Source organism: Engystomops pustulosus, chromosome 6 (assembly GCF_040894005.1).
Source record: "Engystomops pustulosus chromosome 6, aEngPut4.maternal, whole genome shotgun sequence".
NCBI lineage: Eukaryota > Metazoa > Chordata > Amphibia > Anura > Leptodactylidae > Engystomops > Engystomops pustulosus.
In genome coordinates, this window is record NC_092416.1 from 60,196,239 (window position 1) to 60,340,417 (window position 144,179).

At 42.5% G+C, this 144,179-nt stretch overlaps 1 protein-coding gene across 1 annotated transcript; it reads right to left on the reverse strand.

Annotated features, from left to right (window-relative positions):
- Positions 1–11,953: 11,953 nt before the first annotated feature.
- DNAJC11 (DnaJ heat shock protein family (Hsp40) member C11) lies at positions 11,954–111,777 on the reverse strand. Its single transcript, XM_072156281.1, has 16 exons — positions 111,594–111,777; positions 78,880–79,009; positions 67,159–67,232; positions 54,175–54,276; positions 39,732–39,860; positions 38,191–38,313; positions 33,964–34,037; positions 29,454–29,643; positions 24,603–24,688; positions 23,111–23,227; positions 21,821–21,976; positions 18,330–18,399; positions 15,407–15,464; positions 15,054–15,196; positions 13,774–13,903; positions 11,954–13,480 (listed from the first exon to the last, which is right to left on the reverse strand). The coding sequence occupies exons 1-16, from the start codon at positions 111,663–111,665 to the stop codon at positions 13,455–13,457; spliced, it is 1,680 nt and encodes a 559-aa protein (XP_072012382.1). The 5' UTR covers positions 111,666–111,777; the 3' UTR covers positions 11,954–13,454.
- Positions 111,778–144,179: the final 32,402 nt, after the last annotated feature.

Sequence of the window (144,179 nt, forward strand, 5' to 3'; positions counted from 1 at the left end):
CCCCTAACTAGATTTGTCAGCCGAAAAATAAAAAAGTTATGCATATGAAAAGATGATGATGCTAAAATGAACAAGTACAATTGAATAAAATACACAAAACCCCCACATATTTGGTATCCCTGCGTCCGTAACAATCTGCATAATAAAACAGAATCGTTATTAGATCCGCAAAGTTAACCCTGTAAAAAACGAAACAAAAAAAAGCTCCAGAAAAAAGATCATTTTCAATTAATACCCTATAAAAATGCTCTAAAAAGGGATTTAAAAAATGTTATGCACTCTAAAATAAGACCACTAAAAAGAACAATCCTTCTCGCAAAAAATAAGCCCTTAAACAGATTTGTGAGGCGAAAAATAAAAAAGTTATGCATATGAAAGACGGTGATGCTAAAAGTAACAACATTTTTGCCAAATTACTTTTTATGCACTAAAAATGGGAAAAAAATAAAAAATCTATATAAATGAGGTCTTTTTGTAATTGTGGCGACCCATAGAATAAAAATAATATACTATTTTTATGGTATGGTAAACAGCCAAAAAAAAAACCCCATAAAAATCTTCCTGAAAAGTGATGATTTTCATTTCCTCCACCAACAAAGAGTTAATAAAATCTCACCAATTAGCCTATAGATTCCCCCAAATTACGTACCAGAAAAGTGCATCTCATGTGGCAAAAGAAATAAGCCCCTATAGGTCCACATTAAAAAAAGAAAAAAATTATAGCCTGTACAATGTGACATAGCAAATCTGATCTGGATGGCGCCTCCTTCCCTTCTATGCCCGGCCGTGCGCCCATACAGCAGGTTACCACCACATATAGAGTATCCGTGTACTCGGGAGAAATTGGGTAACAAAGTTTGTGGAGCCTTTATTCATTTAATCCATTGTAAATGTTTAATTTTCCACCCAAAATGAGTGTATTGTGAAAAAATATTACAATTTGCAGACTGCACCTCCATTTTGTTTTAACCCCTATAAAACACGTAAAGCGTTAACAAACTTCTTAAAAGTGGTTTTTCATACGTTGAGGTGTGTAGTTTCCACAATGGGGTATTTTACGGGTCCCACTATTATTTAGGCCTCTCAGTGTCAATTAGAAGTTGAGCAGGTCCATCTAAATACAGGTTTTGGTGATTTTACAAAAAATTTTAAAAATGATACCTAAATTCTGAGCCTCATAACATTCTAGTAAAATATGTGGAATCTTAAAAAACCGTGCCAACATAAAGCAGACATTTGGGAAATGTAAGTTATGAATTTATTTGGGAGCTATGACTATCTGCATCAAAAGTAGAGAATTTAGAACGTTTAAAATAAAGAATTTTTCAAAATTTTTGCCAAATTTAGTTTTTTTTCATAACTAAACACAAAAGATATCATCCAAATTTTTAAACTAATTTGAAGTACAATGTGTCACGAGAAAACAATCTCAAAATCCCCTGGATATCTCATAGCGTTCCAAAACTATAACCACTTATAGTGACACAGGTCAGATTTGAAGAATGGGGCCGCGTCCTTAAGGCCAAAATAGGCTGTGTCCCCTAGGGGTTAAACAAACACAGAGAATAGTCTCTAGAACAAAGAGGATAAAAACAATACAAACTCACAAAGCAAAAGGGCAGTCTGAATACAGGCAGAAGGTCAGGATACCAGAATACACAGGGGCACATTTACTTACAAATCCACTGGAGTTCACAGAAAGTCCGACTAATGCAGCTTGCAGCGATTCACTAAGATTGTGCGCTGGAAATCATGAATGTGTCGCTTCCCCGCTCAGGTCCTACATAGTTCACCATCTTTTTTGGGGTGCATTTTAAGCATAGGGCTTGCGACACAATTTAAACGTTAAATACCGCACTCAGTCTGAATCAGTCAGACCGTCCTACGGCACGCCCGCTAATTTGGGTCATGTGGCCACAATCCCAGAACACACACTTATTTAATATCTGTGCAAGACATTGTAGCCCCGAAAAAAAGGTGCACAGTCAGACAAAAGTGCGCAGCGCAACCCTTAGTAAATGAGCCCCACAATGTCAGGTTACGAGGAGCTTGCTGCAATCAGAGAATACAGCAAGCAGTGAACAAACTGTGAGGGGATGATTTAGTGAAACCACAATCCCAACCCCAAGGATAATTGGAGCAAAGCTCTGCCAGTCACAGTGGGTTGACTGTTGAAGAACTGGAGCAGAGCAGCAGAGTGATGGTGCAGTGCAATTCACTTCAATCAATGCAGCCAGCAATCATTAACCACTTTTCACACTAAGAATGACAGAGTAAAACACAAACTTTGCATTTTCAGACGCATTCTAAGGACAGAGGATGACACCGGCACAGATGTTAGAATCAAAATGTATGCTTTTCAAATAATTAATTTGCAAATTATTGCATGAAATAGATATTTGATATGATAGAAAAACAGAACTTAATATTTGGCACAGAAACCTTTCTTTGCAATTACAGAGGTCAAACGCTTCCTGTAATTCTCTCCTGTAGTTTGGACACTATGGGGCACATTTACTTACCTGTCCGTGTCGCGATCCCCGGGGTGTGTTCCCCAACGATGATGCACTGTGCCGCAATCCACGTAGATCCTGCGCCCGATATTCTGCATGTGTCATTCCCCGCTCAGGTCCACCTTCTTGTTCGCGATGCATGTAAGTGCTTGGCTTGCGACACAAATTTGAATGTTAAACCCTTAGTAAATAAGCCCCAATGTGATGACGCCAGAACTGCACACAGTAGCAGAGAAGATGAGAAGAGCTGCTGCAGGGAGCAATGTGTATATTATTTTATTTTTTATTAAGCAGCAACATGGAAGAGAGGGGGCACAGAATTAACTTGGAGCTGCTGGGGGCCACATTAGGAGGGGAAACTATAGGGGGGCACAATAGGGGGGGGGAGCTAAAATAGGAGGGAGAGCTGCTAGGGGTGCCAGAATGTGAGGGGAAGCTGGGGGACACAATATTAGTGGTGCCGGAACACAGTGGGACCACAATGTGAGGGGTAAATTGGGCACAACGGGGGGAATTATACTGTGTGGGGGTAGAGTAAGGGGTTGGGCAATAGTTGTGGCTTAGGGCAAAACAACATTTCATGGTGCGCTGCGTCTTTTGTATGCTCCACACAGATCTACTGGTTGTCTCTGGCAACGCTCAGTTTCTGCTCCAGCTAAAGATTTTCAAGTGTTTCAGGTTTGGAGACTACCCAGGCTACTCCAGGACCTTTAAATGCTTCTTATTGTTCAATTCCTCATCTCCTACTTTTATCACCAGAATGGTACTGAATGCCATCTACATTCATGTGAATATTGCAATACCAGACACAACCTATCAGCAGTAGTGGCAGTATTTTATGTTTGTTGTATGGCTGTATAGTATAATAGGGGCAACTCATGAGCACAGCAATCAGCTTGGGAAGTATACTAATTCTCTGCATATTGTTTTTTATATTCATATTACAGACATATTCATTTATACAACAGTAGAACACAGAGCAATGTTCACATCTTTCTGTATTGGAGGCTCCAAATAGAGCGAATGTAAATCTGGGAAAAACATCTTGTTTGTCACCCCAAAGTAGAGAGGACAATTCCTTTCCTTTTGCGCCACCTAGTGACACATTGTAGTTACTACATTAAGCATTCTTTATTCATATACAGTATACATTACAGTGTGTATAGAGACAGAGACACATAAAGAGGAAAGAGATGAGTGACATGAGAAAGAGAGACAGAGATGAGTGAAAGAGGAAGCAACATATAAGTGAAATAGATTTTTCAATCTGTTAAAGTCAAAATTCTGATGTAATTTGCATGAAAAGAGAGAGAAACAGAAAGAAAGTGAGAGACACGACGTTGCCAAAGTGTCTAAAAAATGTACCGCCAATCTTAGTACCAAGCTCACTACAAGGCTACATGCACACGAGGAGGGGGAGAGCATGGCGCCGTATTCCAGTGAAAGACAGGACATGTCATATCTTTCTACTGGCTACGGATCGGTACGGTGCCGCATTTGTGCTGCAACGTACCGCTTCCGTAGGGCGCCGTGCGGCCATTGAGGTCTATGGGGGACGTATATACGTCAGCCGTATATACATCTTCCATACGGCAGTGTGACTGTGACTGCAGCACCTGAGCCAGTACATAAATACAGTAACAGAACTAAGCTCACTATGTAAATATAGCACCGCATCCAAGTTCAGCAAATACAAACCAATCCCTGTTTATAAACTGATGAAGGAGATGTCGGCTTTCCCCCAAGATACCACTAGAAGATTCTGGATAAAGCCTATTACTCTTTATGTGTTTCTAATTTCTCTGTGACAAAACAAAAAGATGGCGCCTGGCTGCCGGATAAACCTGCTGACTCTTTGAAACTTCACTAATTAGTAGCCACGTGTTAAGATTAGATAAGTTGTGTGCCTGCAAGCAATATCTTAATAGCTAATATACATTATCTAACATATGTATTGAGATATCAATATCAGTCAGAATAAGACTTCAGTATTAACTCAAATGTATTAGACCCTTGTAGTAACCAATCAGAAGTTAGCTTGAAAATCAGAGGTGTTATTTGGACAGCCAATTATGAGCTATTGTTTGAATGTATGTTAACCAATTATTATGGTAATTACGATCACACGGCTGGCCTAGATTATTTAGAAACAATAATTATATACAATACAAAGAAGTTATATGTGCATCATTACAAATGTGTATATATTCTTATAATTAATCTCTTCTATAATGCAATTAGAGAGGCACTGTATAAAATAAATGTTTTATTGGGTCCAATATATAATTAAATGTGGGGAGCAGAGAAATGTTTTTGTGGGGGGGCACAGTGTGATCAGTTGTGGTGTGAGCTATAAGCATTATTTAGGGCCAACTATTGTTATCTGGGTGACATTATACTATAAATAACTTTGGTATTTTTAGGAGGTGTGTGTGTGTGTGTTGTGCTGCACAGATCTGAGGACAACTGGTGGTGAACACAGCAGTGACTTTCCCATGCTATAACACAAATAAGCAATGCGTTTCTGGCATTTCTTCAAATACCTCTATATGTTTGTCTCTAATTGTCTCAGAAGGCCAATAAATCAGAAGCTTTCAAAGATTGTCTGTCCCAAATTGTCTAAATGTATAGTAATCTTAGTGCATATAACTTTTTGACTCTGCAGAAAGTAATTTGGCAAATATAAATAATTTTGGTAATCCTAATGGACCTAAAAATGCAAAGGTTTTGATTTCAAAACTTTTTATATAGTGTATGTAAACTTCTGCTTTAAATTGTAGATCATAGGATGTAGGGAACTGATTACCTTTGTCCAGCAGTTTCTTTGCTATTCTTCACAGTTTATCCTATTCCTGGAGTAACTATCTATCCTTCTTTTGCTGATTATCACTGTGTTTATAGGATGGTTTCAGAGTGGAAGGACTGCTGCTCCCTGCTCACTCTGGAGGGAAAAGTCAAGTGATTCTGTGTGCGTTTGTGAGTTTAGGTGGATATAGAGGTCTCCTGCAAAGAAAATGGAGGTAGATCTTCCCTGTTCCCCATCCCAGTCTATTGCAGTGCTTGGCAATCTCTGTTAGCTCTGCACAGCTGGCTGCTCCACTCATCTTGGGGAGAGATGAGGGGTCAGATGGAGGTACATTGGATCCCATTAAACTTCTCATTCACATGAACTGTGTGGTCTCATTACTGTGACCCCCACCGATCAGCAAGTTAGGGGACCTAACTTGTTTCGCTGGGAAACCCCTTTAATGTACTAAGATGCTAAACCCTCAAAGTATAGAAGGGCGCTCAACCGCTGATGGGTGTAATCACTCCCTTACTATGCAGTGTTTAGTGGATTTACTGTTAAATAACTAAATAAGAGAGCACAAGGCGTCATGGGAACTGTGGGTAGCCTAAATAAGACTCAGCTTCAGGGCAAATTCAGGAAGAAGTTAATTTTTGCCCACTTCACTGCTGCTGAACAGGATTTTTGACATGCAGCTTCTGAACAAAAACATGCCATAAAACTGGAAAGAAATGGGGGCGAGAAACACATAATGGGCATTGCATGGTTTGTTTTTAAAGGCGGAATCACATGACATTTTAGTAAAAATCTTTATGAAATTGGTGTTCCATATTAACAAAAAATTAAAATTTTACATGGACAGAAGTATTCAGACCCAGTGCTATGATGTTAAAAGATCAGTTTTGTGAAAAAATTATGTTTTAACTGACATGTGAAAATGCACAGCAGTGAAAATGACTGAAGACAGGAAGAGAAAAAATCTGATGTGTGAACCACTGATTGTCAATAATATGTCTTAAATAAGTAGTTAATGCTTACAAGAGCAAGTATCATACAGGATGTCATATAGGATCAGTGCAGATAAGTAATATCATGTACATACACAGTGGGGCACATTTACGTACAAGCCCACTGGAGTTCATTGATTGTGTATGCTGCTAGGTGCGGCAATTCACTAAGATCGTGCTGCTGAAAACATGAATGTGTGGCTTCCCCGCACAGGTCTGACAGAGTTCACCATCTTTTTTGTGGTGCATCTTTAACATAGGGCGTGTAACACAGTTTAAAAGTTAAATATGAGCTCAGTTCGAATGAGTCGGGACTGTCCGACAGCACAACCCCCTAATATGTTTCGAATGGAAGCGAGAGCAGCTGTCCACAAAAGGATCGCCTGCACCCCAATCTCAGTGCAGACACTTCTTACCTGTGCAAGCCGTTTTACCCATGAAGAACGTGAACAGTCCAACTTAAGTGCACAGCACGACCCTTAGTAAACGTGCTCCAGTGACACCACCAGTAGCATATTGAGCTCTGGAGTATCATGAAGGATGAAGTGTAGGAGCCCTAAAGAAATGGGTTGTCCCCAGGAGGAGTGGGGTGGCCTGCTGGAGAGCACAGACCACTTCCTGCTTCATTGTCCCTTTAACACAGTGTTGTACAAGGCGGGTGCTTCCATCAGGTGGCCAGGGTTAGCTGGTTTCTCCTATGTGAGTCTATGAAGCATTCAGAAGCCTGGGTGCCCGGGATTGCTGCACGTTATTCCTAGTCAGTCTAGTGGTCAGGTAATACATGTGGAACGCACAATGCCTAATATCCTCCCTGTGCATGAGGTGGTTAGGAACATTCTGGGTGACCTGGTGAAGGTGCGCTCTCTGGAGTATGAGAGGCTGGGCACGGGGAGGGCCTCTATCCTTTGGATGGAGTTTTCCTTTAGTGTCCCTTAGTCTTTCATCTCAGCTCCTAGTGTTGGGATGATGCTGATACAGCAGATTTTTGTTTCGTTTTCTGAGTATATACTCAGAAAACAAAACAAAAATCTGCTGTATCAGTGATGTAGGGTTTGCAGGCGACGAACTTGGGCTTTATGGTATTGATTTATGTACAGATTTTGTTTTGTACAATATTTTCTGTGTTATGTTTTAAATATCGTATATATTGGGGTTTGGGACATGGTGTAAGGTTGGGAGAGGGGTGATGGTGGTGGGATTATTTTCTTTATTTAGGAACTGACCTTGGACACTGGTCTGGGCAACTTAATGTAAACTTTGGATGTTAGACCAGCGTCTGAGGGGAAGGGGAGGGTGCAGGCGTGGGTCAGGTACCACACATTTATTGCATGGTGCTTAATACTGATGCACATGACTCCATCAGAATAGCGAGAGCTGCTCTGGAGTATATTACAGGATGTTTGTGTTATGCTTTTTACTTTTATATAAAATAAAAGATCTACAGGATGTAATGCAGGATTAGTATAGGATAAGTAATGTCATGTATGTACACAGTGACTGCACCAGCAGCAGAATAGTGCATGCATCTCTGGAGCTCGTTAGCAGAGGGTGTGTGGTGTGTGCAGCTGGGGATGAGTGAGGGAGCCAAGTCCCAGACTCCTGCTTCCCGTGCCAGTTCGGCGGGAGAGGACAGCAACCGGCCAGCGCTATGGAGGACTCAGGGGTGAGACGTTCCACCAGGAGTCATAGCAATGCGGCTCTTACTCCCCCTGAGAAGCGGAGAACCCAGAAGCTGGGTGCCCAAGTTGGTGCGGATGAGAGTCCTTGTCTTCCTATGCCTCCAGGGTCCAAAGCCACCTCTGTGAGTACGAAGAGGCGACTAAGACCATCAGGAGACTATGGGAGGAGCTATGTTGTGCCCTCGCCAGGGTGAATACAGCAATGGGGAAGCAAAGGTCAGAAATGGTGAAATTAAAAGACTGAAATTGGACATTGAGAAGATTATTATATTTCCATTCAAGGAAAAATTATTAAAAGACAACAGATTTGCAGATATGGCTGATAACAGAGAGCAAAGGCTGATGTGGTTCAGTCTGTGAGTCAGGTGGAGGATGGTGCTGATAACAAGCAGCAGGACACAAGTGGCGGCCTGCAGGAAGATCAGCAGGCCTCGTGCAGTGGGCCCTCTGCAGGACAGCCAGCAGTAACGCCTCGCTCGGGGGAGGACAGTGACACCAGCAGCCAGGGAGGGGCGCTCATGGCACAAATCCGGCTGCTCAAGCCCCAGTGTGCATGGAGAACTTTTCTTTTGGTGATGGGCTCGCAGAGGAAGCAGCTGGGGAGAGTGGTCGGAGGAAGGCTAAGAAAACCAGGCAAAGCAGCAAGATGTAAGATTCATATTTACCCCCCTCCCTGTAAACCCCCCCGGGCAAAGCGCAGAGTCAGCTCACTGTGCAAGCCCTGCTACCTAACCCCCCCCCAGAGTTCTGCTGTGGACCCGGTGCAAGGGTGCAGGGAGATTACAACGCCAGGTGGTAAGGCGCAAGGCTCCATTTCTGCTTGTAGTAGTGGAGATGGAGTAGGGAAAGCATTGGCTGAAAGGCCGGACACTGAGTGTCGCCCCGCGGAGGGCGTTCCATCTAGCACCGGCGGCAGTGTGGCCTGCTCCACAGGGGGTGGGGGGGGGGTGTCAGCCTGGTGTCGGCGGCGGTCTCGGGTCCCAGTGGTGACGGTTACTCCATGGATAAAAATGCTGAAAAAAGACATCCTGTAGAGACTGGTGAAAGACGGACGGCAACTAAACGCAAACTGACATCTAACGCTGAAGAAGCAGAGGGCAAAAGTCAATCTGGGGTTGGGGTCACCTCTGGCCAGACCATGCAGGCCGGGGGAATTGGTTCAGTGGATGTGGTCCAGCAAGTGTGAATGGTGCTGTGGCTGAAGGGTCGTTATCAGGGGGAGAAAATGCAGGTGACGGTGGTGCTGTGAGTGGCAGTGTTGCTGTGAATGAGGTAGCTTTTGTGAGTGGGGGTGGGCTGCTTTGAGTGGAGATGTTGGTATGGAGAGAGGTATTGCTGGGACTAGTGGTGCTGCTATGGTGGGAGGTGTTTCTGTAACTGGGGAGGTACATGTGAGTAGAGATACTGGTGTGGCTGGAGGTGTTGCTGGAACTTGTGGTCCTGCTATGGTGGGAGGTGATGGTGTTGCGGGATGTTTTGCAGGTAATAAGGGAGCTGTTATGAGTGGGGGTATGGTGGGATCTGGTCCTGTTGTGCCCCCAGTGGTGGCGACTCCTGGCAGAAGTTATGCCAGTTTCACTGCTGGGGGAGATTTTACATCTTCCTCATCTTCGGGCGCTAGGGGCAATATTTTGCAGCAGCGTCTTCTGGAGGCTCTGAGAAAAGGGGATCAATCAATGTAGAGGGTGGAGAGGTTGATCTATCTTTCTGGATAGTGGCATGGCTTTGGAGCCTTCCGAGAAAATAAAGGGGGGGGGGGGTGGGAGACTGCATGGTACCTCCCAACAGCGGGGCCAGGTGGCGGCCGTAGGAATGTGGTCAGTCTTAGGTGGCGGGGCAGTGATGAGTGCCCTCCTAGAACTAAGGTGGTTGAGCTTCTCCTAGATATGGGTTTCAAGGTGATAGACATCTTTGCCTTGATTCATCCTTGTGGCACATCTAAGTTCAATGTCAGTTTTGTTCGCCCAGAGGGACTTGAGCTCTTCTGGGGGAATTATGAGCTGAAAAAGAACATGCCCGGTTGGCAAGACTTTGCTGTTCAGGCAGTGTCTCGCCAAAATCAGTTCTTGTTTTCGTTCTTTTGCTAATGCGGTTCTGGCTACAGTGGGTGAAGGTGATGAGGCCGTATCTGCTGGGGAGGGGACTAGCAGAGGCGAAGGAACTGAGGGGCCAGGGAAGAAAGACAAGAAAGTGACACCATCACAACAGAGGTGTCAGGAGAGGCGCCAAAGGGACAGGGAAGTGGGGGAGTCGCGGGTCACTGCCCCCAGCCCTGTCCTTCAGCCCAATCTTGTTGCTGAGGCCCCAAGGTATGATGAGTTGGATGAGGATGTCAGGAGGATCCAGAGGGAGGAAGCGTCCACGCTCTCACAATCCTCCCATTATGAGAGAATGGATGAGGATAATAGGGCGTGGCTACAGGAAAAGCACAAGTAAAAAGAAGGGAGAATCTTCTCTCACCCCGACTCAGAAGCCTAAGTAAAGTAAAACTGATTCCCCTCTGGTTGGTCTTTCCAACCGGTTTCAAGCCCTTGACAACGTCTCTGCTTCAGAAGTTGAAGGCGAGGTTCCAGAGAGGGCGGGAGGGCTTTCAGGAGATGGGGATGTTTCATCCTCAGAATGGGATACTGACCTGGAGTCCGGAGACAAGGATGAAAGAGCTAAAATGGACACTACAGTGTCAAAAAAGAGAGGGAAAGGGCCCTCTTCTGAAACTGAGAAGGGCGATGGGAAAAAGAAAGCCGTTTAACTCAATTACCCACTCCGTTGACGCTGGCGTCCCTTAATGTTGCCAGCATTAAGTATGATGCGGCTAGATTTGCGGCATTCGATTTTCTCGGCCGTGTTGAAGCCTACATTTTATTTTTGCAGGAGACCAGGCTGCCAGATTTGGCGGTCGTGTTTAAAGCTAAGAGGGAAAGGAGACACAGCCTTCCTATTGGTCTCTTGCGGCTGAGCCGTATAGCGGAGTGGCGGTCCTTTTTACCACACTGGTAGAATGCCGACCAGTTAGTGAGTTAGAAATGGGGAGGTGCCTGATCCTGGATGTCCTCATGAAGGGACAAGAACTTTGCCTAATTAATATCTATGGTCCCCAGTCCAAGTGGGACAGGAAGTATCTCTATTATTATTATAGTATTTGTGTATATAAGTTGGTTTGGGGTGTAGGGATTAGGTTGGGAGGGGGGTGGACGGGATTTGGACACTACGATCCTGGGCACTGGTCCGGACTACTCAACGTGAACTTTGGACGTTAGACCAGTGTCTGGGTGGGAGGGTGATGGGCGTGGGATTTAGTTATATTTAATTTTTGTTTTTTGTTATTGTTTTTTTTTTTTCCAGTTTATGTCTAATTTGCTGTGTATTGTTTAGTTATTTATTAGGAGAGGGAAAAAAAATTACTTAAAAAAAATAAATAAAAATTAGGTGGTGGGACTGGGTGAATGTTTTATTTTATAATGCTGATTGTGTGGTGTGTGTGTGTGGCTGGGCCAGGAGATTTTCGGAAGTCTCTTTTAGTTTATATTATTGTTTTGTTTTCATCATTATTATTATTATGTTTTATTTTGCCAGTAGTTATGGCTTGATTTATGTTTATGATTGTAATGTTTTTCATTTTTATATAAAATAAAAGATCTACAGGATATAACTCAAGATCAGTACAGGATAAGTAATGTCATGTATGTACACCGTGACTCCACCATCAGACTAGTGAGTACACCTCTGGTGTATAATACAGGATGTAATGCAGGATCAGTACATGTTTGTCATGTATGTACATAGTGACTCCACCATCAGAATAGTGGGATCAGCTCTGGGTTATAATACAAGATGTAATGCAGGATAAGGAATGGAATGTTCATACCTAGTGAATTCAACAGTAGAATAAACACCTACTAATATAAGTGGCAAGTGACAATGTTGTAAAACTGGAAGAAAACTCAAGTCTCATAGAATCAGCAAGACTTGGAAAAATATCCTGGTTTATTTCACATTGTATTTATTTCTGGTGTGTGGAGCAGAAAGTAGAAAATGATCCTTTTCATGCAATTTCTGGTCAGGTCTCCTGAATGGACATCTGCGGGGTGGACGCTGTATTTGGCAGAAGACACAAAGGATTGCTATGGAGATGTACAGGAGTGACAAGCAGCGGCATGTAACATGTCCCCCGCCCCCCCCTTCAATCATCATAAAGACACCCAAAATATGACATCTAATAATCTATTCTCTGCCTAGAGGATTACAGGCTGCATAATGATATCACAAGAGAGGCCCTGAGGTCAAACAAAATGCAACAAGCTTCTCCAGGGACAAGGATTAAATATGGAGCAAGGAAAAACAAACAAAAAAAAAACATCTTCAACAATGGGGTTTCAAAACGTAAATATGCACTTTAAAAAAAGTATACGCATTTATATGCAATAAATAGGTGCTCACCCCTCCTGGTACACGTACTGGGCCATCCACTATAACCTATCAGGAATTTTTGGCATAGTAGAGCGAATAAAAAAACATGCTTTGGAGAACCCTGTATGATACCTTACACCATAACAAAATATTGTACCAAAAAGCCCTAGAATACCATAGGCTTGCTCCCAATTGAGTGATTCTAGTCCAAATGCTGGACTAGAGTATAGCAAAAGCAGCGCCAAAGCAGTAACAGCATTTTTTTAAACTAGGTCTAAAATACAGTAAAATCCTTGCTCTTGCATATCCAGAAATGTAGTAGCCTTGTCCTGTTGAACTGAATACATAAATATTGTTGCAAATGGCTGCCTTGAGAAGCCCTTAATGAAAATACATTCTTTTGTTCCCATTATCAGCCAATAAATACAGGATAGGGGTGAAAGAGATTATACTGCTAGGATGACGGAAAGGGTTTCCACAAAAAAAAATCTGGCCCCAAAATGACATTCGAAGCACAAAGATCCTCTGCAGACCTTTACATGGAGGGAATTTATATCATCTGTTCCTACTAAAACACTGAAAAAAAGGAAGAAGCCATGTTTCTTATTCCCCTTTTAGTGTAGGGTTCCTTTAAGGCGAGATGATAAGTGGACACATACATCACATGTAACAGGCAGAGAAAGCTGTGCATTCAGCAGAGCAATGGCGCTGGTTCTCCAGCTAGTGAGGTACAACGTACAGCACATGAGTGCATGCTGAGAGTTGTAGTTCCACAACAGCCAGAGAATGACAGACTAATTGCTATTTAACTGTACCAAGGGGTAAAACCAATTGATCCCGACTTAAAAGATATGGCTCTGGTAAAACAGTGTCACTGTATCTTCCTATGAGTATTATATCATATACTTTTGACAACTTTTTTTTTCCTCCTTTTTTTAATAATACATATAGTCTTAAAAAATGTTCAGCTTGAAGGATTCATGAGCAGAAAGTCCAGGGTCGAGGTTCCGGGCTCAGGATATACGAGTTCTGAATATTATAGCTCCGCTTCTGGAGTAGGCTAGCCATCCGCATCGATCTTGTGAGCTGTAAGAAGAGGAGGATATAAGATCAGAGGCGGTAAGAGGACATTACCATGGTGTAATGAATCTATGTGTTGTGTGTGGTATTGCCTGCTTTACTATTATATAAGTGTTTTGTAGCATTGTCTTGGCTTTTCGTGGCAAAATTTATCTTGGCGTGGAACGAAATGAAGTGGGTATTCTTACAAATACAATATATTCGAAAAGGCAAGGTAGCCCCCACCTAGCCCTTGTCTGTATTAAGGTTTTGCCCTATGATCCTTGACAATCAGTAACATTATATTGATATACACTCACACTGCTTTGGTATCCTAAGTGCCTCATTGTCCCCAGACATGACTTGGTGAAGAACCCCTCTAAACTGGTAAAGGATTTTTAGGCTTTTATCTTCTCCAATACATGGGTCATAGAACCCAGGTAGACCAGCCTAAGAGAGAAACGAGAGAGACAGTGTTACATGGCAGCTGATGAGAGGGGAGAGAACTTTATTCCAAACATTTAGAGGACCTTCCAATAACTCAATCTCTTTGAATCCTTCAATAGTCTCCGCTGCACTGATTTCAGCACAGTTGGATTTTTTGCTCTAGTCCCCAGCAGTGTACAACAAAGATTTCTGCAACGATTTGCACAAAAATACTGATAATGCTCTTTATTGTCACATGGGCGGTCTCGGGCTCTATGCTTTGACCTTGGACTGCCCACGTGCCTTGACGAAGGCAGCGTGCCGAAACGCGCGTCGGGGTGTTTTTCTATCTTGGAGACTGCATACCTTTGGTGCCTAGGTAATTATCATACAGGATTCCATTATCCAATACTACTTTCACTTTATTATTGCTTATATTGGCACTTTAGATTGACTTCAAACATCTATGCAATACCTTGTCATTGTCCATGCCTCCTTGTTGTTTTTAAACTTCCTCCCCAGCATTAACTAGCTACCTCCCAGTGTGCAAATATCTGTTCTATGTATTTTATCTTGTGCATGTCTTTCTATTATACATTTAATAAAGTTCTTTTTTATGCTTTACAGTAATTGTTTCCTGTGCAAATCTGTTTTTTTTTTTTAGTAGGTTTTGACTGCCCACCTGACTGTAGAGAGCCAAATGCATTTACTGGGTGCCAAACGAACAGCACTGGTTGGTAAGGAACAGTGGGGGCTAGAGAAATAAAATTGGTGGAGTGAAGACTATTAATGGATGCAAAGAGTGTTAGAGTTGGTGAAAGGTCCTCTATAAACAAAACATTTCTCCTAACCAGGCCAGTTGCAGACAAACATTTTCAGTGTGTATGTTGGTCTGATCTTGCGGACTGCACACATTGCACAGGGCGGGAGTCCTTGTATAATAGAGAAATATGATGCAAGGATTCCCTGTCTGTCGGCTTCACAGCAGACCCATTACTGTAAGAACTGAAACAGTGCCAGCACTGGGAGTCCTTGCATCATAATTCTGCATGAAGCAAGGACTGCGGTCCTGCGCAAAGTGTTCAATTTGTGCTATTGTTCCAACATATGGGTCAGATTCTACAGGTTGACCATGTTTCTCTGCAGTCAGCCTGTATGGTATAATCAAACTTACCTTGGAAGCTTCTGTGAGGATTAGCTTTGAGTCTTTGACCAGGCACTGTAGGGGCACCGTCACATCAATGACTTTCACTTTCTCGTTCCTCCGGCTATTATCAGTAACAAACTTCCCATACCAGGCGTTCAATATTATTAAGCCTAAAACACAAAAATATTATTTTAGATGAAGATGTCCACCTGAGGTGTTTATATCCTTTATAAAGAAAATTCCATGATAGGTTTCTGCAAATACTGATATTCCCCTATAAGACAAAAATCCTAAACTTTGCATTGTGCAGATCCTCGGTTACTCCTCCTAGCAAATACATTCCTAATAAAAAAATAATGTCTATAAGGTCTATAATTTACCCATTCTAGCTTCTTCAGCTTCTATGATCCTCCGTACAGACTCTTGCATTAAACGGACCTACAAATCAAAAGACACAGAACAATCATGTTGCTGGACTTGTGTTTTTTTATTACATCAGAAGTTAAGGAATAGTAATCCTAAGATCTGATTTCTGATTTCTAGGGGTTGCTAAAAGTTTCATTGTTATGCCATTCAAAAACCAAATGAGATGCACCTTTCTATTAATGCAATCAATGTGTCCTAGGTTCCTTTATTGGACCCTATGATGTCTGCTAGTAGTAGATATGGGCTTTGGTTGTGTCACATTGATTCTCTGTGCCAGGACCAAAGGCTCCTTTCGATCATCATAAATGTACATTGATCATAGAATTTACATGGTTAAACTATGGAGAATAAAGGTCCCTCTAATCTCCACTGTTTGAATGAAGCTACAGCTGTGTTGGGACCACCCTTTCTGAGCCTGCATTGTCTTAGGGTGTGGTCACATGTTGCGTTTAACGCATGCGTTTAAAAACGCATTGCAACAGCTGAAGAGGGATTTGCCTAATTAAACAGTTGTTAACACGCATGTGTTAATATTGTGTTAACACATTGTTAAAGCATGCATTAACATTTGCGTTGTGTAAACGCAAGTGTTAACAGCTGTTTAATTAGGCAAATCCCTCTTAAGCTGTTGCAATGCTTTTTTTAAACGCATGCGTTAAACATGACGTGTGACCGCACCCTTAAGGACATGTATGCTTGACCCGAAACTTCCTGCTACTGATAGCAAGCACCCATAAGAAATTAAATGACCATCTAAGATAAGCACAATGTATACTTCTAAATTCCTATCGCATGGCTACAGAGAAACTTGGCTACTGATAATGAAAAAAATGCATTTTCTCTCACATGGTTTAGAGCGTGACTGTAAAGTTACTGACAAAAGATTGCTTTAGCACAGCTGGAGAGAGCCTTTGATAACCATGCCAACGATACCTGCATCATGCTGCTGGCTTCTTCCTAGCCTGAGATATATCTGGCATACAGAACATGAGATTCAGATTCAGCTAATTCTGATGTGGGTGGGCACTTAATGTGACATCAGCTCACCCCACTGAAGCCAGAAGAGGACAGCATGTTAGTAATTGGCCGAACTGAAGCATGTGATGAGTCACATTCCTGTGACATCAATAAGGTCCTTTGCATCACACCAAGTACTTTCTGGTTTCTTTTGAAATAAAGTCACCTTCTTGAGATTGTGATACCTTTTAACCCCTTAAGGACGCAGGGTATTTTCGCTAATTTCTCGCTCACCATCTTCAAAAATCCATAACTTTTTCATTTTTCCGTGTACAGAGCTGTCTGAGGGCTTATTTTGTGCGTAACAAATTTTACTTTCCCATGATGTTATTTATTATTCCATGCCATGTAGTGGGAAGCCGCAAAAAAATTCCAAATGTGGAAAAATTGAAAAAAACTGCATGTGCGTCATGTTCTTGTGGGCTCAGTTTTTACGACTTTCACTCTGCGCTCCAAATAACACCTCTACTTTATTCTTTGGTTCGGTGCGATCGCGGTGATACCAAATTTATACAGGTTTTATTGTGTTTTAATACATTTTCAAAAATTAAACGAATGTGTACAAAAAAGAAAAAAAAAATTTTGCCATCTTCTGACGCGAATAACTTTTTCATACTTTGGCGCATGGAGCTGTGTGAGGGGTCATTTTTTGCGAAATGAGCCAACGTTCTCATTGCTACCGTTTTGAGGACTGTGCAACATTTTGATCATTTTTAATTACATTTTTTATGTCATCTAAAAAGGTGTAAAAGCCGCGTTTTGGACATTTGGGCGCCATTTGCCGTTCCGGAGGTCACCGCCGTCAATAACCGTTTTTATATTTTGATAGATCGGGCATTTTGGGACGCGGCGATACCTAATGTGTCTGTGATTTTTACTATTTATTATATTTTATATCAGTTCTAGGGAAAGGGGGGTGATTTGAACTTTTAATATTTTATTATTTTTTTTACAACTTTTTTTTTTCTTTTTTTCCCCACTATTTCTTAGACCCTCTAGGGTACATTAACCCTAGATGGTCTGATCGCTCCTGCCATATACTGCAATACTGCTGTATCGCAGTATATGGCATTTCTGCTCACTATACATTACAATGAGCCACAGGCTCATTGTAATGCATATGCAGAAGCCATGTATCCTCGGGTCAAACGAAGACCCGAGGCTACCATGGCAACCGATCGCCGCCCCCCGATGACGTTCGGGGGAGCGGCGATCGGAGGTAAGATGGCGGCGCCCACGCGCCGCCAAATTTAAAGTGCCGCCGGCGACTTTGCCGGCGGCAAAGAAAAGGTTAACACCCGCGATCGGTGCAAGCACCGACCGCGGGTGATAGCGATGGGTCTTTGCTGCGATATGCAGCAAAGCCCATCTCTGTATGAAGAAGGCTCAGCCCGTGAGCCTTCTTCATACAACCTTCACAGCTCCGTGGCGGATATATCCATCACGGAGCGTGAAGGGGTTAACGGCTAACTGAAATATAAGATGTTATAAGCAAGCTTTTGGAACAGCTTAGCTCCCTTCATCAAGGGTGGTATAACACAGTCTTTCTGAAGCGACACAGATGGTTGCTCTCAAGATTATTTTATTTTACCAAAATAAAAAGCAAATCAAAAGCAACAGGAATTTCTTCAACTAGCTAACACAATACAAAACTTTTTTTCTTGCAACCAAGTACTTTTTAAACGATGCAGGACTGCTTGTTTGTAATTGGCCAACCTGAAGCCTGTGCCAGCTGCTAAACAATTTATAGTAAATTAGGGAATTGCTTATTTTTGCTTAGTGCAGAGTTAGGCAAAAGTTTTTATACTCTACAATTGTACTTTAAAAGCATTATATGATAAGGAATATGATGGTACATACTGCAGCCTCCGCTTCTTGCTTCTTCTTTAAGATGTCACTCGCCGAGTTTTCCCTTTGCTTCTCGAGTTCTCTGTCATTTTTAGTAAAAAAAAAATATATAATTTTTTTTAAGAATATTTATCAACAAATGACATAAACCTTCTGAGCTTTGCATGGAAGCCTTATATTTGTAGGCTTTTACTGCAGGTATTAGAGAAGGAATCTCACACATTTGTAGGTAAATTGCCTTCTCTTTCATCCACTATTCACTTTTCATCCACCTATGAATCAAGAAGTGAGGCAGAACAACTTCACTCTGCTGTGAATCACACAACATTCCATTTCCTGTTCCATATCAGCCAGGGATGGGATTCCTTGCATCATAGTGATATATAATACAAAGAGTCCCCTGCTTCCCTGCTGTCATGATAGGAGTAAAGTGCTGCAGTCTTGACAGGGCGTGTGGACTATGATATGAGTCCTGTCTCTAGCAATGTGGTCGGTCAAATGCACTGTCTGGGGTTTGCAAAACAAAATTATGAGTGGTGGTGGGGGCACATTGAGGGGGTTGGCATGGGGAATATTACAAGGGGCTGTGGGGACATTACTGGGAGCTGTGAAGACATGGGGGGGGGTTGTTGGGGACATTACATAGGGCTTGGGGGACAGTACTGGGGGTTGTGAAGACTTTGTGGGGCTTTGGGGACATTATAGGCAGTTGTGAAGACATTACAGGCGACCTTAAGAATACTACTGGGGGCTGTGGGGACATTATTGTGTGTTGTGGGGGATTTTACAGGGGGCTTTGAGGACATTACTAGGGGCTGTGAAGACTTTTGGGGGACTGATGGGGACATTACTGGGAACTGTGGGGACTTTAAAGGGGGCTGTGGGTAACATTACAGGGGTCTGCAAAGACATTGGGGGGGAAAAGGGGGGCATTACATTTGGTTTTAGGGACATTACTGGTGGCTGTGAAAACTTTGGGGGGGTTGTGGAGACATTAAAGTGGGCTCTGGGGGTCATTACAGTGGGCTCTGGGGGTCATTACAGGGGGCTCTGGGGGTCATTACAGGGGGCTGTGAGGACATCTGGGGGGCTGTGAGGACATTTGGGGGGCTCTGAGGACATTATTGGGGGCTGTGGATGGACGTTACAGGGAGCTCTGGTACATTACAGAGGGCTGTGGGGGACATTATAGAGGACTCTGGGGAACTTCTCAATGGGGACCTTTACTTAGTGTAGGTATTTTTAGGTGAGGGGATTCTTTATGTGGGCACTATTAGGGACGGCATTACTTAGTTTTGGGTCACATTATCGAACATTATTAGGTGAGTGGCACAATAAGGGGAACCATGTATTGTGTGTAAACCTATATGTATGTATATACACTCACCGGCCACTTTATTAGGTACACCTGTCCAACTGCTCGTTAACACTTAATTTCTAATCAGCCAATCACATGGCGGCAACTCAGTGCATTTAGGCATGTAGACATGGTCAAGACAATCTCCTGCAGTTCAAACCGAGCATCAGTATGGGGAAGAAAGGTGATTTGAGTGCCTTTGAACGTGGCATGGTTGTTGGTGCCAGAAGGGCTGGTCTGAGTATTTCAGAAACTGCTGATCTACTGGGATTTTCACGCACAACCATCTCTAGGGTTTACAGAGAATGGTCCGAAAAAGAAAAAACATCCTGTGAGCGGCAGTTCTGTGGGCGGAAATGCCTTGTTGATGCCAGAGGTCAGAGGAGAATGGGCAGACCCGTTACAACCAAGCTAGGCAGAAGAGCATCTCTGAACGCACAGTACGTCGAACTTTGAGGCAGATGGGCTACAGCAGCAGAAGACCACACCGGGTGCCACTCCTTTCAGCTAAGAACAGGAAACAGGCTACAATTTGCACAAGCTCATCGAAATTGGACAGTAGAAGATTGGAAAAACGTTGCCTGGTCTGATGAGTCTCGATTTTTGCAGCGACATTCGGATGGTAGGGTCAGAATTTGGCGTCAACAACATGAAAGCATGGATCCATCCTGGCTTGTATCAACGGTTCAGGCTGGTGGTGGTGGTGTCATGGTGTGGGGAATATTTTCTTGGCACTCTTTGGGCCCCTTGGTACCAATTGAGCATCGTTGCAACGCCACAGCCTACCTGAGTATTGTTGCTGACCATGTCCATCCCTTTATGACCACAATGTACCAAACATCTGATGGCTACTTTCAGCAGGATAATGCGCCATGTCATAAAGCTGGAATCATCTCAGACTGGTTTCTTGAACATGACAATGAGTTCACTGTACTCAAATGTACTCACCAGATCTCAATCCAATAGAGCATCTTTGGGATGTGGTGGAACGGGAGATTCGCATCATGGATGTGCAGCCGACAAATCTGCGGCAACTGTGTGATGCCAACATGTCAATATGGACCAAAATCTCTGAGGAATGCTTCCAGCACCTTGTTGAATCTATGCCACGAAGAATTGAGGCAGTTCTGAAGGCAAAAAGGGGGTCCAACCCGTTACTAGCATGGTGTACCTAATAAAGTAGCCAGTGAGTGTGTATATATATATATATAATATATATAGGTTTTATGGCTTTTACAACATGTTTTACTAGGAAGCATATATTGTTTCTGTGTTAACAGTATTTTCAGGAGGACTCTGTCTCTATTGGGCCCCTTTCACAGCGGCTAGCATACCGCCACCATAGGAGTGCATTGTGCACGGTACGGTGAGCACAGTCGTGTGTCACCGTGCCATTTCTCCGTAAGAATGGCCCTGCTGTAGGGCTTCTTATAGAGATGGGAGGGGGGAGGAGCGCTCACCCCTCCACCTCCCCAAGCAGGCAGTCCTGGCTGTGGCATATCATGTGTGTGTGTGTGAATGGGGCCTTACAGTAAAGGAGAGGGAGTGTTAGGGGTGGCAGCAGGATAACACTGGTAGGGGACCAAGATGTAGGAACAATAAAGAACATGAGATGTCTGTGTGGTGATCTCTACAGGGAGGACACGTGGCTGAAGAAAAGACGTGGTGATGCCAGGACCTAATGGAGAAGATAGAGGACACATCACCTGCAGTCACTGGATGTAACAAGTAGGGATTTCTCCTGTGTTTTCTGTAGCTGTATGTGTTGTCTATAGCTTGTATATACAGGAGTGTGCATTACTGAAATTGTGATATATATGCATTGGGGCCCGTGCCCCGGATCTTTTACCACCCTAGCAACACCCCTGGTCAGGTCATAAACCTTAGCAATTGAACCTATCTTATAAGATGCTACCCAGCTTTCTTAGACGAAAATTTAACTAAAAGTCGGCTGGGCAGAAGAGGATGTGCCAAGAATAGGACATTTTATGATTATAGGGAAAAAGTTTAAACTAAACATTCAGCAAACTTATTTGGCCAGTTTAGCTACAGAGAAAAATCTCTATATTAATGCAAACCTGGCTTTTCCTGCCCATACAGGAGTTGTCTGGGTGAGTTATAGGATAAGCCATGGAAAGGTACTTACTTCTCTTTCTGTGCCTTGAGGTAAGGTTTGATGATAAGCCGATGCATCGCTACATAGATAATAAGGGGCCCCACAGTGGCGTAAAACACTGCACTTGGTAGAAGCTGATCTGTCAGGTGAATGGGGAAGAAATATGTCTGACTGGCTCTATTCAACCTGGAATAAAGAAGAGCAAGAACAGATTAATAAAAACCGTCTGCGGGGCTCTGAGCCACCAAACAAGCCGTAATTTATACTTTGCAACAAACGCTGAATCTCATCTGACCTCGAGAGCAAAACTTGACACATCTATTATCCTCATCCCCGTAATAGGTGTGCAGCTAATAAGTAGCTGCTGGTCAGCCTGAATGCCATCTATCTGAGGCAACGGCCAGCCTATAAAATAAATACATCAATAAAAAGAAATACTCAATTCCTCAAACAGATGCTGGCTTCTTCATAGGAAAACAGCCGCACAGATTTACATACACATCTTATTATGCGCAGCACAATTATTATTTTCCAGCCGTTTCATTCAGTAACTAGTTATAAGGCACAGTGATGTGTACAATGTACCCCCTTGTGGTGGAAGATGGGATATGCTTAATGCAAAAAAGTTATCTTTAATAAATAAACTCAGCATTAAACATTGTTGCAAGGTACGCTAATTTAAAAAAAAAAAAAAATGTACAGCTGCATGTATATTACATGGTGTGTTACACAGTTCTGTGTCTCAGTTCTGATGCAGAACTTTTCAATATACTCTCCAGCTCTTGCAGAACCTCATAATGCGGACCTCAGCTCTAAATGGTCATAATCTCATTAGGGGGAGATGTATCAAGACTTGTACGCCAGTTTTCCCCTTTATGCCACGTCCTCTCCAAATGGGTGGAGGAGCATGAAGGGGGCCGTGCCAGGTGACTCATGGCACTGGTTAGAGTGCAAGGCCCTGCCTGGCGTACAATTCCAGCCGCTGGAGCCCCCTGCAATATATGGAGGAGGGGTGGGGTTTAACCATACACTGCCACACAAAGCACCAGTGTATCATAGATTGAATGCTCTTGCGATCAGGGCACTTGCTCCTATTGTTCCATCCAACCACGTTATTACTTAGTAATATCTTATTTGTTAATGCACACTTCAACTGCTCTAAAACATAACGTACGCCTTAGCTGCTGCAGAACCTCATAATGAACATCTCAACCTAGGCAGACCTTCTTTATGGAGTAGTTAAACAGAAGCAAAGTAATATTTTACTGCAAAAAAAACTTCCTTCATGTAGTAAAACAACACCTCTTGAAGATAACTTACTTGACTTTTAAGGATACTCCCTGTGGCACGCCGATGCTCACTGTGGCTCCTAACACACTGTGCCTAGAGATCTTCCTCTCCGCACCATACTCCACCACGGTTCCAAAGAAGCCCGCCCTAAAAAAACACAAGTCATGGGTTCCATTACCCTCAATTTGCTGGACTTGCATTAGTCCTTCCAGCTGACTACAATTCCCAGCATGTGATAGTCTTGTTTCTTAAAAGTTAAATTGCCATGGGGCACGGAGAAATGCTCTAGAACGAGCAGACAAGCTTTACTAATAGATTCATCTGCTTCTGAGGAAGAAAACAAAACCAAAACCTCCATCAATTAACCAGTTTTGCCTCTTGGTATAAGCGATCTGCAGTAAATGCCCCTCTCCCTGGGAACCTGTTAGGAGTCTGAGGAATCAATAAGTTCAGTCCCTGGAGTGGCAAGCTCTTGACTTCACTCCTCTCGACACTGACATTGAAGGGATTAAACAACACATGAATCAATTGGTAGGGGGAAAAATAATCACAATGTTATTAGCGGAGCACCACAGGGTTAATCCTAATTGGATTGCAATAGGCTCATAATTCACTGTCAGCGCATCGACCGATACGTGGGGCCAGAATAGATACAGCATGGAAGAGAAGTACGTTGCTATTCTCATTTTTACAGGCCTGACACCGGGTGATGAAATGAGCACATTTATAGCAAGGACTAATCCCCGGACGTTACAGTTATGGGGCTTCTACAATAACCTCAGCTGCTGGATCATATAATTCAATAGCCATCAGAAGTCTAACAAATAAGGTGCCAGTATCAAGTCCCAGCATGTGTTCTATATTAAAATGTATAAAATGGTAAGGTTAGCTAGGACAACATAAGAAGGATCAGATGTCCAGGGTGCCATTTCTCTTTCTGAATGAGGCAGCAGGTCCCTTTCTTCATGTGTATGGCAGTGCTGTGTATAGGTGCCATAGTGAATGGATGGAGCGGTAGTATGCATGAAAGACCTGCTGCTCCATTCACAATGAGAAATAGGACTCCTGCTCTCGTTTCTAGTGATTAGTTATCTAATTTCAGCAGGTGATCACCATTTGGGAAAGAACGTAAAATTTGAACCAAACGTATTCTAAATAATCCTCCTATTGACCAAAAAACAAAAAGCCCATAGGAGCCCATAGGAATAGTCAGCGCATCTAAAAAAGACATCTCGTAATTGGTAGAGAAGTGGTTGTCGATGTGGCGCACACCGTTAATGAACGGAGTTGGAAGAGCTCTTAATACAAAACTTTTTATTGGTAACTCAATGACACAACGCGTTTCAGAATTTCAAAGGACTCATTTTTCAAGTGGGATTAGGCTAAAAGATATGTACACACAGTATTAAAAAAAGAGAAGTTGGCTATATGGCCTACAGGGAAGTCTGATTGGAGGAATGCCAAGTACATCTGTATAAGGAACACATGAGGTGCTATATGTCAACCACATCTCGCCACTTACTTAACAGATCCCTTTAGTCGTGTCTGTTCTTCATCTTGAAATTTGTGTTGGTAGCTGACCATCATAAAGGTATGGGGGATTCCAAGCTGAAAAACAAGTCGCACAATACAAGACCAACAATCAAAGACCTTTTTCAGGCTTCTATAAATAGAAATGGAAAGGACTGTGATAATATGTATAGTCATACCCTAAACAAAACTTTTATACCATGTAAACATTATTTTTACATCACTTGTAAATACAATGTCAACGTAATGTAACATTTTTGTACAAGCAATGTAAAAGTTACATATATGCAACATTTACAGCAATAACAGTGTTAACATTGTGTTAACTTCATTTAAAAATATTGTTTACATAAAAGCAATGTACATGCATCTTCAATTCTGCCGTAAATGCAACGTGTGAATGCACTTGCAATTTGAAATGTTTGAGTCATGCTGCTATTTTTTCTAGGGGGTGATAAGTGTCGCCTGGTAATCCAAGGCTCCTCACCTTTGCCTCGGATCAGTGAAACCACATTGTAAAACATCCCTTCTCTCTGCCTCCCCACTTCTCCTTACATGCTTATAATGGTTTTGTGCAGTTTCTCTGTTATTCCCGCTATATAAATAAATATCCCTGAACCCACACACTGACCAATCAGTGAATGTAGTATTAGGATGTACAGGGACACACCCTTTTGACAAGAGGAATGGTTACACCCACCAGTCAATTTATTCAAAATCTTCTTTAGGAGGAATATTGCTGCATTTTGCAGTTCCTTTAACAAAATATCCTCCAAAATAATGTTAATATTAAACAATGAGAGGCCCCTCTTGTCCTCTGGAAGCTATTCTCACAAGAGCACAAGACTTTGGTGGTGAAGTGGATAAGCTGGAATATCTTCTGGAATACACCACAGTACAGGAGTGGGACTGCAACAGTCAGAATACAGACATGATTTTTTAATTATAGCAGGTCAACCATTTGAAACTGGGATGAACTGCTCACAGGTAAAGTCTTTGTAATGCTGTTTGTGCCCACTAAACCGGCATGCCTTTATGCAGCAGTGGTTCAAGAACTCAAACATATTAGATCTGAAACTCATGGAGGGAAAAATGTCCTGGCGATTCACTCTTTCCACACATTGGGGCACATTTACTTACCCGGCCCATTCGCGATCCAGCGGCGCGTTCTCTGCACAGGATTCGGGTCCGGCTGGGATTTAAGATGGTAGTTCCTCCGCCGTCCACCAGGTGGCGCTGCAGCGCCGAAAATAATCTTAACGCCCCGGAATGCACCATCCCATAGAAGGTGAAGGTGAGCGCTCCCCAAGCGACACATTTTCGGTTTTTAAATGCGGCGGTTTTTCCGAATACGTCGGGTTTTCGTTCGGCCACGCCCCCCGATTTCTGTCGCGCGCATGCCGGCCCCGATGCGCCACAATCCGATCGCGTGCGCCAAAAACCCGGGGCAATTCATGTACAAGCGGCGCAAATCGGAAATATTCGGGTAACACGTCGGGAAAACGCGAATCGGGCCCTTAGTAAATGACCCCCATTGTGTATTGTGCTTGGTGAGGTGGAGGTCAGTGCACGTGGCTTTACTACACATTTTCTAGACATCACCAGCAGACCGATCTTTGTTTCAAAATGTGTAAGGAGACTTCCAAGAAATATGTAAACAAGTTTTCCAGGATGGGATAAGGAAAGCCACTCCTCTTTTAGCTACCATGTGAAGAAGCATGACCTTCAGGAAGCCTTATGTGGGATTAAAAACTAGTATATCTATTCCACAAGGAACATATTGCCAGCTGTAGACAGCGCGTTTCCAACCTGATTGGGTCTGGTTTGGCTGAGCGAGAGGTTTGTGACTTCCCAACCCTAGTCACAAGTCTCTCTCTCAGCCAAACCAGATATACTGGTTTAGTTTTAACCCCACATTATCTCATATGGCCTCTAGTAGCTCATGCTTGATGTCAAGGAGCAGCCTTACAAGGTAGCCTTACATGGTTTTCCCTATCCCATCCTGGAAAACTTATGTGCATGTTTTCCCAGAATCCATTAGTGAAGCGTCCACGACTATAAGTCTCCACACACCTACAAGGCAGCCTCCGTAAGTAGAACTCTTACATAGAACCCTGATCAGAGGAGCTACTACAGACTTAGGTTGGTGGACCACTACAACTTTTTAACACAGTTATTTTAAGAATCCTAGAGAATCTCCATTGTTCTCAAACTTTAAATCTATATAAAATGATATTTTGGTGATGGCCAACGGTGATGGTTGTATATGCACACTACTACTCCATTGTATCACTATGACACGGCTGGAAGTAGCTGAGGTCTGTGCCAAGATATCCCTGGGAGTGCCATGCAGAATGCATAGAGCTGTGGGATACATGTGTGACCAGCTCTATTCTTTCGAGTTTACAACAAACCCCCGTTCTTGTGATAAGTTAGGGTTCAACATCTGTAAGTTATCCCTTATGTGTAACCAGGATTCCCCTGGAATACAGTTTTAAAGTTTAGCGGGCAGGCTCCCTTTAAAGGAGGAATGAGGCCCACAAATCTCCAACCTAGCCTTTTTGCAAAAATTAGGCTTACTCTGAATAGAGTTTATAGATGCTACCAGTAAGGGATGACAGAGGCGGAGAAGAGTCACGCTAGGGGGTATGTCACCTTCTGGCTTAACTGGTACCCCATAGGCCATGGTAGCTTATGACCATTCCACTCCAGCAACTCCATTCAGGTCATTAGACCCTTTCACCACCCTGAATAATAGGTTTGGAAATCTAAATCCTTATAACAGCTTCCCTTTGACAGGTTATAATATGGGTGTTACCGCAAAATAAAAAGTAAATCTCCTGCAAGCTAATTTTTGCGCTACATGTGAATGGGGCATTGTAATTTGTGGCATATTGCCATTCAGAATCCAGTCTGCAAATCTGCACTTGCCCTTGTTATGTGCGTCTATTGTCTCTGTTGTCAGCTTCCTTTATGCACACCATAGTTTGCTAATTGCTTTGTTATCTACAGCCTGGCGTGTTTTATTATATAGATTCAGTGGTTTAAAAAGGGAGGAAAAAAAGAGCTAATAAAACCTTTCTTCAGCTATAAAGTCCCTCTGCATCTTTTTTTCCCCAACTCTTTTAATTGAAATTTTAACCATATGAGCGAGCCAGCTGGGAAATGAGATTAACTATCATCTCAGTAAGATGCCAGGGCGTGTGATATTTAAGGATGTGTTCATAAACAGGAGGGCGAAGCGGTTTCATTGCACTACTTATGGTGACCCCTGGTTAATGTGAAACGCGTTGGCCTGCCGTCATGGGCTGGCGGGTGTGTGAGATAGGACATTGCTGATAGCTGCACTTAGCAGACAATGGTTCTTCTCCTGTCGCCTGTAGCTCTCAGCACACAATACCCCCCCCCCTTTTTTGCATTAGTATTTTTAATGTAGCTCACTTTTATATTTATAGGTTTTGCAAAAAGCAATGCATCAGCCAAAATAGCCCAAAAAGGGATCATAAAATGTACATTTATTAAAGAGTGTAATTGAAAGGCATAAAACATTCATATAATGGTTATAGCGATTTGGGTTTTAATTATACCCGGTCTCTCCAATTCAACTTAAGTGGAGTGGAACAATCTCCGAAAGACGACATGGAATTAAAGTCTCTGACGTTTCGCCCCATATCCGGAGACACAGCACTCATGATGAGGGTGTACACTGCTCAGCCACAATCTATTACTGGCTACTATGTGTACATTATATATGGGACTCCGCAGTCTCGTGGTCCCGACAGGCTGGAAACGATCACTTACTGTATAATTCAGCCTGCATTGGGTGATAAATTATTTTCTGGAGGCGCAACTGCTATCCTAACACAAGAAATTTATTTACGTACTTACAGAGCTGTACAGAAGCAGACAATTCCTATGATTTAATGAAAACATTTATTCATATCAAATGAGTACTTCAAAAAGAAGTCCTATGCCACAGAAAAGGCTGCGATCCAATGCTGTTCAAAAGTAATGTTAGGGAGGGACAGGCACAAGACAGCGGGCACAGGGGCAAACTGCAGGCACCAGTCAAGCACTTGGAAGGAGGGGGGATGTAAAGTGGAGGCACCAGTCAAGCACTTGGAAGGAGGGGGGATGTAAAGTGCAGGCACCAGTCAAGCACTTGGGGGGCAAAGTGCAGGCACCAGTCAAGCACTTGGGGGGCAAAGTGCAGGCACCAGTCAAGCACTTGGGGGGCAAAGTGCAGGCACCAGTCAAGCACTTGGGGGGCAAAGTGCAGGCACCAGTCAAGCTCTTGGGGGGCAAAGTGCAGGCACCAGTCAAGCACTTGGGGGGCAAAGTGCAGGCACCAGTCAAGCACTTGGGGGGCAAAGTGCAGGCACCAGTCAAGCACTTGGGGGGCAAAGTGCAGGCACCAGTAAAGCACTTGGGGGGCAAAGTGCAGGCACCAGTAAAGCACTTGGGGGGCAAAGTGCAGGCACCAGTCAAGCACTTGGGGGGCAAATTGCTGGCACCAGTCAAGCACTTGGGAGGGGGGGGGGGGTGGCAAAATGTAGGCAGCAGTCGAGGGGGGGGCAGCGCTTATCGAGCAAAGGGGGAAACTGCAGGCACCAGTCGAGCAAGGGGAGAAAACCAAAGGAACTAATCAAGCAAAAGGGGCAATCGAGCACAGGGGCAGGACAACATGCATGAGCCAAGCTCCAGTCAAATCAGCTCAGGTAAAGGGCTGGAGTTTCACTCATCTCAGTGGAGATGAAGAAAGTTAGCACAGTAACAGCGGATGAAGTTTTACACAATAGAGAGAGATAACATTTACATATCCCACATATTATATTATCCTCACCTGGAAGGCCATAGTGAAGTGGCTGGTCTTTGTGTCCCGGACAATACTAGTGTTCATTGCAGACTGGATGCCCCAGCGCCACTGGATGTATCCCATTGTGTTTTTGTCTAGATGTCGCGCTACCATAGTCGTGAGGCCAGGTCTAATGCCCTGGGAGGAAAACTGCAAAACGCAACTTGTAGTGAAGAAACTGGAAGAGAAGAAACGTAGAAAGAGCGATGTAACTGCATCCTTACTAATGCAGGAAAGCTAAGGGTCAAGGTAATAACACATGAAGACCATTCTGCAGCAGCAATGTCACAATTTTTTCACTCTCTTTTTGATAGTTGGCAATTCCCTCAAGCTAAGCAAATAACCCTCATTTAATAAACAGGCAGCAGAGGTTGTGAACAAACCAGCATTTTGGAAAAATTTCAATAATCGCCACTTTCCCGAAGAGCAAGAACAACGAATAATGGAGGCACTTGTACACCACAGCAGCCACTGTCACATTCATCTGCACGTGCCACAAAGAAGGACACATTGCCTTTCACAGGCAGAACAATATACTCTGGCAATAGAGATCTTAAAGGAGCACTACAACTACACTACACAACTTATAATAGCCAGGTAGCATTATAATGGAACAACTGACATCTAATACACCTATATACATAAAGGTATCCAGAGACAGCCAGACGTGGAGATGCATGTGAGAAAATTAGTGGTCACAGGAGTTAGGCTTCTTATGGTTACCTTGGTCATCATTCTATTAAAGAACACCTCTCCAAGCGTGGAACGGCTCATAAGAGGGGACAATGGTCTCAAGGTTTAGTGTTCTTCATGAGGGTTTTCCCCATTAATTCCTTAAAGAGAACCTGTCATTAACCCACCAAAAGTAAAGACTTAATTTAAAACTATGTTTAAAAAGCATTGCCATTATCCCCAATGGTGCTGTTACATGGTGCATTCTTGGACACTTCTTGGTTCCTTTCCATGGCTGAAATGTTACAAAACTTATATGCAACTCACCTGATACGAGTCCATCAGACTACAGGAGTCCAATGAAGCCCTACATATTCATGAGTTACTTGCACTGTTCTGCCTTCTTGATTGACAGGTCTCGCTGCTATGATATTTTGCTGTATGAAACATTGAGATAGAGCTCATTGGGCTCTTAAAGTTAAGTGACCAGCATTATGTCATCTAAGGTCCTCTTACATCCAAGACATCTACCCCATGCATATATCTGATAACATGAAATCACAGCAGCCTCCATCGAGGATGGGGAAGACTACAAGTCTATGGAGGCTGCTGTGATTTCATGGGATTAAATATATGCATGGCGTACAGTTTGGTAATGTTTGGAGGCTAAAAAACCTGTGTTGATGTCACTCTGGTCACATGACATGCTGACAAGAGGCATTGGACATGGGGAGGAGTAAATGGAACAGGCCGGCCGAGCACACATGCCTTCTAAGATGCCAGATAATATAAAAGTTGATTTAAGTGACTGTAGGGGAAATAATTTTAGCTAAAAAAAAAAAGGGGGTCAGTTAGTTAATAGGACTCTATAGCAACCTTTTACTAGCTGTATATGCGAAAACGTGCTCTACTACTACTGCTCTACTCACTCCTATAAGACTACTGGAGAAAGATGTACCAAAAGTCCCCAAACAAGTTACATAAGCAGCCCCGGAAGAAGCCGTGTAGGCGAAACTCGGAGTCGGGCGAGGAAAACCGAACGTGCATTTTTAAATTACTAAAGGCCTTATTTTAACTTTTGTTTGTGAGTATATTGAATAAATGTTTCAACTTAATTACCCAAAAAGTTGTCTGCGTGTTATCTTCTCTTCCTTTTGACGAGTGAACCGGAGTTACCGCGAAATTTGTGGAACACACAACACGGCGGCAGCAGTTCCTGGTCGGAGGATTTTATCCACGCACCGGTAACAAACAACGATCCGGAGTTTTCGTCCAGCAAGACCGGAGGAAAGCTGAGTGAGAGCGTGGAATACGAGCACACCTTTTTCCACCAAGAAAGGTACTGTGTAATCTAACTTCACTCTCGGTGCTTGATGTGCGCTAATAGAGAGCGGGCAAGGACATTGATGCGGTGATCAATTGACTTTTTTCTTCTGTTGAATCTTTAGGTATTTTTTTGGACTTTCTCACCTGTGTTCCCCTGCGCCGCCCCCCCCCCCCCCCCCCATCGAATGTTTCCTTTTACATAATAGGTTAAGGTTTGAGCTTTTGTGAAATTTCGTTATTTAAGTTACATAAGCATGCATACCAACACTCATTTAGGAGGGCACTGAGGGGCAAAGTTCTCTTGATTTTGAGGAAACCCGGCAGCTGTAATTCAGGAATTCAGACATTTATTCCCTAAACTGTGAATAAGACTTAAATGTCAATGGCAGAAAACCATGTTAAGCATAAGCCTACATGGTGACATGTAATCACACAACATAAGGTCCTAGTGTTAGGCTCCTACAGTCAATAAGGTTACCATAAGACCCACTAGGTGCAGTGAGAGCCTGGCACCCGCTTTTCGATCTTAGTGGCCAATATTAGAAGTACTTGACATTTGTAGTCTTAAAGGGTTTGTCCAAACCTAGATTTATTGCTGAACTTCAGGGTTACGTCGTTAAAATCCGATTAATAAAGATCCGACCCCTCCGCCATTTAACTATTGTGGCCAGCAACATCTGCACAACATCCAGAATAGCTTTGTACATAGATGTGTATGAAGACAGAAGAGTTGTGTAGTACTTGAGAAACAGAGTATCCAGGCAAAGTCACAATATTTTCTATTTCCATTTCCCATTTCTTTCCATTACTATGAGACAATGTGGCTCTGTGACGACACAGCATACAAATCTGCCAACTTTTAGCACTACACGCGGTGTAGATCAGGGCAGTGCCATGTGTTGGAATCCCAGCAAAATTAATATTGATTACCTATCCTAACATCTCTAGTCTTGTGTAGCCATCACCTAATTCTAAGAGCTGGCAGAAGATGAAGTAGCCTGACTCTTTCCCAAGGCTCAGCAGGGGTCACTCCAATAAGACTGGACTCTTTTGCCTGTGATTTAGGGAGGCTGATTTATTGGTCTTTTACATTCATTGCCTTTCTGTTCTCCGAATCTTACACAAATGGCCTTCTTTCCTGCTCCACGGCATGTTAAACCAAATAACAAACTCCGCTCTGCTACATAAGTACAGGATCGGCGGCTGCTGTAACATATGCAATCTGAGCTCCTCCAGTCCTCCCTCTACTGGTGGAATTAGGGTACTGCATGTAAAGTGACTAATATCTTTATGACAGCAGCGTCCTACATACCCAGCTGCAAGTAGATCCAACACGAATAATGCTGATGTTAAACAAACAGTGACCTAAATAACAAAGTCTCACATTGACACTGTTTATGGGGGTCATATCCTTATTCTGGATAGGAAATAAATTACCTCTAGCAGAAACGCAAACTGCCTTAAAAATTAATCTTGTGCGACTCATTTCATCTGCGAAGGTGTGACCTTACTTTCCTGCCCAAAGGACCCTAATTATGGATTGTAAAGCGTCTGTTTAGTGCGGGTGACAAAGAGAATGGGTTTTGTCGCCGAGTAGGGGAGGGGAAGGTATTACTGCATATCAGTGTTATGGATTAAACACAATAAAGATTGCATCTTTGAGTGATAAATTCTGCAGGGGAAGTTGTACATAACCATACGTGGGACTGAAAACTATAAACAAGAAGCAGCTGACCAGACAGGACAATAACCCCCTGACATTGTATGTAAAAGATGCATAAAGTGGAGCTTTTACTACCTCCATCACCTCTGATTCTTGCATGGATAGAATGTTCTCTACAATCCCCAACCCTTCCAAATGAAGGTTACTAACTGTCAGATGGGCGGGCTCGGATCGACAGCGGGACAACCCATCTGACACTATCCAAAATCAATACAAAAATAAAAAATTATCCCCCCCCCCAAAGTCCCATTCCATTATATAACAAAACTATGAAAAAATACCAACTAACATATTTGCAATCACTATGTTTGTACCATTAACCTGTGCAGAAGTCAAATGAAAAATATATGTATGAATTGATTAAGAATTGTAACACTCACTATGCAAATTCTGAAGAGTCAACCAACCTCATTTATAGACTGTTCAACCAATACAATCTCCATTTTGAAAAGTTGGACTACCCCTCAAAGCCTTTCAGCCTTTAGAAGTGAAGAAGACATTTTCCACTTACTGTCAGTGACTCAATAAAGGGATTGCCCACTTTTAGCAAATAACTGATATGGTTTGTGTTACACAATTTTCGACCATACTTTCTGTTTCAATTTTTTTGCAGCAAGACGAGATTTTGAAAACTGGGAGGAATTGATACAGAATATATGCTAAAAAAATTGTATAACCTTTCATTACTTAAACAATATCAATTATTTGCTGAAAGCGGTCAACCCCTTTAAAAGATTCCATTAGATCTGTACCAAAGGTAAGAAGAAAGAAAATTACCATTTTGGTGTAAGATTCCGAAAAAGCTTGAGTCCAAATAGGGGTCCCTGAAGGTCACCAGCTCCAAACTCCAGCTGAAAACAAAGGACAAAAGAAGTTAAATGTGTAGAAAAACAAATGTCTTTGTATGTTATGTATTCTATCATCACGTAACTGTGTTACCTAACATGTTAAGAAGCCTTTTACAACAACTGCGGACAAACGCACAGTTACCTCAGTAGCTGAAGCTACAGCTAAGTGTCCGCCTGTGCTAAAGCAGCAGTGTCATAAGGAGTCCATTTGATGTAGGAACAAACAACAGGAGTTCCTTCCTGTCTCGCCTTATACATTATGTAGGAGCAGATAGCACTGTCACACAGTGTCCACCAGTAAATTATGTAGGTACAGATAGTACTGTTACACAGCGTTTACCTGTAAGTTATGTAGGCATGAACAGTACTGTCACACAGTGTCTACCTTTACATTATGTAGGCACAGATAGCACTGTCACACAGTATCTACCGGTGTGCGTTCAATAGGCACAGATAGCACTATCACACAGTGTCTACCTATAAATTATGTAGGTACAGATAGCACTGTCACATTGTATCTACCTATAAACTATGTAGGCACAGATAGCATTGTCACATACTGTCTACCTGCAAACTATGTAGGCACAGAGGCCAAAATAGAAACATTTATTATATACTGATAGATGCACATTTATTAACCCAGAACCGCCAACACAAATTTTTCTGAAGTCTTTTTTTTTTTTGCATATGTATTTGAATATATTTCATAAAATATACGTACCAAAAAAAAATGAAGTTTCTGAATTGACGCCACCCTCACTTCCCAGCTATTGGGGACCACTCTACCAATATATATAATAGGTGTGATAGCTGTAATGCCTGCTAGGCATTTTGTGCGGTATAAATGATATAGACAGCAAGGATCAGGGCTGCTCATTACACACCCCATTTACTCCAGAAAATCTTATTACATCTCCAAATCCAGACATATGCCGACCAGTGATAAGACGGGCGTCTGCAGGGCTAAACAATGCTCCACAGGCGCAGAACAAGGCAGGCGACCAACATGCCTACAGCCACGGTGACTGCTTCATGGTAAGAAGGGCAAAAAAGCCTAAAGCAACAATCTATGTGTAGATTTCACAGATCCCCCTCCTTTTGCAAATAAAATATTTGGCAAGTAGGAAACAGACCAAAGGGAGTATTTACGACATATTCAGATGTCTGACTAACATAGGAGCAGTGGGACATTTTTAATCGAAACTATGCAATTATTTAGAGAAATAAAAATTGATGCAGAGGAGGACATTTTCTATAAGTTTGTCCAGAGGCCATGCGTCGGCTCCATGCATCATACATAACAAAGATACTAGGAGTCCAGTCCCCAGACACAGTGTTTGGTCCATGAAATCTGACCACCACATGGTCCAGGATTCACAGACACTGTATACGTGTGTGTGTTTTAGCTGAGAAAATGACATCCATTTTGGAAAACATATAGGCTTTTAATAACCAAGCATGAAGGTATAGAGAAATACTCACTATTCAGTCATTTATTCTAGATTACTATTTTCAACATGCACTACAGTAGTAAAGCAGCATGAAGTTGGTCATGTACAGTAGTGCAGGGCTGGTCCTACAAAGTAAAACCAAATTTGTTGAATGTTTCAGAGCCCAGCTTGTTACCTGGGCCAACGCCATGTTTTGTTTTAAACAGGATTGGACAGAAATCTAACATATGATCATTTTATGACAAATTTATCTCCACAACATAAATACACCGCTATGAAGCGGTATACTGACAACCCACAACATAGTTAAAATAAAGTAACTCCACCAAGAGTGACGCTGTAAGTGAAAGCAAATGCAATTATGACCCATCGAGGGGAATGAGATTACATACAATATTGCAGAGTAAGCCTCTTAGCTGCAGATATAAGGGCACTGGATTTATTACCGATATGAATCGCAACATTACATATAGAGCCCACAACATATGATTCATTTCTGGACACCACCCTTTAGTGGAAAAAAAATTGTAGCATGACCGAGCTTCCCCCAACAGATCAGGAAGGTTGTGGCTCCTGAATAACATAATCAGTTAAATGTCTTCGTCTTTCATCCTAGATGGAAACGTTCTGGCCCTGGGCCACTGCCCCATTCAACCCTTAAATTATAACCAGTGTATCTTATTCAATCTCATCTCTTGACTTGGCAGCAGAGTGTTGGTTCTTTGCTGGGCCCGGCGCTCTGGTATAATAGAGGAGAGGTCTCTCTGGAGAAGACCCGGCTGTCTGATAACTGACTCCTCTCCTCTCTGAATCTAATTAAGGGTCTTTGGATGAATCGCTGCTTTTTTGCATTTCCATTTGGTTACACTCCACTGTATTTTAGGTCTCACAGGTGGCTCGAGACTGCTCTCCAGAGTCTCATGTTAAACCATGTCAGCAGTTCTGCTTGAGCGCAGCTTTTGAAGTTGGAGCGAGAGCTTCCACAGTCTCATTTTCTATACTGTGGGTGACTTTCACATCGGCTTTTCAATGTTAATCTGACATTCCTCAGTCTCAGCAGTACCAAACGCTTGTTAAAGATGCAGTATTTATATACTCACTAAAAATTACAGACAGAGCTGGGAACAGTTAAAGGGACACTAAACCTTGAGATGAATGAGAAACATTCGGAAGGAGAACACCTATTTATCAGTCGCCAAAGATATTCTGCAAGCTCCAGGAGAAATCTGGCAAAGAAAAAAAGTATACCTTCTCCTACTGGCCCCATCCATCTAAGCTTGAGATAAGCTAACGGGCAATTAGTCGGAGGAATCTGCTGCAGCAATCCTCCAACCAGCTCAGGCCCCTCCCCTTTACTAGAACCAGAAGGGTATAATGCAATGGATGCTCCCTACCACTATCCATATATCTGTGTAAGTTGAATCCCTTTAACTACAGTAAGTACATTCTTACTCATCCTGTGCCATTCAGAAATACTTGGTGAGATCTAATTCAGTTGTTGGGGAAGGAGGTGGAGGGAGTTATACAGATTCTTATTGCAGTACAGAATTTGTTATGCAAGTTCGCCTTTGGCTACGTAGAGGGTGTGCAATTAGCTGCAAATGCATTCTCCAGAAACCACATTTTATACTTGCTACATTGGAGGAGAAAATCAGCTATTTATATGATGGGTCATTGGTTATCACATCCAGGGAATAATGGAAAGGAGGAGGAAATGAGAAAGAGTGGGAAGTGCCAAATTACACACCAAGTATACATATATATTCAGTGTATGCACCTACAGTCACTTGTCACAGCTATCCTTCCACGTTTACATAGGAATCCCAAAGTAATCTTTTCACCATACACAGTGGCAGATAGTTTTAGGTATTGGCCCTGGAGACCTGTGTAACCCATACCTCTGTGTCAATGGTGACAGGACTTGGAAAAGTGGGGTTATTATTCAGCTCTGCATCTTTGACAAAAGCTCTGGGTGGGTCTTTGACAAGGGGCTGTGGAACAGTTCATTCCAAAGAGTTAAAGACTCTTCAGGCTGAAAGATCCACCCAGAGCACTTGCAAGAGTGGGATTAAAAGTTTACTTTTCAAAGTCCTGCTGCAACATACTACTCACAGAAAGGTATGGTTACACAGCTCTCTAGAGCGCCTCTTCAGTGTATTGTCAAAACAGAAGATGGATTCCCTTTAAATGTCTGAAAGCATTATAAAAGGAAGGTAACCTTTCCACCATAAAAGTTTCCCCAGCAGACAGTATATAGAGAGCAGGCACAGAGAGATCCAAACTGCAGCCATTTTTAGCAATTTGTTTTTAAGGATTTGATTTCTCTGATCAGATCATTTCTCTCAGGCAAGTTTAGCATATTTGTCTTTCTCCAGAAGTTACTAACTAGTAGCCTCGGGGGCCTTGGTAATAATTGATACCCTCTTAAAGACCTAAACAGATACGGGGCTTGTTGTACAACCCGAGAGGCTGAGCGCTGGAAGAAGATCCCATTAGTTTTGTCCTTCACACAGAGGCAGCGATGTATAAAACCTTTTGTGTCTGACAGGATGGTAGACAGCCATAATTATATAAACACCAGTTTGCAAACTACCTTTCCGTCCTGTTTGGCAATTTATATTCATAATGTGCTGTGTGTGCGTTTTCTTGTTTGTTCGCTCTGGCGGATGTAGAGATCGTCAGTGTTTATTTTCCACGGTGCTTACCTCTCCCCATCCCTTGGCCGAGGTCACTCGTCTCAAAGCTAAGTTTATTGATCCGCCCCCATTGCCATTTTGAGTGGAGAGGCTCCCGGAGAGAATGGCAGTGTCTGTCGCTGTTAGTGGAGCCTGGAAGTGAGACACAACATTGCTGATTAATATTTCAGGAAATACATTATCAATTATATTCACTATTCCATATATGTCATAAGATTCAGGGGCAACACGGCGGATTGGGAACTGCTTCTGAAAGTTTTGCTCTTAGATGATGTTTGCTTCTAACATCTATGGGCAAAATAATTTAGTGGTCTGATTTGCCTAGTTCCTAGTCATAGTTCATTCATCTGAAAAAACTGTATTGTGTTGGAAGGGTCCATCCATCTGTGCAGGACTCACCAGCGTCTATGATAAAGACCTGGGGTCCAACTACAGGAAATCCAGCTAATGCAACCTGTTGAAGGCCACAGTATTCACAGCAGAACGACTGATGGGCCAATTTCCATAGATCTGGAATTTCAGGATGCAAACATCTATTACATTGGACAATTCCATTCTGTTTGGATGTTTAGTGGCCAGATACACTCCCATACTAGCCATTAGCGGTAATTCAAGGACAACAAGGAAGTAGCTCTCTAAAGGATCTACCACCTCTTGAAGATATAATAATCTGCTGGCAGCCTGTTTAAGTAATACACTAGTCCCTTCTTCCCTTAAGAACAGCAGCAATGAACAGTAATCCTGATTACGGGTTGAATGACGGAGTCCCATCCTTTGCACTGTGGTAGGTCTGTGAAATCTGTCCCAGACACAATCCGTTTTGCCCGAACAAAACATCTTTGTGTGGTGCGGGCCTAACAAGTAAGGGGTTGCAGTCCTGTTGTGATGTTGAATCTTTAGCCCTGCATAGTGACTCTCCTAGCCACCTGGCTAACAAGTGAACTGCAGGCACCTACATGCCCTTGAACCAGTAGAACAATTTCCCATACATCGGGTGACTAGGGTGCCACAATTCACAGAAAACCAGCAGGACATATCTCTACATCGGAAGCAAAGACTCCACAGGTCATAAAAGCAGATGCATATCGTAGGAATATTTTGTCACTTTAGAAGGTCATTGTATGTTGTTAATAAGGGCAGTAGAGGAACAGAAAAAAGGCGATTTCTTAAAAAAGGTTAAAGATTAAAGTTTGAGTCTGGTCTGCAAAACCAGACAAAGCCAATGCACCGGTGGAGCACTATTCATGCAAGTTTCTCAAATCCAACTTTAATCGTCCTCCCTCTGCTTTGAATACAGTGGTCCTTGTGCCCTGTCCACATAACTTCCAGACAGTCATGTATAAGGCGCTTGAGTGCAGCCCTTTCACGCTATGTGTCGTCTCATGCAGATGAGGCTCCGGCTAAGATAATAATTGAATCTCCTTTATAAATAAAGATGAGCCGGCGGTAAATAAAAATAAAACTTCTGCATCACTAAGTTGCTACATGGGACTTCTATGCCTTGCAAATTCAGATATATCTTCATATAGAGAGGAATTAGCTGTACGTACCTCAATAGACTGCGAGATGTGCATACGGTTAATTTCAATCTGGGGAAAGCCACTTCCTGGCAGGTCTTCAAAATCTTCATCATAGCGATCAAACAGCTCGGTGGCATCTATGCCAACGCTAATCGTCCCCTGAGAGCGAGAAATAAGAAATGAAGGGAAAATGAGGGGAAATAAATACATTTAAAATCAGAAGGAAGAATAGAGATTATGCTGCATAAAAGCACACTTAGGAGCGAGCAGAGTCGATGCCTGACACCAACATGTATCAGGAGGGAACGCTGAACATTTAAGGGACAATGAGAGCACTTGCAAGGCCCCAAATAAGCACCCAGAGTGGCGGAAGCCTAAAAGGTGAGAGATATTCTTAAAATATAATTTCTCATGATAAGGACCTTGCCTCTCTGCTTATTGCACTGCACAGAGTTAAAAGGCAAAACTCCACCCAGAGGCTGAAAAGGTTAGTACAGTTGGGGGTCTTATTCCAGAGGTGCCCATTCTAAAAGTCATAGCTTGAAAGTTACGATGCAGCCCCCCCCCCCCCACTTATGTGTTGAGTAGAGGAACAATGCATGGCTTAAAAAGAATGCCTGAATTCCAAGCCAGCAAAACATGATATTAAAGGAAATAGGTCAGCAATTTGGACCATGCAAACTTATAGCCAGTATTTGGTATTTTAGTATTTACCGGGAAGATCTGTGAAACCTTTGTGTGTGTTAGTAGCAGTAGGACTGTGTATCCACATTCCAGCATTGTAGCTCCCTCAAGTGCAATGGGGGAGTCTCATCAGACAGCTGTGCTCTTAGTCCTCTTTATTTAAAGAAGGCCACTGCTCTCAGTAGTATGCTGGCTGAATATTACAACAATCACTAAGTCCAGATATGAGGGGCCAAAATCCAGTTTAAATGCAGAGGGCGAAGATCAAGAAAGTTTGAGGACATGTGCCCAGTGTTCCAAGTCCATGTACACTCCTGGAATATTAATCCATTTATCACAGTCCTGCTTCTACTAATATACACAAAATGATTAAAAGGCATCTACCAGCTCTTAAATCCCCCCCATACATATTGCTGAGTTTCTCAGCACACTACACACAGGTCCATTATTACTGGTGTACCAATTTATTTCCTTCTACACTGCCTGCATCATCCAGCACTGCCACTTTACATAATTATTCACATATACCACATAAATAGGAAAAAAAAACAGGATGCACCAGCAGATATGGTCCCACCCTAGTAATTTTCTCTAGAACAGAACGCCGAGAGAATGATTGTCCAAAATTTCTGATCTATTCAGTACTCAAAGATTAAAGGGATGTTTCAATTTCATAAAAAGATGATAAATTGGTAGGATGTGCCATCACTTTATGGTAAAAGAGGAGGCATCATCTGGGACTTTTACCATTGCTGACAAATAAAGAATCAGCTTTGATTTATCACTGCAGTCCCTTAAAGGGGTCATCCGTGATCAAAGGTTTTTACATATAGAGTCTTCGGGGGAGGATAAAAAATAAAGACTATATCCTCACCCCTCTATGGTGCTCCAGTTCAGGTTACCGTCAGCCTCTTTTTGTATACAGAGGCTCAGTGGTGTTGTTAGAGTGACAAGCGTGTATTATCTATAGCCTAAAAAACGTTGCTGTAGTGGGTGCTTGTCACGTCACCATTGAGCCTCCGTATACAGAGAGTGACCTAAACTGAAGCGGCAGAGAGGGGCGAGTAAATGGTGTTCATATACTCATTACTAAGTTTACGGGTTCATTGTGGTCATGGGAAGACATATGGATGCATGTATACATTTTTTTTCTAATTTACAAATGTTTCATATGGAAAAACATAACTTTTTGAATTTGTTGTCCTTTAAAAAGTTGAGAAAAAAAAGAAAAAGGAAAAAATAGTTGGGTAAGATGGATCAGCAAAGCAACAGCCATTAAAAGAAATGAGGCGCGCTAAATCCAGTCAACTGATTAACTTTGCAGCCAAGGGAACGCAGACAACACATTATGGTGCCATGCAGCTTAATGGTATTGCTTCCCTCACTTCTTTACAGTGGTTGTGGCCTTTCCGCAGACGACGCTCTCAGCTTAAACGGGGAGAAAAGGTTAACAATTCATCACGCCGCCCCCTCCTCGCCAGATTCAATTATGACGAATGTTAGACCCAAATTAATCCACGTAGTCTACTCCGCGTGATTAGCCGCACTATTTATAGGACATTTTTCAAGACTCGATCCCCTGGCCTAGACCTTGCCTCGTATCTCGCTAGTTTACAAGCTGCTGGGAAAACACTTGTGGGAATTCGCATTTCCATTTGTACTCATTATATCTTCCGTTCGGGTGAGGTCATCCTTCCTTCACTGCTCCTGCAAACTCATCTTTAGTTTTTTTGTGTGTGTACAGGAGGAGGCGCCCATTTACTTAGAATCATTGATTATGTTGTTTTATGTAGTCTGTTTTAATACTTGATCATATTGAGTTTCAGGATCACGGACTCTACAAGTTGTGACCCTTATACTTTATGTGGAGGGGACACACTTGCAGCTTCCCCCTATAAACCGGTTTTGATGTTTTTATACATTTTTATTAGTGCTCTCTCCAAGCCGTGACTCAAACGCATAGTGTGAACATTTACAGCAAAAAGCAACAAATACAAATTCTGTGTTCTTCTTAATTGCAGAATAGAATATGGATAATACAAATCACTGTCAACTCAACTCCAAGGGGTTAACGAGAATGGTGATTAAAGGTGTTGTCCAGTCACAACACCTTATCTCCTATCCACAGGCCAAGGGATAGCTTGCTGATCGGTGAGGGGTCCCACGGATCACAAGAATGGGAGTTTGTTTTTACACCCTTGTACCCGGAAGGGATGCACCAACAGGTAGGTCACATGTGCTGCCGCTCCATTCATTGACGTAGACGGCAGAGATTTGAAATACGCTGCAGGTAAAAATTCAGCGTTTTGGTGAACATACAAATGCTTTCATTAGATGCGTTTGAAACGCAATGAAAAACTGCAATGTGTGAACGCAACCTAACCAGGAGGCTGTCACACAGCTTTTTGTAGACATTAAAATGTAATAATTGCCTAGTCATACAGTATATATAGAGGGATACACTACATTATGTGGGAAATGCTGTATGATAAGAGTATATTAACACAGTTCTCCATACAAAGTTTTTTTTTTTTTAATTTATTGTGTGTATAAGTACTGGTAAAGACGTACTTCATAGAAGCAGGCTGTAGATGGCGCCGGTTGCACTGCCATCCATGACGTCCAGCGTCAGTGCACAGGTGTAGAGGATGCTACACGGTAAACTACAGGAGCACAAAGACTGCAAGGTAATGTCTAAAAATATTTCAGATAGAGATAGAAGGTTCTCTTATCTGGCCAACCGCTTCTCATATACCCCATTTAGAATCCCTGTATAGTCAAAGCCAATTTAGAGGTTTTTGAGCGGCCCATGAGACATGGTCATCTGAACTGGGTCCTATGCACGAAATGTCCCGAGTTGACGCCATGAGATCAATATCACATCCCAATTATGCTGAATTGGTGCAGACACACCATGAGATATTAACTAGACGTAAATCTGCTTTCTAAGGCCATGACAACACACTGTACTCCAAATATGTCTGATATTTCTATAGCTCTGTCCATGAACCAGGAGACTCAGGATGAGCAGTGCTGTACCTCAGACAGGAAAGCCCTGAGTAGTCACATTAAAAGTGAATTAGCAACGATAGATAAATATAGTGAAAGGCAATGCCACATCTACATTTCTATCTAGAGCCTTGAGGAAAAGCAACAAACTTTCATGTCTCCTGGAAGCAGCTAAAACATTGCTGGCTCTGGGTGACTTACGTTCCATATAAAAACCAACACATGAAAATAGATCATCTCCCCTCCCCCCCAGGAGACGGCCGCACCACTGAGGCATTACTAGACCGTTCACTTGGGTAACTCTGACAAATACGAGGCTCCTGTCCGCGGAGTACTTATGAATCTTCACCATCGTCTACAAGACAACACTCCATCACAGGCTCAGTTATGTGAAGGAGACCATGAAGCTCTCAGCTTCCCAAGACAAAGAAGATGCTGTCACTATGAGAGGGTTAAACCCTCTCAGAGCAATGGTCTTTAACACATTAAAGGGGAACTCTTGTGAAGATTTATTTTTTCCATTTTCTGATTATTTGTACATTACACAGCCTAAAGCTGGCACACACTGCCAACTACAGAAATGATCTAGTATACTTTACTTATATAAAAGAGTTCATTTTTAGCTAAGAGTTAGGGTGATGCCACACATGACGTCCTTTAAAAAACGTGTTGGTTTTTGGCCGTTTACCAATGCGTTCGGCTGCTTACAACTTGTTTATCTATTGGGCAAAACTGACAACAATGGTAAAAAATGGATGTGTTTTAAAAAAACCGCATGCGTGACTAAAAACGGATTCAAAACACCACATGTGACAACACCCTAAGGGTGGTGGCACACCTTTTGAATTAAGCTAATTGGTCAAACCTGTTATAAAATGATGCGTTTTCAAAAACTGCATGCGTTTTTTTAAGGGCTGCTTCAAAACGGGCCAAAAACGCTTTCAAAACGCCACGTGTGGCATCACCCTGATACGAACACTATTCAGATCATGTAGGAGGAATAAATTGAAGTGTCTCTAGATACCTGGCTTCAACACATCCCATTGTATGGAAACCTAAACATACAATATCAGACCTGTGTATTTCTTCTCTATCAAGGCCATGCAAGATATGCAAGTTTTTGCACTTTGTCTTTCAGATAAAAGAAAAACTTCTTGTCTTGTGTGGTTTCCCCAGGGCCATCCTCACTTTAATACTGTCTTACAGCACAGAGCAGCGCGGCTGAAAACACTAAGAAATTAGCTGCCAATCTCCTTGGCAATGTGTCAGCTTGTAAACCCTCAGTCCCATGGAGAACCCTTAACTCAACAGATTATTTATCGTTACAAGGAAACCAGCTAAATGATTTCTAGCCCTTCCCATGAAGGATGTGCATACACGTCAGTAGCGGGCTCTGCACCATGACTACGATTGTGTCCGGAGGTTGTTTGCCTCCTCACCCACCAGCACCATATCCAGCTGTTGTGAAAAATGGGATTCTAGTTTAGAAAAATACTGATCTATAGCAGCCCACAGACAGATGCATAGAATTATAGTTTGAATTTTGTGGGGTCTCAGAACTGTGGCCACATATGTAGCTCTGCTTACTTGTAGGAACACAGCTGGGGGTGCGTTCACACATTGGGGGACATTTACTTAAAGTGTCGGTGTCTGCATTGGCTTTGTTACCGACCTGCTCTCGGAAAGAAGATACACATTTAATATTGTAGAGCTGTGCAGAGACATTTCTGTCCCCAAGCCCATTTTCTGTCCCCGAGCCCATTTTCTGTCCCTGGGACCAAAATCTGTCCTGAGCACCAGAAATGTGTCCAACAGTCCCTGCTAGACCAGTTTTCTTTTGGTTTACTTTCCGCCAGTTTACAGCGCCCAAAAATGGCTGTGACACATATTAATTGTGTCTGAGTTTCCACTCCGCCAAAGCCACGCCCCTTTTCGGAGAAGAGTCGGAGCAGACGGAAAAAGTCATTTTTTCTGTCCCCGACAGCTAATAAATAGGTAGGAGAGCAGAACATGTGGTGAGAGCGCCACAAAACTGGCGGAAACGCCATAGTAAATGTCCCCCATTGAGTTTTTCAGATGCAGTTTTTTATGTCCAAACAAGTGCAGTGAAAAAAAAGGAGGAGCAAATCTCAATGATAATGTTCTCACCCATCGTGATCCACACCTGCCTTTGGCTCCATAAACTGCATCTGAAAAACTGAACATGTAATTGCACCCTTCAAAACGTTCAGTTTTTCAGATGCAATTTTTGATGTTCAAACATTTAGAGCAGTCATGTGGGGATAGCTCACGGCCAACTAGCACTATTGTAATGTTTCTGTCCAAGTTCCAACCTCCTACACAGGGGAACTTGTATCGGGATGTGTCCGCCAGCTTTCTAAAATGACCGCAGAACACCTCCAGTAACTGAGATAGTGTCCCACTTCTCGCCGTCTCCATGCCATGGTAGGTGAAAAGGGGGGCATGGTCACGGGAACGAGCAGCCTGTGTTTTGCATTAAATAATGCAAAACACCGGCGGCTCATTCTCGATCGCAGACGTTACCATAGAAACGTCAATGCGATCGGGCCATAGCCCGCCCTGGTGGGTGTGGTTTGGTTTGCGTTTGCAAACACAGCCAAAATGGCACATGTGCCACCACCCTTAGATGCTGGCTGAGAATGCATATGCTTTCTGTGGGAGATGCACATTACTTTAAAGTCACCTTAAAGGGTATCTACCACCAGGATGAAGGACTGTATGCAAATGTTTGTTAGGGACTCCAGGCTCCATAGCTGTTAATGGAGCCTGGAGTCCCTCACGCTCATCTGCATACATTCTTTCATCCTGGCGGTAGATGTCCTTTAAAGCTGCCATATACTTTAGATGTATGTTTAGGTGATCGGGTGCCTGGCATAATGCAATGTGTAAATCATCAAAACACACACAAAAAAACTTTCCACAAAGATATGAAATGACTATATTCATAAGTATTTAAGATTAAGTTAATTTGTAGATTAAAAAAAAAAAAAAAAAAAAAAATCAGGCCTAAAACAAAAATCGAATCATAAAAAGGGAAGCCGGTTAATGGGGACCGGACAATCGACTGTTAATGTAAACAAACAGCAGGAGCCGGTGGCAGAAGACATTCCGCAGCAGTGAATTAAAATTTCAAATAAATGTAATGGTTATTGCCGATAATGCAAATGAATGATCTTGATAAAGACAGTGCAATTCGAGGAATTGGCATACTGGGGCCCATTTGTAGGAAGTCACAGCAGGAGAAAAACCTGTGCATCAGCAAATCGAAGAGAGTGAGGAAATTGACAAAGTCCTCCTTAGAAAGGCGAGCGGCAGGTGTTGTGTTACAAGGGCAGGAAGGAAGAGAAGAAGCCGGGGACATACAAAGGGAAGGAGCCTGCAGCTCCTGAGACCTGCCGGCATAGCAAGTCTCAAGATCGGTGAACCCGACTTCAGAAAAAAAATATACAACTTGTCAATACAAATCAGCATCTGCAAAACACTAAGAAAAAAGTTACTACAATAAACTAGTTACACATCAATTTGTGACTCTATTCCTCTATTACAAAAGGTACAATTTAACTTCACTGATTACACTGCAGCCTTCAGAGCAGAAATCTCTGCATTTCCTGCTTGTTCAGCCCTTGCGTAGAACTTAATTGAGCATTTGTGCCACCTGATGTATGCAAATTTAAAGGGGTTGTCCTCTTCCAGCAAATAACCAAAATTGTATAAAATTCCATTATATTTCTTTATCAATTCCTTGCAGTTTTCTAGATCTCAGCTTGCGGTCATCAAACAGGAAGCTTCATTGTTTACTTCCTGCTGATAAAAACATGACCAGGGAGGCCATTTTTAACCGCAGGAAATAAACACTGATGCTTTCCTGTTCAAAGACAGCAAGCAGAGATCTAGAAAACGGTGACAAACTAATACACATAGTATATTGTAAAACTTTTGGTTACAAAACAATATAATTTATTTGCTGAAAGTGGACTTCTCTTTTAGCTATTCTTCTATTATGAGATCTCAACTAAAGAGTAAGAGAGGTTTACAAGCCTGCTGACGGTTTCCAGCGATACTAAAACTGCGAATGCATCTTTGTATAACAGACTAATTCAGCTTTATTACAGTAATGGATTTGGAAAGTTATTCAACTTTTTAAGTGGATAAATTTACCTCTAAAATATAAAAGATGGTAAAAATACATGAGAAGCAGCGGGCTATTGACTGCCTTATGGTATGTGTGCGTATTAAAGACAGACTTCACATTCAGCCTACAAAATGCCTTCAATCAGGAGAATTTTAGAGGCAATTTTATGAATATACAAGAGCTGCAATGATGCAAAGATTATAAAGAAAAAAAAATCCCTGAAGCAACGCACCAAGTATTCTCAACTATCCTGGAACACAGCAAACACCGCCATCGCTGGGGCCTGCTCACAAGCCCGGCACACTTCATAAAATCCTCCCTGTTACAATATGTCTTACACAATTAGGCACGACACAGCAATAGAAGGAAACATTCGGTAGATATTTCCCTTCTGGAGAGGTCACCAATTACATTTTCATTGAATGATGTCATCAGTTCCGCCAGCGGTTCATCTAGTAATGGGATTTCAACTCAATACTTGTGTATAGAATACTTGGAATCAGTAAACCGAGACAATTACCTCAGAGAACGGAAAAAGAAAAGCTCAACTTTCTTGTGTCTAAAAAAAAAAATATTATTTTTAAAGGATATATATACAAAAAACCAGTCTGATCTGACCACCATGTGGAACATGGTGGAAACAAGTACTTTATATCTCATGGCGGACCAGTTGTGAAGATCTCCCTTTATAAACTAAAACTGAGAAGATCTTCCTATGTTACTGACATGAATCAGTACCACCTGAGAGACCTGAAAGCACCAGAATCAGTGTTGCCAGTCATTGTAGAGGGTCAACTGTGTAGTTCTGAATTCTTCCAATGTGCCACAATCAATGTTACCCAAAGAATAAAGAGGGTTGTAAGCACCAGGATGAATGTTGCCAATAGTTAAAGAGGTCAGACAGTGTCAGAGACAAACTTACCTAAAGATTAAAGAGGTCTGAAGGTGCCAGGATCAATGTTACCCAATAATTAAAAAGGCCTGAAGGCACCATGATTAGTTATACTCAATGATGCCCAATAATTACAAAAGCCTGGAGGCACCGGGAACCATGCTGCCCAAAGACCACAAACGACTACAATGTTCAATGATAACCAACGATTAAAAAGGCCTGAAGAAGGCAACAGAATTAATGTTATCCAAAGAGACAAAGTGCTGAAGTCAATGTTGCCTTAAGAGGCATGAACGCATCAGGATCAATGTTCCATAAAGTGTTGTAAGGGGTTACATGGTGTTACATACATTAATCTGCTGCACTAGATGTTAGGATGTTTGGGTTTCCACACCACTGATCTACTATTATGCGGATCATCTACTGACCGTGGCTTGACAATTATTGGGCTATTAACACAAAGGGTGCCTATGTTCTGATATCAAATCCAGTCATGCTCTACAGTTATAATCAATAACATTTACAGTAGTGATAACTACTTGAGCATTAGTCATATTGGTAAACATATTCTACAGGTGCCAAACACTTGTTTGGCTGAACATGCATTCTTTAATGGGGAAAAGCAAGCAGGCCACTGCTGGACACACTAACATGTGGCTTAGCTTCCATGTGTATCTGAAGCTCATATGTATGGAAAACTTTTTAGAAAACGGTGATGCTTCCACATCCATTCCACATGTGGTCCTGTCTAAATGGGTCCATCATTAATCGGTCCATTGTGAATTTGGAGCATTTGCAAACAATAAGCTGGTGAGCTCCTCCAGGTCAACTACACAGTTTTACTATTTGAAACAGCGTGTAAATATTCTTGTCCGTGGTCCGCTCTTCCTCAACCCACAAACCACATACTTTACCTTTTAGATGTCTTTATACATTTTCCACTAATGAGCCTATCCATGGGACTAGTCACCATTCTTCTAAAAAGAGACTTTTATTGATGCCCTCTGTTACTAGATATCCAGTATTGGAGGTGGAGAATCACCAGCATACAGTCAGGACACCCTACCTCCTAACAGACGCTGTTTACTGGCCCCCACCGGCAAATGAGGAAGTAGAGATAGAATTTGACTGTTTGTGACACGCTTTAGAGAATTCCTGAGGGAGGGGTGAATGAGGGAGCCGAGCATAGTCACACACAGCCAACATCTCTCTCAACCCCTTCCTCACATGCAAAGCATCTCTCTAAAACTCCCTCATTCGTGAGAGAGGGCAGGTTAGCAGTGGCAACTAGGAGGCAGGGTAGCTACACTATATTAATAGAGGACATCAAGAAGTCTTTTATTTTTATATTTTTAGAGCCATTAGTGGAACATGTGTAGTTTTTTGGGGGTGGGGGTTTCAGGTTGCCTCTGCTAATATTTCATTACTTTATTATACACCCATTCTAAATTTTCTTTTAAAGAAACACTTCCCTATCTCTGGAAAAAATAAAACACAATCGTGTTTTATGTAAGGTAGGAAATGATAGGGTGGTCTATTACTTATATTGTAGGGGTCCGTAGTCATGCACTGAATGTACCCTCTACACTCTTCTTGCCATCACACAATGTCTCCTAGAATGTTCCTTTAAGAAAATACATGAAAGCAAAATGAAAACAGTTTGTATATTATCCATGTGAATTGACCAATTTGCTGACACAGTGAGCGCACCATTGAACACTTGCCCTTTACATCAATGAATATTTTGGATTCCCCATTTAATTAAAGAAAAAAAGAAAAGAAAAGTAGAAAAAGAAAATGTACAGAAACAAAAAGGGTTTTTTCGCAAATTGCTCCATAACGTGCATCTGTTTATGGCTAAACATTTCTGGTTAGAAATGTTTTATTTATCTCAAGTCATTTTATTGAAACCAATAAAAGGTTGGAGATTTTCAACTAACTTCCAATCTAGTATGAAATCATAACAGCTGCCCTACCTAATTCAATGCGAGCATTGCCCGGAGATACATTGTGACTGAATCCCAATAAGCAATTGCTATAAACACCCCAGATGGCTAATTTTATCACAGGACACATCGACTCCGAATTCCAATCCTGCCTTTTATTTTTTTTACAGCTCACAAACAGCAGAAAGGGAGTATGGGGAATGGGAAGGGGGGTGTATAGATGAAGAAAGGAGGGTGAGAAGAGGCACAGATGAAATGTCAAACCACTAAAGCAACAGTGAGGGTTTTTTTTATGCTTGGTAAACACAACTGTTTGCTTAGATCTCCACTGGAGGGCTTTATGGATGGTCACATTTCGGAGGAAGGTAGAGCAAAACTTCAATAGTCAAAGACGAGGAGATGATTTAATAATTGGATAGGAGAGAGATGGCAACTCAAGTTTCCAGACACTCGAAAAAGAAACAATGGGATGAGATTTTAAGTGGCTGGCGGCTATCTGGACTATGCGAGACAGCCAGCACTTAATAGTTTTAGGAACAAACATGTTGACAGAGCCAAGCCAAAGTGATAATCCATGACAAATCTGCTGTGAAGCTGGCTCATGTTTTCACTAGCATTCACTTCATCGCCTTAAAGAGCACCTGTCAGCTTTCCCAAACTATTCGTTTTAGAAAATATTTGCCAAATGTTTCCGAAAATACTATGCAGGGCTGTGGAATCCTGTTTTCCTGGTCACTCTAGCAGTTGTGGGCCTTCCCAGTGCTTGTAGATATGGAGTAGGATGAATTCAAAAAGACACATTATAATCCAGAAGACAGACACACCTGTGGGAAAACACTTTTCTAGACCACAGTGAGAAAGATTTAAAGGTCTAAATACTGAAAAGGTGACCAAGAATAACGGATAACGGAAAACCTGGGAGATCAAAGTGATGATGACCTTCCAGTCACTGACACAAGGCCTCAATATTGCACCTGGGTTCACGGTTCATTACATACAACCCCACAAAAGACTGACTCCAGACTCCTGCCATCCCTCCATGGCCCTTCATTGTGCAAGAAAAACTCATGTCTGCTATGGGGTCCTTATATTGGCAGGAAACGGAATCGAGAGGCGCTCAGGTGACGTATCCCTGAGTGCCTCCAGCTCATTTAAATATCGTTATCAAGTTTTTTTTTTTTTTTTTAAGAACAATGCCGATGTCCCAGGACTTCATAAAAGTGAGATCCTCCTGACAGACGGGACGAGCAGGTGAGTTTGGGACACACCATTATGTACATACCGTAAACTGCAGCACATATTTATCTCAACAAACAGCCTATTAACGGATGCACAGCCCATTCCAACAGGCAACATAAATTTACAGCCCCGTTGCGGTCCACACCCTGCTGACAGTAAGAGTCTAATGAGCACAGCTGAAGGCCTCACTGCTTTCGGGTTCTCTCCTGCCACTCTGCTGTATGTCTTGGAGCCCCAGGAGCAGGAAAGGACCTAGGAGTGGTCAATACTGTACTGTACTGCTCCCAGGTCCTCTCCTGCGCCTGGCACAGCTCTGCTCTTGATGTCGGCGCATACAACCAGCATGGGACACAAAGCAGAGCGGCACATGGAGGAGAAGAAGCAGCTTCTGTGTGGTGCAGGGGCAGCAAAGAAGCCAGGAAAGGAGTGATTTTTTTTTTTTTTACTGCTATTGGATCTCCATTCTCCCTGAGTACAGTATTTGGTTACTTGGGTGGCAATTACTGCTGTACTCTGGTTGTTGGTTCATCTGGTGCTTTTGTCACTGGTGTGCCCCTTTAAAGTTGAGCAGTATGACAATATGGTCCTTGGAACAACTAACTGTTCACCCCTGGCCAAAATACTAAGATTAGGAATAGAAAATACATTTAACCCCTTTTCTCGCCAAAGACGTTTGACAGGGTGCAACCTCTATGGCCAAGGATGTATGAGATATGTCCTGGGATCTAGTAGACATAACTTTGGATCCCTGGCACCTAGAATCTCAGTTTGAGAAGCTCCTCTGTGCACCCCTCTCCTTCACCTTACTGCAGCCTGCCAGCTAAGAAGCTGTAGGGGAAAGCAAATTAAAGAGGGCTATAATATTGGATCCCTGACACCTAAAATCTCTGGGTCCTTTCCTCTGAAAGAGAACCTCCTCTTTGTTTTCTCATGGTACATTTTTGATGGCTCCAGGTGAGAGCGTTAACTCACACAGTGGTGGCAACCAGGATAAAGAGGCATCTCTCTACCTTTGCTGAAAAAAACGGCCTGAACCGTTTTGGACTGTTTCTTCCAGTGTTCCCTAATGGGACTGGGCTGCAATTTCATACCCAACCTGATGACAGGAGTGGCACTGTTTCAGAAAAAGCAGCAATGTGTTTTATTGCAGAAAAATCCATATGACAATATTCTTCTTGCTTTTGGGTCATCTGAAAACAAAACTTTACCTTTTCTCAATGAGGGGACATTATCTATTAGGTCTTAAATACGAGCATAAATGAAAAATGGGATTCTTGTTTTGGGTTGTCGGGGTATTTTATCATGGGTTCAACAGCAGGTGACTGGTAGTGCAATGCTTTGGAGGAGACAGGTGTTGCTCACATGATGTTGCCCATTATTGGCGACTTATTTTTGTACTTTGAAAAGCAAAGAGTTAAGCACAGACAGATTGTGCTGTTCTGAGGCGTCGCCCATCCGTCTCAACGTACATTTTCCCCAGCCTCTCGTAAAGAAATGCAAAGTATCGTTTGCGCGACACGGATGACTATAGATTTCAATTTACAGTTTTATGATTCGAGTATCAGCTTTTATTGTTAATGAAATTAAAAAGCTGTGATTGACTTTAAAAAAAAAAAAAAAGCTCATCGCTATATGAGAGCTGCGGGGGTGTAATATATTACAGAGCAGAAGATGAAGGGGCTCCTCATACAGTCCTACAGCAGAGAGATGTCTGAGAGAAGTAAATTCAAGCCATTGTATCCCGGCTTTTGACAGAACAGTAAAAAGGTACAAAGGGAGAATAATAATTAATGACTATTTACAATGTAACGTCATCTCGGAAGAGAATGAAGAAGGTCTTAATTGGGATCTCGGATGAGTTGCCGGCCTTGCGCTCCACACGGGGTATAATTAGCCGAAAATCAGACAGTTGCTGAGTTATAACCCACAGTCCTTTGATTTGTGACACTGTAATAAAACAGGTAGTGCACAACCTCCGTGGCGAGTCTCTGAACCAAGGTAAACAGATGGCGTTGCTGGGGAAGACGCGCCGCTGCGACTTTGTCGGGTTCTCGATATTGGTTATTGCAACATATTTTCCATATGAAAACAGTGTGGTGACAGATACGACTAAACAATAAAGAATATTTAGCTGGAGAAGCCATGAGCGCCGTCGTAAAATGTGATACCGGTAGAAATAAATTAAAGAGACAGTAATAGTAAAAATGTGGCATGTGAAAACGCACATAGTGTTATTTATTAAAGCCCCGCCAGTGAGGGGAGAAGCTGTATACCACTCTGTCTCCCGTCCTGACACTTCCATCGGGAGAATTTCAATGGCTTTTCCAATCATTTTCTGTAAGCTTGTAGGGTGGAGCAATATTTTTTTTAACCCTTTGGTTTGAGAGATAAAAAATTTCATTTAGTAAATCTGTGTTTTGTGGGCCTAAGACTGTACTGGATTATACAAAATATTAATTTTGTATATAATTGAAATGACAAATTATTGCACAGTAAGTTAAAAAAAAAATACATAAAGATTTCCTGTAAACAAACATATTTAAAATTTACTTTGGGGTTTGTCCGTTGTTGCAGTCGCCTTTCTTCCCGTTCCCTTTGTAACCTCTCAAACTCCTCTCGGATCTCAGCCGCTGTCCTCTTCCGCTCCACCACCTTAAAAAAAGTTAAAAAGTCGGCAGAATAATTATTTGAATAGATGTAATACTCATATCTTATTTTTAAGTTTCGGGATCCAAAATACACATGGTTTTTAGTAATTTACAACAAATGAGAAGTCAATTATTCAATCCTACACATTCAGGAAGATACAATGGGACATTATTTAAACTTTAGGAGTCCTAACTCAACAGCCATCATAGATGGTAACTTTATCACTACGTCAGAAGTTTTATAAAGTCCAAGGTAAAAAGTTTAAAATTCAAGTCAAATAAAAAAGAAAGAATTTTAAAAATAAAGTACGGTATCAACAGTCAGCTATGCATGTGTGAATTGGACCTTGTTAATACATTATGGGGTATGTTCAGATGACAGTAAATTTTATTTCATGCAAGTCCTTGAGTAATCCCCCCAAAACAGAGGAGACTAGAATATAATCTAGTTTCCATAATTTATACATCACACAGGTTGTGTGAATAGACCAACTGATCAATATCCACAATTAACAGACAATATGCTGGTGTTTAACCTTAAAGGAAACCTACCACTTAGAATGGTCGGCGTAAGCATTTCGTTAGTGTTATAAACCGCGGTATCGCGGTTTTAACACTTTTTAAAATCTAGAGCAGAACAGGCCTCTGCGCTGCGTGCGCACGATCGTGCGCGCGCCTACATAGGAAATGACGGAGACGTTGCGTGCGCAGCGCCGAAGCCTCTTCTGCTCTAGAGTTTAAAAAGTGTTAAAACCGCGATTTATAACACTAACGAAAGTAAGTACCGGCACCAGCTCACCCTGAGCTGGTGCTCGGTATTTACTGCTTACACCGACCATTCTAAGTGGTAGGTTACCTTTAACTATTTGGAAATTTTAGGACAGCAGGGTAATAGTTCTTATAAAGTCGATCGCTTGGATACCCCTAATTACTGGAAAAATCTTTAATCATAAACAAGCTAAACTTCCAGACTCATGATTTCTGCCCCATAGACCAGGTTGGGTAAAGACGACTCTCAGGGAACAAATGAAAATAACTAGCTAATCTTTCATAGATGAAGCTACTTAGAGAAGGGATGACCTCTCTTATTCCACGGTCCACCTGAAACTTTTTCGCAAAGGACGAAATAATAAAAGACAATAGTGCAGGTAATTAAAGCACAAAAAATCCCCGAGCCGAGTGCCTTTTGTCTAAATATCCTTATCTTTCGGAGACACTAATGAGTGTGATAGAAAAATGCCTGCAATAGACACTACAAATCTCAAACTGTACATTAAGCAGATTATATCTAACAGATATAGCAAACGGTTCGTACTTGGCCCATTTCCCTCATCTTTTCCTGCCAAATCCGAGCGACAGAAAGAGAATCCTATTTTTAGAAGGACAATTTCTGAAAATCAGCGGCGCTCAGATTTATCACTCGGCTGGTATTTCATTTCCAATGTTATCTCTCCAAGACCAATAAAATAAAGGCCCGGTTCAGAGTCAAATTATAGATAATCCGCTAACTTATTCAGTTAGCTTAAATCAATTTTATAGACTCCAGGTTTACTAATGCCGGGACACAATTTATTACATATAGGAGAGGAAAACAGATATGACGGATGCAGGCGTTTATTACCATTTGTTACGGCCCAGGTCCTCACTTAAAAGGTAAATGATGCCCATAAAATGGCTTTATTTTACACTAAAAAAAATACCTAATTGCTTCCATTACAACGGTTATTTACGTTTAGGGCTGAACTACATTTGGAGATAAATAAGCATGGTCCGATTAAATGTTTTTATGGCGTATGTTGATTTTGAGAAACCACTCTACTTTTTGCCATGGGTTGTGCAAAGTATTGTAGCTTTAACACAATACTAAAAACATTAAATACAGCCCATACGGTTATGGAAAAAACTAGATCCTTTTCCTAATTGTGGACAATCCCTTTTATTGGAGAAGTACAGGCGGTACCCTACTTAAGAACACCCGAGTTACATACGACCCCTAGTTACAAACGGACCTCTGGATTTTGGTAATTTACTGTACTTTAGCCCCAGGCTACAATGATTAGCCCGAACCGTTATCAAAGGATTCATTGTTAATCCTGGTTCTTATGACAATGGTCATAGAGACCCAAATAAATTTGCCTGGAGCTACAATTATAAAGTATACAGTCCTGACTTGCATACAAATTCATCTTGAGAACAAAACCTGCAGAACTTATCTTGTACCTAACCCGGGGACCGCCTGTAGTTTGAAATCTTACATCTTGTACATTACAATACAAAGTCGGATATAAGAACTAAGACTCTGTATACTCCTGATTTAACATTCAATTTGACTAAATATCTAGTCTTGGTAAAGTTTTTACAGCTTTTCCGTGTTGATTGTTGACCTAGGTTAGGATCACACCTGATCTTGGCATCTTGGGTACAGGTTACATTTAAAGGGAACCTGACAACAGATTCTGCCCTACTACTAGCTCCCTTTGGTAGGATATAAAATGTTTTTTTATCTTGAATTTACTCTTTTATGTGAACCTCACCTGTTTACATTTAAATTTATTTTTTTTACATTCATGTGAAGCATTGTTGGGTGTTTTGTTCTGTTTGAATTTGAGTCCGTCGGGCACATTTACTAATGGTCCGCACACACCGCATTTCCGTTAGGTTTTCTGACTATTTCCGATTTGTGCCGCATTTAACAGGGGTTTTTGGCACACGCGATCGGATTTTGACTTTCATGCGACATAAATCGGGGGACATGGCCGTCGGACACATGCAGGATATCAGGCACACGATCTTAGTAAATCGCGCCAGACTTCATCCTCGTTGGACAATGCACCTCGGGGAAGGACCGGCTAAGTAAATGTGCAGCCATATGTTTATAAGGGCTACTACAGGATCTTTTACTTTATACAGAATCTTTTGAATGTTTATCCCCATGCCCATTATTGATGTTCTTGTATGTTATTCTATTCAGTTTTTTGCATTGCTCATGGTGTAATAATAATGAAGTGGAAAAGCAGAAGCACCCGCCACATTCGGGCTAGAATGTGAAAACATTCTAGCCCGAATACACATGAACATGTGCTTGTCCTGGTCATAACAGGAGAAAGGAGCGCTCCTCAACCATCCCATCTTTATAGGAAGTAGAGCGCCCACACCCAGACCAAGTGTCATATACATCACTGGCCCCATAACAGCTGTGTTCATGAGGCCTGAGTTTAACAATGGCGGCTGTGGTCTTCCTATACATACAATCACTACTGCAACCTGAGTTGGATGTAGAGGTATGCAGATCCTGGTTCTTCTGTCCTACAGGAGAGCATCCTACGGATTTGCAATTAATATCATAAAGCAGTTTTCCCATGATCACATTTACCACTGTTCCAATGGAAAGTTAATCTACTTTGAGACTTCCCATTGTTCATTGGAAAGCCATTCCCCAGTCTGTCAATCCTCCACCCCAACGAGATCACCAGGATCTAACACACTGTAAGGGAATGATAAAAAAAAAAAACACCAAGCAATATTTACTATGGATCGTTGTAGAAACATTACCCAGAACTGTAGTAAAAACCTCTCCTCAGCCTGATTATCGAGATAAAGATTTTATTGTGGCAGTGGTGCGGCTCTCATGGGGCGAGGGGGGCCATAGCGCTACTAAGTGCCAACGCAACGCGGGCATCTAGACAGCACTCTTCTAATTACAGTGCATAAAAGGTCTTTATCATCGTTCTTATTGCAGTCAATTAAGAGGCCAAGAATAAGAGCAGACACAGTAACGTCTAATGAAATGTAAGGCTTTAATAGAACGTGGTTTGTAATACTTGGAATTTCATCTGAGGAATAATACAAAAAAAATATCTACAATACACACTCAGGAAAAACCATTACATGTGGGACTTCAGGGAGTCCCCGGGTTACATACAAGATAGGTTCTGTAGGTTTGTTCTTAAGTTGAGTTTGTATGTAAGTCGGAACCGTATATTTTATTATTGTAACCCCATCAAAATTTTTTTGGTCTCTGTGACAATTGGATTTTAAAAATGTTGGATTGTCATAAGAACCAGGATTAACAATAAATCTTAATTGCAGACACCTTTGATAACTGTTAAAGCTGATTATTGTAGCCTAGGACTAAAGTACAGTAAATTACCAAAATCCAGAGGTCCGTTTGTAACTATGGGTCGTATGCAAGTCAGGTGTTCTTAAGTAGGGGACCGCCTGTACTGAAAATGTCTGCCCACAAGAGGAACCCTTCTCCCTAATTATACAAGACAACTTTTTGGTACTACCCCTATTGTGAGTCTAATTACAGAATATACTAAGTGATAAAGCCATTGCTCATTGCAGTCTGGGACTATAGTAAAGCATAGAGAGATCTTTACCAGAGGTCACAGTGGGCATAGGGGTCCATCTTTAACTATGGGTTGTCTGAAAGTCGAGGGTTCTTAAGTAGGGAACAGCCTGTACTGTTAAATGTGAAGCAAAACATTATTTTTTCATATATATATATATGTTTTATTTTAGTTGCATGAACTATAGGATGTCGTAATGCTCACACTCTATACTTTCCCATTGCAGTATACTGCAATGTACAACATAGGTTCTGTAGGTTTGTTCTTATGTTGAATTTGTAGGCAAGTCAGAACTGTATATTTTATAATTGTAACCCCAGTCAAATTTCTTTTTGGTCTCTGTGACAAGTGGATTTTAAAAATATTGGATTGTCATAAGAACCAGGATGAATAAAGCTTAACTGCAGACACCTTTCATAACTCCTGCAGCTGATTATTGTAGCCTAAGGCTAAAGTACAGGAAATTACCAACATCCAGAGGGCCGCTTGTAACTAGGGGTCGTCTGTAAGTCAGGTGTTCTTAAGTAGGGGACCGCCTGTACCTTGGTGTAAGAAGTACTGTATTCAAACCCTTCATAACGACCAAATGGCTACATACTTCTTAACTGCACAAACTCTGTGCAGATAGTACATGTATAGAACCTCAAGACAGTGGCCCACTTCAGACAGCTATATTTTTTGAGCTATGGTGCTTAGAAAAAGTGCTGGTGTCACAGGATCTGAGATATCTACTGCTAATGTCGGAGTGAAAAAGTTTTTTATATACAGCTTGTTATTCTTGAAATCATCAAAATGAGGTATGATAAATCAGGGACACTTCCTAATAGATACAGGCCCTGTGACTGTGGTGATCTACTTCTATTTGTTATCCATGGCTTGCTTCCATTTAAAATCACATTTTAAAATTATGCTTATGAGCAAGGAGGACTCTGGGGTGTGTTACCAGAGCCCCTCCGTGCTGCAGATTCACAGGCTGTTAGTCTGTCTGTCCCTCCCCTCTGCACCTGCCTCCACCCTCTGTCTGATGTAATGTCACTGCTGCAGAGGAAGTTTCAACACACGTTGGGAGAAGAAAGTGCCCCTTGTATGAGGGTCCCTGGTTTATCATGTTTGTTTTTAATAGTAGATTTCCTTTTACAGTGGATATCTCCAATTATGTGTAACACAATCCATTTAGCATAATAAAGGGAGATTTTGCCGCTTTAATATGACACCAAAACTGTGTTTCTAAGTTCGCAGATCAAGAGCTATGACAGTTTGAATTGTGCCCTCCTCCAGACTGTTAGTGTAAGATAGAATGGAGGAGGCTGACGGTCAGCAGCAGTACATGCACCCTCTGCCTCTATAGATGAGCATAGGGAAGGGCAACCAATTGAGTTAATTTAATGTGACTACATTAATTGGCATTATTAGGCATTGAATGCTAATTATATTTAACATTATTTTTTTAAAAACTGTCTTGTCACATTAAAGGAAATCAACCACTGAAAAAACACTAAAAAAAACCCTATAAATACTCACTCTTCATCTTGATTCCGGCACTTTATAGGGTTTTTAAATGTTTTTTCAGTGGTATTTCCTTTAAAGTCTCCCATGTAATGAAAAATTCTTATGATATGTAATGCTTTTCCAAAGATGTCATCATTTGAAGAAAAGCAGTATAACACAGTATAAACTGACCTGGACTTTCAAGTTCCAATGGACCTTGGTAAAGAAAGGGTAACCAAAGTAGATCCAGTGGCAGATTACCCAGGTCAGCATGATGAAGAATGGGGGTACATCTATTACAAGCTCCCAGTAGATCTGCAGAGACAACCCCTTACACATCCACAATGTCCAAGTTGTGCAGCAGGAGCCATTGCACATGCACAGGGATGTGATACTGACTTCAAAATGGCTACGCAAGGAGGCATCTCTGCAGGGATACTAGAAGCGTGTAACAGATATGGTCCTCGGAGAGATCAGAGGTTAGGGAGAAGCCACCAGTAGCCCTTAGCAAGGAAATTAGCATATTGTTAAAAATATCTTTTGGGCACAATGTAGGCCGTATTGAGGGACATAAAACACAACCACTCTATCACGCTGGACTGGGGGATCTACTTTGGTGGATTCACAAAAGCCCCCTATGAGTTGGAGCAAATATGGCAGTGCCCATTCACCCCAGCCATTTAGGTCCTATGGTCTTATCCAACTGTGGCATCTAATGAGGTTGGACTAATGAGTAGACTAGGGCACTTGGCAAGGGGAATGGTAACACCCAGGGTTACATTTATTTATAAATACTGAGGAAGAACAGAAGAACAAAGCTCCAGGAAGTAATAAAATAAGATGCTTCAGAATGGTTATATTATGGAGAATACAAGTATCTACTAGAACAGGCATGTCAGGAGAGGTAGCAGGTCCTCTATAAGGTCACCGTGAGCGCTCTCGCCAGAACGTGGGCAAGGGCTGTGAGATAAGAGTCAGGCCAAGATTTGTTGTACAGCATTGCAAGAGTTTAACCTTTACAAGGAAGAATTAATAACCCTAAATTACGTTATCCCTGACAGTTTTGGTGACATACTGGAGAGGAAGGGGAAAAAAAAAGAAAAAGAAAAAGATGCTGGTACTTTTCATTTCAAGTCATCAAATTGTAACATGATTTACAAATTTTGGAGACATCTTGAAGGGCTCACCGCAAGGTGAAAATGTCTAGCAGCCGTATTTCTCATCAAAACTTAGAGACGTACTGAAGTGTGTCTGTAGAGAAAAATAGACTCTTAAGATGAAGTAAACACTTGTTCTGCGTTTTGCCTGCACTTCTGGATCTCCCCGGCCGCCGCTGTGTAATCTATATTTGCACAGGCTGATAATACAGACAATGCATAAAATATGGATAGTTCAAGAATGTGAAATGCATCTGGGCTGAATACAACCACAGGCCTTCTATAATACCTGACGTGACCTCCACTTCTTATATTCCTATACTTCTCTTACCCAAACTATAACACATCACATGAGAGAATGTCTCATGAAGACTAACTCTACCTTTATTGACCTATGATGACTTTAGACACGACAGGGTAAGTTGTAACCTGCCACTATGAGTGAGAATGTACACCTCCTAAGTAAGGATAGCTCCAATCTAGTAGACTGATGTCAAATTTTACTTGCATGGCATAAATATTTTTATCAACAGGGTCAATGATTTCCTATTAAATATATAAGCATCCATTTAGAAGAGAAATTCTGGCTCCCTGCTGTAGCCACTAGAGGGAGCTTATGAAATACTGGATACTGGAGGAAGGAATATATGTCTGTAAAAGAGCTTGGATAAAATACATGATATGTTACAGAACCTAACATGTGAAGATACTTACAAACAGATATAGCAGTGCTGAGTTTGTGAAAAGTAGTAGAACTGCAAGATGCCCATTGTCAGAGGTCACGATAACGCCTCTACACGCGTCATAGACGCGTTTAGAGGCTGATTTACTCCCCCCCAAAAATCACCAAGCGTATTAATACGCTTGGCGATTTTCCTGTGAGCGGTGACGGCGCCGGCTGCGTTCCTGCAAGATATTCTCTGCAGGATCGCAGCGCTGAGTGGCTGGAGGCAAGACAGGTAGGGACTTCCTGCTTACAGTCTGAGCCTCTCCCACGGGGCGCCAAGAGATGGGTGAGAGATGGAGGAGCCGAGCGAGGGGTGGGGGAGGAGCCGAGCGAGGGGTGGGGGAGGAGCCGAGCGAGGGGTGGGGGAGGAGCCGAGCGAGGGGTGGGGGAGGAGCCGAGCGAGGGGTGGGCCGGGATATCTGTTGTTCATGGTCTGTGTGCGATCGTGCACACAGCCAGTAACAGGATTGTGCTGTCTATGTGACAGCCCGATCGTGTACTGTTACAGGGGGCTGATTATTATCAGTCACAGCATCCCCTGTATACAGTGAGAGGCATGCAGGGAAGGTGCTGTGTACACCCTCTCTGCACGTCTCTGTGTACACCCTCTCTGCACGTCTCTGTGTACACCCTCTCTGCACGTCTCTGTGTACACCCTCTCTGCACGTCTCTGTGTACACCCTCTCTGCACGTCTCTGTGTACACCCTCTCTGCACGTCTCTGTGTACACCCTCTCTGCACGTCTCTGTGTACACCCTCTCTGCACGTCTCTGTGTACACCCTCTCTGCACGTCTCTGTGTACACCCTCTCTGCACGTCTCTGTGTACACCCTCTCTGCACGTCTCTGTGTACACCCTCTCTGCACGTCTCTGTGTACACCCTCTCTGCACGTCTCTGTGTACACCCTCTCTGCACGTCTCTGTGTACACCCTCTCTGCACGTCTCTGTGTACACCCTCTCTGCACGTCTCTGTGTACACCCTCTCTGCACGTCTCTGTGTACACCCTCTCTGCACGTCTCTGTGTACACCCTCTCTGCACGTCTCTGTGTACACCCTCTCTGCACGTCTCTGTGTACACCCTCTCTGCACGTCTCTGTGTACACCCTCTCTGCACGTCTCTGTGTACACCCTCTCTGCACGTCTCTGTGTACACCCTCTCTGCACGTCTCTGTGTACACCCTCTCTGCACGTCTCTGTGTACACCCTCTCTGCACGTCTCTGTGTACACCCTCTCTGCACGTCTCTGTGTACACCCTCTCTGCACGTCTCTGTGTACACCCTCTCTGCACGTCTCTGTGTACACCCTCTCTGCACGTCTCTGTGTACACCCTCTCTGCACGTCTCTGTGTACACCCTCTCTGCACGTCTCTGTGTACACCCTCTCTGCACGTCTCTGTGTACACCCTCTCTGCACGTCTCTGTGTACACCCTCTCTGCACGTCTCTGTGTACACCCTCTCTGCACGTCTCTGTGTACACCCTCTCTGCACGTCTCTGTATACACCCTCTCTGCACGTCTCTGTATACACCCTCTCTGCACGTCTCTGTATACACCCTCTCTGCACGTCTCTGTGACAGTGATCCAAATGGCTTTTACTATTAGATCACTGTTATCTGTGATACATATTTGAGTAAAGCAAGGCACACATATATTATGTGTTCCTACCTAAATGTGCCCCTGTAAACAAAAAATAAAAAACAAAAAAAAGAGTTGTTCCCAAACCGCAAAAAATAAATAAAATTTCAGCAGCATCAGCCCCAGACTGGTCTGGGGGTTGCCATCAGACACAGTCCGCTCTGTAGACAATAAGGCTGCATTCACACAAACGTATGCTCACCAGGCCGTAGCCGGGCAGGCATGCGTTCGGTGCCATGGAGAGGAGGAGGGGGTCACCTCACCCCATTAAAACGCATTGGGTACGGGCCGTAACACAGGGAAAGACATGTCATTTTCCAGTGTACGGAGCCGTATCTATTGAGGACATAAGTACAGCCACAAGCTTGCGGCCGTACATATGTCCCCCATATGGTAGTGTGAATGTAGCCTAAGGGTGAGGTTATTACATACATTTTCAAACGCATCACAACAGCTGAGAAGAGATTACATTGGTGTCAACATTTCATTTACAAAACGCAATAAAATGGCGTTGATGCATGCGTTTTGTTAACACAATGTTGACAGCAATGTAATTGGGCAAATCTCTTCTCAGCTGTTCTGATGTGTTTGAAAACACCATGTGTGAACACACCACAAAAATGTTGTGCACCACTCGTTTAATAGATACTTGCTATTTGAGGGTGCATTCACACAATGCGTTTTTTTACGGATTCCAAAGGCTTCAACCTTGATCACATGTTGAAGTAACATTGAGTTTCCATTGCATATGCTAAAACGCAATGTTACTTCAGCACGTGAAGCCTTTGGATATGTCAAAAACACATAAAAAAATGTGTGAATGCGCCCTAAAGGGGTTTTCCTGAGAATTCAAATTAGACCATATCCCGTGGATAGGGCCTAACTTGAATCTGTGGGAAAACCCTTTTAAGCACAGAAAACAGGAGCGGTTACTTTTTTCTTGTATTAATAGACATCTCTTAACACTATATATATGCCTGGCAGTTATACATTTATTAGTAAAAATTTCGTACTCCTCCTCGGTTAAAAATACTCCTCAAAAATTGTGAGAGGAGTATTATTACCCTTCTGGAAAAATGTTAGTGCGACCTCTGCCCATTGTTATACAAACACAGGGAAATAGCCTGGAACACAATTCCCAAGTACTAGTACCTTGGGGGAGTAAATCTGGGAGAGTCCCTTGTTGAGAAGGACCTGGGCTAGTAGATCATAAATTGAATAACAGCATGCAATGTCAATCAGCTGCCTCTAAAGCCAGTAGGATCTTGTCATGTATCAAAAGTGGTATGGACTCTCGGGATAGGGATGTAATATTACCACTGTACAAGGCATTGGTTCGGCCACACCTGGAATATGCTGTCCAGTTCTGGGCACCGGTCCATTAAAAGGATGCCCTGGAGCTGGAGAGGGTTCAACGTAGAGCCACAAAACTGATAAGGGGTATGGAGGGTCTCAGTTATGAGGAAAGATTAAAACAACTAGATTTATTTAGTCTTGACAAGAGACGATTATGAGGCGACATGATTAATTTAAATATATGAATGGTCCATACAAAAAATATGGTGGCAAGTTGTTTCAGCTTAAAACAAATCAAAAGACGAGGGGGCACTGTCTCCGTTTGGAGAAATCAAGGTTTAATCACCAGAAGCGACAGGGCTTTTTTACTATGAGCACTGTCAATCTGTGGAATAGCCTGCCTCAGGCGCTGGTCACAGCAGAGACAGCAGAGAGCTAGATGCCTTTTTACACCTAAATAACATTGACGGTTATGTTATATAGAAATGTTTTCCCTAAATCCCTTCCTCATCGAATCCCTACCCTTCCTTGGTTGAACCTGATGGACAAGTGTCGTTTTTCAACCGTATAAACTATGAAACTTGTGACAGGGCAAACAGCGGCTTCATTTGGAGGATATTTTGCCTTTTAGTTCGTTTTCTTTATCGGTCTTCCCTCTGCCACCATGTAAGGTTCTTTGATCAGTCGTTTATGTGCAGAAACTTGGCCATGTATTTATATCCTAACTAACTTTGTAACCCTTATAGAACTCCAACTTTCTCCTTTGAAAGCGAGAATGAAAACTTCATATCATTAAAACAATCCTAACAAGATGGTGCTTTATAAGAGAATAATGAGTCTCCAGGCAGGACTCTTTGTACTTGACGACTCGCTGGAACGGTGATTACAGAGCCTAATACTCCTTATTAAGCGCTGGCATTATACAACTATTTCATAATGACGGCGGTACTACCTGTTGGGCGCCGTGTGAACAGGAGTCTTCGGGGAGGCAACAAAAACAGTATCTGAAGGGTTTTAGAAAAGCATTTGACCAAATTTCTCTATTTTTCCTGAAGATGTAGTAATTAGCTATCTATGACATACGGATAAAGGAGCTACCATTCTATGCTATGATTATCTGACCATGCAGATGGCAGGAGAAAAAAAACACACTAGACTATGTTCATATCTCGCTTTCAGCCCTTCAATGTAAGGCTATGTTGAGGACAGATTCCTGATGTGTCCTTACAATGTAGGGCTAAGACATATCCCACTGTATGCTCATATAGTGAGATATGCGATCCCCTCCCCCCTGAAAGTTACCTCACGTGGAAAACACCCTGAACATCGGCAGAAGCCAATCACTGTTCATGGCGTCTCTCAGGTGAATTAACTTTCCCTATATGCATAATTACATATAGATTGTATGAACAGCGGAGGCCAGGTAGAAATGCAATACTGTTGCATGCGTCCCCCATAGACTTTTATGGCCTCCACCGAGTCTATACGTTGCTCATCCAGAAGAAGCAGGATGGAAAGAAATACATGCTACTTCTTTCCATCCTGTGTTTCCTGCAGTATATGTTCGGCATATTCACGGTTAGCTTTCCTGGTGCATACACCACGAGTAACCATAAAACGCAATGTGAATGAAGCCTTAGCTGGCCGATCCTACATAAATTGGTGGGCGTCAATGCTTGTGTATGATCTCTGCTTGTTCTCAGTCTATGTCTCAGCTTCATTCTATTGTATAGTCTCAGTCTATGGGGAGCACTTCTCCTGTGTATCAGCAAGCAAGTCTGGGGACCCCCATTCCCAGTGAGGGACCCAGTGGTGCACATCTATAACACTCTTAGTGGTAAGAATAATTGTAAAAGATGAGAATACAACTTTGACCCTTTCATTCAGAATATTCAGCACACATCTATGACTATATTGCCAAAAATGTAGGGCAATAGTGACCGCACTCTGTTAGATGGTCATGCTCAATGTGGGATTATCACTCCACCTTAATCCATATACAGAACATTACGGTGAAGACTATGTATGTGATATATTCACTTAAACAAAAGTATAAAAATTAATTCTGGCGTGTGCCATGTTCTCTTTATATATTGCCAAAAATGGGATTATTTGGATGACTTAATGGTCACATAATTTCCTACATGCAGTGATTGGATGATGGTAAAATTGTGATGGGAATCTATTCATGTAAATTGAATTCATGTAGCACAGTGGAATAAATCTCACCTCCCATCCTTCCATCTCAAGTCCCTTCTTTCCATAGACATCATAGATAGCCCTTGATTGAGGATCACTAAGCACTGCAAAACAAAAACATGGACAGGGTTAAAAAAACAAAACAAAAACAAATGTAAATCATCTCTGAATAAACATCATATTGAAAAATAGAGGTTTAACTTTGTTAATGAGAGAGTCTACCAACTCTGAGATCTTCCAAAAGGTGTAAATATTGGTGTTACTTTTTCTCCATTATCCGTCCATTTTAGAATTTATTATTATGAAAATAAATGTATCCGTGCAGCACTGGTGGAGCCACATTTAAAAGTGAACTTTTTTTCACCTTCAACACTGTACACATCACACAGTATTGTGTGAAATACTTGATATTAGATACATTTGACTCTTCTCTGGTCATTTTGACATTAATTTGGGGAAGATTTATTTGTTTTTAAGCCGTAAATAGGTAAGATTTGACATGAGAGAGGGGGATGGTAACTTATTAGGGTAATCTGGTTTCCATGTCCCTTTAAAAGGTAACTAAACCTTTGAGACTATTCAGGAATGAATAGTGAAGACGATATTAGTAAACTTTACTAGGTTTCTGTCTCATTTCTGACCTTTCTTCTCCTCTAGTGAGCAGTGTACACAGCAGACAGATAAGGAGAGTAAAATAAAATACCTAGGGAATACTTCCATTAAAGTTTACTTGCATCTCAGTCCTCCTGTGTTCCACACAACTATGTACACGCCCCATGTGCCCATCCCTTGTCTCCTCTTCTCGCTGTCCATGGCAGGCCATTGCCGCGTGGACAGCATCTTCTTCTGCGCAAGCGACACATTATGCTTGTGGTTGCTAGGTCAAGAAGTACACAAACTCCATACCGGGTTTGCATACCTCCTGAGTTAGCAACCACAAGCATAGTGCGGTGTACGTGCGGATCAATGTGGAGGACAGGTGACTGGCTCCATATTATCTGCGCACGTCCGCATAAAGTTTCTGACCATGCAGGCGACAAGGGCATGTACATAGGGTGTATAGAATGAGAACAATGGGCTTTTTTTTTTTGTTTCCACGTGTGGGGAGGGAAACGCTTCTCAATAGACACACCCCCGGGACGTGGGACACAGGAGGACTGAGATACAAGGAAACTTTAATATAACTTTTTCCTTTCTTCTTTTTCCAAAAAAAACAAATAAAACTGAACTGATTTAAAAATAGTTTGGGAATGTCCTAAGCATTGGCTAAAGGGGGAATGGGGGAGACTAACAACAAGCTCCCGGATGACAGCTTCCTTTTAAAGAGAACCCGTCATGCAAAATAACCCCCCTAAACTAAATATATTTTCATAAACTGCCATTAGAGAGCATTGCCTCTATCCCTTCATTGTCCCTCTACATGCCTGTAAACCTAAGCAATGAGGTCCTAAAGCTGTATGCAAATGACCTGTGAAATGTCCAATGAAGCATTAGCATATTCAAGCTGTCCACTCTATTCATGAGTGGGAGGCACAGCCACACCCCCAGTGCTTGACTGACAGCCTGTATAATGGTGTGAGGCTGTATAATGATCCTGGAGCTGGCGCCCCCTGCAGCCTGTGTGTGTGCATGTGTGTGTGTATAGGAGAGATACAGCAGCTCCAGGCAGCCATGTGTATAGCAGAACATGTCAGATTCATGTGTAGCTGATGTCTGTGTCTCTCACCTGTATATTAGGAGGATGCAGCATGTCAGCAGATGCAACACACAGACATGAGTAGGGGGAGGAGAGGGGTAACAGGGGTGACATCACTGCCTCTGACCATGTGACCAGCCTCATTTACATAATAAAAAATAGATGATTTTACAATGATTAATGTATGAAATAACTAGATAAAGGCTGGGATGGGATCCTTGTGAGCTGCTCCAACAGGTAGTAGTGACAGGACTAGTAACACAGACCTGATGACAGGTGTCCTTTAAGTATTCAGCTTCTTATTCATTAGCTGTCGGTGTGAGTATAAGTGGGAAAGCGGCTATATACACACTGCTGAAGGAAGAAACACAGGCAAAAAAGCATGCAAGAGCTGTCAGCTATTCTAGAAACTTTAGTTTAGTTGTAGAGTCATAGGTTGCAGAAATGATATGACTGTTATAAAGTCTATGTTATGGAACTGCACTTCATGCAATTTTTTACCAAAAATTCTCTATAGAAATGCTTCATCAATAGGAGTATTTTTCTTGAAATTTACCAAAATCCAAGAGATAATACAGAGGAGGAAAGGAGGAAGGAACAATCCAAGATAGCGGCAGTATAATCAGAGCGGCTGTTAAGATCAAAACCACTCTGCAAATTGATTTTTGTATATCTGCCATGGATGGGTACATTACGCCTGATAAGAATGTATTGTCTTTACATTAATTTATCATCCACTTCACTCTGAAGCTGTTGGGCGCACACATTAAAAACGCATTTCAAGGCAAGATGGTAAACAGGACTCCTGACGCACTTTTACCGCTCCCAAACTTCAGGCTACGGTACATGATATTCACGGATTCCTTTTCTGCCTAATTACCAGGAAATGAATTGAGCGCTTTCAGAATCAGAACCTGCTAAGAATTATGGGCGATTAGAACGTTTTTTTTTTTTTTATAAAGCTGAGTTTATTCAAACCAAACAGCCATATGTCAAAAACTGGAGTAACGACTTTATAGGACCGTTGTTATATTATGCACAGTCATGAGACATAACGTACTTTATTCGGCCACTACACAATGAATGTGGACCATTTTTCTCCATCACCTGCCCAAGCTCATACGAGACAGGAAATTTTGAAAGCTTATAAAATCATATAACAGGTATGATGACACCCAAATTGAAGGAATACTGAACAGATACTTGATATATTTCCTAGAAACTGCACCGGAAAAAGAACAGGTTTGTGAGGATTTATATATAAAGAGGGAGGGAGCGGGAATGCTTTAGGTTTGATTTACTAAAACTAAAATAAAGGGACAGTGTCACTTTAAGGGCCGACAACCCAGCAGGATACAACCAACCCTTTACATTGATACATCTGCACACCGGTCTCAAAGAAAAGCCTTTGCTTTCCCCACAGCCGCTGACCTTCACACTTCCGTCTTTTGTCTTAGGACAATGCTGAACAATCGGCAACGGTGAATAATCTCCAACTGATAATTAAGTTCTACAAGGAAACACTTGCGACCACCTGCAGCAAACTGACAAAAGGCAAATACTATTGATCCCTACACAGCGAACAAGACCGGCGCTTCCAGTATCTGCTCAGCACAGAACTGTGATCATTGGCATTAAACACATGTATTACACAGATTCTGTAGGAATGTATTTTCCCAACTTTTTTCTAGATGCACGTGCCTTAAAATTTCACGAATTCAGCAAACCAGCAAAGTGAGAGACTATGACTTTAATGCATTTATATTACTATATGTACTAAGATACATCTTCAGTGAGGAGAGAGGAGCATACACATATATGGTTGTGTAATACACATGCAACGTAAGTTTTATTGGTTGTCCTAGAACAGTGGTGGCACTAGGAGACCTCTCTGTGGGCACACAGGCTGTCTCCCAGGCACAGAATTTGCCTGTCACAATATAAGCAATTTGTAAGAAAAGTATTGAAACTGTATCAACAGGGTGACAGAGCACCCCTGCTCGTGCAAAAAATGCACCAGGGAAATACACTCCCCACATATAACGCTTATAGATCAACTAACTAAAGGAAAAGGGGAAACGAATGAAGACTAAAATGCCATAAAAGGTAATGAAAAAAGTGCACACCTTTATTTAATTACATAGTGTATAATAAAAACATATATCTAAAAACAACAGGAAACATGGCTGCAGGAGACAGAAGTTCATATAGACCAGGAGCCAGAGATACAGACAATGAATGCTACAAAATAAAGGGCATGCTAATGACAAGATACAATAAATGCATAATAGCAATATGTATGCCCAAAAGGTTAGCAGTGGTGAGATGTTATTAGCATATGCATCATCAGGTGGCTAATCACAAAAATTCAGTAAATGCATAATAGCAGTGTGTATGCCCAAACAGTTGAACAGTGGTAGGATATCATTATCCCTATGCATTAGGCACTGCTGTAAATACCAAATCTGTACTCATAGTTACCTGGTCACTAAAAGTACCCCAACGCGCGTTTCAACCCGCCGGTCTTTCTCAAGGGGTGATGTTGCATAAGACCAGCCCAGTATTTAAGTGCCGACTAACCAATGAAATGGCCGTGAGATAAGTATCACCTGTGGCTGCGGCGCATGGCTGTCGGCATGTATCCGCATCGCCGGCCGGATCGGGCGCTGACGTCACTGAGGCGGATCATGTGACCGCGTCATGTGACCTCAGCGACACGCCTCCTGGCACGGAAGATGCGGACCAGCGGCCGGCGGACATGCGCACTAGGTGAGTATCGGAACCAGGGTGCAAGAATGCAAGAAAAACTTAGTTGGGACACGGACCACTCTATGAATATGAAATAAATAAGCAATTAAATTGCCATTGATTCCTGAGAATTGTGTTGAGAAAAGCAAAATCGAGATTGCGTGAGTGCTCGCATTAGTCATAAAACTGAATGGTATAAATTGGCCCAAAAAAATGAGAGTCACCGTTAGTGTATAATATTGGGGTGTAAGAAGAGTGTATGGACGAAAGGTGACTGGGTGCTGCTTGATGATGTGTCAGATTAGTGGAAGTGGAATGTTGGTTATAACTTGGGATGACAGAACTTGCATAGTCGTGGTGTGAGTGAATGGTGTTGTATATAAGGTGATACATGCCATGGCTAGTGGGCTGGAAGGGGAAAATTGCTGGAGATGATGGCTCGCCTGAAGTTAGTGGCCTAAAAAGGCACTGTGTGGTGAGTGGGCATGGTGAGTGCCAAAGTGAACACAATGTGTGATGAAATGACATGTGGATGAGACTGTGGAAGAGAGGGGGGGGGGAGGGGAAAAGAAGGGGGGGGAGGGGGGATTGTGAGGGGGTGCTGAAGTGGGTGAGTGGTGAAAAGTGAATGCGTGTGCATGTAGTGATCGAGGAGATGTGATAGATAATTGCATGATTGTGGTGCTGAGAGCTATGTAGCTGGTGATGTGCCCGGGGCGTTGGAGGGACCAGAGGGTATAGTGTTGGTGAATGAGACCATAAAACGGAAGGTGTGGGTGTGAGAACAGTGGTGAGATTGCATGCAAAAACTGTGCGGAAACTCAGTGAGGAAGTGAGGGTGAGGGAGACTGGTGACATAATACTTACTTGATCCACAGGGATTGAGTGAATTGGTCCACCTATATCTGGATGAACATTATGTACATATAACGACCACAGATGGTCTAAACACAAGGATGTATATGCGTATCCAAAACTATTAAAGCTAGAAAATAAGGTTAACAAGTGTCAAAACCTGGTTATAGTCAAAGACTTGAAAGAACTGGGCTGGAAGTCAACAATGCAGAGTGATGCAAATCACATATGAATCATACAGCAACAAACATAAAATTAAAAAGTTAAAATTGAAATAAAAACAAGAAACATGATTAAATCATGAACATTCTGAGCGGAATGAAATGGGCCGATACAAAAATTTGATTGTATAGTGCAAATCGTGTTGGTATTTTATAAAAACGCAGAAAAGCCAAAGTTTTCGTTTAATCCTGATGGGTGCACCGTCTTGAGAGTCCAGATCCATCTGGACTCTGTCTGTAGCAATTTCTGTTTTAATGCCCCTCCACGCATGTCGAGGTTGATATGGTCGATGCCGCGGATCCGCAAAAGATTCGGATTGCAAGAATGATATTTTTTGAAATGATGGGGGACTGGTTTCAATTTATCGATCTGAGAAAGATCTACCAATGCTGCTTTAGAAATGTCATTGACATGTTCCCTAACTCTGGTCTTTAACTCCCGAGTCGTCATGCCGATGTAGATCTGAGGACATGGGCTTCAAAATCACATGTGATACAAGAGGTGTGATTTACTTTGCACATTATACCATTCAGTTTTATGACTAATGCGAGCACTCACGCAATCTCGATTTTGCTTTTCTCAACACAATTCTCAGGAATCAATGGCAATTTAATTGCTTATTTATTTCATATTCATAGAGTGGTCCGTGTCCCAACTAAGTTTTTCTTGCATTCTTGCACCCTGGTTCCGATACTCACCTAGTGCGCATGTCCGCCGGCCGCTGGTCCGCATCTTCCGTGCCAGGAGGCGTGTCGCTGAGGTCACATGACGACAGCCATGCGCCGCAGCCACAGGTGATACTTATCTCACGGCCATTTCATTGGTTAGTCGGCACTTAAATACTGGGCTGGTCTTATGCAACATCACCCCTTGAGAAAGACCGGCGGGTTGAAACGCGCGTTGGGGTACTTTTAGTGACCAGGTAACTATGAGTACAGATTTGGTATTTACAGCAGTGCCTAATGCATAGGGATAATGATATCCTACCACTGTTCAACTGTTTGGGCATACACACTGCTATTATGCATTTACTGAATTTTTGTGATTAGCCACCTGATGATGCATATGCTAATAACATCTCACCACTGCTAACCTTTTGGGCATACATATTGCTATTATGCATTTATTGTATCTTGTCATTAGCATGCCCTTTATTTTGTAGCATTCATTGTCTGTATCTCTGGCTCCTGGTCTATATGAACTTCTGTCTCCTGCAGCCATGTTTCCTGTTGTTTTTAGATATATGTTTTTATTATACACTATGTAATTAAATAAAGGTGTGCACTTTTTTCATTACCTTTTATGGCATTTTAGTCTTCATTCGTTTCCCCTTTTCCTTTAGTTAGTTGATCTATAAACAGAATTTGCCTGACATGACACCTTCCTGCAGTCTCAGGCAGTCCAAGTAGTGACCCATCTTGTGCTGCTTGGTCCTGTCTGAAGAGTGAGGAGGTGTGAACAGGGTCGGATTGGAGCTCAAAGATTCTGGTAGCAATAAGTTTGTTACTGCCTAAATTGCCGTGTTGGCACTCGTGTGCTTTAGGTCTCATTTTGGGCACTCAATCTCTAAAAGGTTCGCCATCACTGTCCTAGAAGGTCTCGAGCACCATGCCATGCAACAATGCAGATAAGCTCATCGAAGACCAAGTCAACAAGTGGGACAATTAAAACCTACTATCTACTTATCACATTTTAAAAGGGCAGGGGGGACCCACCAGAATTGTGTTTTTGTTCATTGTGCTGCCGATTTTCAGAGTGACGTGACTGATCATACGTAGACAGTTAAATCCCTGAAGAAACAACCATAAGCTGAGGTGGGTGATGGACGTCATACAAAGGCATCCATAGGCAGTCATATAATGGCCTCCAGTAAACATATACTCCATCCTGTGCTTCCAACTGTATGTAACATATACTGAGCAGATGGAGGTCAAAAGGATAGCTTTGCATTCCAGAATGAGTCTATGAACAAGCTCGGCGGGTACATCAGGACAGCTTGCGTACACTGAACGTGCGTGTGTATATATACAAAAAAAAAAAGCAGATGAAATGTGAGCACAGCCTCATGTAAAAGTAAAACATAAAAGACCTATATTAGAGACTAGCAGAATCAAATGAAACCCAAATCAAGTTTAAAAAAGGTAATTACAAATTGTGGTTCTTTTCAAAAATTAAATAACATTCATTTTAGTTTTATTAATTTTATGTAAATATTTTTGTAATTGTTCTTAGACATTATATACGCTAAGTACGTTAATAAAATACAAAAAGCAAGTTCTTATACAACTAATTGAATGTAAAACTAAAATGTTATGGTTGTCAGAAGGCCAGGATGGAAAAAAAAAAAAGTTTTCCTTTAATCCCTAAATTTTTACCTAGTTGTGATAAACAGCCAGCTCCCTCCATCCACAAAAGCAAACAGAATTTAGAGCACAGCTGCCATTCAAATGAACCCACCCAAAATTAAATACAGGCAGTCCCCGGGTTACGTACAAGATAGGGTCCCAGAGGTTTCTTCTTAAGTTGAATTTGTATGCAAGTCGAAACTGTATATTTAATAATTGTAGATCCAGGCAAAAGAATTTTTGGCCCCAGTGACAATTGGAGCTTAAACATTTTTTGCTGTAATGGAACCAAGGATTATCAATAAAGCTTCATTACTGACACCTTACAGCTGATTGTTGCAATTTGGTACTATAGTAAACATTCAGAAAGCGTCACCAGAGGTCAGAGGGGTCTGTCTGTAACTATGGGTTATCTGTAAGTCCTTAAGTAGGGGACCGCCTGTACTTATTTAAAATCTATGATTTAAAAGCACTGCCTTAACCCCAAGGATGCGTTCACCATGCATTTTAAAGGACGCCTACCACCAGGATAAGGGATTGTAAACCAAGCTCACTGACATACTGGTGTGTGCCCCCTATGGCAGGATCTGCTCTTCTTTTAGCTTCTTATACTCTTTTTTTTTTTAATTACAAAAAAGGCTTGTGCGCCATAGGTGTTAATGGAGCCTGGAGCCGCTCAGGCTTATTTGCATAATTTTTAAAGCCTTATTTTCTTAAAAACAAGGGCATAGGAAGATTAGAGCCTATGGATAGAAGCATCAGAGGAACATGTATAAAGACATCTAGAAGGTACTGTGTGTGTGGTTTGTGGGGTTGAGGTGGAGGTACCCTGGTTAGAAGTTCTCTTTAACCCCTTAACGCTCAGCGTCCAATATATCGGACACTGAGCCGATGCTATATCAGCTCAAGACCTGAGCCGAACCAGCATCGGGAAACATGTGGGCTCCGATCGCGGGTGCTTAACCCGTTAAATGCCGTGGTCAGCGCTTTCGGGGGGCGCCGATCGTTGCTATAGCAACACTGGGGTCCGATCTGGACCCCAGAGTTACCTGCAAGAACTGCCAGTAAGATGGTGTCTGTGATGTCATCTTACTGGCACAGTGCGAGCCTATGCATGTGCATAGGCTGACACTACTAATACCCTGCAATACATGACTATTGCAGAGTATTATCATGAACAAGCAATCAGATGATTGCTTCTTCATGTCCCATGGTGGAAACTGTAAAAAAGTGAAAAAAAAAAAATAAAGTTAGAAATCAATAAAAATGCCCATAAGCCCCAAAACATATAAAGAGGCATATAACGCAAAAAAAGTCAAATAACACAAACCCCACACATATAGTATCACCGCGTCCATAACAACCTGTAGAATCACAGTAAATCATTATTGAACCCGCAAGATAAACGCCGTAAAAAAACAGTTCTAAACCCTCCAAAAATTGATTTTTACCTATTCAATCCCACAAAAATTGCAATAAAAAGTGATCAAAAAAACACTTGTACTCCAGAATGATACTGGTGCGAAGTACAACATCTCCCGCAAAAAAAGAGCCATCAACCAACTCCGTAGCCAAAAAAGTAAAAATGTTATGCCCCTTGGAAGACGGCAATGCAAAAATTATAGATTTTTCCCCACATTAGGGTTTTATTTGATAAATTTAGTAAAACGTAAGAAAAAATATTCCCGGTGAACACTGGAAATAAAAAAAAAAAAAAGAAAAAGAAATAGAGTAAAATATACAGTACAGAATTGATGCTTTTCTACTTCTGCCCTCAAAAAAAAGTTCCTAAATTTTCAACAATAGGGAATACCAACCCCAAAATGGTAACACTGGAAAAAGTATCTCAGCTCGCAAAAAAAAATGCCATCACATGGCCCCAATAACGAAAAAAAGAGACCAATGAGGAAACTAAAATCCTGGCAGCTGCAGGATGCTCCTTCCCTTCTGCGCCTCTCTGTCCGTCTCTGTACTCAGGAGAAATTGTAGAACAAATTGTATGGTGGGTTTTCTCTTTTTAACTTTCGGAAATGTGTAAATTTTAGGGCTAAATGAACGTATAACCGAGAAAATTTGACCATTCTAAATTTCACCTCCATTTTGATTCAATTACTATGAAGATCTCAAGGGGTTAACATTCTTCCTAAAAGCTGTGTCTGATAGCTTGAGGGGTGCAGATTTAAAAATGGGTTGATTATATAGGAGTGTTTTGATGCTAAATATGTAAAATTGCATTCAAAACTGTATTTATCCCCAAAATAGTCAATTCTGAAAATCCGAAAAATTGCTATTCGATTTGTAAGCGGCGTCAAAATAAATTATCCAGACATTTAAAAAATTATGAAAATGTAAAGTAGACATATGGGAAATGTTATTCAGCAACTTATTTAGGTGGTAAATCTATCTGCCTGAAAACGCAATGACTTCGAATTTCGAAAATGGCAAATTTTTTCAAAAAATTAATCATTTTTTCTTTTTTTTTTTGGAAATAAACACAAAACTTATCAGCCAAAATTTACCACTAAAATGAAGCACAACATGTGGGGAAAAAACACAATCTCAGAATCACTTTGATAAGTAACAGTGTTCAAAAGTTATAACCATATAAAGCGACACAAGTCAGAATACAAAAAGTGGGGCTAAACCTTAAGCTATTTAATGGCTGCGTCCTTAAGGGGTTAAGGCTCATGCTCAGAAAAATGCTCACAAACATGCAAACATTGCTAGTGTTTTTCTTTTCTAGCTACCAAGCTACTATCTGCAGACTCATGCCCACAGCTGATGCATGCATCGGTCGTGGCGAGTTGATTGTCCGCAGTACAAATTCTAGAGCAGCTCCTATTACTGCCTGTCTTTTTGACCGTCCTTTACTACTGACATAATGTGAGTTGTGCTCCCTTGGGACCACATTCCCGTTTGCGGCCCACAAAATGTACATATTTGTGAGCATGTGGCCTAAGAAATAAAATCTATACATCGCGTTTCTAAACACAATGCAAGCATTTTGTGTGACCGCACCCTTACCAGCAGGGTCAGCTCCAGGCTTCAGTAAGCCCCTGGATGATAGAGCCTCAGTGGCCCCTTTGCAGTCAACTCACATGGCGGCATTAAAAATACAACAGTCTACTGTTCCCTAAAATATTCCATTGTGTGTCATACCAAACAGCCGCCTCATGGGTATTTTATATAAAGCCCCCTCACAACCTATGGATTCATTAGATACAGCCCCTGTGAACTTCATGGATTCCTTATGTACAGCCTCATTTGGGCCCCCCTGCACCTCTGGGGCCCGGCACTTGCCCGAGTATGACCACTACTGGAGCCGGCCCTGCTTGCTGGGTTGACTTACCATTCAGCACTCCGGAAGAAACGACTCTTAAAAGGACAAGTTTCTACCTCATAACAGAAACGTATCAGCTGAGATAAAAAGTCTTAGCATAACAATTTAATCTTTATGCAAAATATAAAAAAAACACACCACGCTAATTAATATAAAGACGTTCAAATTGCAGTTTAGATGGCCCAATTAGCTCAATATTTTTATTTTTTGGAGACATGACAAATACCGATTGCTAGGAGGTTAACAAATCCTAATTTGTTTGAATAATGATCTGTTCGCAGATTGGATTTACAACTCTGCAGCTCAAACATTAGCGACCTGTCACCGGTTAAAAAATAATTATTTCAATAATTAGTCAGATCGCTAATTTCCAGCAGCAGACATCGATCGGAGAGACCTAGGTGAGACAAAGGTGCAAAACCAGCCGTCATCTTACAAAACCCTCAAAGGAACGTCTCTCCTGCCAGACACACAATTCAAGGGCTGCGAGAAAATTCAATATCTGCCACCAAAGCAGTTTTAGCAAATCTTAAATATCCACTGACCTTCATAGGCCTGGTGGACAAGGTTAAAGAGTTGCTCAGCTTGTGTTTTCAGTTCAGGGTCCCTGTGCTTGTCAGGGTGGTATAACATGCACAGTCTGCGGTACGATGCCTTCAATTCCTCCTGGGTAGCCTGTAAAATAAAAGAAAAATTGATAAAATTAGTGATATATGTGACCTTAAAGGGACAATGCACCTAGGAATACATGTTGACAGTAAAAAGGACATGATCGTGCCCCCAACACTTAAACAGAGAAATTAATTAGGTTTGTAAACTAAACAAAGGGGAGAGGCTCTTGCTGTAGCCGTATGGTGAAGAGAAGGGAAACGGGCTATATGAAGAATTATTTGTAATAGCTGACTATATATGCTTGAACTTATGGCCACAATGTGCCTGACTGGTTCCCAGGGACCCATCATACAAACAACCACTCACAACACCATGGATAACCAACTGGTTGAAGACGGAGGACGAGATTAGTTGTCATGATTAATCAGCGGTTGCGGCATTTCGACAATCTATATCGTCATGCAGCTTAACAGGCAGACAGCAAAACCAGTTTTCTGCAGAGGATTGGTCATGTTGGTGCCACACAGAAGTTTGTAGTTGTTCGACACAAATGATCCAAAACACATTACATTTTGTTATCTGATATGGCGAAGGTTTTGGGCAACTTTTACCTTATGTGTAGTGTACACCCAGCTTTTTTGATTGTACAAGGAAATGCTATGGGAAAAAGAAGAAAAACTGACTAAGCCTACATTCACAGGATGTATGGCCACCGTACCGTAGTATGGCGCACATACATCGTTGTCGGGGAGAGGAGAAGCAGAATGCCCCTCACCCCCGCCCCTCTCCATAGAGTAACAAAGGGCCCGGCACCGTATTCTGTCGGGCTACAGAACGGTACGGCGCCGTAAGGCCATTGCGTTGTATGGGAAATGTATATGCGACGTATATACGCCCCCATACTTCCGAGTGACTGTACCCTAAATCCTGGATACATTTTTTTTTAAAAATGTATGCAAATGAGCTTCTCCGTGCACAATGACTTGTTTCTATAAGAATTATCAGTCATTTTATAAAGGGCAAGTCTTGAATGAAAAGAAAGCAGATGTAGTGTTATATTAAGACCATGACAGTGTTCACAATTGCAATTCAGATCATATTTTTCCAATACAGCCACAAGGAATAACCCATACAGTAGAAAAGTTACTTCTCAATTTTTCTTATTGTCTTATAGGAGAGCAGCAAAAACTATACACATAGACCTATCTAGGACATACAGCTTGATTACACATCCAAAGTCACTAGGGACTGATGCAGTACAACTTCACAGTCCACTGCTTTACCAAGTAGGTCACCTGATCAACAACTATACAACAAAAGGGCTTGAGTAACATGGAAGTAGTCAAGGACAAATATTATGTGCCAACTGCTTCTAACACGTAATTTTTTTTCTTTGGGTTTTCCAGTATCAGAATGCACCAAACATTCAATTTAAGTTTATAGGTTGCATCATTGTAATCCATTTTAGCTATTCTGGAAAGACCTAGAAAACATTGCTGCATTTCCTAAAAACAGGCCCCCTTAAGTAGTCAGAATGTACCATAAGTGGTATTTCAGCTTTGGCCTTTGTCCGCAGCCACTTATTCTCTAAACCTAAACTTCTACTGATGCAACATGAAATAGTAGTAATCTGCCTCAAAAGATATAGCCAAACAAATCTTAATTTTACGGCATAATTCCTTCAGGAGGTGACTTACTTTGGGAGTGTCTTAGACCACAATCACAATGTGCATAGATAAGTAGGAGAGGCTTGTGAACGGGAAAGTTGCTCTAGGCTCACCTTGAGTGTTATCGCTAATCACCTGTATTCTTAGGCAAGGCTAAATGTCCTGCGTGTCACCAGTCACACGGTCATTCGATTACAGCAAGGCCATGTCTATAGAAGGCTGTTCATATATCATTTAGTTCCCCACATGGTAAGTCCACAGGAATCAGCAGTTACTCTTTGGTTCACCATCAGTTCCTACCACTTTCAGGTCTAAACTACACAGCGCCAAAATGAAACAGCTCATTGAACGACGCCCGTGCTTAGGTTTTTTTTTTATTTAACTGCATCACTGTGCAAAGCACAAAAGGTTGAACCAAATATTTCTTAGATCAACAGTGAGGGTGAGAGTAATGCATCAGTTTACAAAGAAGATGCATGTTATCAGGCCAGCAGTCTTAGTAGCTCATATACAGTATTTCCCTTATATGACATGTATTAAGGAGAGAATGAGGTGCTGTGTGTCCTGTATATAGTACATGTAATGAGGAGGAGCTGAGGTGCTGAGTGTCCTGTATATAGTACATGTAATGAGGAGGAGATGAGGTGCTGTGTGTCCTATATATAGTACATGTAGTGTGGAGGAAATGAGGTGCTGTGTGTACTGTATATAGTACATGTAATGAGGAGGAGATGAGGTGCGGCGTGTCCTGAATATAGTACATGTACGGAGGAGGAGATGAGGTGCTGTGTGTCCTGTATATAGTACATGTAGTGTGGAGGAAATGAGGGGCTGTGTGTACTGTATATAGTACATGTAATGAGGAGGAGATGAGGTGCTGTGTGTCCTGTATATAGTACATGTAATGAGGAGGAGATGTGGTGCTGTGTGTCCTGTATATAGTACATGTAATGAGGAGGAGCTGAGGTGCTGAGTGTCCTGTATATAGTACATGTAATGAGGAGGAGATGAGGTGCTGTGTGTCCTATATATAGTACATGTAGTGTGGAGGAAATGAGGGGCTGTGTGTACTGTATATAGTACATGTAATGAGGAGGAGATGAGGTGCTGTGTGTCCTGAATATAGTACATGTACGGAGGAGGAGATGAGGTGCTGTGTGTCCTGTATATAGTACATGTAGTGTGGAGGAAATGAGGGGCTGTGTGTACTGTATATAGTACATGTAATGAGGAGGAGATGCGGTGTGTCCTGTATATAGTACATGTAATGAGGAGGAGATGAGGTGCTGTGTGTCCTGTATATAGTACATGTAAGGAGGAGGAGATGCGGTGTGTCCTGTATATAGTACATGTAATGAGGAGGAGATGAGGTGCTGTGTGTCCTGTATATAGTACATGTAATGAGGAGGAGATGCGGTGTGTCCTGTATATAGTACATGTAATGAGGAGGAGATGCGGTGTGTCCTGTATATAGTACATGTAATGAGGAGGAGATGAGGTGCTGTGTGTCCTGTATATAGTACATGTAGTGTGGAGGAAATGAGGGGCTGTGTGTACTGTATATAGTACATGTAATGAGGAGGAGATGTGGTGCTGTGTGCCCTGTATATACTACATATAGTGAGGAGAAGATGATTCGTCTCATTCAGGACACAGATTTTCTTGGGAGAACTTCTACAATAAAGTGATTAAGATAAAGATGAAGAACCAAAGATGGTGACGAACCTTAATAGATTACACCTCCGCATATATGCGGGAAATGAAGATTTGATTGGTGACTTACGTTTATTGCAAACAAAAACTAACAGCAAAGCAAAAGTGATCCTGATTCATGATCTGTCAGCAGGAGAAACAAGACAACACTCAGGACTATAAAACTTCCAATCAAGTGGATTACAAACTATTATCTATACAACAGTATCTGAAAGGGAACACAAAAACATAGAAAATGATTACAGATAAATGGGTCAACATCTTAAAGAGAACCTGCCATTTAAATAATCTCAACCAAAATAACTACTTCATTAAAAACTAAGATGAAAAAGCATTGCCTTATCCCTAAATGGTTCCTTTCCTTGGCTGCAATGTAAAAAAAATCTTTTGTAAACTTATATGCAACTCACCGGATGTGAGGCCAAGGACAGTAAGTGAGTCCTGCATATTAAAGGGGTTTTCCCATGAAAGAAAATTCTCTTATTTCAATCTTCTAGTTATATTAGCACAATAAATATCATTTTACTTTACAATGTTACACGGTGTTATTGCTGTTTTAGCTCCTATCACTGCTCAGTGCAAAACCCAAGAGTGTGGGCAGGGACTCTCTCAGCAAACACATTATATCCCTCTAGTTCTGTGGGGTGACAATGTGGTTACATTATTAGGGTACAGGTGTATATACCCTTTCATCTGGCTTCTGACATTGTACTAACACACTGACCAAAGAAAAAGAGATGAGAGAGATCAGAAATGCATGCAATTGCACAGAGGCATGACAGACCAAGGCGGGCACTGTTACACTGTGAGCTCTGCTACATCTCACTGATAAGTGCCTGCCTCCCCCCTTCCCCCAGATCACTTATCTCCTTGTAGTTCGTAGCTCCTCCCTTCTTACCATCTCCTGCCAGGAAGTGATGACTGTGAGCTACGTGCAGGGGGTGTGGCTACAGGCATACAGCAGAGAGAGACAGAAATCAAATTTGCACACAGAAATCCAAGATGGCAACTGACCCCAAGTCAGAAGTTACACGGTCGAGTCTAGGGGCAACTGAAATTGTGTACATGAGGACTGATAGAGACAGGTTGGACTTATATCTGTGAAATGCTGCATTTTCATTAATAACAGTGAATTTTAGAATGTGTTATTTTGTTATCCTGAGTACTTATAAGAAACTTTGTGGGAATACACCTTTAAATTTACTTGCATTGTACTGCCTCCTTGTTCCTGATTGACAGGTCTAAATGTGTAGGTCTTCTGTGTAGAACACTAAGAGAGAGAGCTCTGTTAGATTATTGGACACTTCATGTTGTGACCAGGGTGATGTCACGTAAGGTCCTTGGGGAGGAATAGATGGGAGGGCCGGCACAGTAGAACAGGCTTTCTCTGATGCCTGGGAAAATAACAAAGTTGATTTATGGGGATGTAAGGGAAACAATTTTAGCTAAAAGGAAAGCTATCAGTTAATAGGTCTCTATGGAAACTATCACTAGTTTTATTTGTGAAAATTTGTGAGATTCCCTTTAAAGGGCAACTTCAGAGAAATACTACATAATTACAACAAAGATAAAGCAGCTAGTCTTCAAACAATAAGAAAAACAGAAAATGATGACTTTAGACTTTTTTGTGTATCCATCAATGCTGGTTTGACATATTATCAGAAGAAGATTCGGCATTGCTCCTACAATGTCCTGTGCTGGACATTATATAACATGTCTTACATATAAAGAATTACTACACATCAGGTTGTGACAAATGGCCTATGTATAGACTGGAGTGGAAGGAGAAAGTAAGTTAGTTTGGCTTGTGGCACATGTAATTTGGGTTCTATCCATTTTTTTTATCTGATGGCACTCATTAATTTCTATAGAATCATGCACAAAAATGTATTTTTCATGTTTACGTGTAGCGCACGTAGAAAACTTACAGCAGGTCCTATTCCTGCCTGTGCTAGCGGCTCGAATCTTCCCTTAGGAGCCTATGTGGATGTGAAAAATACTGATGCCACATGTTAATATACTTTGATTAGTTGCTAGTCAACACAATCATGTGCCCCATTAAAAGATTGGGACAAGCTAGTGACATCATTTACCAACCTTCCGTATTATTTCCAGATCTGCAAAACCCAGATGGCATACATATGACCCACAGACCGATTTTGCGGAAATACGGTTCACAAAAGGAAATTACACTAAGGAGCGCAAATCGGGTTGTTACATGAGAACAGCACAAGTTGGTGTGCCTTATATCGTAGCTATTCAGCTATATCATCACGTTTGGGATACCCTGCTACCCTTTGTCTGGAATATCTCTCTGCCATCCATATACCAAACAAGATCCATGGAAATATGTGACTGATATGAGACAACCTTTAATAAGCAGTCAAAAAATTACTTCTGCTAGCAAAGCTTCCTCAATTCTCACAGCAGATTTACAAAGAGATGGCGTTATTTTTATATTACTAGGCGCTATCCTCAGGCACCTTGTTAATACACTCGCAGGTGGTAACACGCGTTATCTATGGCACCTATGCAAAATGAGCAGCATTAAGAGCTCTACTCAAAATTACACAAAGAGAGAAATAAAATTATCATTTCCGTAGACAAGAAACCGGAGCTTTATTCTGCTTTACTTGCCTGTGCAAGACGTCTGCAGTGGAAGTAGGTTTGTTTTAATATTTTATAAGGAAAATATTCAGTATAAGCACAGTTTGTATCTCAGGAAAATAGGAGAGAGTTGCTGAGCGCTCCCCGGCAGCCTCACATAATACAGATGCTCACTGTGCGAAAAGCTTTTGTTTTCACTGCAAAATAGGAGACGGTGAGACAGACTTTCTGAAGAGCGACAGGGAGGAATGGGAATCATACATGGAAAGTTAATGGGAATATGCCGCGTTTACACGGTCGTATCTGCATTCCCTTGTTGTCTGGATAGAACTTGTCAAAAAAGGGCAGAATTCCAGAAGCGTATGCAAAGAAACTTTGGTTTTCCAGCTTTTGTCCATTTGGGAAAAGAAAGGTGTGTGTATATAAATATATTATACATATACATATGTTTGTGATTAAAATTTCTGAAATTTGCGAAGCATCTTAAAAAAGCAACCTACAAGCTTAACAATGAACTTTTTATTTTATGTATAAATTTATAGACCTGTAGCCTGAGGCTGAACTCACAGGAAAGAGAATTGTGGCATTCAACAATTGGCAGCAACAGCCAAGTAATTGCTGAAATAGTACCAACAAAGGAACAGAGGTCTGTTCTGCTGGAATGAAGAATGCCAAAATGGGATCAGCAGGTAAATCCCAGCAGGGACACCATTGGCATCAGAAAACCAGAAGAGGGATCCCTGTGTAAAGCTTCTTTCATTATTTAAAGTATAACTAAACCTTTAAAGTCATTTTTTAAAATTTCAGAAATGAATAGAGAAGGTGATAATAGTAAACTTTGTACTATATGGTACTTTATCAAGTAAAGCAGCTTCTCTGTGCATTGTTTCTGCATATTTCTCCTGCAGTGAGCAGTTTATCTAAAAACCTACTGATGTCCATCCACTTCAGACAGATAAGAAAGATAATGATTAACTCCTTCCGTATCTAGAGAATATGTACAGGGACTGTGTGTAAATAATTAATTCATTAAACACTATCAGGTTCCTTTATCTCTCAGCTGTCAGTGGATACAGGGCAAAAAGCTGATTTACACAAATTGTTTAAAATAAGGAAGAAAGGCAGGGGGAAAAAGAAGGACACAGGCATATGTTCTTAATAATGTATATTATAAAGTTTAATACAGTATTTAAGATCTGCAGTACTGAACTTTAAAGCTTTGCTCAGTTAAGCCTTAAAGGGGTTTTCCCCACGAAGGAATATCTATAGAGATTAATTGAGCAGAACGGTCAGACGGACCCCTTCTTTTTGCGATCTGCGGGGGTCTCAGCACTGAGACACCCACTGATCAGCAAGTTAGGCCCTATCCCATGTATTACTTTCCTTTACTATGTATATTGGCCAATCCATTTAAAATAAACTTTCAACATTTATTCCTTGTTGTGCCAGTAAAACAAAACAATATAACTTTACCCTGTGGTGCGATTGGTAATAAAATATCTGTCCATCACAACAAGTTTGCATAGAAGTAAAAATTTGATTGTCCTTTTCCTTCCATAGCTTGGAATTGTGTGCCAATATCACACTGACACATCAGATGTATCAGTTCTGTTGCCATACAGGGCCAGGAGGAGAGTTTAATGGTCTCTCCAGTCAGTCCATTGTCCGAGTACTGCAGGTCAGCAATATTATGGCCGCTGCCGCCCCCCGCCGCCTTCACATTACTTATAGGTCCAAGTGTGTTTGTAGCTACGGTTATATGATCCGTGTCTCCTCCTCCATCCGTGCAGGGCCCTTTTGTCAGCTCCAATACAACATATTACTGTCTGTAAAAACCAAAATGTATCTTATCTCGGATAGAATCAAGTTACTCATCTTAACTCCATAACCCTTACGACTTTGTGCATTTGAAAGCAAAGGGAATTTATAGTGGAATAAAACCCGGTAGCGGCCGACAGCACAGACTGTTTGTGTTTGGAGAACTAGTCGGCTTTATCTGACCTTTTTTTATTTGCCAATATAAGTATTTATGTTTCAATTTATTTTGAACTATTGATACTGATGAGAGTCCAGACTTGTGTCAACACAGTCGTAAGAGCCTGGAGGTTTGGGAGAGACTGGATATTGTTTACTTAATAAGCCAATAACAGGTTTACATTATGTCGGCTTTATGTTCCAGATGACAGTAAAAAGTCGCTTTTTTATAGTATTTTTTTTGCCATATATTGAAAAAAAAAAAAAAAAGACAAAAACTTCCTATTGCCCGAGATGTGGCATCCTCTTCCTATGCTTCTAAATTATGTTCTTAAAGGGAACAGGTCAGCTTCATAAACCTTATTTATGGATGCCTGTGTCTAATTAGAGTTTGAATGAATTTCGTATGTGCAAACATTGCTGAAAAAAACACTTTTATACCTTCTATGGTAGATGAGACCGCTCAGCCCGAGACCAACGCCCCTCACCCCTCCCATCCTCTCCTCAGATCCACGTCACAGAATCCTTAGAGATTTACCAAGCATGTGCGGTGCACCTGCCAGTCCAGTGCCAGCCTGTGGGTCCCTGTCAGTTCCACAGCAGGCCACTGCGCATGCACCATTGCAAGCACAGCCGGCTAGCTCATACACCCGGTGGTGCTGAATAGTATTGGCGCAGGTGCAGTGCCCTCTGTGGAGTCGTCTGGGGACACGCATGCAAACTACCCAGCATTTCCACCTCATATTTAGAGCAGGCGGCATCTAACATATCTCTCTGCTGTATGTCATATTAGATATTGTATAGTAACACAGGTCATCAGGCAGCTGCTTAAAGCAAGAACATCCCATCACCGCTTTTATGAGAACAGCCTTATGAAGAAAATCCCCCATGAAGATTCTATAACACGAACACTGGTCTGACCTGATGCAAATGGCCTATCCTGAAGATAAGTGATCGAGTGTAAAGTCCAATAAAAGTCCTTTAAATAGAATGCTTCAATTTACAGACCGCAAGCAGAGATCTTCCAAATGTAAAGTATATTTGAAAGTTCTGTAACTTTATTTTACTTGATTATCAAGCTTCATTACCAGAACACAGGACGGAGTTATCACCATAAGGCATTGTCTTCTTGCAGCCAAGGTCTATGTTGGCCTTGTTCCTGCTCAATTAGCATTACATGTCTATACCCATCACATTATTTCCACTGTGCAGATCACGCTATTAAGTGGCGACGTAGCAGCGGACGTTAAAACGGTAACTCTTCAATTTATTTATTCCTTGTGTCACAGCTGGTTAACTGCGGAAATAAGTCCTGCAGAAAGCAGCTTTCCTCATCTTTATAACATTAAATATGGTTCAGGAAGAAAAGCCTGTGATGCTGCTCGTATATTCTGCCTCTTGTACGAGCTTTCGAGAGGAAATCAAAATCCTTGCCTCGTTTCTTCTACACAAAAAAACTAAAAGTAGTCCACTTATCCGGTTTTATTATGTTTGCATTGGCCGCAGTATAGAGAGAGTGACTCCTTCCTAGTACACGGTCATCACGTGAAGGGCACACAGGAGAGGGGTCATCCGTGTCATATGTATGACAATGTCTCTAGAGGTATGAAAGGTGCCGTCTCAGGTCCTGTCATCTCAGGCGATGTGCAATGCTCCATCACTGTAGTTACATGGAGATGTGTGGACTATGTGACAGTTGTAGAGCACAGTGTGACATGCCAGATATAGCTCATGGGGAGTCGGTAGGTCAGGAATAAAAAAAAACTGAAATAAAAAGCTGAAAAGCGGTGCTCCTGGGGTCCCGTGCCACAGTCTGTTGGGAACGGAAGCTCCACACTGACAACATCTAGGTAGGTTGGCACATCCTACCATCTCCTGTTTCAGCGCCTTCTACAGGACGCAAGTGCCCTTGCCAGGCCGGAAGTTGTCGGAGCGAAGCTTCTGTGCCCCGTAAACAGGGGCACGGCTAAGACAGTCTATGAGGTGAGGCACCAGAAGAGCCAGAGCAGGCGAGTACAACTTTTTTTCTAAACCCCCACCCCAACTCGGCTATTACATTATTATAAGAGTCAGATAACTCCTTTAACATTAGGTTTAGGCAACCCTTAAAAGAATTGTGGTTATCTTAAAATCTGCACAAGATGCCCATTACTATTTTCTTCCATAGTTTCTAAAAGAGGGTGGTCTCCTGCTATAAACCAGAGGAGAGTAGATTCAGCATTTGTTCTTGTGGACCTGACTTGGCTACAGGGTGAACTACTGTCAATCTGATAACATCTCATATTAGAGCTTCCTTCTGCAATTATATGGCTTTTCCCATGCTTCTTCCCTGCAATCCAAATTCTCTGCTGAATTCAGTCTTGCTATTTGAGGTGAAGTGTCAGATTACATAGAAGCTATATGGAAAGGGGATGGAGAGCAGAGTCACAGCAGCTAGATCACCACCAAACCAGCTCTGAGACAAGTGTGTGGGGTGGGGGGGAGGGGCAGGATATTAGGTAATTTACCCATATACATTTATTAAACGTTCTGCACTGCTTTCTTGATATTTAAAGTAAAGCCTCCTGTCTTTTACCCATAAGCCAGACATTCCTGACCATAAAATGGCTGCAGATGGAGGGTCATGAACAATTGCCCTGCCGGTACCTTATTACAAAAAGGTGGCCTACCCCTTTAGGTCGCCACACTTTAAAGAAAATCTACCATCAAAATTTGTGATAAAGCGAGGACACTTACTCATAAGAAGATTACCACAGTTACGGTGTATGGATCTACATTTGTTATTCGTGGCGTCCTTTCTTCCAAAATCAACTTTTATAATTATGCTAATGAGAATGAAGGGTTCCAGGGCGTTACCAGAGCCCCTCAGTGCTGTAAATTCACGGGCTGCCACAATGAGCAGAGCAGGTCTCCCCTCTGTCGGCATTTCCTGGCACACAGGCAGGGGGAGGATGGAAAGAGCTGGGGGCTGGGCCACGTTACGCTCATAGTAACAGCCTGTGAATTAGCTCAGAGTCCTTTAGTCTAATTAGCATAATTATTAAAGTTGATTTTTAGAAGGAAGGAGGCCTTTGGTAACAAATATAAGAATATTACCACAGTCACAGTACCTAAACCTATGAGAAAATGTCCCTAGTTTATCATGCTTGATTTTGATGGTAGATTTGCTCTACCTCTTAATGACCAAGAACCATTAATCCTACACACATAGACCTATATCAGTAACAATGAGCCTTTCCGGAATTTTGATTTGGATAAAATAGCACAAAAAGATGGAAGAAAGAATTCTCAGCATTTTCATCTCTTCCTCACTGCTTCAGCTTATTGTCCAATTTAATATTTAATGGTAAATGCATGTACAGTGTCATCTGCCAGCGGGCGACAGCTAACACCTCATAACACAACATCTCCCTGCTGTATGCCATATTACATAGGAACACAAGTCATCAGGCAGGCGCTACAAGCAAAATCATAAATATCCACAGCGTCTAAACCACAAATCTCTATACTCACAGCCCCTATGGGAACACATGGAGGTTCTGTAACAATTACATATGAGAGCCTCTGGTCTTGAAAGCCACATTATCCTGTGTATGGAGAATATATGGAGATTCCTATTGCCTGGTACTACTGTATGTGCTGCCATAAACTGCATACTAGTGAGATAATTTACCGTATATACAGTACATCTAGTGGACCCTCTATGCGTTGTGGCAGCATATTGAGGGAGGTTATGGCCTTCCACACGCCTATGGATATTGTATTACAATGGCCATGAGTATAATCACAAGTACTTGAGTTCTAATTTATCGTTCTTACTTAGTTCCTGGAAAAGCTGGGTGATAAATATGGTAGGTGATCTTCTAAGTCTCGCACAGATTCCCGACAAGCTGTTTATTTTTCTACACTAAGAATTTACTGCTTATACATGCATGTAATTTGCGGTGATCAACTGGTCAATTCCCATGTATCAGAACATGTAATTATGCTTCTCCCATGTGGGACCAGCTGTGGATTGTGGGGAAATCTGAAGCAAGTGTGTAATGCCACCACTGGAGGGATTAAGCATTAACACTGTGCCAATATAAAGGGGTTGTAGGCGAATATAGGACATGTCATGGTGCAGAGACAACGTGTGCTCACCGACCGGGTGCCATAGGCGTCTATGGGGATGGGTATGCAGCAACCGTTAAAGTGCATGGAGCCCAAAACAGAATGCTTTGTCCAGAGCAAGTAAAGATTTTTGTAACCATATACCACCAAGAGATAAGGACTTTGAGAAGGAAACCTCTGTCTTTCAACTTGGAATTCATAAGGAGATACTATTACTCCACTATGACAGGTGATGGGGTATCGCTAGGACCCTATCGGTCTTCAACCACCGGGTCGGGCCGCGGCCCTATCGCATCGGCGTATCTATTAATTTAACGCAAAACACCGGCGGCTTGTTCCCGATCGCAGACGTTTCCATAGAAACGCCCATGCGTTCGGGCCGCGTGCCACCCCGGTGGGTGCGGCTTTGCTGCATTTGCAAGCACAGACAAAACGGCGTGTGTGTCACCACTCTAAGAGTACCACTAGGAAATACAAAGTTATAACATGGACATTCACACAATGAAAAATGGCCTTTAATGTAGACATTTTAGTGATGCCTGGGTTTATAAAAGCAGCTTATAATTTATTTATTTTTTTCATTAAAAAAAAAAAGCGCCACTACGTTCAAAGGGTGTTTTTGGTACTGCGGCCTCTTTGAATAGGGCTGAGCCGAGTTATGGTAGGATAGTATGTAACGGCATCTTTAAGATGTTAACACAAGTAAAACAATAAGCCAAACAGAAAAAAAACAGACTTAATCAGTTAAAGTCCTGCATACTACTCCACTGTTTGAATGGATAAGTGGGCTTCATTTACATGAACTGGATCACCAGATGGCAAGCCAATCAAAGTGAGGGCCAATGCTAAGACCTTCCTGATCACAGCTGGATGCTAGGCAGTGCTACTTCTTGAATCTTGGTTGAAAAAAAAAAAAACAGCATCTTAAAATATGGAACACAACTCTAGTGGTGTCAAAGCGGTTTGTTCTAGTCTTACTATCAATTATTGAACTCTTACGTTGGGCTGCTGTCTTGCGCCCCACCTTAGCTGCAACACACGCTTGCTACCGGTCACATGATTGGTTCTTCTGCTGACTCTTAGTGGTAAACAGGAGGAAAAAAATTGATCTTTGCCCATGAATAATTTCTCGTTGGCCTTTCAACATCGCTTCTGATGTGTTCATCAACCCAACACAAAGGAGGTTGTTATTACAGCTTGCGCCGCCGTTGCAAACAACTCCCCTCGTGCTCTGTCCTCTTGACACGTCTCTACCCTTTGTTTCTTCTGCCTCTAATCAGCGCGCGCAAAAAGATACCGGCAGTAAAAATACATTACTTCTATCTTCATGCGCGCAAGCTTTTCCAGAGGAGAGCAGGCGAAAAAAAAAGAAAGTAGAAAGTACAGCCAAATACATAAAAATGGATTACTTTCAGCTTCATCATACCTTCAGATCTGAAATTGCTTTCAACATTCATAAACTTCACTATCATTTCCCACAAATTCTGCCTTTGAAGCACCATTTCCCACCAATTCGGCTTTCCGAGCAATGCCGAGAAAAAAAAGTATGTATATATGAAATCCTTATTTTAAATAGATTTTAGTCTCGTACTTGGTAATGAAAAGACAATGATGATAATTTGCATTTCCACTGTGGTTCCTGCGCGTTCCAGGGTGGGATTATCAGCATCTGCTGTGTGTTAACCACTTCAGATCCTAGGAATACTTACTTATGTAATGATAAAAAGCATATTTTTTTTAACATTTAACGGAGAAATGTCATCATTTGTGCCACAAAATATAAACAAGGCTCCTAAACACATTGCCAAGAGGGTCAGCGCACATTTTTAAGAAAGAAGCATACCGTATATACTAGAGTATAAGAGTTTTTCAGCACAATATTTGTCTATAAAAAAGTCTAACACTGTACTCACCTTTCCGATACCCCCTGTAGGTACTCTTCATGCTTACGATGCTCCACTGCCTCTTCAGGTCCCCCCGCAATGCCGGCGGCTCACAAACAATGACGTCAGCAAGGGGATGACATCATTGTGTGTGGTGGTCGAGCGCGAAGAACCAAAGAGAAGAGGAACTAGGGGGCGTCGGAAAGCAGAGTACATTGTTAATTTTTTTTTTTTTTTTAATTCTGGCTATATCCAACATGGGGGGCAGGCTGGCTATATACTTGGGGGGATGACCACAGTGCTGTGGACGGGAGTCCTTGCAACATAGTGAAATATGAAGGAATCCTTGTCTGCTGACCAAAAAGAAGCATTAACTGCAGTTTGGCCATCAGACAGGGAGTCCTTACATCATATGCACTGGTCTAGCTTCTAAACATTAGTTACAAGCAGTTCTAACACCACCACGCTTCTCAATTATTGTTCCATATTGTAATCTATTCTGAATACTTAAAGGGGTATTCTCGTCTGGGCATTCACATTCAATTTGATAAATCTGCCATATATAAAACATTTCTTCAATTAGATGTTGTTATTTAAAAAAAATGTTCCTGTTTGAAGATAATTTCTCATAAATGTAGTCATTTTGTCCCTTAGAAACGAGATAGCTTCCTCGGATACGGCCACCTCTGCCTGAGAGATTGCACAAATAAATAAAATGGTTTTGTATATGAAATGTCCGGGAGTTACTACATGTCCCACAGCCGTCCTGTAGTAATGATCGCTGAATCCAGGTGGTCAGGCAGGGCTCAATAGCGCACGTCTGGCCACTGCTGCCGGAGTGTGAGGTGGTCGTATCCGAGGAAGCCATCTGGTTTCTAAGGAACAACATGACTACATTTATGAGAAATAATCTTTCCACAGGAACATTTTTTTTAATAACATCCAATTGAAGAAATGTTTATATATGGAAGATTAGTGAAACCGAATGCGAGTGCCCAGAAGAGAATTCCCCTTTAAGGTCCATAAGAGGATGCTATATATAATAAGCCAAGCTTGTAGAACGTACTCCTTAGTATTCTTTTAATAATTTCCGTACTGGTAATTAAAAAAAACCAAAAACTTAAAATTATAAATTCACTTGAATGACTGCGGAGCTGAGGCTAGAAATCAGCAGATCGTTATAGATCCCAATTGCTTGATCCTCACTGATCTGATAAAGATGATCTATCCTTTGACATAAAGAGTGTGGCAAGGGTGGGGAATGGACATGGCCAGCAGAGACAATTGGCATAAAACGCTCCCTGCTGGGCACATGCTACATCGGACAAGTGTTGTATCGGAACTGCTGTGCAAACCTACTTGACAGAAGGGATTCTCCGACAGGAAACTTGGAATCTGACTTGAAGTGGTCCCTCCCATTTGTTAATCAGTCTTTTCTGAGGAGTTTAGATGCCTGAATACTTTATTAATTAACAAACACACCATACTTACAAAAATCCCGTGCTATTGTGGAGGCTATGGAAAATCTGATTACCGGTAATCTACCGGAGTAATCTTTATCTTTTCCTTTTACCTCCACAACGGCACTTGACAGAAGATATAACAAAAGTAGTATAACATTAGCATGGGACTACTGCTGAAAGCAGCTTCCTTCTGGAGGAAAGCTCAGGAGATGGATCAATGTCTAGTTTATAATGGCGATAGAAAGTTAATGGATTCTTCCAGGTAGCTGCCTTGCAGATCTGCTCTACTGAAGCAGAGACTCTTTCTGCCCAGGCAGTGGAGACTGCATTGTTGAATGAGCCTGCAGATATTTTGGAGGGGATAATCCTTGGAGCTGATAGCAGTCCAAAATGGTAGTTTTTATCCATCTCGCAATAGTAGCTTTACTTGCGGATGATGCTCTGTATTTCCCTTGGAACTGTATGAGCAAATGATCCAATTTCCGGAAATCCTTTGTACCTTTAAGATATGCAAGGATGCATCTTCTCCGGAATTCTGTCAGAAGGAATGAAGGACAACTGACGGGTGTCTGAAATTTTGATGACGGTAAAAACAGAGGATAATGTGTCAGGATGATCCAGTAGTCCAGGATTTGGAGATGGGAATCTTTGCGAGAGAAAGCTTGGATTTCACCAATCCTCCTTGTAACTGCCAACAGAAAAGCAGTGTTAAGGGGACCTCCTGTATAGGTTCAAAAGGAGGTTTGGTAAGGCACAGGGAGAGCAGAGAAAGGTACCATGGAAGTACTCTGGAGCTGACAAATGGCCAAATTCTGAGGCTTTCAGGAATCTTTTTGATCTTCCTGTTCTCCAAGAGTTTTACATCTAAAAAGAGCATTATGAGCTGAAACGTGAAGATGTTAGTTTTACGTCCATTTTCCAGACCCCTTTTCAGAAAATCCATTATATTGCCTATATTTTGGGGTTCAACTGTGGTGTTCAGATCTTTAAGAAAATCCAGAAAAAAATCTTCTTCCTAAGTAGTTTTGAGAAGACTGGATCTGAAAAGGCCTTTGTTTCTTAAGATGTTTCTTTCAGCATCCATGCTGTTAATTGCAGTTAAAGGATATTGGGGTGACAGACTGGACCTTGACACAGGAGATCCTAGTTTGGAGGCTGGAGTAGCAAAGGGAACCAGGCTCTCTTTTACCAGAATTTCACGATCAAGATCACCATGATGATTTTTTGTATTACCTATTATAGGAGGGCAAAGGTAGGAAATGTATAAAGCAGGCACTGAGTCCAGGGCTGAGAGAGCATCTATTCCCTGCGAATTGTCTTCCTGATGTAGGGAGAAGAATTTTGGTACCTGATGGTTTTTCCTGGAGAAGAAATCCAGTTCCGGTATTATCCATTTTTGGGTATCTGGAGAAAAACTTCCGGTGAAAGGGACCATTTGCTTTCGTTCAGGCAGACCCAGCTTAGGTAGTCCGCTTTGGTTTTCAATTCTCCTTTTAGGAGTACCGCCATGAGGGTAAGTATGATCTTTTCTGACAAACTGGGAAGACAGGTTGTTCAGTCTCATGCTAAGTACCCCCTTGCTTGTTTAGGAAAGCAACAGTGGTGGCATTGTCCAACATAATATTTACATGGCATAAGCGGACTTAGAAAGAGAATACAAAAAGGGCTTCCTGAACTACTGTAAGTTCTTTGAGGTTGGATAAGGCTGAACTCAATTCCTGATTTCAGACCCCCTGAGCCGTAGATGACCTATGGTGGGCTCCCCAGCCATCCGTTGTAATTACAACTTGTGGAAAGGGTTTCCAGGGGATGCTCTTTTGTATGTTCTTTTTCTGAACCAACCAATTTAGGGATTTCTTTATTTTGGGAGGGATCTTTACCTTCTTTTCAAGAGAATGAACACTTCCCCCAGTTTCACAACAGGAATGTTTGCAGGATTCTCACGTGTGCTTGAGCCCATAAGACTGACGGGGTTTGTGGGTGTTAGAATACTCATCAACTTCCTGACTTCCCTGATGCACAGTAAGTTTTTTTTCGGAATGTATACATTTTCTGAGATAGGGAAGTTACCTTTTCCTGTGGTAATTAAGATATTTGAGTGTGGGTGTCCAGAAATACCCCTAGAAAACATTTAAGCTGGGATGTCCAGATGTCTGATTTTTCTTGATTCATCAGCAAGCCTTGGGAGGAGAAGATTTTCAGGGTGAAGTCAAGGTTTTGTAGAAGAAATTAGAAGGGGACCAGAGCCCACCCATACTACCGAAGCTTTCCCTTCTGGAGGGACTTACGGAAAGGGGCAGGAAGGAGGACAAGCCCCCGCTCTCTACAACGGAACTCCAGCATCAAGCCCGGAGCTAAACCACAGGGACTGGATAGGTAGCTGTGACGATGCTGCTCCTCCACAACTGTTCAAGGAGCAGGATTGCAAGTATCCCAGGGACAGGAAACAACTGAGGAACAAGGGGGAAGGACCCAAGATTCCAAGTTGTTTCCTGTCCCTGGAGAGTGCCGTTGTGGAGGTATATGCAAATCACCTGAGGTGAGTCCATTGATAACAATGGAGTCCTACATATGCAGATATATCACTGCTTTACCATGGCTCTCTGTTCTTGATTGACAGGTCTCACTGCTACAAGCATGCTGCTCGTATGGAACTAGTATTGAGCATCGCCCAATATTAAACTACGGAGGCAACTTAAGAAATTCTACACAATTCCTTGCTGAAACAGAAGGAGACATACAGGGTATGTGTGCGACTCAGCACTGCTACAACATTCCTTCAGAACGGTGGAGGCTAAGAGAGTCCTGGCTATAGGAAGAGACATCCGCTTGCATGGTAGTGTATTAAGTGACTTATACTACCTGTCGGCGTAAGCAGCTATACCTACCTACTCTCTCCTGCTGGGTAGCCTGGTGACATCACTGGGATCAAGCATGGGAGAGGAGGCAAGTATGGGTGCTGACTGCGACAGCTAGTATAGTTCTTTCAATTCACTACCACGCAAGTGGATGTCTAGAGCGGAGTTTGAGGTCTTTATACATGTATTTATAATTATTGACCCCAGGCAACCTGTGCACGTCACAGACCGTTTGAGGTAAATTAGCATTTTTTTTTTTTCACAGGAACACCAATGTGTTAAGGCTTAAGATGATGTAATTTCTTTTGGTTATTAAAAGAAAACTGATGGCAATCAGTGGAACTAAGCTATTGAGCATGTGTGACCTTCCGCATTAGACACTAAGTAGTGAGTGAACATGATAACATCTGGGCTGTTGTAGTGTGTAAAATTGTGTTATTTCTCCATGCATTTTGCAGGATATCTGAATAATGTCACCAGCCACTTTTACACTTGTACATGTCCTAAGAGCTATCGCCAACGTGAACAGCCTCCTTTGCAAACCACAAAATCCATGCATCAAGTACCAGATATTCCAAAAGAAAACATTAAGATGACAGAGCGGCAGGTGCAGAGATAAGTGGTTTCATTTGCAGCGGCTCAGACAGCAAACACATCAACATTACTCAGCTCTTATGCAAGGTAAGCAGCGGGGAGACTAGGCAAGGCTGGTAAGTGCTCATCCAGGTCCTAATCTATCCAGCGTTCAGCATGTACAGAGGTCAGGAGAGGAATACATTGAGATAAAAAGAAACTATGTAGAGTAAAACTGAAATGTACATTTTTTGTGAAATACTTCTGTAGGTTGTTTTGTTGTGATCCTATGGTTTTCTCTCTCCTCTTTCACAATTTCCCATAGTTCACATGGATTAATCTAAGTAGTATGTAAATTCCAAGCGAATAGTCGGACCCTGAACTTATAAACAACACCTTTCATCAACTTTTCCACTTTTGCGTTTCTGTTTTTTTAGGTCCCCATCTCCCAAAAGTCTCACCTTTGTGTATTTTACCATTTACAAAGCTATATGAGGATTGTGAGGATTGGATACTGCCTAGTGGCAGCATTTACCACTACAGGAAATTACAAATGCAATGGAGCCAAGAAAAACATGCTGTTGCGTTATTTTCTAGCTGGTTTTGTGCATTTATGGATTTCACTGCGCAGTCCGAATGATAAATTATGGCAGAGATTTATCAGAAGAGTCTGAGAACAGAACTGTTTTAGTTGCTTCTGGTAAATCTCCCCAATTGTCTTCATTCTTTGGGTCAGTAAGATCAAAAAGAGATACCATGTTTATATAATTTCTGTTAGATTTTAAAGGGGTTGTCCGACTTTATTAAAAAAAAATCTAGTGGAGGTCTGGGGGCTGTAAAAAAACAAAACAAAACGTACTATCTCCAGCGCCGCCATCCATCAGAGCTGTGCTCCTGATTGTTTACAGGGGGAGGAACGCTCGGCTCCGACAACTTGTGACACCCACCTGCCCCCGTGCCTGATAGAGCATTAGTGTCATTGTGTATCATTTGGGTGGACAAGGGACGAGTGGGCGGAAGCTGAGAAGTCAAGCGTGTATGCCCCTGTAAACAAACAGGGGCACAGCTCTGATAGCTCTGATTTTTTTAAAAAACAGCCCAGGCCACCTAAATACTTTTTTAATAAAGTCGGATAACAACTTTACTTTTTTTTTTTTAAAAAAAAAAGAAAAAGTATTCCTCCATTGCCCTACTCTGATGAAACTGTGTGCAGTGTACGGTAATTTTCTGCGGGACTACCTGATGCCTTCATCGATGCAACGGATGAGCTATGCCCCCACCCCACGCAGGCAAAATAGCATGTTTAAACAATTTTGCAACACCTGCCAAACATCTGCAAAATTAGTAAAGTTTATGAAAACAGTTCTGGAACTGACATATTGCAACAATCTACTAATCACCTGAGCTGAAAACTGCAGAAAAACTGCAACATGTGAACACAGTAATAAGCATGTCCATGGGCAAAGCCTAGGTCTTACTTTTAATGCTTTCCCCTTATTTATTTTAACAGGACACAGGAAGCCAAAGGGTAAGCAAGTTATTCTCATCTCCAAGTCGATCACTACAAATACACAAGATAAATTATTGAGAAAGAAGGAGACAGGACTGACGTTAGAAAAACTTTCAGAGCTGTGACAGGATGCAAGAAAGTAAACCTGGGCCGCTTGATGTCAGAGTGACCTTGGGCAAGTTGTTTCATCTCTTTGAGCCTAAGGCCTCAGAAATAAAATCATAAGCTCAGATGGGCAGGGACGGTGTGTGAATAGAGCCTATCTGTGCTCGTCACTGCCATAAGGCACACTAAGGACATCACTAGAGAAACCGATGTGCAACCTTTATGCTACAAGTGCCTTCAACGCTGCATATTTAAAACTATCATCTAGAGAAAAATAAATCTCTATTAAATGTTAGATGAAATAGTTGATATCACGTTATTTAAAGGGAACCTGTCACTAGAGACCTATTATTTTAATAATAAAATTTTTCACTAAAGACAAGTTGCAAAAGCCCATTACAGCTGCAATGCACATATGCCTTTCTGCTTTCTCTAAGCATTTGCATTACAATATAGTTGTGTGTTATAACTTACCTCGCAGCCTGACAAAATCCTCTGTAAAGTCCCAGGGGTTGGGCTTTGGTTTGGATGCATTTCAAAAACCAACATGGGACTTGTCTGTGCTGCTCAGTCCTCAGCCATCACCTCTGTGCTCCTGTAAAGCCCCCCCCCCTCACTGATATCAGCTCACCAGGCTCTGTGAGCTCTGAAGAAGCAGGAGGGAGGAGCTGTACAAAAGAATAAAAGTGGGGGCAAAGAGCTGAGCATGTGTTGTTTTTTGAAATGCATTCAAACCAGTCCAACCCCTGGGACTACACAGCGGATTCTGTCAGGGCACAATTATACTGTAATGCAAATGCTTAGAGAAAGTAGAATGGCATATTTGCAAAGCTGCTGCAATGGGCTTTTACAACATCTTTAGTGAAAATTAGGTCCCTCGTGACAGGTTCCCTTTAAATTTTACTACCTTTAAATTCCAACAGGTATTTTAAGGTGTTTTAAGTTATCCTCCATGCAGTGTGCTCATTAGCAAATGCACACATTAGCAAATGTCCTCCATGAACACCTCTCCCATGGCACTGGTTGGAGCTGATGTCTTTGGCATGTCCCTCCACTACCACATAAGTAATGCAAAACATGTATGCGGTAGCCAAACCAGCAAATTACTGAGTGCAGCTCTGTTGCACAGTATGTAATCTACATAGGATTAGTACAAAGTAAGTGACATCCATTGTAAGATAATGTAGAGAGATTGTAGGCATGGTGAAAAAGCTTAGTCACAAATATTAGAAAAACTGAAAGAAGGAACATTGTAAACTTAAAGTTACATTAAGGTTAATCTCCATCCTCTGCACTGTATAGATTCACACAAGTTATGAATTATGCTCATCTGTGTGTTTGCCTAAGGTGTACAATTCATTAACCCCCCCCCCCCAAAAAAAAAAACACAAGTAAAAGTCATATGCAAAAGGCTTTACGAGTAACATCACCTATTCCACCATACAATGCTTCTGGTGTAATTCTAAAAATGTGAACAGCATTTTGATGTTGTTCAAGTGTGGTCACTCTGGACACTTTTGTCATGGAAAACTGACCAAAATGTGATTTTTCACACATTTTGCACATTACTAATAGGAGACTGTATTTTAAGACAATGTACGACCAAATGATTTCTTTTAACAAGTGAAATCAAAACATTCAATTAGCATGGAGGGTTTCCCCCCACCACAATGCTACTTTTCCCATGTTAATAATGCACTGAAATGCGTACTTACCCTGAAGAACACAAACAAAAAAAATTCAAGGCCTTATGGACCTTAGTTACTGAATGGTGGAGGTGGTCAATGGGGAGTTAGAACTGTAGCTGCCCGGTAGCATATCAAGTAGACTTCAAAAAGTATATACTCACATAATCTAAGGACCCATCTCTCTTTCTATATTCTTTAAATTCAATTCAAGGAAGGGCACACGTCAGAAAGAGGCCCACAGGGTGCATCTGGCAGAGGTACAGCTCCTATCCTCTCATCACCTTACCATGTTTTATTCATTCTGACTTATTTTGTTCTGTCACAGTGAAAGACTCCTCTTTATGTTGACCTCAGTACTTTTCACGCTAAATTACAACCTATTGATATTCCTGGCTCAATTTGCTGAGATATTATATCAACAGCTGTCAAGGCTCAAGCCAAACGTATGTATTTCTTACAAAAAAAAAGTAGGGTGGCAAAAATATATTAGTCAATACAAGACAAGTGCGAAAATGCAGCGTTGATACAATGTATGGGAGGGCGCCTTCTGCCTTCGTTAGCATTATTTGCCCTCGTTATGATGTATAGAACATCGTTTTTGTCCTGACCTTCCAACGCGCTCCTTGTCAATTCCCTTTATGTCTCCAAATGCATAGATTGGCAACAAGAATAGCTTTATTTATAGCCGCTGAATGAGACAGTGCTCGGAAATTGTGGAGAGAGACAAGTTGTGAAAAAGGGAGAGAAGAAGATACGGAGCGGATGGGTAATTATTCCTTCTCTTCTTGACAAGTGACGTGCACATTTCTTGAGAAATATTTCCACGTCGGCAATAGCCAAACTAATAGGATTAACCGTATAGAGCGACCGAGAGGCAGACAAGAAACGTATAATTATAAATAATAATAATGTGCTATTATCTATTCTGAACAGGTGCTTTAAAAGGAAATTGCATTTACATTGGATAAACACTGATAATCCGTATTACCATTATTTATCCGCGGATTAAGTATCTGCTGCCGTATTCATCTAACACCTAAAACGAATCAGAGTGGGTGGGAAAGGCTTCCCTATTTTCAACAACCTTTATACATATGCCCTATTAGTACATATGGTCCACGACTTCTTAGGTCACGTACTGAAGGTAACCATTGAGCTGAGAAGAAGGAAAAAGTTTAATAGTTTGTCTGCACACAGGAATTTTTTATTAAAACGATCACAAAGTTAAGAAGTTAAGTTTTTATTGAATTGATCGAGAATGTATACATTGATTGATGGTGGTCTGTGATAGGGCAGTACACTCGGGCACATACCAAATGCCCTTTGGGATGTAGTTTTACAAAGGCATCCTAGTTCAAACCTCCACCGATAAAGAAGTTATGGTGTATCCTAAGGGTAGCCTATCAATGTTTAAAAGGATTGTCTTACTAATGATCATCCCTTCAAAAACACAGGGGGGAGTCCGGGCCAATAACCGGAAAACCCTGTTATGAGCTGATGAAAAAGTAATTGTAGAAAAAAAAAAAGCAATGAGACAAAATAAAGACAGTGGCTTGATTGGACTATAAATAAACAGTATAAGGCTACATTCACACGATGTATGCTCGCCGTACCGTAGTACGGCGGGCATACATCGGCGCTGCAGAGAGGAGCAGGGGATGAGCGCTGCTCACCCCCGCCCCTCTCCATAGGGAGATACAGCGCACGGCGTCGCAAGGCGCCGTAATACGGGAAAAGATAGGACATGTCCTATCTTTTCCCGTGCTACGGAGCGGTATGGTGCCGCACCGTACCGCTCCCGTACAGGGCCGTGAGCCCATAGGAGTGTATGGGGGACGTATATCGGCCGTATATACGTCGGCCGTATATACGTCCCCCATACATGTGTGTGAATGTAGCCTAAGACTAAGTATTAACATGAATTTACCATAACTGGGAAAGGGGATTGAAAGGTAAAGAGAGCAACCGAAGGATATCAACCTTAAAGGACATCGACCATCATAAATATTGATGGTAGACTCCCAGAACGTACTTACAAATCAAGAGGATTTCTTTCCGTTATGTAATCCTGGGACAGGACAATTTCCCCCCCACTCCGAACAAAAAAAAAGTTGTATAAAATATGCTAATGAGCCAGAGTCTGAAAATCTGAAGACTCCTTGCGCAGCCAAAGAGATTTTCAGACTGCCGACTGACGTCACCGGCAATCTGTGTGAGCAGAAGGCGGGACCAAGGTGTACTAAGAACAATGGGGAATTGAATACATTATCAGCCCGCAGAGCCAGGAGGCGCTCAGGTGACGCAAGCCTGAGTTCCTCCGGCTCATTGGCATATTTTATAAAAATTGTTTTTAGGGAAATTGCCCTGTACCAAGATTACATTCCAGAACAAAATCACTTTATGATCTACCAACAGCAGCTTTGCTTTTAATGCGTTTTACAACCTAAAATGGTTCTATATAACCATATTCAACAAGAGGGAAATTCAACATTAATTTACCACTGTGGTCAAAGATCTGAACTTGACAGCATCCACTTTGCACCCTGATGCAGTAACTAGCCTTGTAATAGTTTTATTATTTTTATCATGTCCTTTTACTAAAAATTGTTTAAATATGCTAATTAGTTGCAAGTACTTGGGAGTAGTGGCGCCACCAGAACCCCTCAAGCACAGACAATTACACACCCCTCAGGGCATTAGCATATTTTAAAACATTTTTAGGGAAAGGGGACCATAAAAAGCAAGATTTCCACTCATCTGTATGCAAATAAGGCAGCAAATAATGCAACAGCACTATTATTCCTGTCTAAATTCCTTTTGTCTTCTTCCGGTGTCACCTCATGCTTCTCAGAAGAAAAATCATCTGCTCAGCAGATGGCGAGGATAGCGGATCTGGTAGTAAAGCAGAGCTCTGGTTGCTGAGGGCACAACCGGCTTAGTCATGCCTGATTAGCATACAGTTTAAAATGAGAAATTCTCTACAACATTCTATCAGTAGTCTATAATATTTTCTGGAGCTGGTAGCGCAACATACCCCATCGGGGCCAAGCCATTCTATTGGCCTGAATGAAGCCAGGGCCCAGAATACCAGAGTGGCTGGCTGAGGTGGCCTTGGGCACGCTATGGTCACGTCACGTTTTCCAGAGCCTGGCAGGTCTCCAGCAGGTGGTGTGTGCAAGAAAATGGAGGGAGAGGCTGATGGAATAGCTTTCTCCCTGGGGCAACCCCGATGTGTAGATAGAGATCCCTGGATGATGTATGATGGGGAGTCCGTGATGGTGAACAGCCTGATCCAGGGATCACATGGAGGCAAATCAACTCACAGTTCTTTATTGGAATCTCAACAGCAGGCAATGGCCTTAAATAGCAACAGGCTTCAGCTGGAAGGAGATAGCTGGTCGGAGTGCAGGTCTGCAGTAAGGTACACTCACAGCCTGGTTAGTTGCTTCAGGCTGGGCTAGTAGAGATGGAGCTGAGTCCAGATGGTGGACTTCTGCTCTGGGCTTCAGCTTGCCTGAGACTGACAGCCTAAGAGTGGATCATGTGTCCCCACCCATAAGGGGCTTTATCAACTCCCCTTTATGAGGAGGCAGGCACTTGTCCAACCAGTACACTTCTTCCTTTACAGTCATTACAGAGAATACAATTGGATAGTACAGTTAAGAAAGTTATAGATAGTACCTAGCTGCTATTACTAGGTTTACCATGTTAGAGACCCCTGGATGAGTTGTCCAGCTCACCTGACCTCTCTTGACAAGGGGAGGGATATTTTCGCAGCACCAACGTACCATATGTATCGACAGGGGTGTTTCAGTAGACTTACTTTAACCCCTTAAGGCATCATAAAATAACTGTACATCATAATACTGATAAGAATTAATGAAGAGGGCTCATACCAACATTAGTGGGTGTTAATCATTTAAATACCACCACCATCTTGGATGGGATTGTGCCCCCACCATCGATCCTCTGCCATTACAGCCTGGAGACTTTAACCCCTTAATGACCGCTGTATCAGGTTTTTACAATGACCATTAAATGGTACTTCTTCTGACCTGCGGCCTCTCTACATTGGTGCGTCTGGTTGTTAAGTTATATACCATCACCATATCAGACTGAAAAAAGCTCTATACAGGCGGTCCCCTACTTAAGAACACCTGACTTACAGACGACCCCTGGTTACAAACAGACCTCTGGTAATTGGTAATTTCCTGTACTTTAGCCCTAGGCTACAATAAAAAGCTATAACAGTTACAGGTGTCTGTAATGAAGCTTTATTGTTAATCCTGTTTCTTATGACAATCCAATATTTTTCAAATTCAATTGTCACAGAGAACAAAAGAAATTTGTCTGGAGTTACAATGATAAAATATACAGTTCTGACTTGCATACAAATTCAACTTAAGAACAAACCTACAGAACCCATCTTGCCCGTGTTTGTTTAGACCTACAAGCAATTCTTTAAGCAATACTGAGGTAGTCTGCTTTCCGAGATTAATCCTTGCTGAGCTTAGTAATCATACGTACACGGCAGGTGTTAAGGTCATTGTAAGATCTCCCCATTATCAAAATAGAAGAGGGCCAAGAGGTGAAAGAAGCACACCACTTAGTATTAATCATGCATCTAAAGGGTTAATTTACAACATCTGAGCTATCACTCTGGGACCGAGGACCATATGTATAATACAGCAAACAGTAACTGTACATGCCCAGTCCCTGAACCAGGACTAGAATAGAAAGGTGGTGTGCATGTGCTACATAATTCCTGTAATGAACTGCTACAGTATGGGATTGGACAGGATTATAAAAACTTCAGTCAATGGGGCACATGTATCGCTTTATCTCTGCTGTCTCTTTTCAGGGTGCGGTCACATGTAGCGCTAGCACAGTGTTTCCAAACGCAAAGCTAGCGCATTGGGGCATGCTTCAACTTGCATGCGAAACGCAAATGCGATCTGGCCGATGCATAAACCCATTTATCTTAATTAAGGCCTAAAAACGGGTTCAACACACCATGTGTGTCATTACCCTTAGTGCCAAGAGTGGCAGCACCCTCAGAGTTGTCTGCAAACTTGTGTGTTGCTATGAATCTCAGTCTAAGATACATAAGAACATAGCTTTTTAAAACATGTATGTATCGGTTGTACTTTAGTGCCTAAAAAGGCTCTAATCTGCTCGAAAATAGGGGATAAAGAAGGTGCAAATCAAAGAAAACATCTCTCTCTCAAATATACATTAGAAAAACTGCAACAGACACACACAGAGCGGAACTTTTGTACCTGTGCCAGCAAAACCTGGTATGGGCGCAAAAAAATTAAAAAAAATGTGCAAAAATAAAGTCAAAATAAAGATACAAATCCCCCAATGACTTGTGTTGCATTAATAAAATTAGATTATTATAGATCACTTTTTATAAATCTCCCCTCATATGATACATCTGATCAAGATTTACACATACAACAATCACCAGCTGACATCTTAAGGACTCTGACATGATCATGTATTGATTGACATGAGAAGCACATTCTGTTGCAGGAGAACTTTCAGCCAACAACAAGGTCACAATCCTCGACAACAAGGTGACACCGCAGTGTGTGCTCCCACCAAGCAGGTTCAGTATCTGTCATTAACATGCATTACCCGTTTTATGGTCTCAAAGATCTGACGAAAGGTAAATTGCAGGCAGCTTATAGCGGAAAACGTATGGAAAGTGTGGGTGGTAAAAGGACAACACAGCAACCAGACGCCTGTCACCGGAGACCACAGAGAGAATGTGTATATGAAAGATAAGGAACTGTAGTTATGCCTGAGGTGGGGTCTTCAAGAGCAAATATATTCCTTTGGCATCAATCAACACGTGAACACATGAAACATACGAAACAGTTCAGCTTTACAGGGAACGTCACTGTGTTACCGTCTCTATTCTCTGTGTTCAGTCCTTCACTGAAGGCAACTGAAATCAGCCAATACAGTATTAATACACATCTATTATAAAACTGCAGTTAAAGGGGGTTTCTACTTATAGAAAAATTTACCTAAGTATTGGACCCTAAAAGGCTCACCCTCATTATAGTTAGGCCTACAGATCGAGCGGAGGAGATCCATAAAAACGTAAAGCTATATCAGCCCAATCCCATTCTAGCCCCGATATCCCTGAGGACGCCACTGAGTGTGGCAAAATAAGTTTGTTTTTTGTTTTTGTTTTTTTTTTGGGGGGGGGGCTATTTAGGTGGTTTTAGCTCAGCAGTGTTTGAATGGGCAATAGTGAGAGAGAATTGCTAATGAATATTTTCAGAGCGAACGAGTAGATAGCACATTAATAGTATGCACTGAATTTCAAGTTAGACTGTACCGATTTTCACCTTCTCTGCTTCCCCCAATAGAGTGGGGACAAGACCCCTTTACCCCAAATTTTGGGGGAAGGGGATACTGTGACTGCCTTACAGATTGCAGAGTCACTAAATAGGCACAATGAGTCTCTAGTGTATGAACGCTCTATTTGTACACTAGGACTTATTGGTACAACCTAGAGCTTGGTGTGGATACTATACCCCACTAAATTTAAAAGTTGGGGAAGGGGGACAGCTGATATACTATCTTTCACCTCCCCTATATAGTGGGAATTTCTATGTAGCCATACTGGTTCCTATGGGAATAAAGATGTAAAAATAAACAAAGTTTCCATCCCAGGGGGTTTTTGACAATCAAGTCTTTCTAAGGGCTCATTCACATGGCCGTCTGCTGGGACGTACATGCGGCCCCATAGATGGCAATAGCGGCACGGCAGGGATACGTGTGGCATGTGTGGCACCAATCCGGGCTGCACACCGCAAAAAGATAGAGCATGCTCTATCTTTCGGCGAGTGTGCGGCCGTGCGCCGCTGTTTTCTATGGAGAGAGGAGGGGTCACCTCCTCCTCTCCAGCACACGGCAGTATGCTCGCACAGCGGGCATACCGCGTGTGTATGTACCCTAATATCCTAAGATCTACTGCCTAAGATCTATAGACTGTCCCTAATTGGACAACTTTACCTTTTTCCTTTTCATCCCATAGACCGCACACCTTGGAAGGTAAAGGACTTTCTATTTGATGGCCAGGCTTTAGTGCCGATGCTTTTACAGCTAATACACAGAGGGCGCTACACAGAGCAGCGGGCAAGTCCTTGTCCGCGGAGTTCAGTCTGTGGAATCATGCAGTCATACAGACCTGTTTCCAGGGATAGTATGAGATTGTGAGCAGGGGTCTTACCCTGATAAAGTTTTCTATCCACTACTACGAGCAATAGGTCACATGACCCCAGGGCAGCAGGACTTCATGAGTCTGGCTGCTGCACCAATTTTCTTCTTTTTTTACCTTAGTTATGTAAAATAAGTTAGGCCTTATGCAAAAAGGTGCTTCTGGTTGATGTTGGGGGCAAAAAATGCCCCATGCTGGTGCATTACCTATAGTCTGCACCAATTTCTAACACAGGTTATAGTGCAATTCTACACCAGGTAGGGTGTGTTGTAGGGGGGGGGGGGGGGCAGTCACCAGGAAGCAAAAGGGGGGAGGGTGGGCAGAGTTACTGGGCAGCAGACAAGGGAGCATAAGTCACCAGTCACCAGGAAGGGCCGAAGGGGGGGGGCCCGGGGATGGGTGCATTCACCAGAGAGCCGAACGGGTGGGGTGGGTACAGTCACCAGAGCGCCGAACGGGAGGGGTGAGCGCCATGACTAAGGACAGGGATACTGTCCGAAACGCGTAGGCACTACTGTCTATCTGAGTGGATCAGTGAATTTTTGTATATGCATTAAATAAAATCCTTGGTGTTTGGAGCCTGGCTGGACCATGAATTCCTCATTTCTTCGACATTGTTGTGCCCCAGCAGAAGGGTGGCCCGTGCCAAGTTCGACACCGGAGGGGGCAGGTGAGCTGGCATTATCCTTTTTGTTCTCACCAGTTCAGAGGTGGGTACAGTCACCGGAGAGCCGAACGGGAGGGGTTCAGGGGTGGGTACAGTCACCAGAGAGCCGAACGGGAGGGGTTCAGGGGTGGGTACAGTCACCAGAGAGCCGAACGGGAGGGGTTCAGGGGTGGGTACAGTCACCAGAGACCCGAACGGGAGGGGTTCAGGGGTGGGTACAGTCACCAGAGAGCCGAACGCCAGGGGTTCAGGGGTGGGTACAGTCACCAGAGAGCCGAACGCCAGGGGTGGGTACAGTCACCAGAGAGCCGAACGCCAGGGGTTCAGGGGTGGGTACAGTCACCAGAGAGCCGAACGCCAGGGGTTCAGGGGTGGGTACAGTCAACAGAGGGCCGAACGCCAGGGGTTCAGGGGTGGGTACAGTCACCAGAGAGCCGAACGCCAGGGGTTCAGGGGTGGGTACAGTCACCAGAGAGCCGAACGCCAGGGGTTCAGGGGTGGGTACAGTCACCAGAGAGCCGAACGCCAGGGGTTCAGGGGTGGGTACAGTAACCAGAGAGCCGAACGCCAGGGGTTCAGGGGTGGGTACAGTCACCAGAGAGCCGAACGCCAGGGGTTCAGGGGTGGGTACAGTCACCAGAGAGCCGAACGCCAGGGGTTCAGGGGTGGGTACAGTCACCAGAGAGCCGAACGCCAGGGGTTCAGGGGTGGGTACAGTCACCAGAGAGCCGAACGCCAGGGGTTCAGGGGTGGGTACAGTCACCAGAGAGCCGAACGCCAGGGGTTCAGGGGTGGGTACAGTCACCAGAGAGCCGAACGCCAGGGGTTCAGGGGTGGGTACAGTCACCAGAGAGCCGAACGCCAGGGGTTCAGGGGTGGGTACAGTCACCAGAGAGCCGAACGCCAGGGGTTCAGGGGTGGGTACAGTCACCAGAGAGCCGAACGCCAGGGGTTCAGGGGTGGGTACAGTCACCAGAGAGCCGAACGCCAGGGGTTCAGGGGTGGGTACAGTCACCAGAGAGCCGAACGCCAGGGGTTCAGGGGTGGGTACAGTCACCAGAGAGCCGAACGCCAGGGGTTCAGGGGTGGGTACAGTCACCAGAGAGCCGAACGCCAGGGGTTCAGGGGTGGGTACAGTCACCAGAGAGCCGAACGCCAGGGGTTCAGGGGTGGGTACAGTCACCAGAGAGCCGAACGCCAGGGGTTCAGGGGTGGGTACAGTCACCAGAGAGCCGAACGCCAGGGGTTCAGGGGTGGGTACAGTCACCAGAGAGCCGAACGCCAGGGGTTCAGGGGTGGGTACAGTCACCAGAGAGCCGAACGCCAGGGGTTCAGGGGTGGGTACAGTCACCAGAGAGCCGAACGCCAGGGGTTCAGGGGTGGGTACAGTCACCAGAGAGCCGAACGCCAGGGGTTCAGGGGTGGGTACAGTCACCAGAGAGCCGAACGCCAGGGGTTCAGGGGTGGGTACAGTCACCAGAGAGCCGAACGCCAGGGGTTCAGGGGTGGGTACAGTCACCAGAGAGCCGAACGCCAGGGGTTCAGGGGTGGGTACAGTCACCAGAGAGCCGAACGCCAGGGGTTCAGGGGTGGGTACAGTCACCAGAGAGCCGAACGCCAGGGGTTCAGGGGTGGGTACAGTCACCAGAGAGCCGAACGCCAGGGGTTCAGGGGTGGGTACAGTCACCAGAGAGCCGAACGCCAGGGGTTCAGGGGTGGGTACAGTCACCAGAGAGCCGAACGCCAGGGGTTCAGGGGTGGGTACAGTCACCAGAGAGCCGAACGCCAGGGGTTCAGGGGTGGGTACAGTCAACACAGCGCCGAACGGGAGGGGTCCAGGGGTGGGTACAGTCACCACAGCGCCGAACGGGAGGGGTCCAGGGGTGGGCACAGTCACCAGAGAGACGAACGGGAGGGGTCCAGGGGTGGGCACAGTCACCAGAGAGACGAACGGGAGGGGTTCATGGGTGGGTACAGTCACCAGAGAGACGAACGGGAGAGGTTCATGGGTGGGTACAGTCACCAGAGAGACGAACGGGAGAGGTTCATGGGTGGGTACAGTCACCAGAGAGACGAACGGGAGGGGTTCAGGGGTGGGTACAGTCACTAGACAGCTGAGAGGGATGCAGGAGAGGCACACTCACTGATAGGGTCTTGGTGGTGGAAAACTAAGGAGATAAACACACACATATGAAAATAAAAAAAAAAATAAAAAAAAGCAGTGAAGCAAGCTATAGAGAGGGCTGCTATCATGAATGACACCGAGATGCAGCAAAAGTACAAGCGAGTAGAGCTCTATCAGTAGGGGGCGCTCTTCCTGCTGCCCTTAAACTTCAATGTGACCGGCAGCCTCAGGTGTCCCCACGTGTTCCGGCACTTTCTACAGACAGGACACACTGCTGTCAGGTGTACACAGGACAGACACTGGCAGCAGCCGCCATTAGATGTCATCCAGATGACAGCTCCCGGGGTCACGGCACAATGCCGGCTCCTAGCGCCGGGCAGACACACGCTCCCCCCGATCTTTCCAGTCACACACTCCGGGACCACACATCAGGCACCGGTCTACACTCCCACTAACAATCTCACCTCCCGGCGGACGTTTAATAGCGCGTAATAATCATCATTATCCACTTCTTCCTCCATAAAGGCCGCCGCCATCTTCACAACCTTTCACCTTGACCGACAAGTGGAGCGGGAACATAGATCAGCCAGCAGGGAGGAAGCGCCGCGCAGCGGCATCTGCAGGACTGGGGAGGAACTGCAGCCGTTATTAAGACTTCAGCTGCTGGACAGCTCTCGTGTGTTCTGGCTGGAAAGTGATGTGAGATGAGTGACTGTAAGAGCTCCTCATTTTTGAATCAGTAGATTACATTAACCCCTTAAGGACGGAGGGTTTTCCGGCTCATTTCTCGCTCTCCAACTTCAAAAATCCATAACTTTTCCATTTTTCCGTGTACAGACCTGTGTGAGGGCTTATTTTGTGCGTAACAAATTTTACTTTCCCGTAATGTTATTTATTTTAACATGCCGTGTACTGCGAAGCTGAAAAAAAATTCCAAATGTGGAAAAATTGAAAAAAAACCGCACGTGCGTCACGTTCTTGTGGGCTCAGTTTTTACTACTTTCACTCTTCGCTCCAAATAATATGCCTACTTTATTCTTTGGTTCGGTGCGATCGCGGTGATACCAAATTTATATAGGTTTTATTGTGTTTTAATACATTTTCAAAAATTAAACGAATGTGTACAAAAAAGAAAAAAAATTTTTTGCCATCTTCTGACGCTAATAACTTTTTCATACTTTGGCGCACAGAGATGTGTGAGGGGTCATTTTTTGCGAAATGAGGCGACGTTTTCATTGCTACCATTTTGACGTCTGTGCGACATTTTGATCATTTTTTATTTCATTTTTTATGTTATGTAAAAAGGTGTAAAAGTCGCATTTCGGACATTTGGGCGCCATTTCCCGCCTCGGAGGTCACCGCCGTCTGTAACCGTTTTTATATTTTGATAGATCGGGCATTTTGGGACGCGGCGATACCTAATATGTCTGTGATTTTTACTGTTTATTATGTTTTATATCCGTTCTAGGGAAAGGGGGGTGATTTGAACTTTTAATATTTTATTAATTTTTTTTATTTTTTAAACTTTTTTTTTTATTTTTTTTTTCACTATCTTTTAGACCATCTAGGGTACATTAACCCTAGATGGTCAGATCGCTGCTACCATATACTGCAATACTTCTGTATTGCAATATATGGCATTTTTGCAGCACATTCATTACAATGAGCCACTGGCTCATTGTAACGAATCTGCAGCTGCCAGATAGCCTCGTGTCAAAAGAAGACACGAGGCTACCATGGCAACCGATGACGTTCGGGGGCGTGGCGATCGGAAAAAAGATGGCGGCGCCCACGCGCCGCCGTCTTTTAAACGCCGCCGGCGACTTTGCCGGCGGCGTTGAAGGGGTTAATAGCCGCGGTCGGTGCTTGCTTGTGCAATATGCAAAAACCCCCACCTCTGTATGAAGAGGACTCAGCCCGTGAGCCCTCTTCATACATCCCTTATACCTCTGCGCCGTAGAGCTACGGCGCAGAGCGTTAAGGGGTTAAAGCTGGTGTCTCATACTGTTTTCCTGCTATATGTGTGATCCTATATTGTTTGGAAGTGCCTGCTATCTCTATTTTAACCACTGTGTATTTAAAGGGGTTTGCCCATGAAAGAAAGTTCTCAAATTGTAACCCCCTCGTGATGTTTACACAATAAAGATTATTTTAAACCCCATTACTTTACAATTTTACGGTTTACATTTTTATTCCCGTTTTAGCTCCTATTACTCAGTGATTGTCATAGTAAAATTCCACGTAGTGGGAAGGGGGTCTAAGCTGACACTTTATGATTCCTCTGTGCTATGAGATGATGTGCTGACAATGTGGTTAGATGATCAGGGTACAACGTTTATATACACTTTTATTTAGCTTCTGAACAATCTACTAGTATGTGACACATAGAAAATCAGAGATGATGAGATCCATGAGATGGATATGAAACACAATGACACTCTGCTAACTCATCTATGACACACACAGTTAGCTCTGCTACATGCCTCCTTCCCGTTATAAAGATTTTATCTTAATTGTAGCTTCCAAACCCAAAACGAGAACAAAGAGGACGAAGAAAAGGCTTCATACAAACAAAATATGAAAATAATCTTTATTGGACATATAAGTTTAAAATCATGTCATAAAATTAAGTACATCTCAAGAAGAGAAAATTGATGCATGCCAGGTAATTGTAACGGGTCACACAGACAACTGAACTAAAAGTCTCTATGGGAAGAGTCCGGAGGGAGGAGTCTGTGGACCAGTGGACCCTCTGGACCACCACAAGAGGTGGTATGAGGCCTGCGGTGGCAGCCAAGGTACAGGGAAGTGCAGGAAACAGTCCAAGCCTGGGATGACAGCAGCAACACAGAGGAACACTGGTAACGCAGGCACGGACTGCAGACACCGCTGGACTGGAACCCTGGGAGGCACAGCAGGAAGCACGGAGGCAAACTGGAGACTTGACACAGGATGGCAGGGGCACACGGAGGTACCCTGGTAACGCTGGAGACAGGACACACCAGGAGTGTATGGGAACGCTGGAGACACACATAAACACAGGAAAGCGTCTAGAAACGCTAATGGCCTTTCTCTTCCACAGCAACGGCTTAAGGAAGCCTGGCATGGAAACCATAGAAGATCCGGCAGGGAGTGAAGAGAGGTGCCGGATTATAAGGGCGAGCCGGATTAGCAGGAGCCAATCAGGAGGACGCTGGCCCTTTAAGGCTTGAGAAGTCCGCGCGCGCGCCCTCTAGTGGTCAGAGCGAGCGATTGCAGGCAAGGAGCATGCGGCTTACACGCTGGGAGCCAGAGTACAGGCCGGAGCCAGGAGAGGTAAGTGAGGGCTGAGGGAGCGGGGACCGTGGCAGCAGAGCACCGGTGTACCCACGATCCGCGACTTGGATCGCGGGAGCACCCTTGACAGTAATAGGTCCAAAGGTAAATATACAGTACTATGATAGAATAGTAATAAAGTACTGTAAGCCAAGAAACACACACACAATAGTAAGTAAATAAATGCAAAAGTAAATGATACCATAGGGTGTGAATGGCAAAAGAAATACAATGGCCCACAAGACACTCTAGTACAGGGAAATAAGTAAATATAAGAGACAGCAATAAGACAGCGGTATGTATAAGTACTTTGGTGAAATTGAAAGCGATTTCTAGATTGGAAATTCCACTCTGACACTAAGCAGTGGCTCGCCTAGAGCAACTCACCTCAGCACTACCGTTGAGGGTCCTCCCGTGGGTACCCGTAGATGCACTACGGAACCTAGGAAGACATGCTCACCTTGCCCGCGCTGCAATAACTTTGTGGCAGAGATTGCTCCGCAGGGGTCTTCTCTCTCGACGCCATGGTCCACTCACTCCTTTGTTCTACAACCCACAGTTCCCTCCAGCACTCGACAGGGATTCCTTCCTAATCTGGCAGTCATTCACAGACCCACACTTTCACGCTATTTTAACTAATAGGGCCCTAATAACAAAATTTTTTTTAAATAATTACTAGATGGTACCGGGTCCCAGCAATTTTACACACATTCTACCCACCGGTCCCTGACATCTGCTGGAGATGCGGCGAGCCAGGTGGGACGATGCTACATATATAGTGGGACTGCGCAGGCCTTAAACCCTTTTGGGAATAAGTATTCTCAACATACAGGTCGTTCCCTGGCCGCTCTGTTTCCCCCACAGCCAAATTTGGTCTCCTCTCTATCCTTCCAGGCACAATAGGAACGCAGAAAAAGGACCTATTACGTTTCTTTCTTACAGCTGCCCGAGCAGTTATACCTCGGCATTGGAGATCTACTAATACTCCTCCTTTCACAGACTGGATTCATGAGCTCTCAAATATTTGCCGCATGGAAGAACTCAGCGCAGAGGTGAACCAGTCTATGGAAAAGTTCACGCGCACTTGGCAGCCTTGGTTTCTATTTAAGAACACTCCAGCGTATGCCCAGCTGTTTTCTGATCCGTCATAACGTGTCTCCCCTTTTCCCGTGATGTTTCTCCCTCTCTTCCTATCTTTCCCCTCCCTCTCAGTCTTACCTCTTCTCACTTCCCCTTTCCCTTTAATTCAAAACCAAACCTTCAAACGGTTTCTGCCCACTAAAGAGTGTAATAGGGCGTCCATAAGGTCGCCTATTTGTTCCATTCATTTGCATTAATTCAATGTCTTTATCTTGTTCTTTTCTTTTCAACTGTGTAATAGTTCGCATACTCATATTTTTGCTCATGCATTGAATATATCTTCCTGGGACTCTAATACGTCAAGCTGACTCTGTCCACAAACCTTGGAGCGTGATGTAGTCACCTTACCGGACGGACACTCCCCGCTCAACTACTGTGTTTAGGTCATGCGCGACCAATAGTGATATTGATCTGTTATACCTGAAAGTTCTGATCTTTTGTATCTTGGTATGTGAATTTCATTGCTTCTTAAATAAACTATATTGAATATAAGTGAAATTGAAGGGCAAAGAGCACAAACTATTACCTGGCATGCAACCCCGATGCGCGTTTCAAGAACAGCAGGTCTTTATCAAGGGATTACGTCAGGTAATGGAGGTAATGGAGAACCGATATATAAATAAAGCAGGAGCCAATGATTAGTGTGGCTGAGCTAATGAGAGCTGCAAACAGCCGTGTGTACGGCGCATGTCAGAATGCTTTGATCACACGGAGGAGCAGGGGGAGGGACTTGTGACGTCACTGGGGGGGGGATCCCCGCCCCCCCGTGCTGGCAGAGGCACACCCACCGAACGATCCAGAGAGACAGCGGCACCACGGACATGCGCACTACAGTCATGCAGACTAAAGAATGATGTGTGATAGATTTCACAATGTCAGCGTGAAGAACAATGGTATAATAGTATAATATATCTCCTATGTCGTCTACTAATTGAATGATACATGCATCACTGATAGTAAAACGTCAATTTCCTGAGACCACAAGATTAACTAATGAGAAAATGCTATATGATCATAATGTGAATATTAACATACCGTATATACTCATGTATAAGCCAAGTTTTTCAGCACAAAACGTCACACAAGTCTATAAAAATAAATAAACTTATATACTCACCCTCCGGCGTCCCGATGTCGGCTCGGCTCGCTCTTTCTTCCACGCGGCTCTTCTTCTTTCTTCTGTCTTCTTTAAGTGCAGGCATGGATGTGGCAATGTTATCTTCCGGCCGGCCGATGCATACTATGACATCAGCAGTGGCCACGTCATAGTATGCGCCTGCTGGAAGAAAACATGGCCGCGTCCTTGCTGGCAGTTAAATAAGACAGAAGAAAGAAGAGAAAGAAAGAAGACGAGCCGAGATCAGGGAGCTGCGCCGAGCATCGAAGGGTGAGTATATAAGTTTATTTTTTTAAGTGCTGGGGGGGCAGGCTGTATACTACTAGGGGCTGGCTGTATACTACATGGAGGCTGGCAAGCTGTATACTACTGGGGGCAGGCTGGCTGTATACTACATGGAGGCAGGCTGGCTGTATACTACTTGGGGAGGCTGGCTATATACTACATGGGGGCAGGCTGACTGTATACTACTGGGGTCAGGCTGGCTGTATACTACTAGGGGCTGGCAGGCTGTATACTACTGGGGGCTGGCTGTATAATACATGGGGGCTGGCTGACTGTATACTACTAGGGGGTGGCTGTATACTACTGGGGGCTGGCTGGCTGTATACTACATGGGGCTGGCTGTATACTACATGGGGGCAGGCTGGCTATATACTAATGGGAGCTGGCTGGCTATATACTACTGGGGGCTTGCTGGCTATGTACTGGGGGGGGGGTGTCACTAATGCATTACCCACCCTTGGCTTATACACGAGTCAATAGTTTTTCCCAGTTTTTTTGTCTCGGCTTATACTCAGGTTGGCTTGTACTCGAGTATATACGGTAGTAACTAAAATTAGAAAATGGAAACATATACTATAATACCTGTGAATAAATATAGATTCATATTGTACAAATGGTAGATGCATTAATACTTTTTGTAAGAATAAGCAGTAAATATAACATGTTGATGTCCATAAATTTGCAAAAAAATGCTAAAATGTATCATTATTACTAATTGTGATAAATAAACCATGATAAAAAATTCGGAGTGAATAGTGAGGGGAGTGATATAGTGCGGTGCACAAATAATAAAGTGCAGGTGCAAAAATTACAAAAACACAAAAAGACAGACAGATGCAAACTGTAAACGTGCATGACTGTTGCAAACGCCCATAAATATGTACAAAATGCATGAAAGTGCGAAAGTGCTAGCTGTTGATGTTAGCAACTGTTTAGAAATAGTAGAGCTTGTGCATGCTGCTTGCTGCTTGCTGGCAGAAAGTGTCTGTGAGTGTCTGTGTGTGAGCTTGTCTTGTAATGGAGGGAGAAAGGCCCACATCCCACTACATCGAGTAGTGATTTAAAGTGCCCTGCATTGTTAGGCTTCGGTCACTGAGAAGAACTGTTTTTTCTGGCTCCTGAACAGCTCCCTATTAAATATATAATAGGGAGCCTCAGGCCAGTCAGTCACCCCACTCCACTTTTAACCCGATTTTATTGGATTAAAGGGGGTGTATTATGACGATTAGGGGCGGGTTTAAGTGAGCTTCAGTTCATCGACTCCTGTTGTTCACTTGAAAGAGCCGGCTCTTCGTGCCAGGTCATGGATGACCCATCACTAGCATGGAGCAGACAGGAGAATCAATTCATGAGAAGAATCTGCCCTGCCCAACCATAAAAAAGATTTACATTCGGACCGGATTTACAGTCGGACTGCTAGAGACAGGTTAGAATTATATCTATGAAATACTGTATTTTTGTTAATAACAGTGAATTAGAGAATGTGTTATTTTGTTATAGTGAGTATATTTAAGAATATTGGGGGTCATTTACTAAGGGCCCTATTTGCGTTTTTGCGACAGGTTAACCGAATTTTTCCATTTTGCACTGATTTTCCTTGTATTGCCCTGGGATTGCGGCGCATGCGATCGGATTGTGGCGCATCTGCGCCGGCATGCACGCAACGAAAATGGGGGGCGTGGCCGTAAAAAAACCTGACGGATTCGGAAAAACCACTGCATTTTTTAAAAAAAAGTGTCGCTCGACACGCGCTTACCTTCACCCACGATGGCTTGGTGAACTTCAGTGCATTCCGATGCTCTTCAGCGAAGCAACGACACCTGGTGGACGTCGGAGGAACTGCCTTAGTGAATCCTGGCCGGACCTGAATCCAACCGCAGAGAACGCGCCGCTGGATCACAAATGGACCGGGTAAGTAAATCTGCCCCATTGTCTTCATGGGAATTCCCTTTTGAAGTTTATGATTCATTTTTATTTCCTAGTTCGAAGCCTGAACTCTATACCCTACACTCATCCATGTTTCCCTTCTAAGCCTCTATTGTTGTATGTGGTATTTATTTTTTCTTTTTGGTTTAGTTTTTTTTGGAAAACTAACTTTAAAGGAAATCTACCATCAGGATCAAGTATTGTAAGCCAAGCACATTTACATGCAGGTGACTGCCCCCTCTGGCAGGATCCACCCTTCTTTCAGTTGCTTATCCCCCCGTTTTTACAAAATTAAAAATATATATATACAATTTTAAAAAATATTCAAATGAGCCAGAGGGGCTCAGGGCTCAGTTAATAGCAATGGAGCCTGTTTCAATGAGCAGAGCAGGTCACCTCACCCCCTGCACTTCCTGCTACTGCTAGATTACACAGGCCGAGGGATGAGGGAGAGAGCGAGGGGTTGGGTGAAACATGTTCTGCTCATTGTAACAGCTTGTGATGCTGCAGCACTGAGGGGCTCTGGAAAAAATAAGAAGATTAACACAGTCACTGTCCCTGGATCTATGAGTTAGTCCCCCTGGTTTATCCATGCCTGATTTTGATGGTAGATTTCCTTTAAAGGTGACTTGTAGTAGAATTTGGAACACTAAACAACAAACATGCCCTTCTAGATTGGTGGTCTAGTGCACTACCTACTATCATAGTAAACCTGTCTGTCCTAACCCTATCGATCCTGATTAAAAAAACTTCCTACTACTTATCAAGAGATGAGTGCTGTGAGAATGTTGGATTAAATGAGTATAATTCCTGGCAATTATTGGTTCTCCCAATCACAAAGGTTTGGGGAATGAATAAGAAAGTTTACACTGGTAAACTTTCCTCTTCTACCAATCTGAGCAGCAGGTCACGTGAGGTGAGGAGACAGTGGGTTCATTACTGGATACATACTCCCACCGCTATGTCACTGCTTAGGCATTGACAAAAGCACTCATAAACCATAGGCATGTAAACTGCCCCCTTTAAAGAGGACCTGTCACCCCTGAAAAATAGCCCCACCAAATATGTTCCCTCTAATCCTCTCCCCAGCCCCTTTATATTTATTCAATTTTTATTACAATATATGTGTGCTAACATAGTTTTAATCGATCCGACCTCTTACCAAATAAGAAGTCGGATCGTCGTACAGGTCCTCGGGCAGTCGGCCATATTCATGATGGGGCCGGCCGACAAACCTCCTCCATGCCCCTGTCAGTCAGGGACATGTTAGAATCACTGGCAGCAGCTCATTTATTGGGCAGTCGCTGCCGGCTCTATGCGATGCGGCGCGCTGACAGTGGCCACAGAAGGGCTTATTCACAGCGCTGGTTGAATGTTCGGGGGGTGAATAAGCCGCTATCAGCGCGCCGCATCGCATAGAGCCGGCAGCGATTGTGCAAAACATGCGCAGTCCTCATACACTTGCATGTTTTAGTCAGCTGATTGCCCGCGCCTTTTTTCATAGGGAGATGGGGATAAACTTCTGTCAGACAAAATGTCTAGGAAGAATGATAGCACTTGGCATGATAAAGGCAGTTTGTGTGGTCAGTACAGTTCTCTACTATTGCTCTCCTTTTCCTGTTGCAAGAGTTAACGTACACTCCTTCGAAAAGAGAGGTGACCTTTTTATTCATTAGGTGCAGGGTAAATTGCTAGTGTTACAAGAGGCGAAGTGTAAAATCCTAATAGGTTTATTACTGCATCCACTGAACATTATATAGTATTGCAGACCCCAGGGCAAAGATCATATTGTTCAACCAATTCTGCGGCAATCCACACTCTTAATGCTGCCCACAAGAGACGACATCTCAGCTGCGGGGGCCACCTCTTATTTGCTCGTATTTACAGACTGTTGCTCTATTATTGCATGTCAAGGAAAAAATAGCTTAAGTGACGATGGATAAAGGTTATGCTACTTGTGTATTGATCCAGGGGGGTCCCGGGAGGGTTGTATAACGTCAACACTTTCACTGGATCTGTGATTATAGGCCTGCATCTTAATAGCTGTCAGGGACACTTGAGGTATCTGCTTCACACCTGGCAATTAGGTCCTACAGAGGGCCCCCATACAGTAGAGAGAAGAGAAGCTTGCATTGTGTGTTACAGTCATTGGATACAAATCGCTTACATGGTAATCCCATCAATTTATTTACCATAAATAAGTCACTGGGAAGAATTGCGTGTCTGGAGCGGGGAATCCTGATTAATTTATGTGTTGCAAACAGAGCAGGAAGCAGTGATTTATCTCACACTGGCAGCAGAACCTATATATCATCGATCAGTTCTGTGTAGGACACATTAAGAGGATCACATCAGCTGACAACTTGCAAGAGCCAAATTGAGTCTCATTTTACTGTTGGGAATCGTTACACACTGCTGGTATATGAGAAAAACGCTGATCTTCGTTTTCTACAGATCATTCGTTAGGCCCGGCCCGTGGACAGAACTATCAATGGAACAGAGTGGGGCTAACATTAGATTTAGGAGCTTATCCCTTCAGTAATGGAAACGGCTTCACATCTCAAAGATGGTCAATGAGTTGGTGGTGAAAACTTTTTGGAAGACAGACTATGTGCCAGATTTATTATTCACCTTAAACCCCCTTCATAAATCTACTGCATTTTTGGAATTCATCCTGCTACACTGTTTCCACAAATCATATTGAATTCTATGAAAGTTGTGAGACATAGCATTGAAAAGAAGAGTTGTGCTGTTTATGGATTTTTTGACCTGATCATTCCCTTCTCAGCCATGATTGGGTAAAATAGGAAAACCCACTTAGCTTATGCCACTTTAGACTGCTGCTTCATTCCATGCACTAAACTGCAGTTCTTCTTGTCCAGTTTAGACTACATTAACACCATGTTTAAAAAAACGTATATGCTGAATGTACACATAAACACAAGCACAATTTTTGCCTCCATCTACAAAGTATATATCCCTACTGTGGGAAACTCATCCTGCTCTCACTTGCTGAGCAATATAAATGCTCAGTGGAGGCCATTGGAGCCTACGGGGGATGTATGCAAAGTTATGCATCCACCCCGGGCCCCTGCTGAGCATACTGGGAGTTTCCCAGTGATAACTCTCCATATTAAGACAGATAAACCACTGGAGGAAAGAATCTGAAACTTGGCAGCGTACAATCACTGACTGCTGCCTGGTGTTTACCCCACCTCCAGCTTTCAGGGAAAGGGGACAAATAGGATCACATATGCACTGTATGTGCATTCATTGTGGGATATGCCTTAGTCCCTAGAAATCCTAAGCTAAAAACCATTGCTGCATGATGACAGTTTTTATATAAACTTCACTAAACTAAAGGACAAAGACAAGACTGTTGGGTATTTACCATATCTATGGTGAAGGCTCGAATTAGATTTTACCGGGGTTATTTTTATGTTTTCTGCAACTCTTTTGATCCAACTTGGTGTTAGACCTCAGAGACTGAGACAGGAAGCACCAACTTGGAAAGTTTCTATTTTGCAAACCAGCAGGGAACATGGGAAAAAATAATGATGAGCAATAAACTTTGAGAACCCTCCGTGTACAACTGTTTGTGTGAGCTGCTCTGAATTTCCTCTCTTTTTTAGAATCCATGCCTTTCAAATCTGCAAGAAAATTGGCACAAACATATTTCATGGGGGAAGAGAAAAATTATAAATCTGATGCTTTTAGACAGCTGGGCTTGTCATGAATGTATCAGGGGCCGGTGACTGCTATGATATAGATGTACTCACTTTCAAAATGAAAGACGGCTGGCAAAGTCTAAATCAAATCCAAAGCACAGACTTCCAAAATGCGCCAGGGAGAACAATGCTTTCAAATGTATGTTCCTGAGTTTTTAAAGGTATGGGCTGTAAAGGAAATATATATCAAGCTCCGGGATGTACACATCCTTACATTATCTGCTATCAGAAAAAAATCAGCCTTAAAGTTGTTGCCCAGGATTAGAAAACATGGATGCTTCTCATTCACAGGTCATGTGCATCACAGCTTAGCCCCATTTACATTATTTGAACTAAGTTTTTTTTAAATACTCTGTGTAACAGATAGAATTTTTAAAAAAATGTTTTTAAATTATATTTTTGAATGGAATGTACCATAACTCATGGTGGCACTATGCTGATTGCTGGTTTTTCACTGTGGTTTTGTAAATGACCACAGAGATTCCCTTTGTCAGTGAAACAGTTAAGGTTACTGCAGGTATAATCACTGTGCTTTTGGGTCTATGTAATATTTTCTGTTGTCTGCTAGCTGCTTGTGTTTTTGGATTTCAATTGGCAAAGCTATTAAACATATCTTAACCTTATAAAATAAACATTTTAAAGCAGAAATCTACTCCACGCATCATAAAATATAAATGTGTGCATTGTTCCAACTACTGCAAAGTCCTGTGGTGGCTGTTTTCTGAAATCCCCTCATTTTTCACATTCACAAACTTAATTCCTTGACTTAATACTTGAAGACCAGGGAGTTTACTATTAAAGATCTGAAAAAATATATTAAGTTTACGTGTCTGTTCTATTGCTTTTTAGTACATGAACTAAAACTAGAAGAACCGTAAAAGACATGTTGTCATGGCCTCCCTTCTACAAAAATGAAATTTATATAACCTCGGAAGAAAGGTGTGGGATGGTAATTGAAAACTGGTATATGTTCATTATAGAATGCATTATTCTATAATATAGTTATGTACAGTCCTTATGTACAGGACTATAAATAATATATTTCCTGCATGTTCAAGAAAATAACCACTTTAATACTGACACTTATAGAATATATGTGCACAACAACAAGTATGATACTTGTCACAGTCTATGGGAATAGTCCCTTGGGACTAAAGTCAGTGGACTCCCTGGACCACCACGGGAGACAATGATGCCAGCCGCAACCCGGGAGCAGAGTCTAAGTGGACTCCTGGTTTTCACCAGAGCCCTCCGCAAAGCGGGATGGTCTTGCTGCGACGGGGAGCCACCGGGTTGCTCCACGGGTGCGACCAGGCCCGCGGTGGCAGCCAAGGTAAATACACTGGGAAGGCAGGACCGCGGAATGGCAGGACCACGGGAAGGCAGGACCACGGGAAGGCAGGACCGCGGGAAGGCAGGACCGCGGGAAAGCATGACCACAGGAAGGCAGGACCACGGTATGGCAGGACCTCGGGATGGCAGGAATTCTGGATGGCAGGACCTCGGGATGGCAGGACCACAGGATGGCAGGACCTCTGATGGACTGCTGGCAGGACCTCGGAAGACCACTAGGATACCGGACCGCCACAGGATTACAGGACCGCTACAGGATTACAGGACCGCCACAGGATTGGAACACGGGAACACCACGGGAACACCACAGGAACATGGGAACACCACAGGAACACGGGAATACCACAGGAACACGGGAACACCACAGGAACACGGTAACATGTAACATGTAGGCATCTGGAAATGCTCAGGAAACTCAGAGGTCTCTGGAAATGCTCAGGAATCACGGAGGCATCTGGAAACGCTCAGGGAGGCTTTCTCTTCAGTAGAATGACCTGAAGATCTGGCAGGGGATGCTGGGAGTTGCCAGGCTATATAGCAGAGCTGAGATGCCAGTGCCAATAAGGAAGACGTTGGCCCTTTAAATTCCTGAAGAGTCGGGCGCGCGCCCTAGCATCTGGAGCGCGCGGCCTCGGCAGGAAGCAGGAGCGCGGCCTCGGAGGAGGCCGGCGTGGGACCAGGACGGGAACGTCGTGGAGTCCGGAGCCAGTTGAGGTGAGTATGGACCTGCGGGAGTGGGGACCGCGGCAGCAGACACAGGTGCACCCGCGATCCTCGGTACGGGACAGTACCCCCCCCCCTTAGGGCCCCTCTTCTCTTCTTCTTCCTTTGCCTCCTCCAATTTTTCTCGGTGACGGAACACCCGGCGAGGAGAGCAGGAACAGTGAAGACAGGAATACCTTGTGGTGCTCCGAGCAGGCATAGACCAAGCCAAGGGTATCTTGAGAATGTCTTCTGGCCGGAGTGGCACTTGGAATGTTGGTGGCCCGAGCGACTCTTGGGTCACTGGAGCGGCCTCAGGGGAGGCCGGTGGAGACTCTGGAGCGGCCTCAGGGTAGGCCGGTGGAGACTCTGGAACAGCCTCAGGGGAGGCTGGTATAGACCCTGGAGCGGCCTCAGGGGAGGCCGGTGGAGACTCTGGAATGGCCTCAAGGTAGGTCGGTGGAGACTCTGGAATGGCCTCAAGGGAGGCAGGTTGAGACTCTGGAGCGGCCTCAGGGGAGGCCGGAGCAGCTCTGGCAAGCTGCGGAGGCTTGGGCGACTTCTGGAGAGCCGCTGGAGCAGCACTGGCAAGCTGCAGAGGCTGGGGTGATTTCTGGAGAGCCGCTGGAGCAGCACTGGCAAGCTGTAGAGGCTGGGGCAATACTGGGAAGCTGCGGAGTCGCTGGAGCAGCTCTCGGAAGCTGCAGAGTCGCTGGAGCAGCTCTGGGAAGCTGCAGAGTCACTGGAGCAGCTCTGGGAAGCTGCGGAGTCACTAGAGCAGCTCTGGGAAGCTGCGAAGTCACTGGAGCAACTCTGGGAAGCTGCGGAGACACTGGAGTGGCCTGTGGGGAAGCCGGAGCAGCTATGGGAAGCTGCAGAGGCTGAGGTGCTGCCGGAGCAACTCTGGGAAGCTGTGGAGGCTGAGGCGCCGCTGGAACAGCTCTGGGAAGCTGAGGAGGCTGAGGCGCCGCTGGAGCAGCTCTGGGAAGCTGCGGAGGCTGAGGCGCTGCTGGAGCAGCTCTGGGAAGCTGCAGAGGCTGAGGCGCCGCTGGAGCAGCTCTGGGAAGCTGCGGAGGCAGAGGCGCCGCTGGAGCAGCTCTGGGAAGCTGCGGGGACACTGGAGTGGCCTGTGGGGAAGCCGGAGCAGCTATGGGAAGCTGCAGAGGCTGAAGTGCTGCTGGAGCAGCTATGGGAAGCTGCAGAGGCTGAGGTGCTGCTGGAGCAGCTCTGGAAAGCTGTGGAGGCTGAGGCGCCAATGGAGCAGCTCTGGGAAGCTGCGGAGGCTGAGGCGCAGCTGGAGCAGCTCTGGGAGGCTGCAGAGAAACCGGGACCAAGTAGGACATTCGAGGTAGCCGAACTTGAGGTGGTTCAAACCTGGACTGGATTTTTGCCAGGAACTTGGTATGGGTAACCATGTCTGGGTCACCACTATCCCATAGAGGAGTAGCCCAGGCCAGGGCCTCTCCAGAGAGCAAACAGTAGATGAGCGCCACCTTAGAGCTCTCAGTAGGGAACTGGGAGGACATCAGTTCAAGGTGCTGTGAGCACTGGGAAAGGAATCTCCTGCACTATTTGGGGTCACCATTAAATTTGTCCGGTAAAAAATTTTTGGGTCCAGTCTCTACTGCCGGACAACATAGCGGGGTGACTGAAGCAACAGGAGGTAGAGTCGCAGGAGCCTGCTGTTGGGAGGCAATCATCCAGCGAAGGGTGGCAGCAAGTTTGTCCAGTAGTTCTTTTTGGGTAGCAATCTCTTGAGACTGCTGGGCAATACAGCTGGGAAGGTCACTCAGTAGCGGGCGTGGGTCTTTAGCACAATCCAGGGCTTTAGCAGAGATCATGACCTTGGCGGAGTCCATGGCCGGATCTTACTGTCACAGTCTGTGGGAATAGTCCCTTGGGACTAAAGTCTCTGGACTCCCTGGACCACCGCAGGAGATAACGATGCCAGCCGCAACCCGGGAGCAGAGTCTAAGTGGACTCCTGGTCTTTGCCAGAGCCCGCCGCGAAGTGGGATGGTCTTGCTGCTGCGGGGAGCCACCAGGTCACTCCACGGGTGTGACTAGGCCCAAAGTGGCACCAAGGTAGGGACACAGGGAATGGCAGGACCACGGGAAGGCAGGACCACGGGAAGGCAGGACCACGGATGACAGGACCTAGGGATGGCAGGACCTCGGAGGCATCTGGAAACGCTCAGGAATCATGGCGGCACCTGGAAACACTCAGGGAGGCTTTCTCTTCAGTAGAATGACTTGAAGATCCAGCAGGGGTGGGATGCCAGTGCCAATAAGGAAGATGCTGGCCCTTTAAATTCCTGAAGAGTCGGGTTCGCTCGCCCTAGCATTGGGAGCACACGACCTTGGCAGGAAGCCGGAGTGCGGCCTCGGAGGAACCCGGCGTGGGACCAGGACAGGATCGTTGTGGAGACTGGAGCCAGGTGAGGTGAGTATGGACCTGTGGGAGTGGGTACCACGGCAGCAGGCACGGGTGCACACGCGATCCGTACCGAGGATCGCGGGTGTAACCTTGACAATACTGATATGAGAATAAAACAATTTAAACACTGCCACCTATCTACAAGAAAATAACTAATGTTATAATGCTCCTGGTGGACAACAATGTTGCTACTATAATACTGCTCCTATTTAGAAGAATATAATAATAATCTTCACCCTATACACACGGATATAACTACTATAGTACTGCACCAAGTTGCCAATTATATACCTACTATAATATTGCTCCCTATGCACAAGCAAATATCTACTGTAATAATATCTCCTATGTATAAGAATAACTAATATAAGGTGTAAAGGCATACATGTATGTTTAAGAGTGGCTCCACTTAGGGTTAGTGGGGCTAGGTTTAGTTGGGTTACGGTCAGTAGACACATTTAGGTTCCCGGTGTCAGGGCCGCCGATAGGGCAGTACAACTGGTACTGCCCTATGGGGCCCGGACTCTAAGGGGCCCTATGGGGCCCGGCCGGTGGGGTAATATTACTTCAAACTTCTGGCCCCGGCTCCTGAATGGAGCCGGGGCCAGAAGCTGCGGGTGTCGGCTATATATTATAGCCGACACCCTCCTCTAACACCCGCGATCGGAGATTTCTCCGATCGCGGGTGTTAACCCCTAACACGCCGCGGTCGCGCTGACCGCGGCGTGCTAGGGGCATTTAACAGGATTCGGACCCCCCCGCGGCGCTTACCGGGGGGGTCCCGCTGCTCTGATCGCAGCCCCGGGACTGCCGGTGCCCGGGGCTGCGCGATCTTCTTCCGGGTGCCGGGTCCGTGCCTCCTGGCAGGACCCGGCTGTGACACACTGAGCATGCGCAGCATGCTCAGTGTTTCACATAATACAGTGTAATACATCTGTATTACACTGTATTAGGTGAAGAATAGCTTGAACAAGTGATCAGTGGATCACTTGTTCAAGCTAACCTGTAAAAGTAAAGAAAAAAAAGTTAAAAACACTGAATAAACACAATTTTTAATAAAAATAATTAATTAAATAGAGTTAAAGTCCCCTAAACACAAACATTCCCTATACACATCTAATAAAGTAAAAATACCTGAAAATCACCAAAACCCCCCACATATTTGGTATCACCGCGTCCGTAACAATCTGTACAATAAGTCAGAAACATTATTGGACCCGTACGGTGAACGCCGTAAAAACAAAACCCGAAAAACTCGCCAAAAATATAAATTTTCATAAAATCCCTTTACAAAAATGTTCTAAAAAGTGATCAAAAAAAGTTATGTGCCCCAAAATGGTACCAATTGAAAGAACAACTCAACACGTAAAAAATAAGCCCTAAACTAGCTCTGTCAACCAAAAAATATTAAGGTTAAGTTCCCGAAAAGATGGCGATGCAGAAACAAATAAGATTTCCTCTGTATTAGTTTTTCTCCAGTAAAATTGTAAAAATAAATGAAAAACTATATAAATGAGGTATCACCGTAATCGTAGTGATCTATAGAATGAAAATATTATAGTATTTTTAGTGTATGGTGTACGACCCCCAAAATATACAAAAAAAAGAAACCCCAAATTGACAATTTTCTTTTCCTCCATACATTAAAGAGTTAATAAAATCTCATCGAAAAGCTATAGACCCACTTAAATGAAGTATTTGTAAAGTGCATCTCATGTCGCAAAAAATAAGCCCTTAAATGTCCAAATTGCCAAAAAAATAAAGATTGTATAGCCAATAAAAAGTGACAATGCATAATCTGCTCTGAATGGCGCAGCTCCCCCTCAATGCCCTGGCGTGTGCCCATACAGCAGGTTACCACCACATATGGGGTATTGTTATACGCGGGAGAGATGGGGGATAAAATTTTGAGGAGCGTTTTGGAATTTTATCCACTGAGAATTTGTACATTTTATGAAAAACACATTAATTTAGCCAAATAAAATGTAAATCCGAAATTGCATCCGATTTTGTTTTAACCCCTGTAAACCAATTAAAGGGTTAACAAACTTCATAAAAGTTGTTTTACGTACGTTGAGGGGTGTAGTTTCTATAATGGAGTAATTTATGGGGTTTTACTTTATTTAGGCCTCTCAAAGTGACTTGAAACCTGAGCAGGTCCCTCAATAGCAGGTTTTAGCTTTTTTTATGAAAATGTAAAAAATTGCACGTGACGTTCAATAGTATGACTCCTATTGGCAATCTACCAGAAGAGTGTGCCTTGTCGTAGCAACAGGCCTCAAACCCTGTTTGTGAAAGGTCACTGCGGGGGGCAGGAGGCTTGTTCGGTTTTGGGGTGTGTTGGGGCCCAGACACTTTTGCTGTATGGGGCCCCGAATTTCCTGATGGCTGCCCTGCCCGGTGTTTTACGCTCACACAGTGTTTACACACACAATATATGCACCGTGGGGTGAAGTTTCTCCCATTCACATCTATATTTACACTGAAACATTTTCAACTGGGAACAAGGATCATGTTTTTTGCTTGTAAACAACATCAAACACACTGAAGCTGGGCAGAGGTTTTAGCTTGATATCACCAATAGGCGGCATTAGCAAAGTGAGTGCCTAGGGCAGCATCAAAACTAAATACGGCCCTGATTATGATACTCCTTATGTTCAAGAACATAACTACTATACTGCCCTCTATGTTTAAGAAAGTAATTGCTATAATACTTCCCCCTATGTACAAGAATATAATTACAGGCAGTCCCCGGGTTACATATAAAATAGGGTCCATAGGTTTGTTCTTAAGTTGAATTTGTATGCAATTCGAAACTGTATATTTTATAATTGTAGATCCAGACCAAAACATTTTTTTCCCCAGTGACAATTGGAGTTTCAAAATTTTTTGCTGTAATTGGACCAAGGTTCACCAGAGGTCACAGTGAGCAGAGAGGTCCGTCGTTAACTAGTGGTTGTCTGTAAATCGGGTGTCCTTAAGTAGGGGACTGCCTTTACTATAATGTTGCATCTATGTACAACAATATAACTATTATAATACTGCTCCATTCACAACTTGCTTCTGATACCCTGTTTTTATTTAGCATTTTATAATGGTGCAGTTATAGTAATTTTACTATATTACTGCTGACATGTGAAAGAATATAATATGTCTATATTCCCTGAAAATTGTGTGTACTCAAACTTCATGCCATAGAAAACCCCCAAAAAATCATATACTGACTTTTAAACTGTGAATAGTAAATTACAGAACTTATTGTTAAGAATATTTTATCCTTTACCTGGATTATGCAGCCAGTGGATAATAGGGAAATGGGATATCAATATAAACATGTGCATACAACTGGAGCTAAATAAGAAGCCAATAAGAGAGTAAAAATCGTGTAAGACTTGTCTCTAATCTTCATCTTGGTAGGTTCTCATCACTTCAATATATACATTGCTCCCTAGGACTGTATTGATATGTTTGCTTTACTTCAAGGCCACAACACAATGTATCTATTGTTAGAAAATATAATCTGACAAAAATAAGCAATATAGATTAAAAAGAAGTCTATTAATGGAAACCAAAGCCTGAATTCCCTTGGTTTAACAGAGCAATTTGCTACCGGTTTTTCACCAAGTGTTCATCAATTCTAATCAATTTTACTCCAAAGGAATTGAAACTACACAAACCACTGCTACAACCACAAAATGTTAACCAGTCTCCGGAATCTAAATCAGCCCCTAATAAATGCTGCAGGGCTGCAATGCAAACTCGCCATTGTTTTTCCAGGTAGAGCTAATAGGAAATAATTACTTTGCAGGGCAATCCGCCGTACTTGCCCAAGTACGGCTCCTCAATTCCTTAGAGATTGGCTTTTGGAGTGCATTATTTATATATGTGCCATAGAGAATAGCATAGACCTGTCATGATTCACACTTTGAGCATGAAAAAGAGAGGCAGCCCGCTTCACAGGATAAAATTCAAGCCTGGGGTCCCTTAGGGTGAAAAGATGTCAGGTGCCCATTACTGTTCACTGTCACTCATTAGAGATCTAACTCTTTTGCGTGGCACCTTATTACTATTTCCCACAATGCTCTCTGCTTCATTCTGCAATAATGTCTCAGTGTACGAACAGATTTATTCATCAAAAAGGAGAGCTCCGAGAAAAATAAGGAAATTCCACTAGAGCGGCACTTCTGAGTAAAGGTGACCACTGTCTTCTATCTGTATCCCATCTATTTCATATTCAGTTTTATATGTACCTACCTATATTTGTATCTACCTATTGACCTCATTATATATATATATCTATTTATTTATCTGTCCATCTATTTATTCCATCTCTATCCCTCTCTACTCTCTAAGCATCTAGTGATCAATTCACTTTAAAAAATTTAATCTACCGTATCTCAGATTTGTTTATTTGTCTTCTATCCACTACTACTATTCTATCTTTCTTCGATCTATCTACCAATTTATCAATTATTATATATCTATCATATTATCTATATCGATGAAATAGCCCTGTAAGTCATATATATATTTATAAATAGATGTAAAATAGAAACATTGCTGCTGGTGGAATAAAGCCTTCACCTTGTTTTTTCACCAAACATCTATCTATCTATCTATCATCATCTATGTCTATCCACCCATTACATTTCTATCTATCTATCTATCTATCTATCTATCTATCTATCTATCTATCTATCTATCTATCTATTTAACTATTATCTATCTATGAATCTATCTATCTATTATGTATGTATCTATCTATTATCATCTATTATCTCTATGTATCACCAAAGTCATCTATTATCTATATAGCTATCTTCATAATCATCTATTATCTTTATCTATGTATCTAAAAAAGGCAGCATTCCAAAGTCAAAGACACCTAAATGGTCTTTTTTTATTCCATGTGCGATGTTACGACTATGTTCAGCCTTTCTCAAGCATAATGTTAGAGGCAATAGAAAAGAATTTCTTGAGTAGAGACAACTATTTAGGTATCATATTTTTGACTTTAGAGTGCAGCTTTTTCCATTTGGACTTACATTAAAAGGCCTTTTAAAGCGTGCACCCTCATTTCTTCTTCTATATATGTTGCACTGTTTGGATGTTCTTTATTTATCTATCTGTCATCTATTACATATCTCTCTATATATCTGTCTATATCATATGCTATCACTATTGTCCCTGTTTGTATTCTTCCTCTACAATAATCCTCACATAAGATACTAGTTGGCTGTCATGATCATGTGATTTTACATCAATATGGTAAAACATTATCACGCTGGTTTGTCAGCTGAGACTAGAAAGAGACAGAGCATTTAAGAATATTGCTAAATAAGAATCACTTTGAAAACCCTTTCAGCCAACTAAGGGATGAATCTCGTGCTACACCATCCTCCCGTGGGGAGTTCCCCTTTAAGATACCACAGTCTATTATGTCATTTTTTTGTACAGCTATTTTTAGAAGTGGGGAAAAAAATAATAAAAAATTAGGCCTAAGGAGATTCACAATATAACTTTATGGTCATGGTTGCAGCGGCGCCAATAAAAATGTTATATTACTGCAGCTATAAGAACATAAGGATATATATCTGCTCTCTGTTTGTTAATTCATGATCTGAGCTCCTCTTCATTTTTACGAGGCAGGATCCAAAGGTAACATTTCATTACTTAAACAGTTTTATTCTGATTTTATTACATTGATTGAAGCCTGGGTTGGAAATTGATACCAGGCAAAGTGTCTTTGAGTTTATAAATGAGAACGTTACCCTTCTGCGAATGATGGGTGAAAAAGTTATGTAGGATGTCGGTGACACTATAGCCTCTGATGTACGGTGAGCGCACTGCTTTATGTATCAGGTACACTTATATATAAACCTATATTGCAACACAGAGGAGTAAATTCTACCACAAGGAATGAGAATTATGGGAGATTTTAAGACACTTTTTAATCCCACTTGGAAAAAAGTTCAAAATGCGATGTGGGCATAAAAAATAGAGAGAGAGATGCGTGTTTTATTGTTATGATATCTTACAAATAATACAAAACTGCAAAATAAGGTAAAACAGACAAAGCCAGACAAAAAGAGCGCGACGAGCATAAATAAAGATTACAAATGGGCTGGGGACTCCTCATCGGATATTGGCTCAGATTACTCTGTGGTGCTAAGAGACAGTATTGTTCCTTTAGGGTTTTGTGGTGTACAATATTATGAAATGCCCTGAAGAAACTTGATTTCAAGGAGTTTTCTAGGTTTTAGCTACTGAATGCAATTTTTTTATGTAAGAAAAATTACATTTACACTTCCTGGATCAAATCATCATGGTTTTCAAGATCACTGCTTGCTGTTATGGGAAGTGGAACCTTCATTGTTTACTCCAGGGAGATAAAAAACTTACCTGGTTTATGTGATGAGCACACTGATTATTACTGGACACTATACTGTAAGGCAGATAGATAACCACAGGGATAGCAGCAATAGCAAAGTTATTTGTAAGTCTGCCTTTTTTGGTGTAGTGTATACGATGTAGATATACTGTATATGTTTGTATAAGATGTGTAAATACTGTACCTATGTATAAGATGTGTTTATACTATATGTATAAATGTGTATATAAATGTGTATAAACGTGTGCACATGAGTGTATAAATAAGTGTATACGTTAGGCTTCATTCCCACGGCCGTGTGCTTGTCTAGACTGGAACACAGGATCGGGAGGTAGGAGGGGTGAGCGCTCTTCTCCCCTCCTCCGTTCATAGGCAGACGAGAGGCCGATTCGGCCATGGTGCGGTGATGCACTGTGTGCTTACCACGCTGTGACCGGGAGCCATAGAGGGCTATACTCCGTGATCATTGCCCCCAGTAAAACTTTTCATTAAACTATGATACATTTGTTGAATGCAGGATTAGTGATGACTGTCAAGTTCAGGGTTATCTCGAACATTGTGGGTTGGGGTACCCCGGAGCCTACCCCAAACTTCATTAGAAGTTTGGGACCAGGTTTGGCTCAAATCTGTGCCATTAACACCCGTGATCGGTCTGGCAGCTATGAACATTTAAATGGCTAAACCCTGCGCACCTTGATACCACCAGAATTGCTCCGTTCTGTGTCTTATACAGTTGGAGACAGAGACAGTCAGAGACAGACAGATATAGACAGTCAGAAACATACAGAAAATGTCGGAAACTGAGACAATCAGAGATGGTCAGAGATGGAGACAGAGACAGTCAGAGACACTAAGAGACAGTCAGAGTCGACATATATGTTCAGAGAGAGATACTCAGAGACAGAAACAGTCAAACACAGATACAGTCAACAACATAGACAGTTAGAGAAAACCGGAGTCAGAGTCAGTCAGAGACAGAGATGGTCGGAGACCATCACTGTCAAATACAGAGATGGTCAGTAACAGAGAATGTTGGAGACAGAGACAGTCAGAGACAGATAGAAACTGACAGAGACAGTCAGAGACTCTCAGACAGACATGGTCAAAGAGACAGTCAGAGACAGACAGAGAGAGTCAGAGAAAGTCAATCAGAGACAGAGGGTCACAGAGACAGTCCGAGAGGGAGAGACAGTCAGAGAGAGATAGATATATATATAATACTTTTTGTTATGTTAACCCATTCTATTTTGTTATAGCTTAGAGCATTTATTTACTATTCCGGGCAGTGTAAAATAGAAATAACATTTCTTATTACAAAATCATAGTTTGAGGTTTAATTACAATCATTTAAAACATTGACTTATATCTCAATGAATTTCTGGCAGATTTTTACAAGCATTATTAGGTGCGGATTGTACATTGACTCTACAAGTTGAGAATGTGCTTGCCCTAATCGCCATTATATTTATTCTGCTATTCATAAGAAGACACCAACAAGTAGCAACAATGGACCTGTGCACAATCCAGCTCACAACTGCATTGAAACCATCACAAGACAATGGGAGAGGTTTATCAGAAGTGTCTGAGAGCCAAGCTCTTCTAGATGTTCATAGCAACCAAACCGATCTCAGCTTTCATTTCATCTGTGGGAAAATAAAATCTGAGCTTTGATTGGCTGCCATGTGCAACTAGAAGAGCTCTACTCTCTGCACTTCTGATAAAGGGAGCTTATCTTAATATACATCTGTCTGATTGCTGGGCTTACAACAGCCATTACCCCACACAGAAGTTGGGAAAACTGCTGAAAACAGGATTTCTAATTTCTGGAATACTGTTTTCGATCACAATGACGTAAGATTATGTGCCAAAGTTGAATTTAAATTATGATTTTAGGTCTGGATGTCCCTTTTGTCCTTTCATTATTGTTACATAGATTATTGTTTTTGGCAAGATACCTGACATCATGGAGTTGGGGGGTAAAAATCAGTAACAGTGAGGATTGAAAAAAATTGGACTGTCCTATAAATTATCAATTTTTTTACCCCTCAAATCCAAGCTAGGGTTCATAGGGGTATATGGGTGATGTTTGTTATATCTGATATAATGTAAAAAGAGAGGAAAAGGAAAAAAAGGGGCACCAAAGGAGAATCCCTTTGTGATTCCCACAAAGGGATTCCCTATGTCCATGCACTAGGCATAAAAACATTTCCTTGGAGTGTTTCTTTAATGTATGGTCTTTCTCTTTTACCCTAAGGCGCACATAAAATCAATGACCCCTGTACAAACCTTGCAATTTTTAACCGGGATCATGAATGGTAGATTATTTTTGGCAGAGTACCTCTTGAAATAAGATGTGCAGATAAGAAAAGTATCAGAATTCACGCTTTTTGCTAAGCAGTGCTCCATACAGTCTGTTCTGCCCCTCCCCCACCCACTATTAAGTATTTTCTTATACCACTTCAATAGTCTATATAAACGTAAGATACTAATTTAATAACCCAGGCACCAGATTTAAATTAATTAGATTTTGCAATAAAACAGTGAGGTAGGAATTTACATGAAAATGACTCTCTCTGAATATAGCAATGGCGGCTTGTGTGTCTACCAGAACCAATTAAGTTCAGAAACAAAAGGCATGCTGTCTCAGCATGCAGGCTGCCTTGTAATGAAAAGGTGTTTATAAAAAGGCGCGTTGGAGATAAAAAATAAGATGATATGGGACATTCCAGCCATCTGCAAGTAAATAAAATGGAATGAATAATTATTGGATGTGGTAAAAGAAAGCAGTTTTAATTGGAATGAGTACACTTTGGGGAGCCCATTCCAAAGCAAGGCGGTTGCGTGCCAACGTTTTACTACTAAGGGCGGTAAAAGTCAGAATGGAGTCAAGATTGCACTGATGGAGCTGAGAGAAAGTGGTTGACACTGCATTAAATCTCTGTTAATTAACAATTAATAGGATGCGCTGCTTAAGATATTATCGGGGAGGGAATTACATAACAACTGCACAAAATAGCCCCAAAAATCTTTGGACTCTCATAAAATAATAAAGATAATAAAAGAAGGCTAAAAAGTTGCATTTCTGTTGCGTTTTCAGAATCCAGTGTAATAATATGTTCCTTTAAAGTTCAATCGATGCAACTTGTGTATTATAAAAATATCAAGCTTGCCTTTATTTATTGCTGATATTTTATGTGCAGCGGCGGATTTTCTGCTTGTTGCAAAGGCAAAAAAAACAACAACAATGACCTAGATGAATCCGTACTTTAAAAAGATTAGAGTTTAATGTAATACCTAGGGCAAAGAGAAAACAAATTGAATAGCACAAAGGTAGAAAGTGTTTAAAGAAAGTTTTGGTCAGGTCATGAGTGCATCCTATGCAAAAAGTTGCAGGTAGTAGTAAATCTTTTAAAGGGATGATAAAGAATTTAAGTGTTACTGTCCAGAGACCTGTTAAGGACATTATGATAACTTACCCTATAGATCTAAATTCTTTCCAATAGAGACGATTGACTGTAACTGATCAGTGATATCATCAGCTCTGCCCTTCTATTCTATTCACATTTACCATGTTGAGGTCTGTTACAGACAATATAGTATATCTGGGTAAGCAATAGGGTTGGGTCCCCTAGGTGTGAGTTCAGGGCCAGTTCACAGACTTACTGTATATTTAGTCATTACCATTTGAATATTTGGTCAACAGGTAATTATGTGCAGTATTTAGTGTTCCCTTCTTATTTCAAGAGCAAACTGAGAATCTAGTTAAAATTTCTGTTTTTGACATGTGAATACACATTGTCCACTGTAGTTATATATAAATATAACTGTCGGGATTTGGAGCAATGGGTGATAGAAGATGTTGTAGGACTGGTGTAATTCCTCACAGGTAGTTAGCCTCGAATATGTCACAGAGCAAGTAGGCAAAATTCACTTAAAGTTTTATGTGTTGAAGGTCTAACCCAGCTAATCCTGACCTTCAGTTAATATACTATCCAGGACCTGCATGGGGCTTATGCCTTTTCTAGCACTTACATATCTTTATCCTCTTTGGCTTTGAATTATCTTGGCCCATTTGGATGCAATAGATGCCCACTGCAGGTTGTTTTCAACCAGTGTTAAAGAAAACCAACAAATTCTCCACCAACTATGATGTGCCAGCTTCTGTGGGCAGTTCCCTAACTGGACTTGGAATCAGTAAGCTGGGATAGCAAATCATATGGGGTCACCTATAAGGTTCTGTGGCAAAGATTTACTACTTTACTACTCCTTTACTACTACTACTGCTCCTCCTGGACGTCTCTCCTGACAATATTCTGGCAAAAAGTGTATGTTAATGAAAAACATTATAAAACATTATTAAATATAATCACTATACTTCAAATGCTTTGAAACACATGACGTCTAACTACCCACTGTTTAAGGATTCATGGACACTACATGACCTCCAGCAGGAACCTTTTTCCGAGGGCCTTGTATGCACACAATGAATGTGTTAATTGGTCCTCACATCGTGTCTTTCAAGACCTAAGACATGATGTGAGGAAAACTGTAGACTGTAATTACTAGAAATGGCAGGTTTACTATTTTCATAGGCCAAGGTCTGCATCACATAGCTGTGATTATTGTGATGGTTCTATAGAAGGAATATTTATAAAGAAAGTGTATCCTTCTCCTTTGAGTGACCAGAGTAAGTCTAAACCTCTGATTCATGTGAGGAAAACACAATAGCAAACTTGATACGGATTGCTGTCTTTAGTGGAAGTTTTCTAAAAATAGGAATATTTGATACTGCTGAAAGCTGTTTTTGTCTGCGTCACTGAGTTGTCAAAAGGTTGTTGGAGATCTTTAGTAAAACAATCCAGTGATGAGGACACAAGGCAATTACGCCTTACTATGACAATAAGCAATTAAGGTGCCCATATATTACATGACTGTGGATTTTTAGTATGCTGCATGGATCAGAATCATGCTTCAGCCGTAGAAGTCGAATTTTTGAAAACTAAATCTGAAATATATTTTACAGTAAAAGTCTGAAAAGCAAAGTTGTGAAATAACCAACTTCCACTTTCCCTGGCCATGAAAACAATACAATTGTATCAATATATATTCTATACTTAAAACACTGAAAGCCCCATTATGTCCTGATCACTGACTATGACTATAATGTATCATTCCATTTTATTATTATTATTTATAGATCACCATTAATTCCAAGGTGCTGTACAATCAGTAAGGGGTTCACATACATTACATTAAGACAAGAACAAATGCAATTACAAATACAAAAATTACAGAGATATGGAACAAGTGGGAGGAGAACCCTGCCTGTGAGGGCTCACAATCCATAGGGGATTATTCTTTATATAGACCACCACACCTCCCAACATCATTTAACTACTGGACCTCACTGTAACACAAGAGTTGGCCAGGAATAACTATTGATAACCTATCCTCAGGATCAGGAGTAATGGTTGATTTAGTTGAGCTGTAACACCTAGTATCAGCTAGTAACCAGCAAATAAAAACAGGGACTAAAGGCCTGAAGCAGTCAAATCATCAACTCACGGTGCCTTTCAGTTTAGGCTGTAGTTACAGCTTTTGGCCACAACAGGTGGATGGAGCCAACTGTGTTTACATGGTTCTGGACAACTGATAAATTCTATTATTCTTTATGCATAGAACACAGAAACCCCATGTTCCCACCACTGGACCTGACAATTTTACAGTTATATTATATTCTATACATAGAACACTACAGCCCCTGATATGTCCCCACCACTGGATCTGATAACATTCACTATTTTATCACTCCATAGGTAGAAGTTTACAATTGTTAATATGAGCCATTTACAAAACATTACACTAATGATGTTCTTTTATATTCTATTCACACTAAAAAACCTAAATACATTGGCAAAATACTAAATAGTATAGTAAAACAATTCTTTCTCAGGAGTCTTTGGTAACTCAGTTTGTAAATGTTTGTATTAATCTGCTGTTTTTCTTCCACAGACCATGATTCAGCTGCGGCCGTGCATTCTTTATCTTACTTATACCTTGCTCAAGTGTCTTATTGATCAGTTGTAGCTTCATTGGTTTCGCTCTTTCTCTACCCTTGGCTTCTGATAAACTACACTCATATATATCTCCATTAGCGAAGGTGCTAAATGTTTATTTATCATGACACAAAAGGCAGAAGCGTAATGTTCACAGTTTGTGGTTACAGCTAACGAAAATACAAAAGGTCTATATGTCATGTCTAAGGTGCTGTGCAACCTTCCACTTGGTAGTCGCAAAAACTACAACCTATTGCAACATGTACAATTATCCTACCAACCACTTATCTATCGTAAGAGTGAGCATTGGTAAATGCCTTTAGGATGGTTCTTGCCTCCCATGCTTCAGAAACTGTGAACAGGATCACAGTTCAGGTTCACTCGATCCATTTCTTAGGGAGCAGCTGAGCTTCCCTCTTAATGGCAACCTCATGAGATTATAATAGAATAGATTTTTTAATAGAAAAATGCACCTTTATTATTTCTGTCCATTATGATGTTTCTGGGAAATTCTTATTTTAAGGAAAATGCTAATAGGCAGTTGGTATACACAGAACACGTCATCAGCACCCGGATCACTGCTATTCCTGCATAAATCAAATCTGATGCCACCCCATTCTTCTCTGTGATAGAGGGTGGGGGTCCAGGATGGAAGAGCAGTGTTCACAGGTTCTTTGTGCACCCTTTAACACCCGCAATCAGTGTTGACACCGATTGTGGGTGCTAACTTTTTCAATGTCACCTACAAAGTAGCTAGTCACATATAAATGGCTAAACCCCATGTGCCGTACCTAGCATGCTTAGGGTGCCATGATGTCATCCGGAGTGATGATCCTCAGAAAAATGGCAGAGTGCAATGCCATGCTAGCTGCATTTGAACAGTTAACACCCGCAATTGTTGCTGCCACCAATCGTGGGTGTCACTGTTGGGGGTCAAGGTTCCCTACCCGGACCCAAACAGGGTTTTAGAATTTGGGGTCCAAAATTTGACAATCATGTAGCTTGAGAGCTAACAAAAAATCAGCTACAATGTAAACTGTGGAATAATGTTGGAATTAGTTAACCAAACATATTCAGTTTTCACAGACATAAATTGGACCTCTGGACCTCAAGGCAAATGATCACAATTTTACTGGTCAAAATAGATCCATAAGTCAACCATGGTGAAACGCTTTATTCATTGGGAAGAAGGTGACCATAATGAAATATAAAAATGGCTATATAATTATCAATGCAGCCCTCAATCAAAAACATATAGGGGTGAAAACCTGGTTGCTTATGTGAAAATGAGACGATTCAGTGTAAACTCTGAACCTTGAACATGAGTTTGTTTTCCAGGCTTTAATATCCTCAGTCATCTTTTTTAATGCTCTTGAATTGTGACACATGTATTGGCAGAGGACCCGGGGGCCTGTTGATACATTTGTCCTTTCATAGCTCTGCTGGTCATATAATTCGAGAATTTGATTGCTTCCTTAGAATTTGATACATTGAGTCATTGAAGATCGTAGTATCAGAGAACCGGAATGGTTCGGACGTATATATTTATTTTCCTTTTTTTTTTCCAAGGAAGACAAGTCCATTCATTTGTTCTCTCTCAAGAAATCCAGGGTGTGATGGGAAAACTAATGGAAACACAGAAGAAATACACTGTCACATCACACAATAACCCTCACACCAAAAACTTTGACACAAAGCAAGATCAATATTTCAGAATTCTGTTCTGTCTTTTCCAAAATTACAACTAAAGAACAATTTGTATCTGTTCCTTTTTCTTTATCTAAAAGATAAAGCTCGGAACAATGAAAATGCATGAACACCATTTTCCATTTATATAATTATAAAGAAATAACCTACCTTAAATGTCAGCAACTTTAGAAGGACTTTTATTCAATTGGTTTAAAACTCATTGTAATCTAGAGACACAGTGACACAGATGACACGTTTTTCAACATTCCTTGTGTGTTCAGTGTTCAGAAATTGCCAATTCAATTTCTGAGTTGTGTAGTTATACACCAACATATTTCACCAGCAGATATTAAAGGATATCATTCAGGATCAGTACATGATTAGTAATGTAATTTATTTATATCATGACCACCAGTGAGTGATGTTCTATCTAGAGTGTAATACAGAGTACTAGGAGTACTAGACTCCTCACAGATGACAATTCTTCTCCATCAGGTAAATGAGGTTATAAAGAATTATCCCAGCTATGACTTCTCTTTGCAGAATTTACCCCTGATGTGTATTTGCTGCACCACATCTCCACACTGCGCTCCTGAAATATCCACAGTGACTTTCATTTTAATATCTCCCAAATTTTGATGTATCACACTGTGTTCCTTAATAAAATAAACTTCTCATAACTAAACATGTTGTGCCCTGAAATTTATCACTCGGACCTCTCAATATAGTATACTACACTCACCGGCTACTTTATTAGGTACACCTGTCCAACTGCTCGTTAACACTTAATTTCTAATCAGCCAATCACATGGCGGCAACTCAGTGCATTTAGGCATGTAGACATGGTCAAGACAATCTCCTGCAGTTCAAACCGAGCATCAGTATGGGGAAGAAAGGTGATTTGAGTGCCTTTGAACGTGGCATGGTTGTTGGTGCCAAAAGGGCTGGTCTGAGTATTTCAGAAACTGCTGATCTACTGGGATTTTCACGCACAACCATCTCTAGAGTTTTCAGAGAATGGTCCGAAAAATAAAAAACATCCAGTGAGTGGCAGTTCTGTGGGCAGAAATGCCTTGTTGATGCCAGAGGTTAGAGGAGAATGGGCAGACTGGTTCGAGCTGATAGAAAGGCAACAGTGACTCAAATCGCCACCTGTCAGTCACAACCAAGGTAGGCAGAAGAGCATCTCTGAACGCACAGTACGTCGAACTTTGAGGCAGATGGGCTACAGCAGCAGAAGACCACACCGGGTGCCACTCCTTTCAGCTAAGAACAGGAAACTGAGGCTACAATTTGCACAAGCTCAACGAAATTAGACAGTAGAAGATTGGAAAAACATTGCCTGTTCTGATGAGTCACGATTTCTGCTGCGACATTCGGATGGTAGGGTCAGAATTTGGCGTCAACAACATGAAAGCATGTATCCATCCTGCCTTGTATCAACGGTTCAGGCTGGTGGTGGTGGTGTCATGGTGTGGGGAATATTTTCTTGGCACTCTTTGGGCCCCTTGGTACCAATTGAGCATCGTTGCAATGCCACAGCCTACCTGAGTATTGTTGCTGACCATGTCCATTCCTTTATGACCACAATGTACCCAACATCTGATGGCTTCTTTCAGCAGGATAATGTGCCATGTCATAAAGCTGGAATCATCTCAGACTGGTTTCTTGAACATGACAATGAGTTCACTGTACTCAAATGGCCTCCACAGTCACCAGATCTCAATCCAATAGAGCATCTTTGGGATGTGGTGGAACGGGAGATTCGTATCATGGATGTGCAGCTGACAAATCTGCGGCAACTGTGTGATGCCATCATGTCAATATGGACCAAAATCTCTGAGGAATGCTTCCAGCACCTTGTTGAATCTATGCCACGAAGAATTGAGGCAGTTCTGAAGGCAAAAGGGGGTCCAACCCGTTACTAGCATGGTGTACCTAATAAAGTGGCCGGTGAGTGTACAGGCAGTCCCCGGGTTACGTACAAGATAGGGTCTGGAGGTTTGTTCTTAAGTTGAATTTGTATGTAAGTCGAAACTGTATATTTTATAATTGTAGATCCAGACAAAAAAAATTTTGGCCCAAGTGACAATTGGAGTTTGAACATTTTTTGCTTTTATGGGACCAAGGATTATCAATAAAGCTTCATTACAGACACTTTACAGCTGATTATTGCAGTCTGGGACTATAGTAAAGCATTCAGAAAGTCTCACCTGAGGTCAGAGGGGTCTGTCTGTAACTATGGGTTGTCTGTAAGTCGGGTGTCCTTAAGTAGGGGACCGCCTGTATATAAATTATTATAATGTACCGCTTGAATAAATAAACATTTTTCTGTTCTTCATTCTAATAAATTGATTATATCAAATACATTATCTTCTTCATTCATGTACAGCAACCCCCAAAGTATTTTATTATACAATACCACCATTAATTAATGTACAGCGACCCTTGAATTATATACATTAGCCCCCTAATTCATTTATTTACTGCACAGATACCCTCTAGTTAATTTATGTTCACCTCCCCTTGTATGTAAGATGTATGTGCATCTGTATGTGCCCTTTAAAGACAGTTGCTCAACTCAAGGAATGTTTAGCCCTTACTATTTATCTCTCTATTTATTTGCATTTTAGTCACAGTAATAGTGCAATTTTATAGTGACCAGGAGGTAACTAATTGTTGGTCCTAGCTTAAAAATGCTAGATTTAAAGTGAATATTTTCTGGGTATTTCACAGTATTGCTGTGAGGGAGCAGTTTGCATGTAATGGTAAAATATATAGTAATACTCATCGACTTTCATCAACTGTGCAAATACAGCCATAACAGCTGCATAGATTACAGTGTTCTTCAATATGAAATGTTATGTGCTTTATCTTTTCAATCAAGTTCTGGGAAAGACCTCCTATAAGCA

What these genes read in the sequence shown, in the direction of transcription:
- DNAJC11 (XM_072156281.1), bottom strand. Translation starts at nt 111,665, where the DNA reads ATGGCGGCGGCCTTTATGGAGGAAGAAGTGGATAATGATGATTATTAC. An exon ending in ACATCTCGCAGTCTATTGAG is followed by an intron (nt 38,314 to 39,731) that starts GTACGTACAGCT and finishes TCTCACTTCCAG; the next exon opens with GCTCCACTAACAGCGACAGA. An exon ending in GGAGTATCCTTAAAAGTCAA is followed by an intron (nt 21,977 to 23,110) that starts GTAAGTTATCTT and finishes TCTTTATTCCAG; the next exon opens with GTTGAATAGAGCCAGTCAGA.